General features: G+C 40.5%; 8 protein-coding genes across 11 annotated transcripts; 2 read left to right on the top strand and 6 right to left on the bottom strand.

Moving 5' to 3' along the window:
* Positions 1 to 33798: 33798 nt before the first annotated feature.
* Positions 33799 to 43514, bottom strand: si:dkey-234i14.6. Its single transcript, XM_042410632.1, has 5 exons — positions 42834 to 43514; positions 40381 to 40557; positions 38529 to 38738; positions 36513 to 36726; positions 33799 to 36066 (listed from the first exon to the last, which is right to left on the bottom strand). Exons 1-5 carry the CDS (start codon positions 43317 to 43319, stop codon positions 35888 to 35890), a joined length of 1266 nt encoding a protein of 421 aa, XP_042266566.1. The 5' UTR covers positions 43320 to 43514; the 3' UTR covers positions 33799 to 35887.
* A 3982-nt stretch (positions 43515 to 47496) lies between these two features.
* On the bottom strand, positions 47497 to 57328 carry prpf18 (PRP18 pre-mRNA processing factor 18 homolog (yeast)). The gene is made up of 10 exons (XM_042412821.1): positions 57141 to 57328; positions 56469 to 56546; positions 54378 to 54479; positions 54181 to 54294; positions 53668 to 53814; positions 53347 to 53415; positions 52964 to 53104; positions 52793 to 52864; positions 52537 to 52692; positions 47497 to 48306 (listed from the first exon to the last, which is right to left on the bottom strand). Exons 1-10 carry the CDS (start codon positions 57204 to 57206, stop codon positions 48226 to 48228), a joined length of 1026 nt encoding a protein of 341 aa, XP_042268755.1. The 5' UTR covers positions 57207 to 57328; the 3' UTR covers positions 47497 to 48225.
* A 734-nt stretch (positions 57329 to 58062) lies between these two features.
* On the top strand, positions 58063 to 64326 carry bend7 (BEN domain containing 7). Of its 4 annotated transcripts, none has more exons than XM_042412176.1 (10): positions 58063 to 59367; positions 59962 to 60039; positions 60128 to 60481; positions 60779 to 60895; positions 60990 to 61342; positions 61984 to 62091; positions 62302 to 62419; positions 62537 to 62650; positions 62886 to 62927; positions 63494 to 64326. In XM_042412176.1, the coding sequence occupies exons 1-10, from the start codon at positions 59304 to 59306 to the stop codon at positions 63550 to 63552; spliced, it is 1407 nt and encodes a 468-aa protein (XP_042268110.1). In that variant the 5' UTR covers positions 58063 to 59303; the 3' UTR covers positions 63553 to 64326. The 4 variants fall into 4 exon arrangements, with proteins under 4 accessions (XP_042268110.1, XP_042268109.1, XP_042268108.1 ...); XM_042412175.1 differs by having other exon boundaries at positions 60776 to 60895; XM_042412174.1 differs by having other exon boundaries at positions 58063 to 59544; positions 60776 to 60895.
* A 354-nt stretch (positions 64327 to 64680) lies between these two features.
* Positions 64681 to 71418, top strand: sephs1 (selenophosphate synthetase 1). Its single transcript, XM_042411652.1, has 11 exons — positions 64681 to 64698; positions 64860 to 64948; positions 66491 to 66613; positions 66741 to 66837; positions 67491 to 67594; positions 67775 to 67882; positions 68855 to 69009; positions 69128 to 69218; positions 69342 to 69441; positions 70095 to 70307; positions 70597 to 71418. The coding sequence occupies exons 3-11, from the start codon at positions 66518 to 66520 to the stop codon at positions 70809 to 70811; spliced, it is 1179 nt and encodes a 392-aa protein (XP_042267586.1). The 5' UTR covers positions 64681 to 64698; positions 64860 to 64948; positions 66491 to 66517; the 3' UTR covers positions 70812 to 71418.
* Positions 71419 to 72090: 672 nt separating this feature from the next.
* cpt1b (carnitine palmitoyltransferase 1B (muscle)) lies at positions 72091 to 80757 on the bottom strand. Its single transcript, XM_042411651.1, has 19 exons — positions 80596 to 80757; positions 78355 to 78507; positions 78062 to 78201; positions 77662 to 77833; positions 77418 to 77519; positions 76534 to 76671; positions 76368 to 76445; positions 76036 to 76143; positions 75727 to 75811; positions 75272 to 75467; positions 74978 to 75163; positions 74773 to 74878; positions 74571 to 74687; positions 74280 to 74444; positions 74015 to 74149; positions 73327 to 73479; positions 73088 to 73201; positions 72859 to 72951; positions 72091 to 72746 (listed from the first exon to the last, which is right to left on the bottom strand). The coding sequence occupies exons 2-19, from the start codon at positions 78493 to 78495 to the stop codon at positions 72612 to 72614; spliced, it is 2364 nt and encodes a 787-aa protein (XP_042267585.1). The 5' UTR covers positions 78496 to 78507; positions 80596 to 80757; the 3' UTR covers positions 72091 to 72611.
* Positions 80758 to 81328: 571 nt separating this feature from the next.
* On the bottom strand, positions 81329 to 84550 carry LOC121897839 (kelch-like protein 42). The gene is made up of 8 exons (XM_042412591.1): positions 83824 to 84550; positions 83556 to 83744; positions 83239 to 83423; positions 82808 to 83159; positions 82501 to 82646; positions 82214 to 82368; positions 81954 to 82111; positions 81329 to 81839 (listed from the first exon to the last, which is right to left on the bottom strand). Exons 1-8 carry the CDS (start codon positions 84073 to 84075, stop codon positions 81657 to 81659), a joined length of 1620 nt encoding a protein of 539 aa, XP_042268525.1. The 5' UTR covers positions 84076 to 84550; the 3' UTR covers positions 81329 to 81656.
* A 232-nt stretch (positions 84551 to 84782) lies between these two features.
* chkb (choline kinase beta) lies at positions 84783 to 95025 on the bottom strand. The gene is made up of 11 exons (XM_042412835.1): positions 94414 to 95025; positions 93001 to 93109; positions 92673 to 92786; positions 92132 to 92265; positions 91930 to 92034; positions 90086 to 90144; positions 88787 to 88874; positions 88536 to 88644; positions 87195 to 87295; positions 86994 to 87075; positions 84783 to 86839 (listed from the first exon to the last, which is right to left on the bottom strand). Exons 1-11 carry the CDS (start codon positions 94914 to 94916, stop codon positions 86783 to 86785), a joined length of 1461 nt encoding a protein of 486 aa, XP_042268769.1. The 5' UTR covers positions 94917 to 95025; the 3' UTR covers positions 84783 to 86782.
* A 1621-nt stretch (positions 95026 to 96646) lies between these two features.
* On the bottom strand, positions 96647 to 99192 carry LOC121897453 (zona pellucida sperm-binding protein 4-like). The gene is made up of 8 exons (XM_042411957.1): positions 98781 to 99192; positions 98425 to 98609; positions 98234 to 98331; positions 97869 to 98026; positions 97595 to 97787; positions 97260 to 97494; positions 97066 to 97141; positions 96647 to 96823 (listed from the first exon to the last, which is right to left on the bottom strand). The coding sequence occupies exons 1-8, from the start codon at positions 99190 to 99192 to the stop codon at positions 96720 to 96722; spliced, it is 1461 nt and encodes a 486-aa protein (XP_042267891.1). The 3' UTR covers positions 96647 to 96719.
* Positions 99193 to 107682: the final 8490 nt, after the last annotated feature.

Genomic DNA, 107682 nt, shown 5'->3' with positions numbered 1-107682 from the left:
TCTCATTCTGAATTGTTTGGAGGTAGTTGGCCTCTCTGTCTGGTGAACCCAACCCTAACTAGAGACTCTTAATTTTTAGGGTGGCCAACCAGTGGCAAAGAGAGAAAATAGAGTGAAGTAGAAGATACCTCACACTTGGCTTCTAAAAGCCATAAAAATAGCAGAAGGTTTTTAACTAGTCGTAAAATCAGTGGCAGGAACAGGAGGATATTAATTAGATTAGAGCATTCATGGTCCTGTGATTACCTCTTCTGCTTCCATGATCATTTCTGAGAGATGGAATTAGATCAATTCATCATGTGAAATACTGTATAGAGTGAATCATATGAACACATTGACTTATTGCGATACTGACAAAAACATTTTAAAATATATACATAAAGGCTAGTGTGTGAAATATGTCATATATAGAAAGGAAACTTTGTGAAAGTTTTAAAGAAATTGCAGAACTTTTTCTTCTATTCTGCTGTTATGAAATACAGTTTACAATCCATTGCTGTCTGTCTCAATCTTTCAGTTTAACCCTCTGTTTATCTCTCGCTGTCTTTTCCTTCTCTTTCTTTCCTCTCCTTCCTCATCTCACCTCCTCTTGTCACACCGCAGGAATAAATCTGTTTCCAAACATAATGGAGCCCTCCAGTGGGGAGGGGCCTCAGTTTAGTATGACTCTCTCTCATTGGCTGCTCGGTCCGATGTCGTATATGATGATAAATCTGGCCCAGGTGTCACCTCCTCGGCAGCAGGTGAGGATTGATGGGATACAGGAGGACTATCCATCATCCTGGGCAGGTGGCACGCTATCGGAATTTGGGAAATCTGTTCCCAATCAGGGTCCCACAGAGCTCGGCGGGGTTCGCAACGCTGTTTGGGAGGCGTTACTGGAAATCAATGGCAAGCACTCAAGGTCAATGTACTGTTAGAAAACTCCTTAAGCTCTGACGGATAGATCCCTCTACTTTTTCTCTACCTCTCTCACTCTCTCTCACTTTCTCCACGGGTGAATGCGAGGAGACACTGACATCTTCTATCCTCTGCTGCCCCGGCCCCCCCTGTTAAAGGAAAGGTGGTTTTTAGGTGGATGTCATAGTGGCTGTCTGGAGTAATTTGCGACGTAGCCCTTCTCTAGGTGGAGCCAGCGAGTGCCAATCTGGGGCCGAGGCTGGGACTGGGGTTGGGGCCGGGGAGTATCGGAGATCTAATAAAAGCTCAGGGCGCCTGCCTGGCTCCTTATTCTTATAGATTACCTGTAAGTCACCTTGTCCCTGCTACTGTAAGGGTTGGGAGTTAAGCTGCATAAAGGCAGACATTCACCCTCACCTCCTTGGTTGGCTGAAAGTCAATTCAAACTGCAGATCAGAGGAGAGGGAAACTTTGTTACAGGCCTGCTGCAAGTAAGTGATTCAGCATCCAGTCAAACTGTGGTTTGGGTTGTAGCACAAAAAGTAAATTTTCTTTTGCCCCTCTTCCCCTTAAAAAAAGTGATTTTTACACATAAAGCAGAATTTAACCATAGCTTCTCAAATCAATACTGTACAGCCCAACATGTGTTGCCTGTTGAGTTGAGCTTTTTTGTTTTTCACTTGAAATCCAGAATGTATTTGTATTATAAACTTTTGATTTACTTTTTGGTAGAATTACAACAAACCTCAAAAATTATCAAAGTTGTCTTTGCTTTAAAGTGTCTATAATCAATAGAAACAACATGACTACTTGATGTGAAAGGGGTCACTCATAGTGGCAAACCTACAAAGAATATCTGGTTCTGCAGTTCCCCTCAGCTCTACAGAGATTTTTAGCATCTTTCAGCTTATTGTTTCGGTTTTCTGGCACACAATTTTACAGTTTTGTTCACTCACATCTTTTATCAAGGTTGTTTTCTTCTGCAGCAGGCAGCTGTTTTTTCATGCCATTGACTGTGTTTTTTCATCAATACATATTGAAAGTACAAATAATAACTAATTTAGCCGAAGAAACAACTGAGTGACTTCATATTAAAATTGTATGAAACATATAAGGTTTCTGCAGTAATCATACTTTTTAACTTTCGAGTCTTAGCACAGATTTTACATTATTTTTGCACGATTTTACATCACACCATAGTGTGTGTAGTTCTATCTTTCCAACATCATGCTAACAATCTATATCACTGAAGCCATATCTTTGAAAATACATTTGGGAAGATGTTTTTACCTCTAACTACAGTCTTGGGAAATGTTGCATGGTAAAGGGCAGAGGTAAGACATGAGCTTATCCCCTCTCATCATGCTTGGAAAAGAATATTGCAGATCTGTTTTAAAAAAATCAGGTCCTCAGACTTGCACAGATTAGTTATAATCTAACTAAAACAAACAGAAACATAAAACAAATGACATCTGAAAGTGTGCGAGTTGTGTTAGATTAGAAAGTATTGACCAGGTGTACATTTACACAACTGCACCCCATCCCTATCCCTCCCCACACAGTAACTATCTGTCTCCTTATGTTGACCTCATTACCTGTCTGGAAGTCAGCTGCAGGGAAGGTCACAGACCTAACCAACTGTATTTCTGTTCCTCTACAATGTAAGCTCATATCCTCTTCTCTCACCTTTTACCTTTCATGCTCATTCTTCTTTTATCAACTTTCAATTGTACAGAACATTTCATATGTCTGTCTTGTATGTTTAAGTCCATCTTACCTTTTTCTTAACCCTTCTCTACTAGTCTTCCCATTGCACAATTGCCACACTGCCCCTCTATCCCAAGGTGACCCTGCCTCCCAATCCCCACTATCGGTCAGACTCGGGCCCCTATTAATCCTACTTCATTTGTCCTGCCTCTCCCCTCCACTTTGGGAGGAATTTATGACAGTACCTTAAATGCTAATGGAGTCTAATCTGTGGAGAGCTTCGCTCTTTTCTAAAGACTCCTATCACTCTTTGTGCCACATGCATACAATGAGTCCACACATACAGGGACGGAGCCAGACTGGTATTAAGAGAAAGTTCCCTCAGTGAATAGACAGCACATGTCCATTCAAATGTATTTCCACCCAGGAAATCATGCCCTCTTTGTGGAATGGTGAAAATAATATATATATATAAATATATATATATATATATATTTTTTTTTCTAAAAGTCTAGGTTCAAAAGATGAATCCTCTATCAAAGTTCAATAGCTCAGGGTAAGAGTCACCGCAGTGAACAGGAGAGATTAATTTTGGCCTGGGGTATTTCACTGTGACTGAGTGTGCATTTGTCCTGCTGTCTGTCTGGCTTCCTCTATCCGTCTGTCACTGTGACAATTAACATGAAAACTCCTCGAGAATGTTTAGCCTCACTGAAGGATAAAACCTGTCAAAAAATAAGTGCTTCCTTTCGAAAATGTGTGTTTATAAGGGAGAGGATAAAACTGGACAATTTTCTGCCTCACTAGTTTATTCAATGCAGGGGTAAAATAATGCACATTTTAAATGGATGTAATTACTAGTTATCACTGGCAGTTACCCCCAAGTCACTTTGTGCTGGAATAGAGTGAAGGGACCAGTGGTTTCTCTTCGATACTGGCAGCTATATACCAAACACACAATGGTCTTGTAAGGGGAACAATTGTGCCAGTTCAGTTCAGCACATAGATCCTCTCCATTTGGCCAGAGGAAGAGACACACTCAGTGAATACACTGTGAAGGATGATACTTGTGAACAACAGACAAGGACAGAAAACTGCTAAGATGCCATGCTCAGGAAGGAAAGGACTTAACACATGGGACTTAATACATACATGCATATATGAACACACACATACAGTACACACACACATGCACACACACACACGTACCATCATAGACCACAAGCTGTGATCTCGATATAATGATGCGTTAATTAGTGAAGCATTAGTCACTTCCACATATTGATATTATAACCTAATCTGTTCTAATCCAAATGGCTTGATAATGAAGTGCTGTCTGCCTGCAAAGGCCCCACTTCTGTCAGGTGATATGTCAGGTAACAAGTGCTATGTGTACACACACACACACACACACACACACAAACACACACACACACACACACACACGCACGCACACACATTATTATACATACATATAAATATAGTTCTGACATAAATATGAAATGTATAACCTTATTGTATGGTAGTTTTTCACTGCAGTTTTTCCACATAAAATAAGGAGATTAAAGACACTAAATAATAGTTTTAACATGATTAACTAGAACATCATATACAGCCACTCTCTAAACATTCATAAATGTGTGTTTATGACTTTTTCTATAATAAATACTGGTATGAAATGAGGCTTGCACTGAATGTCACATGCTAACAGTTTTGGATATTTAGACATTTAGGAGGGATTCCACGGACAAATCGTCCCTAATAATCAACTCAGTATAATTACATCCACAATATCAAAGGAGAAACATCATATTGGAATGCACTGAGGCGTGTGTGTGTGGGATTGTGTGTGTGCAGGTGTAAATGTGTGTGTGTGTGAGTGAGTGCACGTCCATGCACATGTTAATTCTGTGCTGGTCACTGGAGTAAGCTACGCTAGAGAAGGCAAAGCTGTGATTGCGTTGAGTGCTGTGCTGCGACCGACAGACTTAATACCAGCCCCACTGGGCTGAGATCAGCTATTAAGATAAACCAGGCCAACTTAGTTTAATTCCTGGGCAGAATTACGCTCAGACCTGGCCTGCATTTGCATTCAGGGAAATTTCATTAAAAGACTAATTTTGGCAAAGATTTAGGTTCTCCTGTTATTTCTTAAGGCTGGACATTGTCATTTGCATGACTGCATTATGTATGAGAAGCATTGTGACATAAAGCAGTTTAGAAAAAGACACACCTTTTATTTCAAGCCCTTTTTTTATTTATATGAGAGAGAAAGGTGCGGGTGTATGATCCAGTATCATGTGCAGGCCACATCTATTACAAACCTTGTCAGCTGTGCTCTCTTTGTGGTCGTGACCTCTTTGAAAATGCCTGTGTGTGGTGCAATTGTTGGTTCATTTATCTGAATATAAATTGAAGCAGGTCATTGACTGAGTGAAGCAACCAGAATAACAACGGCGGGTGAGACTTCAGTGAGGCTTCAATAATCAGACTGTAATAAAGCTGGTCATCCTACGGTTAAAACACAGGCTGACAGTGAGCTATTGTTTCCTGGAACTGTGGCTACCCATAAGGCAGTTCTATTCTCATAATCACCACACATAATGGATGATATGGGTCAACGTGGAGGTGGGGTATTTTTCATGCTCACTTTTAGCCAGCCAGCCTATTCTTTTATAGAACCTCTTCATGAGCGAGTTGGAACATCACTGATTCTCACACTGCATTTCTTCCTGTTTTAACCTTGGTTTGACTTGTTTACCTCAAAACGTCAGGCGGAGGTCACGCTCCAGGCTCTTTGGAGGAAAAGAAAAAACACTGAAAACAGCGGATAGTGATGGGGGTAACAAGTTTTACAAGACTGTTTTCTCACTGCCCTCCAGTGTAATAACTTGATTCTCCAAATTGAATTTACAGGAGAAATATGAGAAATGCATTTCAAAGCACTCAAAAACACAATCACGCATTTCACCGAGCTGTTTCTTAAAGACAAATTTCTGCTGAGCATGATTAAGAAAACCATGTGGGCACATGTGTGGGGCGAAACCCCTTGTTATATTTTCATATATGTTTTCATATTAAGCTGTGCATTTATGGCTGTGTATAGAATGTAAAACATAATAAACCATATGGCGTTTTTATTTGTTTTCTAGTGCAGCTTTACAGCAACAAATAAAAGTAAATGTATAGGAGTTTTATGACAAAGGAAATTACACAAGACTTTTCACTGGACCCTGATGACTGAGGACACTAAATGCGACGATCAACAGCAGAGAAATGCAGCCTCAAAACATGGCATTTGCAAACTACATCTATTCATTTGCGCTATAAGACATATGCATATTGTTCATTTTGGTCACTGGTTTCCAACAAAAGCTTAAATCCCTCTACTTATTAAGACTTTTTATATGCACATGAAGACTACTCATAGAATAATGCAGAAATAAATGCATTTATCAGACCCAATGTCCTCTGCTCACACACTGTATGTCCACACACAGGACTGTAGCCTCATGCACTGTTGCCTCCTGCTCCCTAAATCCACACTGTAACACTGTCAGGGGCGTTAGTGAACGTGTTTACAGTGCTCTACAGCCAGTGATCATGAAGTAGCCTCTTTTCCCCCCAGCTCCATCTCAACCACCTTAAACTTTAATAGTGGACAGTTAAATATTAATAACTGATATCAGTGGGGGCTGCTTTACTGTTTTTGGCAGCAGTACAACATTAGCCAGCCTGAGCTCTATAACTACTGAGCTGGTCCTGCTCCAAAGAATTCACACACACACATACACACACACACACACACTGGCCACAAGCTCATATATTGCACACACATATGATCACACCATAGACACAGGCAGACATAAACGCAATATACGGAAGCAAAGATTATTGCTACAGTTATAAATGCTGCTGGTGCACCTACTATTAATAACAAAATGAACATTACTGATAGAAAATGCTGAAATTATCAGAGGTCACATGACACAAATGTATGTAAAGCAAATAAAATTAGCTAAAGTAATGACAAACTAGGGCAGCCAGTATAGAAACACATACACTGTTCTGTCTTCTGTCTTAGTAATAATATTGAAAAAAGATATGATACTATATGGCAACAGCAATTATAATTTAATAATTTAAACAGTAAGTTGATCCATTTGAATAGTAAAGGAAAAAAAATAAACAGGATGCTTTGCAGGAAGTTGTACTGTTTGGCCTCATCCCCAGTAAGTCCACAGTCCTTTATGTCTGTGCTTTTACATGTAAGTCTCTAAAAAAGCTTTCAGGCGCTCTGTCATGTCCCATCTTCACCTCTGACGCTCAGGTACACTGGTTTGTCAAAGGGGATGTCTCAGCGTGTCTCTGTACAACTTTACCTAAACATGCATTGTCTCCACAGGTCAGCAGACATCATACACGCTGTCTCCTGGTGCCTGGAGGGTCTCAGGTTTGAGTACCTTCACTAGCCCGACTATCAGCCTAGCGCTGCAAAAACACAACCTTTTCTGCCCCAAGGCTATACTAAAACAGGCCACTCTTCAATCACAATTACCTTAATTAAGCGAGAAACCAAAGCTCAGCATTCACACAAGCAACTGACCATGCTGGAGATAGTCAACAGAGGTTTAAATCAAAATTTCAGCTGTATGCCCAAACTTGTGGTGCATGACTCCATCAGCAAAAACAAACTTGTTAACAAGACCTTGACTTGAGTCCTGCCTTTGAGGATACATCCCCTCATGAAGCTTTAAATGTGGTTAGAAGTTAGGAGGCCGCAGCACAGACGCTCAGAAAATTATTCTGAAATATTAGAAAATTCAAAGAGTTTGAGATCAAATTGTTACAGAGCTATATTTTACAAATTTCAAAGTGAAAGTAAACAAAAACATAAATAAATATTTCTCACTTAAACACATATTCCCAATGAGCATTTGCCTATTTATGTTTTATCTAAGGAAACGACTCATCCAGCCGGCACAGAAGAGCGGGTGTCAGCAGTTTCTGGCCCGACTCCGTTCTCTCTGTTCTTGTTTTTTTTTTTTTCTGTTTCTCTCCATCTCTCTCTCACGCTCTCGCTTTATGTTGTGCTTTGCATTTCCCAGATGAATCAGACGGGTTAAGGAGTGAAGTGAGCACATACACAGTAATCCTTTATTTGCTTGATGAACATATTTGTTTACTCCAGGGTACTGACTCTTAGAGGTAATTACATCCCCCTATCTCAACCACTAATTACAGGTTTTGTAGTACAATCAAGGTCCTCAAAGTCAAGTGAAACACCTTTGTTTGAATATTTTTTATTTCATTTCCTACTTGTAATGCATTGTATTTTTAAATTAAACAGTTTGTAGATATCTCAGTGAGACTCAGGGAACATTTACCTTTGACTTTACAAATTAAATTTAACAGTATTTCAGCTCAATACAGGACTCCCAAATGTCCTCTCTTCCACCATCCCATGTCGTGTGAATCTCTCCATATAACTGTTCATCCGGTGAAACTTTGTTGACTAGCAGCTGCTGTGATGAAGCTCAGGCTCGCGGCTTGTAAGCCCGTTCTCATCCAAAGGTCATTGTGGAGGAGAGCTCAACGGGCCGGCACCGGCCCCTACTGCGCTGCCAAGACGAGAGCAGGAGCGCTGCTAATCTGAGAATTGGGGGGATTAGGCTGCACTGTTATTGTCTGTTTGATGAGGGATTAAATTTGGTTAATCCAGACCTTCATATGGGATTCCTCATTTAAGATAGCAGCGCAGCTCCATCACACAGCTTAACCAAGCCTCTCTCACTCACTCTCTCTCTGTCTCTCGCCCTTCTCTCTCTTCCCAATCAAAAATTTATTTTGCTCTCTCTCTTTCTCCTTCCCCATGTGTCTGCTTCTGTCTACATCTTCACTCCTCATTTACCTGTGATTGTGATCACTTCTGATAAGGTCTAAAAATAATTAACTGTGCTAAGATGTAAATGCTTCTATTAAGTTTCAGTGAAAAAGTTGGAGATGAAAATAGTGAATGTGAACATTGCTGCTAATAAATGGATGAAACAACCTGAAAATTAGTATGTGGTGTTTGTAATAAAGAATGTCATGAGAAATGAGAAATGAGAAAATATTTCACTGATTAATTTTGAAGAGAGGTATGTCTAAAAAAAAATTAATTAGGTTCCTACATTGATCCATCATCCTTCAGCCAACAACTTACTTATTTACTGTAATTTTGATTTATTTAGACAAGGTCAGAGGGTCCAGTATTTATTAGTCGCATCACACCTGCTTAAAAGAGACACAAAATTATATCTTGTTAATTACCTGCAAGTATTTCAATTCAGTCCTGTGTTTCTTGTTTCATTTGCAGGCACCAGCTTCTCCGTTGCAAAGATGACAGCATCCAAATCATAAAAAATGCTGTTTTTTCACCAGTTTAAGAGAAATATCCAGATTATAAACATGCAGATTCAGCTTCAGTGCAAGTTAGAGTCTGTGTCTTCACATAATTTCTCAGAAATGAAATATTGACATTGTTTCTCCTGTTCATAGCACCAACTGATGCACGTAAATAAATAATTTCTTAACTTCAAATATTCATGATTCAAATGTTATTTCCCGTATTTTTCTGTACTCTTACAAGAACACATAAAAGGACAATAAAAATATTCTAAGTGCCATTTTGCTGTATCATCACTGTCCTCGCTGATGTATTATACTTTTCATTCAGTCAATACCAAAAGAAAGTGGTTTTTAGATAGCTTGCCACTTGCCAATACAAAGGCACGGCCGTAAAAGTATATGATCTAATTGATTCGTAGTGAAAATATATCCGAGTTTTATGCATCCGAGTAGACCCTGCATAGGAAACAGATGTAGATATATTTCATAATCTCCCAAAATATGCTTACTAGTGACAGGCAAATAAAGCCACATATGTACATTTAAACAGTTAATAAAACAAAGCCTGTTTAACAATCGGAGCATGTGGGAGGGCAGCAGAGAGAGATGGGTGAAAGTCAGTATATCATCCATTTATATCTGCACAGCAGCTTGTAAAATCCAGAGCATTGTCTTTGCCGCACGTGCACTGCTTCGCTCTCCCTGACATCTCCCCCCCCTTCCTCCTCCTCCTCCTCCTCCGCTCACTCAGCTCCGACACCATTTAGAACAGTTGGCATCATTAATGGGAGGGATTGCCTCTAAATTGGCAACAATGAAAAGACAAATTATGAGTGGCAGAGTGCTGGAAAGAGAGAGAGGGCGGGTGGGAGGAAAGAAGGGAAGAATTAGAGTATTTGAATAATTTAGCCCCCTGTGGCTGGGATGACAGGAGTGTTATTCTGAAGGAAGGCCCCGCTGCTAGAGAAATGAGAGGTTGTAATGAAACGTAAGCGTGCATGTCTCTGTGTGAGTGTGTGTACTTGTGCGAATGTGTGTGTTGCTCTTCCTCAGCGGCTCAGTACACTTGATTTGGCAAGTATTTTCTCACTTAGCAATCAGGCTGGTTATAGAGAGGGCTGGTGTGACATGAGCCCTGTGTGTTTTTCTCTTTGTCAGAAACAGAGAACCAGTTTGGCATGTCAGCAGTGAGGTTTTTTTGTTTTGTAAGCTCTGTACACACTTTCTCCAAGCCATTATTCTATTTACCCCTGCAACTATACATATGGCAGCCCAGAGCTACTATAACTTTAGTGTAACTTTTCTAAAATAATAATGAAAAAAAAAAAAAAGATACTCCACAACCCCAAAATGTGGTGCAATCCATGGAGCATTTGTGCTGGACCAGTCAAACAATCTTCTGAATGTGTGTGAATGTGGGCCCAGTGACAGCTCCGTCCCTCACCTGTCCCCCACAGCGCTATCTAGGGACCCCCTCCCAAGGCCTTCTCTATAGGGAAGAGGGGAGACACCCCAGACACCTCCCCACACTCAACTCTACTTCTGCGCTTTGAACACTTCCTCTACTTCAATGGCAACTTGTCTAAAAAAGCTCCTGCACTCCGTTTCCTCACACAGCCACTTATAAGGAAGAATACTCTCTTTCTCTCCTCTCTCACTAGCTCTCCTTCTCCCTGCCTTCTCTCTCTCTTTCTCTGCTGGCACTTGTAATTATCTTATGCCTGGGAGACAGGTTTTAAGCAGAGGTGTCAGGCCAGGTGCTTCCTGACAGCTGGGGATGATTAGGAGAATTCTGGAGTTCTGTCACTGGTCTCCGTGGTGCTCCCCATGGCGACCGGGATGCCTTGTTGTCACAGCAACAATAGCAACTCTTAATTTGTTGACGGGGAGAAATTCATCAAGGCCTAGGTGGCTCTGCAACCCTAAACAACAGGCCCTCTGGGGGGTAGGAAGGCACACCAAGGGACCAGAAACTGGGCTACTGACGGAGAGACAAAACTTCTGCAGCTCTTCCTCACTTTGCTCATCACATACACTGCTACTTCTTACTTTTTATTCGTTACCATCGCTCTCTCTCCATCTGTCCATCTAATGATGCTCTCTTACTGCTTTTTGTAAAACTGTGAAACTATCCGTACCACAAATTGACCTCCGCCCATCTATTTCTCTCTCTGTACAAACACACACACACACACAGACTGAGAGACAAAAGTTTCATGGTTCATTTGAAACTTGCTCACTGTGCTTAGCATTCTTTGATGTTTGTGTTTCGTTACATGAGTGTTATAATGCATGTGTGGTAATGTGCAGTCAAGAGAACTAACAGCCATATGTGTAACTCCTCCTGTATTATAACCTGTGCTTCAGGACTACGAGAGAGAGACCAGAGACATAGACACAGACACACAGGCCTCATGAATGTTGGATTGGAGTCCCTCTGCTGTGACACACACACACACACATGCACACACACACACACACACACACACACACACACACACACTCTCAGCCCAACGATTGAAGCTCTGAGCTGCTGGGATACATTACAACCCCAAATCACACATGCAGTCTGCACAGGTAGAGAATGTGACCCACAATGTCTTTCAGCACAGCAGTCTGAATTCAACAAACTGTATAATCAGTTACATTCTTTTAAAGGACTGGTAATGCTCACATTAAGTCAGAATACCTCAGGGTTAAAGGTTAATTCTGGTTTACTACTATTTTGGTCACATTTCCTTAGTTTTAGTCACAGTTTCTATCAGTTATAATAACATTGTATTCACCAGAGTAACTTCTGAGATCTGGAAATGCAGTGACATTACTGCAATGAAGTCAGACAGTGCAAAAACAAAAGCTGTCAGATGATGACACAGGTTGTAAACAAGCTTTAAAAATAGTTTAGCCAGATTATCTCAACCACTGTATTTGGAGGTAAAACTGGAAGTGAGCATAGCCAATTGTTGTTTTGTAAACTGTGACGGATTTTCACAAAAGGCAGTGTTGGTAATAATGTTGGGATTTGCCATCTATGGATTTGGATTTGCTTTTTAGCTTAGACAGTTTCCAGATTCCAACATTTAATTTGGTCATTACAATGTTATTATTACAAATAGAAATGGAGGCCCGAACTGCCCCAAGTTGTAATAAACCCAAACTTAACTTTAAATCCAACTGGTCTAAACTTTTCTACGTTTGTCGGTTGCAATGCTGCTCCACGTAACCTCAATTCTGTCCTTTATTTGTCCCACAGACCATTTAAAGAGCTGCGTATCACTCTTCAGTGAACACACACACACACACAGAGAAAGAGATGGCCTGTCCAATTATGTCTTAGTGATCAGTGAGGGAGATTTTCAGTGGAAACACTTCTCAGTTGCCTGTATGATGAACTCAGCAGGGTGAAGGCGCATAGAAACACACACACACATACACACACTCACACACACGCACGCACATGCTTTCTGGAGGCCCAGGGTGGTGAAGCGAGAGGGTCTAATTGAGGGGAGATAATGAGTGAGTTTGGGCCTCCCTGCTGGCACCACCATGGATGCTCTCTTACCTCTCATCACATCTCCATTCACTGGCAGAGACAAGGTGCTCAACATGCAAAGGAGCCTCTTAGTGTTGCTGCTATTGATTTGCCATCATGAAAGGCCTGAAATTAATATTGATTCAAAAAACATCCACATGATGAATTTATCATGTGCTTGGTATGTTGGATACATCTTAAAGACAGACATGCGTGAGATGAGATGGACATTGAGGAGAGAACCACAGACTCTTTTAAGAGCTCCTCTTCACTGTTCCTACGTCAGTGACATTTTGAGGGAGAGAGGCTGCACTTTGAGAAGTAAGGAGGAAAAAAAAACAAGTTAAGAGGGAAAGTTAAGTAAAATGCTGATATCGGCAGAAGAGGCTTCGTTGTGAGCATTGTTCATACGCTTTCTTGCAAATACAGAAAAGAGGAATACTAGAGGGGAATAGGAGCTAATTAAAACTAAGATCAAAGCCTCCCTCTAAGTGTTTTTCCTCGACACATCCGGGGAAAACTCAAAACACTGCTTTTATTTTTCTGCCACCTCAGATATTTCATTTTGGGGAAAAAAAGACAAATACAGTGAACTTTCTTTGAGTACATATTGTTAACTAATTACCCAATTCAGTTTGCTAACATGACCTGCTAACAAACGCAGGGTGTCAGTCGTAGTTTGTTCGCTGTGATAATCAGCGCTCATTTATGACCTTCCTGCACGAGCCTGGAACCTTTTTACAACCAAGATCGCCCTGGATCCTGATTTAATTTCTCTTCATAAATGATCTTGTCTTAATCCAACACCAAGCAATTAAGAACGGAGTCTTTGCCTCCATTAACATTTCAATTAATTTCCAGTGCGATGAGTGCTTGTGTGTGTGTGTGTGTGTGTGTGTGTGTGTGTGTGTGTGTGTGTGTGTGTGTGTGTGTGTATGTGTGTGTGTCTGGAGCCCAGGGTACTGATAGATCTCCTGTAGCTCTGCGAGGATTACACCCCTAATCTACACTGTCACTCTGAATGAGCCCATAGACACACACTGCACTGAGGGGTGTGGGAGCTGTCAGGTCCCGTTACTGCAGATGGTATAACTTCACACACGCACACATGCACATACACACAGATCCCTCACCCACAATGGATTCTGACGCAGTTTACATACTGTATGTATGGCTCCTATAAGGTTTCCTGTCCTCAGAGAGTTTTTACCTCATCAGTAACTCCTGGTTACTGTCCCAGATTTGGCATGTTGGTTATTTGTCTTGCTAACAGTATTAGGTAAGAAAATGAGAGTATGAGTAGAGTCTGTATGTGCTGTAAATATATCAATGTGAATGGCAGGTTTGACATTTTTTACTCTTTGCATGCACTCCATCCTGGAGATTTCATGTAGATTTAACCCAACTACAGTCCTGCAAAAGTAAAAGCCCAGCATGCTGCATGTTCTTCCACAATTAAGTATATGATTATTTTCATTCATCAGTTTATCTATTGATTATTTTTCAGTTAATGTATTTATTGCTTGGTCTATAAAATGTCAAAATGACTTCCCCTGCTTGTTCTGATCAAAAGTCCAAAATCTACCCAAGATATATAATTTACAATTATATAAAAATGACTTGAATGATTGAAATAATGCACTTCTGTGAATTTTGGGGGACTGTCAAGACAGATTAAAGAATGAGTGGTCAAAACTGATATCCTGAGTTTTAATTTTAGTTAAGGTTAGGTTACAAAAATGCTGGATCCTACCTTTCCCATAATGCAACCAATAGCATATTTTTGTTAGATGCTCCCTGCCTGGTAAATGCATGCATTTTTTTTAACTCAATGCAACCAGTTATCTAATGCAGGCTTTCTGTTGAAAATGTGTTGTCTTATGTGAAAAATAGTTCTCCTTTGATAGACTATCAAAATTATTGTTGACTAAATTTATCAACTAATCAATTAATAAGTTGTTTGTTTAAGCACTTCAATTTACATTCACAGGTACAGTAAAATATAAACATATTTCCATCTAAAATTGTAATCTAGAAATCAAACTAGTATCATTTGGTGACTCTTTGTTTCTTTCTGAACTTCTTAACAGCACCTTCATCTCATACTCACAAAAAACACCTGTCACTATGAAAGCTGCTGCAATGACAATCTGCTGCTTCTACTGTGCCCTGCACAATACACAAAATGGAACATAGTCTCACTATTTTCTGATTTATGTCAAGCTTTTGGGAAGGAACAGTATTTCTGCGCTCTGCTCCCTGCTGCTGATATTGTGTTCCAAATTGCCTCCTGGTACAGATTCAGAATAATGAATTCTGGTCTCAGATCCAACAAAGTCTGTACAGAACATCAGGTGCCTGAAAGTTTAAGTTCCTCAGATCCTTTAAGTGCCTCTGTGAGGGAAAGCATTTAGACCACATGTAGGATCCAGGCAGGGCTGTAACATCACCATCGCTCTATAGGTTTGTAGAGGTCACATTCATCTTGTGATGCTCTCTGGTCCAACAGGAAGTGACATTATTACCTGTTCCACGCAGGATGGTAAGTGATTGAGCTGTGCTGTAATGTGACACTGTATTGAGTTAGACCCAGACAGGTCACGCCAACCCTTCCCTGCTCATCACCATCACGAGGCCTTAAAAACAGCCCGCTCACCCCAATCAATGACCCTCACATACATACATTTGCATACTAACCTAATGGATCTTTACCTTGATTGGACCTGACCAGAACATGGACTTTCGACTGTGAATCAACTAATTAAGTGACTTAAAGAATATGGCTGGTGATTTTCTATATTTTTCTTATTGTCAACAAATCTCATGTGCAAAGCCAAACCAACAATGAAATGATCTACTTATTAGTATTGTGTGTGTATCCAAAGCCTGATATATCTTATTCCTTTAGACCTCCGTTGTTGTCCAAAAAACTATTAAAAACACATGAATGAGCTGCACCATGGCGTCGTAGTTCCTTTGCCATGAAGAGTATGGGCACTTAAGTTTGTTTGGAAACTGCTCCAAAGACTAATAAATCACATTACTTTCAAGGCATGCCTTACATAAATGCAAAATTGTAAATAAATGCAATTTGTTTTGGTTATTCCATAGAAAAGGTTATAGACTTAGAAATTGTTTTAGAATTTTTAAAATATTTTTTTAACAAACAAAGCCCAAGACATCCATCCAGTTTATTACAACTTAGCAGATTTTAAGTGGGCAGGTTGGCTGTTGTTTCAGCTCAGCCAACCAGCAACAGGTGTATGTAAATGTGGCACCAGAGTGAAGGTCATTTACTTCAACTTGAACTTTATTGTTCCCCAGGGGAAATGAAATCTAATGACCAACATAGACAGAGATTCACTAGGGGGTAAATAGCTTGCAAAAATAACTTGCTGTGTGTGTGTTTCAAGTTTGACATGAAGATATTCTTCCACAACTCAACATTCCCACTGTTGCTCACCTGACATCTCCCAGGTGTGTCGGACTCCACACATGTGTGATGTCACCGCTGACCCTCCAGTCTCCTCCTGTACACACCCTGAGCTAAAAAACTTATGTGTGCATACTGTGAGAAGATACTGTTTGGAGGAGTACCACTGGGTAATTTGTGTGCCCTATCTGTTTTCAGAAGTTTTCTTTTTATGCCACTTTGACATTTGACGAGACCTAAAATGACTAACTGCACTAGTACTGACTGAATAGGCCATTTTTGATGTGTCACAATTGGAAAAGCACATGTGCAAATGATAAAATTAATGATGGTTGAATTCCAAGTTATAGAAACAGTCAGATGTAGCCCCCCATCCCCCTCCAGTTCAGACCTGGGCCAGGCCCTCCTGGAATTTTGTTTTAGTCCTGGTTCAGATTTCCATCCATCAGTCCACTTTCCGTACTTGCTTACTTGTAACGCTTTGAAAACTGTCTGGTCCATATATCCATATATGTAGGGTTTACCTCTCCTGCGAAGATGTAATGCCTTCTGAGATTGTTTTCACATTCATCTAGGATTTTATCTGCACTTCTCTGTCTGTCTGCCTTTCTCCATATTTCTCAATATCCCTATGTCTCTCTCCGATATCTAACAAAATCACTATCACGAGAGAGAAAGAGCAAGAGAGAAGGCCAACTGTGTAAACTCCTGCCAAGTATCCTCCTCAGGGCAGGCTTAAACGGGTCTGTGGCAGTCCATTTATTTATCAGTGGCTAAATTCAATAAAACGGCCCATATATGAAAGAGGGGAAATAGGAGCGCTGTCTGACCGGAGGATTTATCACAGCTGGGAAACTCATTGTTGCTCTTATCTGTCCAACACTGCTCCATTCTTTCAATGCTGATGACATATAGCTCTCCCCGTGTCCACCCACAGTGGCAGGCTGGAAGATAGTCTGGCTGGAAGGCAGAGCATTGACTGTATATACTGTATACAGACACTGACACTTGCAGAATTACAGCTGGATTAGAGGTTTACAACAATTTGTGTTTATCTATTTGTTATCCTTTATTTATCTGATGAAAGTCCACTGAAAATGCATGTTCCCTTCTGATTAAATAAGTTATCACAAGATAAAACCATTCAGATGTATCATTTTGTTTTCCAGGGTTCCTACAATAAAGACGAAAGAATAAAACAGAGAAGATTTAATGATAGTAAACACATATAAGTGCAGATAGTATTCTTCAGTAAACTAAATGCTGAAATGTATCATGAGGATTCTGTCAGATAGAACCTTAAAATAAAATGCTGTTCTTCTGATTTCTTTAGATATTTTAGGAAGCGAAAAACATAACTGATATGAATGTAACTCAACATGTTAATCACCATTTAAATCAAAAACATATCAAGGGAGAAAAATGTAAAAGACAAAAAGCCATGAATTTAAAACAAAATTAGATTCCATTAATTATAACTTTTTACTCTGGAAGGGGTAGTGTTATCAGAACAATCATATTAAACCCTAACATCTGGTTCCTACAGGCATTTAATACAGGAACTTTGGGGCTTTTATCTCCACTATCAAGACCATATTTGATGTTTTATCTTGTATACACATTTTCTGAGTATCCCCTTTGCTGATCTATACTAATCTGATCAGTTTATCCTTGTAAATATTAACCAGAAGTTAAATTGGATGTCACTGCCATGGGGTTGTGTGAAACGATGCCCCCTCAAAAAATGGGCATTGTACTTGTACTGCACATTTGCCACACACCAGCAGCAAGTTTGAACACAATGGTAACCTCAACTCAGAGCCGTTTACTTGAGCAGTTATACACACACACACACACACACACACACACACACACACACACACACACACACAGATGACCCTCGCTGAGTGGAAAACCTGAGATGTTTACAGCTAACAATGTGGGAAGCCTCATTGGACACTTGGTGATTAAATGAGCAGGTCAGGGCAACAGCACATTCCCCTGTCACTCAACTGATGGCACATTAGTCATCTGAGTGGCAGCCATCAACTGCTATTTCTGCAGGTGTGTACATGTGCATGCACACGCACACACACACATACACGTCAGTCATGATACTCACAGGTGTCAGCAGACCTATCTCTGTTGACAGGTCTGGCCACAGGTCTGCCTGTCCAGTCCTGTCTCTCCATCCATCTGTCTTCAGGTCCTACACCAACCACACCACACACCAAATCCTGAATCCTGGTTGCATTATTTGGTTGCTATTGGTGCCATACACGCACACACCATTTCTCCCTTTGCTTCAGACAGACAGACAGACGGACAGACAGATGGACAGACTGAATGACACTTGGACAGATCCATGCAAGTCCCCAGGGGCAGCTGCAGTCAGTCTGATTAGGCACACTCATAGCCCGATGCAGCCACTTACACACCCACACAAACACACAAACACACAAACACACAAACACACACACACACACACACACACACACACACACACACACATACGCACACACACACGCACACACATGCGCACGCACACACACACACGCACACAAGGGGTTACCCTAAATTGACCTGGCATTATTTTACCCAGCAACCATGTCACTTACTATGGGAAAAGCTAAAAATCTACACCTCAGACATGCAGCTACCTCACACAGTGTCCATTTTGTTTAACCAGCCATTATTAGGACATTTCGGGGAAAGGACCATTAGGACCGAAATGGCCCAGGCCAGCCTGATGCCAGCCATCACGTTGTTGGTGCAAAATCACCAGATATTAGCTTAATGGGAGCTTTTAAAGCTATCAAACTGTGGGGGGTTTTTTGTCCTTAAATGTTCCAGTGTGCAGTTGATGGTGAATGATGAAGTTATATGAGACAGTGGGAGATGTGGCTGGTAAATGTTTATTGATTGACAGTTAACTTGGGTTAAGGTTACTTCCTGCTCAAATAATTCAACTGACTGGCTTACAGATGATACTTCAAAGGTGTTACGCAGCATGTTTCAGTCAGAAACAGTTTTCATCAGTTTTGGTATCAGAAAACTGAGCATCCTGGCAGCCAAAAAGATTATACGAGAACTATTATATGTATAAAATATCTTGACTCATTTAAATTTAAATTAAGTCAAAAGAATCAGTGTTATTCATCCTCTGATAAGTTAATAGTTTTCAAGATATTGATGATATCGAAAATGAGACAAAGTGAGACAAAATTGTAAAATAAAACTCTGAATTAATTAATCTGTTGCATGCTGGGAAATCTTGGGGCAGAGTAACCAGGTTCACTATAATATAATTTATCATAAATGTTTTGAGTCAAAAGGTTTTGCCATATCTCTCCACATCCTGTGCATCCTGTGCTACTATGTTGGATATATTTTACAAAACTTTATATCTGTCTAAATGATCACAGTAACTTTATCCTTGTTTCCATTCTCATTTGCAGCACAAAATATGATCTTTTATATAAAAAATATATTTTCATCCCTATTCTGTCACTGGTCGGACAGAAGACAGCACCCTCTACTGTGCTTGGTCAGTCGAGTTTTAACTTTGCAGTCTATGTTGGTTTTCATCACACTTGTGCACTTGCTGTGTTGAATTTGGGCAAAAATTTGTCAATCATAATAATGCTTACTACACATTTCTACTTTTTACTTTCTACTTCAACTGTTGTCAGACTTTGCAAAGGATGTGTTTATAACACAAAGTTGGAATATCTCTTTTTGGTTATGGTCAGCCAGTCAGGGTCAAAGATCAAAGCCTTTTAAAAAGTCTCTGATAGCTCATACATCTTGACAGACATCTGTATGAGTAAGGGTCGTGCAAAACTATTGTTCTGATAATATACAAACTGTATATCTCAGAAATTCCTTGCATATTTCTAAGTTTAAGAACAAACAAACACACACACACATACAAACACTGAAAGGGAAAGTTCCCTTTTCTCTTCGGTTGCATTCCCATGGTAGTTTGCACAAACCCCTCAGGCAAAGCTTTATCCCCGAGCTAACATGCTGGAAAGCCTCTGAGTACCCCAATGATCAAAGTCACCCATTTGTTTGAACACACTGAGACAGAGTCATTAGAAATGCATATTACACGACAGCTATTGCATATTAACACAGCCAGGCAGCCAATTAATCATTAGCTCATCAATATCTCATTTGCATGAAATTATTCTCTTTTAAGAGCCTGTGTCTGAGGTGACGGGGTGAGCTCATCGATAATGCTAATGTCCCTGTGGGCCTGGGAGAGGAAGGGGGGGGATGGGGGGGATGGGATGGGGGAGAAATGGAGAGGGGGAGACCTTGTTCAAGTGATCGACTCCCACTTTAAATACCATATGAAGAGAATTAGCATGTACACGAGCTAGAACAGTTTTATATCCATGATTTTAGGATAGTTTCTGCCAATATGCTTGGGTGAAATGAACTTATGCAGACTTATGCTTGACACGTACACACACATACATACCTGCATGCACACAGACACACACACTCATGCTATTGGCAAGGCCAGAACGAGTGGAGTGTCTCAAGGTCGCCTAAGGCTCAGGGCTCTTATAGATTGCAGCTATGGTGTGTATGTGCCCTGACCACACCTCAGCGTGTGTCAGTGTGTGCGTTGCAGGGCTGGTAGATGGAAATGGCAGCACTGGGAGTGATTCTGTCACCCTTCCCTAAAGAGGAAGGTGAGATGTGCCATGCTTGTTATCCATCAAGACATTGATTCCTCAAATGGAATATAGGAAAAAGGGGAGAAGAGGAAATTCAACAAGAAAAGAATTACTTGTTAGCAAATTTGTATAATAAGGAAGGAGAATGTGATTCAAATGAACATCTTTATCATAAAGTCATCCCTCATAGTTTTGTGTCATACTTAGTATTTCTTTGCATATGTATACCAGTGATTCAAATAATTTTCCAGTTGAGCAAATACAACAAATATGTTATTCGGCAATGCACAAATAGTGTGTGTGTTTTTTTTTTTTTTTTTTACGAATATTTGTTTCATACAAATATTTTAAAAATTATTTGTTTTTCTGGAAGAAAAAAAAACGCATGTCAAATACCAGTGTGAAAGTCAGTTACATCGCTAACTCAGTCTCTGTCCTCTGCTCCGCTGTCACATCCATGAGCAGGTCTCAACGAGGGGAGTCACATCCACCTGCTACATGATGCACATTTCCTAATTTGGACATCACTCCTGGAGCTGGGGGTGTTCCCCAGAGATAAAGCTGACCTTCTGACACATGCGAAGTGCTCCCAAGGGACTCTCCATAACCTGTTGTCCGCCTTCTCCTTTCCACAAAGTTAGGTTGTAGAAAATATGCAATAAATGAAAAGTGCAAAGCAAGAATCGCCTTTGAAGTTCCTCCCTACATGTTACATGCTGGCTGTCTCTGTTTTCTAAATAGGTAGAGGGCTGTCTGTAATGTGGCGATGAATAAAGTTTTAGCTCAGTAGTCAGTGGGGACCTCCTTTGTAGGTACAATGTACAAAAACAGATTTTTTAAGCCTCTTTCCACTTTTATTCGAATACAAATACAAATACAAATAATTTTGCTGCCTCAACAAATATATATACAAATACAAATACTGGGCTTTCTGTACGTCCCTAGTCAGCAGCTCCATCTCCATGACAATTTAGCAAAACTCCATCCACTAATGAAGGCTGTGTGCTACGGTTGAAAGCTCTGGGAAAAGCTAGTAAGTGGACCTTCGGTTGGATTTTTTTGTCAAACTAGCCTCTCTATATTCCACAGAAATTGTTATATAATCCAAGTTTCGAGAAATAATAATATAATAATTTGTTTATAGTTACAGACACAAGAGAAAAAAACTTGGTTGTGACTGAAGGTGTTTGTGGCAGCTAATGTCAGATAATTGAAAATTAACTTGCACTAAACTTGTTTTGTATGATTTTTCTACAAAGTTAAGGGAGTCTCATCTTTTTGTCCACCCTCAACAGGCTCCTTGTTTCTCCTTTCTGCCCTCATCTCCTCTCTAGCTCGGGGAGGTGATACAGGTACTCTCAGCTGATTACCAAACATGAAAAGGGTTTCCTAAGTTCAAGACTTTTCATTGATTATCAACCCCCTCCTCCCTCTGCTCACTCTCCGTCTCTCCTCTCCTCCTCATTGTCAATCCGCTCACCTCTCCCCACCCTTACCTCTGTCTTTACCCCTTCCCCTCTTCACCAGCACCAGACCCTGCCCATGTCACCCATGTTAAGTGTGGTCAACACAACACTACACTGCCAATTGCTGTAAATGAGCATGTGTGTGTGAGCGTGTCTCTGTGCGTGTCTGTTCAAGTGTTTGTGTTTGAGGATACACTTGAGGCCTAATTAGAACCGTTATAGCTGCAAAGGGAGAGGTATAATGGCACATAATGAAAAATGCCAAATTTCCTCTCCAATAAAAGTGAAATTGATTAATGAAAAGCACTTTGAGATAGAAGAGGTAAAGCGTTGTTGGATATAAAAGATGATGTATTAATCCTCTGCCGTTACAGATGGTTCAACCCTCCTGACAACTGCTATTCTGTCGAGACACTGTTAGCATGCATAATTATGCTAATTAAGACCTAATTAAGTGCTAATTCTTTAGAGAGTCTCTTTCTTTGGTTGTAATTTAACACGACTCAGCATTTAACACTTCTTAAAGAATTTCACCCCCCTTGTGATTCATTTGTAGTCCTCGTTTCGTTTGTTATATGTTGTAGACACATGTAGGTCTCTGCACTGGTCAAACAATGATGTAAAAAAAGGCCATGGTTGAGAGAGAAGGGGGCCTGGAGCGAAAAGAGAAAAAGAAAGAGAATACAGAGCGCTAGCATGGACATGGAGATAATGGAAATTAAATGATGATAGGTTGTGTTAGAAACTGAGAAATGTTAGATATTGTAGGTTGCAGAATTTTGACATGACCAATCAGTGAGAAGTTGCATCACTGAGTACGCTTATTTTTTCAAAATGGGTTATGACAGGGGATCACTAATAAGTGAGTGGACTTTTCACTCTCCATTAATGATCACAATGTGCAGTGGTTACACACTTTGTATTTTACCCTGCTTGTGTTTTCACCCGTTCATGCGCAAATTAGCTCAGGCCAACAGGACATTGTTATGTTGAGTGACAGACAGATCAGAAGTTGTTACAGTATATTGCGTCAGAGAGGAATGAAAATTGCGTGACAGTGATCCAGTACGTGTTCAACAGTGACCCTGCGTGTACACAAGCGGTGACTCACTCCGTCATTAAAACAAAGCCGTAACAAACTTGACATGACATCTGTCACCCCAGCCATCATCACAGGTCAGGACTCTTGACCTCTCCCTGTCATGGTGCATGTAGCGATCAGACGTAACACAACTCACTGATTGCATGCGGAGCCCAGGAGCAAAACCTGTTTCATAATGCTGTCTATTGGAAGGGATTTTTCAGTTGCTGCAAATTGGCTGCTGTGTGTTTTTTTTCCTTCAAGAAGACAAAAATATGTCATGTGTTAGAGCCCCAGTCTGCAATTTCAGCATTCCTACTATTGTTTAAATTTACTGGGACAATTTCAAAACTTCTTTTCCTTCTTCTTCTGTATCTTTTTCTGAATATCATGTTTTTTGGTGACATGTGAGACCATACACAGAGTTTAGATGGCCAAATAAATTATATATTGTTTTTTCACATTTAAACTCTCGCTGAAGCCAAACGTTACATAAACCAGAGACAGAAAAATGTTGCAAGAGAGGAAACAGATGCAATGTAGTGTGGAGATTTTCTACGTTACCTTAAATCAACGATGGGCCTGTAGCACTGGAGCAGGGGTATGGGCAGATAATGAAGTGTGGCACTAAGTAACTGTGGACTCCCTGCCAAAGCTTAATTAGAGATTCATCCACTGGTATATATCACTGTTAGTGTGTGTCAACAGGGTGCCATGCATCAGCTGCTGGCAGAAAGGGGTTTATGGCTCAAACACTGCGTGTGTGTGCGTGAGTGTGTAACAGCCACATCGAAGCCTGTGAAATTAAAGACCAATAATTAATGGGAAGCGGGAAGTTTAGCACCTGTTTCAGTCTGTTGTTAATAATGGAGATCTTGCAGGAAATCCACTGCGTAGGGCCAGTGGGTGACTTTAAGATAAACAAAGGGTCTGAATGTTAACCTCTGTTTTTTTTTCACCTGTATAGTGTGGTCCCGATGATTTCTCCCTGAAACATGCTAGAATGACTATAGGAATATATATATATAAATGTAATAGAAATTATGTAATTAAAATTATGTAATAGAATATAATAATTTACAAAACATAATATACACTTAAAAGAAAAATGAAAATGGAAATAATAACAATGTAAATTAACTGCATTGCTTTCATTCAGTAAATTCTTAAAAAAAAAAACACTTTATTCAACATTACTCATATTCAAATGTAATAAATAAATAAATGAACAAACAGATAAATCCTGAGATTTGGATAATTTCCCTTTTTCAGTGCTGATTTTTTTTCAGACTGTTCAGTGCTTTTTCAAATCCAAATGCTTTATTTCCTGGTAAAACTTGGCACTTGTGTCTATAGTGACTAATCCACTGCTGAGGGTCAACAGCATTTCACTCTTCATTAATGAAATATCAGCTTGGCCTTTAAAATCATGTGGTATTCTACGAACAAAAACAGATTCATTCAGTATTTTCACATTTTCACTTTTTGTGTGGACATCACGCAAACACTTGTGTGCGCACATGTGTGAGTAGGAATTGTTGAAACCCACAAAACTTTTTTTTTCTTAAGTCTAATGAAGACCCCAAGGCTTCAGACATTTCAGATAGCAGTAGGCTTCTGAATTCCATGGAAACCTGTGTAAAAAAAGATTACTTATTCATTTAATGTAGGTGCAGGGGCCATAAAAAATGCAACTCAGTTTGAAATATTGTACTTAATCACCAAAATTGGAGATCCTAACCCTATGCATGATACAGCTTCAATAAAGCACTTAAACAGGCAGATGAAAGAACAATTACGATTACATTTTTTATTACTTCTTTTGTTTTAGTACCAAAGAGGAAATTTAAGAAGAGCATTGGGATTTTAGGGTCTAATCAAACAGTCTATTCTCTAGAAAATAGTGTAAATAAATATTGTGAATCTGTCCCAGTGCATATAGAAACTCCTCTTTTTGTCCCTGCTTGCTTGTGCTTTTGGTGTGTTCAAAGGAGTTCCCATACATGTAATGCACATGTATGTATGAAGGGTGATTTGTGCCATGTCGCACTTATGCATGCATAGACAACAGACTATTCCCTTTATTAGTACACATGGTTTACAGCCTCATTTCGGCTCAAACAGCACACTGTAATGTAATGCAACTGAGTGTGGGCCAAATAGGTTGTAAATATGCATAAATAATAGTACAAATGCAGCCAGTTAAACTCTGTCAGACACTGGCAACAGCGCCGCCAGATGAAACATTCAGTCACATGTCTGTCTATGTGTGTGTGCGTGCATGTGTGTGCATGTCTGTACACAAGGAGAGGGCCCCTGAGGTTTGATTATGAGCTGGTGACCATACTGCCCAGAGTATTTGGTGGAGAAGGAAGCACAGAGGTGCCGCTCCAATGAAACAGTAACACAGCCCCTGGGACTCAAGCTTATACAGGCTGTGTGATGTTGCTGGCTGAGGCTGAAGCAGGACACACACACACACACACACACACACACACACACACACACACACACACACACACACACACACACACACACACACACACTGGGTAGTGACAAGGTCCCACTGCAGCACACTGCTCTCTCACAGACAACACTGAGGACTTGTAAGGGGCTTACAACTAAGGGCTTCACCACTCCAGGAGGTGTGAACTTTTATTTCAACTGTGAACAAAGAAAATAGATTGTATGAAGTGAAGTGTGTGTGGACATGTCTGTGTGTGTCTGTTGTGTGCCTGTGTGGCATTAAAGAGAGCACTTCCTCGCTGTAGTGGTTCAATGACAACATGTTTACTGTTCTGCTCTCCATTGCCTTCTGTAATATTCTTTTTTCAGCAGCACTCGTCTACCGTCTCAGACCAAACACACACACACAAGCCTCTAAACAGTTTACTATATGGGTTTGGAGGTGGGCAGTAAGACAGAGATTCAGCAAAAAGATTTTGGGAAAAGTGAAGAAACAGAATAGTGCGAGTGAGATATTAAAACAGAGACAGAGCAGCTTCACTTCTCCGTATTAGCAACATGTTTCTTGGCTGTGTCATTTAATCTGGCTAATTGAACGCTCCAATAATTCTAAAGAGATTATAGTCCGACAAAGCGTCACATTGGGGTCAGAGTTAAAGCAGGCCAATGATCTATTTGTCAAATACATCAAGCTCTCCTCTAATTTCCTTTGATTGAAATTGATCATTTTGTAAATGCATGGTCCAGATGGCTGATAAGATTTATTCCCTTTGTGTTGGGGGAGGTTGAGCTAATATTATGTAAAGGAAGTGCGGATAACTCTGGATTAACTAAAGTATCCATGTGAAGAAAGCTGGTTTTAAAGCCACAAGCTGGTGATTCTGTGTAAACCTATCACAGTTTTGTTTAAGCCTGTTCTTTTCTTGATAAATTACTTACAGAGTATAACCTGTGTTTTAACTTTGTATAATCTAATTAGGAATCTTTTTTTTTTTTTTTACAAGTGCATTTGTTGCCTGATTGAGGATATTGATGAAAATTCCAACTATTGGTTCAACATTTAATGTCAGCTGTGATTTGAGGAACGTGTGAGAGACTACATAAAGTTTCCAAAAGCCTCTTGGTTAGTGAGTGAAAAGACACGTTCTGCAGGAACACTGGGAAAAACACTACTATATGTAAAAGGCCTTTTTTTAGTCAGGATATTAATGGTTTAAAACACAGACCACTTTTTCCCCCCGCCCACGAGGCCTTTGTCAGGGTGGAAGATTGTAAAAAGCAGATTGCACTTGTAGACAAAGCACCAGAAATAAACATTATTCCATCAGGTACTAAGCACAAACATTTGTTTCTGTTTTTATCTTCACCTTGATGACAACTCTGTTTTAAACCAATGCTGTGCACAACTAAACAAAGACATTTTATATACTTTTCCTCCTTGGTCTGCCTAAGAGTGTCCTAAGAATCTGTTTTATGACCGTCATCATCAAGAGCACCTATTTACTGCATGTGAAATTGTCCTCTGCATGTTTTCAAGTGCCTGATGATCAGTTTTTGATAAAACCATCTGACAGAGTTGGTTCAATGTTGCACAAGCCGACACACATGCAGGAAACACAATGTTGCAGAAAACTGATCCAGTGAGACAGAGATGGAGAGTAAGAGTAAGAGAGATGACATTTTGAACCGCAGAAATTTGGAGATTGACCTGTCATATCAGACGGTTTATTGTGTGATCTCTAAAGTGCAACTATGAACTGCTGAAGTGCATTTCTCTTCTGTCATTCCACAATATGAGGAGGAGGGTCCATATTATTCCAAAGTCATTCCAAGTTTACCAAAGCAGGTTGTTTCTCCCTAAAAAGTCAGTCTATGTTACTCAACGTGATCCCAGCTCAGCATTTCAGAGACTTTTCTGTCAGCCTTGCAAAATAAACAGCTCTCTCTAATGCCCCCTTCTTTCGCCCCCTCCCCTCTTCCCTTTCTGTCTCCCTCTGTCTCTCTCTCTTTCCCTGTCACAGTTGCTCATTCGCAGGTTGATGGGAGACATCAGAAGGGATGAGTAAGAGGCATTTGAGACAAGTGTGTGAGAGACACAGCGTGATATCGGTGGAGAGGGACATCTCTCTCAGAGCCTGTCTCTGGTCATATCCACAACCAGGAGACAACAGATGATGCAGAAGAAAGGATAACCCGGGCAAACACCCAAGGGCAACGTGGAGATGTTGCTATAGAGCGAGCGTATACACGGGTGGAGGGGTCATCAGGCCAACTGTGAGCTGGCTCCCCTGCTCATGTCCCATCATTTAAACTGTGTTTTTGTCTGCCTGATGCACACCTCCCCTACCCTCCCTCCACTTGCCATCCTCTTCCTCCCCAGTCATTCTCATGTAGAGCCTTGTCAACTAGATCTGCACTGACAGGCCCTAGCTGCATGCGTACACTCTGACCGACTGCTCTTTTTGACTTTGTGTACGTGTTTGTGTGTGCATGCATGTGCGCACATTTGAGTGCAAAGAGAGGCGGGGGAGTAAGTCTCTTTTCCTGGCGTCTGAAGGGTCTGATTTTTGTGGCAGGGCTGTCAGATCTCCGTTCCCTCCACGCCAGATCAATGCCAGCACCGAGCAAGTGGCAGTGCCTGATGAGAGCCACCCGCCCCTCTGACGGGTGCCCACTACGACAGGGAATATGTTCCTCCAAATAGCAAGCTGGTTGCAACTGAGTGACACACACACAGAGTGGCACCACAGAGGGAAATTGGTTCCTTCACTGCACAGGAATGTTTTTTTTTATTGAAAATTGTGGCAAACTAAAGGCGGCAGGTACTGAGGCCTTAAGGTCTGTTTGTTGCTGTCAACACAAATACTGCCTGCACTTGTTGATTTTTTATCTTGTATATGCAAAGTAGGGTTTAGAGAAAAAGAAATCAGCAATAGATTTCTGATTACATTTTTAAGTCTGCATTCAGTAGACATACATATGTTTATTTGTCCTTTTTGTACCTTTAATAGCTGATTCCTTCTACAGAATATAAAGTGACAAACAATTTCTTCCCATTTACCCCCAAAAATTGTTCCATTAATGTTAATTTCCTCCCCGCAATTTACTTTTTTGGGTGAGAGGCAAAAGGTGACCCATCCATAAAATATGATTACAAAAACCCTCAACAAAAATACAGCAAACATGCCCACAGGACAGTACATTGACTGATTTTAGTTCAGTTTTTCCATCCACGTGGTTAACATGAGAATATACTTGTGCTTGCCAAATGCTGCACTGAAAATAACACTTTCTCCATGAAAGTGGTTCAGTCCGACAGAATGAAATCTATGTAATAAATTTCACAGAACACATTCTTCACCAAAAGCCAGATGCAGAAGACAGGGTAAAGGGACGGCAACAGAGCGAGGCATTTAATGCACAGCACCAAAGCCATAACACTAAGTAGATGCTGCCCACTTAAATCTTTACATTCTTCATTCACTTTAGCTCACCAAACACGACAGTCCCCATAGGCGAGTAATGAATAATCATTAGCAAAAGGTCCACAAATTATTGATGTAAAATAAGCAATGATTCTTTTTTTTGTTTCGCAATTTATTGCCATTAACAAGTAACTTGCAATCCAATAAATGTCAGCATGGCTTTCAGTTAATTAAAGGGAAAGATATTATACAGTAATGCAGGGTGGCGTTTATATCTCGATTTCCACAGACTGCAATTTACTGCTGAGAATTTATTTGAAGGGACCCACAAATAATGGCTATTAAGCTGTCAGGGGATGGACAGGGGATCACATTAATGAAATTAGATAAGGTGGAATGGTGATCTACACAGCCCAGTCTCTGGAGACACACACACAGACACGCAAACCCACACAGACATGTATGCACGCTCCACACAAGCGTGACACATTAGGGCTGCATGCTGTTTAGTTTCCTTTTACACCTCTTTTTATTTTCCCTGACCTGCTTGGGTTGTGTTTTCATTCTCTTCTTTCTTGCCTTCACCTCTTCTGCACTTTGTCCAAGTGCCAACAGGAGCCCAGTTAGGTGTTCAACATGAGGGCCTGTCAGCTCATCAGGGAAAGTTTCCCTGTTTGTCCTGAGCACTGTAGGCAGCCAGTCAGTCCATCAACCCCGCCATCAACACTGCCAACACACACACACACACTGACACATGTGTCCACATCTCCCCCACTAACAGGGAGGTGTCACTCGGGGAGGCAGCTGTAGTCGCTGGTGTGACGGCTCTCCTCAAATCAGAGACCCTCGTCCCTGTCAACAGCAACCTGGCCCTGAGGCTACCACTGTCACACAGCGTACACCCCCCTGAACACACACACACACACGCATGCACGTATACACACACACCAACTCGGGGGAAGGAAGAAGAGGAGGACCGACGAGGAGGAAGTGTCTGTGTTCTATCTGGAGAGCTGATATTTCCACTGTATTAGGGGAGCAGGGTGATGGAGAAGGGAAGAAGAGAGAGAGAGGGAAAAAGGGGGAGAAGGAAGGATGAAGGGAGGGGGTGAGGGATGTGTGTTTTAGTTAGAACAGCGGGCCTGATTTCCTTCCTGACAGAGAGGCCCAATTATTAGCTGTGACAGTTTAGGGAAATTTGGCATGAGTGTGATGGCACAGATAGGAGCTGAACAGATAGGAGAACTGATAATTGTTCGACAGACGCTCAAGTCAGGTAAGAAATCCAGCTGCAGGATTCACCTCAATCTGTTTCATGTACACCAATGCAAACAAAATAACATTTCAAGATTCACCAATACGACATTAAGAGGATCATTTTCACCCGATAACTAACTGCCCCCCTAAAAAAGTCTTAACATTTCCATTTGTCTGCTTTTGTTCTCTCACTCTCTCTCTCTCTTTGTGTGTGTGTGTGTGTGTGTATATGAATGACTTGGCATGTATTTGTGCTGGCAGCAAACATAAGAGGCCCTCTGTGCAATCGGACAAGGTGCCGATATCCAAGTCATGTGACAGTGACTTCCTGTCTGTATGTCAGACAGCAACTGAAGGCTTGTCAATACGAGCTCGTGCTCACATCCTTTCCCATCTCCTCAAACACAAATGCATACGGCCACAGGAGGACTACTTTCTTCTTTTTGCTTACATTTTATGCCATTTTCATGGGAAGGGGTCAAAATGTTTGAATATGGCAATTAGAATTTCTACACACAAATACTATAATTGTTAACTTCACGATGATATTATGAAGACTGATAATGTTTTTTTTTGCATAGTTACATGGAACAAATTATTTTACCCTGAAACATGGAAGTATATTACTTTTATCAATATAAATTCCTTTATTTTATGGTTGTTTCACTGGACATAGCAGCCGTACTGTCTCCATCCATCCAGGACATGGTCTTACCAGTTTCGTCTCCAGTTTTGCCTTTTTTCTATGCAGCCTTCTAAACTCATAGTGAGCCTAGAGCCTATTTTAAAGGACAACACTGCCCTCCTATGGGTGGATGGTGCTATTGAAATAAGAAATCTGCACTTCATTTTCAAGTGCATTTGTTGCTTTTTAGATTAATTGAAGTCATCCAAAAAACGTATAAAATGCACATCATGATCAATGGTACATGTGCAAATATACTTTTTACAAGTTTCTATCAATCAATACAAGATTTTAAGGTTTATTTGTAAACTGATCTTTTTTTACCATTTAATGCCACACACACACACACACACACACACACACACACACACACACACACACACACACACACACACACATCCAGGTTAATTAGTAATCCAGGCTAAATCTCAGTCTATGCCAGCAGCATGAAATATTCCTCTTTGGACTGATAGATGCCCGTTGCTGTGACTAAAACCCATGCTTAACATTTGTCATTGATCACAGCAAAGCCCCCATTGGCAGGTCTAATTCATTTACGAACTTGTCATTCCACATCATTGATTAAGTTGTCCTTCATCCCAGCTTTAATTATATGCAAAGATAAAAGATTTTCTCATTATTGTGTCTAATCTAATGAAAGGCCTTGTACTACAGCAGGGGCCAGTTCAGAGGTCCAGACTATTGACCTTGGAGGGCACAGCTAGCGGATGAGTGTTTTTAATTAGACAGAGCAACTGGCTTTGGGAGAGAGAGCCTTAAGTTGTCTGTTAGGCAAGAGGGTGGGACAAGTTGGCACGGAGCAGTTTAATAGATCTCAGCAGGTCACTATCTCTCACCTCTATTGACTACAGCTCAAGACTTATCACTGTTTAGCACATGGCAAACATATCTGTCTAAAAAGGCATTTCATCTCACATTCAGTCTTTTCAAATCTTGAAACTCATCCACTGATTCTGCTTTGTTTCAGGATAATAATTACTAGAAAATCCTGTGGCAAATAAAATGGTGCCATATACATCACAAACAAGTTATTTAATTTCATTGGGATATAATACTTTCTTGCATATACATTTTTGAATATGAGACTAAATGTCTTGTTAAAAATAGTTTTTAATTTAGAAATCTCAAGTCTATGCTAATTTTTATGTTACAAAATTGGACGTTAGCTGTTCAGTCACTAACATCAGATGACACTTTGATAATGAACCATTTAGCAAGACACTTGATCTAGACTGCAGCAGTACATTACCGTCTTTATACTGTGTGTGTGGGTGTGGTATGTTGCTGCATTATGTACAGTAATATTAAGAATACACTAAAGACAGCACGCGCACACACACACAGTCCACTCAGTTGCTGCCCCTTTTTAATACTCCAAAGTAGGTGATGCTTAATAATATTATTCAGTATTTATTAAATGCATCCCCTCAAACTGGTGTTGGCAGTGATGAATTCAGAAGGGTAGGACTGCTGCCAGCACAGCTTAGAGTAGAACAACAGCAGCTGCATCATATGTACAATATTATCAATGAGTATGCTCCTCAATACTTGTGTTCTCAGATAACAATGGTCCATACTCAGCATAACTATAATACCAGGGCCAGTGTGTGTTCATGTCAAGTGCCTCAAATTAATAATGTAGCAAGACATTTCTTTTTTTATACTGGTGCCATGTTGTGGGACAGCCTTCCACGAGACATCCAGTTTTTAAAAATGAGAGGGGATTATAGAGGTCAGGTTAGGATTTATTTATGGAACAGGGTCACAGATTTATAATTAAATCTGGAATGACACTGTTACTTTAGCTGTCCTTGTATTTTGGTGTGGGAGTTATTATTTTTCATTTCTTAAATTGTGGTGATGTGTTTTTGGATTTCATGACTGTATTGTTTAGTTGCATATGTTGAATGTCTTGTGCCTCTTTATGTTTCTTTGTCTTTTAACATCTATCATCACCAAGTTGGATGTATCCCTTGGATTTTTGTTTTATTGTTTGTTAATCCATAAATAAAATCAATCAACCAATCAAAGATAAGGGCTATTTTAATGTTTGCATGTTGTTGTGTTTGTTTCGAGATGGTTTATGTTTCCACTGTAGACAACTAATTCTGGTATGAGAAACAGGTTGTACTGATGTTGAGAGAGAGACAAATATCCGAGGCATTAAAACAGTCACCTCTGCACACGTCACAGTACAATGTATTTGTAATTAAAAGTTACTGTAGACCTGAAATGAACGGTTGTTTCATGGAGTTTTCAATGTGAGGCAGGAAAAGCTGACATAAGACTTGAACTTTTCATCACTCTGCTAAACTTTGGGTGTCTGATTTTATCTATTGAGCAACAGGGTGCTATTTGTCAGCCATCTATTCAATGACACCTGGTAAAAATGTATATACTGTATGTTTTTCTTTATATGAACATTTGTTTTGATACATGTTTCTATTACTGAATTTCAGTGATTAATATAAAGTGACTGCTACAAAGTTTTCTGCTTGTGGTATTATAGAGATGTATTATATTATAGAGTGACGTTCTCACTTATACTGGGTGGAATAAAATCACAAACATTTGGATTACATTCCCAGCAGACTTGGTCTCACTCAGATTTTCAAATATATAAGGATTACAATACTTATTCAAATTGAAAAATGAATCCCATGATCTTAATTTTTTTTTTTTTTTTTCAAAAAACAGGCTTTGCATTTATGTTAATCATCCTTATAAAGTTTGACATCATCAAATGAAAATGTTGTCACTATGTTCAATCTGATGGAGAAGCAATTGTAAACTTGTGGTACTGTTGTGTTGTTTCAAGGGTGCATACAGTACTGTATGTTGCCAGTTAACAGTAGATTGTAGCATCTTAGACTTGTCAGCCTAGTATCAATTATTCTCAAATATGTGCTCATATGATAATTTCCTGGAGGATAAGACATCATTTCATGCATCATTTCATAACACATTTATCATTTACATGTACTGTTTCTCTTCAGACCCACACAGGAAGAGAAGAGAGAAGAGGAGAGAGTAGATTCAACTTCTGAAACTCTTAAGGCTTTTCATGCATTTGAAATCAAGCAACACACTGGTGAAGTAGCAGGAGTAATACTAGTACGATAGCAGTGGTAGAAAAAAGATGCCCAATACTTCTATTAATGAAGCCCAGAATATACAAGAGTGTTCTTGTGTGAGATATTGTATCCATACCGGTTTCATTGATGACATGTCATTTATAGTGACTCAGAAGTGTTTTTGGAGGATCTACAGCTTTAAGTAGACAAAATTACTGATTGAATTGTCCTACTTCATCATAAAAACATGGTGAGGTGAGGCAGATGCATCAGACATGCTACACCACTAGAGGACAGTACAGCTTCATATCAACCATCATGTGCTGCCAATACCTAAGTGTCTGCAGGGTTTTCACACAGCAGCTTGTAAAACTGTTTAATAGTACAATTCTTTTCTTACTTTAGCATTTAGAAACTGGAGGATAGAGTCTCATAGATCAGTCTGTTTTGAAGCCATAATTATTGTATTCTACTTTACAATGGACAAATGAATGCATGTGGTTTAAATGTGAAATTTAATTGTCAAGTTAGTTTCTAAAGAACAATATATCGATTTCCATCAAATCTTTTTATTTTTATTTTTTTAGAGCCCAGAGTAGCATAAAATATTATATCGTGATACTCTTTATTGGATTACATTTAATCTCTGAATCTCTGATAGACCATATTTTATATCCATATCCTTTTTGTCAGATCAGATAGTGTGTCACCATCTTTATTGGCACTTTAACAGGAGCAGGACATTTTTATCAACATACCCTCCATCATCTTAATTAATACTTCTAGAGGTGGTGCTTACGTTAAGTCCTTTTAGATCACCTGGAGCAAAATATTAAAAAATAATAATAAAGTGGAAAGTATGACATCAGCAAAATGAAGTAGTAATAATACAGCTGCAGTACCCATCATCTTTGAAATATGCCAAAAATGTCAGAAAAGTCAGCACATAAAAGTAGGTCACTCTAGCAAATACATCAGAACATCATCATCACCACAATTATCACCACATTGTCAAACAAACACAAAGACAAAAGGCTTGATAATAACACTTTGGAGCATCTCCCTCCTCAGTTCATCTGATTCTACTCTTGTGTTCCTCCTGTCAAATCAAACACATAATGACAGTTTTACACATTTGCCAGTTGTACCGTAGCTATAATGTTGCAGCACAGTCTCTTTTCCTCTAGCACCATTGACGTGATGTACCAAAGAGCACAATCAGCTAGATTTTAGATGTCAGTTCTTTCACTAATGAAAGGAGACAGTGATGATAATGGAAAATCAGCTTTCATTTAATCCAACTACTCGTAGTTTATTAGAGCTTAGATTCCTTCCCCCTACGTTCTCGCACTTTATGGAGAAACACAAATCCAAACTGCAGCGCATTAGTAGTCAAAGTATACTGTTTCATTGCAGTTATAAGAAAGGAAATATCTCCCTCTGCCACAGTTTGTAATATTAACAAACATTATAACCTGAAAATCAGAGAAGCTTCAAATATTGGACTAATAGTGGCCTTGGTTATCCTCTCTCCAACTACTCATTGTATGTTTTTATGACTTATGGTCACATGTTTATATCCATTAGCCCATCTGTTCACAGTTGACACACATTCAGTTCTATTCAGCATGTAACCATTAGTAGTCCATTTAAGCATCAGACTCACGATTCATTGTAAACATTCACTGTAAACACAAATAATGCGTTTCCATCAAAACTGCTATGTGGGATTATGTATTCTCCAGCCTGCTGCCCTATTTCAGTCATACATCGACTCAGCCAGGCCTGTCTGCTTGAAGGTCTCAGCCACCTGCCTGGAGTGCTGCATCTTAGCCGACAGCGCCTCTAGAATATCATTCTGGTCCACAGCAGTGGCTGTCCGGTAGATGAACGTTCCCATTGACTCCAGACCCCGCATTCCGAGATTCACCCCACAACCTGGAGGATAATGAGGAGAGGAGAGGAGAGGAGAGGAGAGGAGAGGAGAGGAGAGGAGAGGAGAGGAGAAACATACAGTACATTGCAGACACAGATTTTGCAGACGAGTGCTAAACTGTAGCCTTGAAGTCATAGTTATGGCCTAAATGAAAAGAACACAGCAGCATATAAATAAACATTGAGCAGCATGGGGACAAAAAAGCGTCGGCTGAAAGGCCATTGGGTGCAGTAATGAGTCACATAAACAATAATTTATCTGCTCCTTGCATCTTTCTCTTTCTTGTTAAAATGACTTTCTGTTTTGCTAATAAGGATCTTTGATGTTAAGTCTCACCTTCAGCAGTACTTTTGAGGATAGAAAAGATGGCACATGTACTGTTTTTAGGGCAAATATCCCTTCCTATTCACTGCATTTCACTAACTGGAGTTTTATAGACATAGTGTACCCGTGTCAAAGTTGAGCACACGTGCCGCCTCCCCCTCCACCGTGACGGCGACATTGTCCCCCTCTATGTAGGCAGCGCTGATGCGTCTGTGTGACAACTGAATCTCAAAGAGACGACGGCTGCACTGCATGTGGTGGAGCGTCACATCGTTGAGGCGAGGCTCTATGTCCGTCTTGTAGGCATTGAAGGACTGGTGGAATATGTTCTTCATGATCTGAGAAACAGAAGAAAGACGATTATGAGATATTTCTCACAGTTTATAGCATCATTACAGCACCACTTCACCAATTTTTTTTTAACCTTATTTTGTCATCAATTGAAACACACACCATTACACTTACAAGCATGATATGAAGGCTCTGTTGACTACCTTATATCCTTAATCTTGATGATGCACTTACAATTCAAACCATAGCACCACACCTGATTTCAATGCGTGGCTTCAGTGTTCTTTTAGTGCAAAAGAAAAAAAAAGATTAAAAAAGAATTATTAGTGGTCTTTTGGTTGAAATGAGTTTTTCTTGTAACTGCTTGGACCGTGACTGCAGAGTAGTTTTGGGTGGTGGTGAGTAAAGCATTCCCATGAGATAAAGAGAATACTGATAAGTATGTAAAAAAAAAAAAAAAAAGAAATTACGATGAAAATGTGCAAAATCCTTTAATCCTTTAAGAGACAAGTCACTGGATGGATGCTTATTGAGTGAGAGTGGATGCTTAAAAAGTAGGAACATGGTCACTTCACATATTAAAGTTAATGTTAGGACTTGTTTGCGAGACGGGGAAAGATGCATCATGACGGATTTTACAACTGATTAAAACCAGACTTGAAACTATTAGTTGATTAATTGATTAGTCGATGGATAGAAAATCAACCAGCAACTACTTTGATTCTGCTTATCTTTGTCATACATGATATTAAACTGAATATCTGGACTATTAATTCTACAAAACAAGCACTTTGAACATTTTTTCAGACTTTAGAATTAAGCAATTAATCAAGAAATATTCAGCAGATTAATCAATAATGAAAATAATAATTAGTTGCATCCCTTGTTAAAACCCTGCTTTTAATTGCGTAACTCAAGACCAAATTACACCTTTAAACAACAACAAGTTTTGTTGCATTTTTTCCCTCTATCTATACCAAAGATACTGCACCTTTTACCATCTGAAGGCTAACAGAACATAATTTAATCTTGATACATGAACACTGAAGATGAAAATTTGTCCAATGATTGCTGTGTGCATCACATCAATTCTACAGTAATTGTAGGTATTGAGTGACAAGCCTTTCTCCTGCTCTCGCTGCCTCTGTCGCGCTTTCTCTCTGCTCTGCTCTTCTTCGACCCATACTTACACAGTCATCTGTTACCAAGTAACGGTGCATCTGAATGGCCACCCACATAGCAACAAGCGCTCCAAGGATGGTCTTGCTACGTACCTGTGTATACTACACTACATGCTGTGGGCTACAGGCATTATCAGAGCAGTACTTGACATGAAAACCTAGAGTTTAAACAAAACACCGGCTGCCCAGTGGTTGTAAATGCACCCACTACCTGTTGTTGAGCACAGGAGTCAGAGTCCATTTATCCACTGATGTGTAACAGCAGGGTACAGATGGCCTCACACACACATACACACACACACACACACACACACCATTTCTTCTCTCATGCTCTTGCTGGCTCAGACACACTCATGCTCAAGTACATCCACAGACTTAAAACACTCACTCACTTACACACAACAGCACTCACGCAAACACATGCAACCACATGCAGACACTAATGGACTCCCACAATAGTGCAGTCAAAGTCCATTTGCTGAATGAAAGGTGAGGAATAAGTAGGGAGGCAAAGCAGCACTGTGCTGTGGACAGTTATTGTCTGTCTTTTCGTTGTATTACCATGGAAATGCAGCTGCATATTCTTCACACCCAGAGTCCTTATCAACAATAGCAAGCATTCAATGAAGCTCTGAAATGATTTTATCAAAAGGGGACAAGAGCCTCACAGAGGAGTTGGCTGTGTGCCTGAGGAAGCGAACCATCTTGGTGTCAGAGGCGGGGCAGACGAGGGCCATGTAGCGGTTTCTAAAGGTGCCGTAGATTTTCAAGTGGAAGCCGGGTTTGGTCGTGGGGTTTCGGTGCTCTCGGAGGGCCTCCACTCCGTAAGCGGACAGGTCAAAGTACAGGCTGTGGGCACGGATCTCAGGAGTGGGCACCTGGAGTTAAGAGAGAAGTTAGGTAAGGGAGAGAGAAAGGAGAGACACATTTCAAATGTAATAAAATATGCCAGGACCAGCAATCGGATTGGTGTCATATTTGACATCATCACCTGGACATTAACTATATATCTGCTTAGAAAGCCTAATTCTTAACATACATGCACTCTATGATATATGTGATGAAATGACATAAAACATTACCTACACACCATCCCTGCTTATGTTGCATCTGTCGTTTGAGTGGAGATTAAGAAAAGCTTGATTTTTATTCAGTACTTCAATTTGGCAGTAACTCCCTATTTTCCCTCAAGCCAGAAGTGATCAATTTTCTTTTCAGTGACATAAACCAGCCAAGTGGGATCAAACAGCATTTAGTGCCGCCACCAAGGCAGATAGAGAGGGAACAGAGCAGTGGCTGGGAGGGGATAGAAAGGACAGTAGGGCCGACCAGGTCACATATCCTGGGAGGTAAATTCAATCACTGCAGGAAACAGCCAGGGGAGAAATGGGGCCAATAAAAGGCAGCCACACAGACTCTGAGGAGAACGTTGTATGAATGCTTATGTTGGCATAAAATAGCAAGGGAGACTACTTCTGTTTATATATTAGTCAGACATTAGCCTGAAAGCATTTTACGTCAACCTGTTCATATTTTTATCCAAATTAATCCTCTCTATTGTACAGGTTGTTACCATATATAATCATAAGTGGCATTTATCAACACAACTCCATCTCTATGAATGTCTAGTGATCTGCAGGATGAGGAGCAGACTGCTGCTGTAAATATAATCTGTCTGCATTTGGAATGTCTCCTCCTCAGTGGACCAGCAGGGATGTGATGTTTGTTTGTCAGTCTGTCTGAACAATACTTCTGCCTGAATAAGTGCCCAAAGGCTGGTTAGCTGTCTGTGCTGCAACATATTGCACATATTTCACATTTCTTGTCTTGTTTACTGTCTTTATTTCTTTATGTGCAGCTTGTATAAAATCTGACAGTCAAAGGAATAATTCATTGAATTAATTTGGGGCATTTTTAGAAATGATTACTATGTGGAGGTGTTCCATTTTCATCTATTCAGAATTTAATGTGCCTCTTGGTAATATCACTGAGTCATCATTCAAGGAAACATCTGCTTATATAATGACAAGTGACCTTTGGCGCAGTATGTGAAAAACATTACAGTGGATGTTTTGATATCTTGATTTATATTCACCTGGCAGGGAACAGATTATGTGTCTGGCCAGGGGGGTGTAATGAATCGAAGGCTTTATCATCACCATCACCTGCCTCCATCAGAATAACAGCTGCTCTTATCAAATTCGATGAGTAAATCAGAATTGTGTTGATGCTGACATGATCCAACAGTCTGCTGAATTCTAACTGTTTATGTGAGAGTCAGATACCGTGTTCAGCTGCTATTGGTCGGTCCACATAACTGTTTGTTCAAATCAGCTTTATGAGCACAAATCAAGTCGCCTTACACTCTAATATCCTGCAATATCCTGTTTCTACTGTCGTCATTCTTTACACAAACAACAACCTGTTGGTTATCACCTCAGTGTGTGCTGAGTGAATACTGTACATTATTAGTGTATGTGTACATGCATATGTACACAGATTATGTGTGTGTGTCCACACCTGTCTCTGGTCTAATCTCTCTATGGTTGCATTAGCTCCGTAGGCATGGCAGGACTCCACAGTGTAGTCGGAGCTGATGCCCAGTACAGAGCAGGAGTCACCACATGACCCATCAGCCACCACAATCACACGCGGCCAGTCATTGTGTGGGATCCGGCGCAGGTATTCCTCTGTGAACTAAAACAACAAAAGAAAAACAAAAACTAATGTTCATAGCCTCATAGAGGTGTGCTGAAGAATAACTTTTCACTGCGCTGTTGTTATCAAATATTTTGTAAAGGAAGAGTTTACAACATTCAAAGAGCTCCAAAAAATGTATCATTATGTTTTTATACATATGTAGGCTAGTTAGGCTACCACCAAACATTTCTGTGAATCAAATTATTACATTATTATTACAGATTTTATTTAACCAAAATGATTTGAGTTCTTCTTCAAACACTGCCTATTAATCTAAGAGACCAGTTGGTTGTATTGTAATATACCCATACAAGCCATTAAAATGGGCTCCAGAGATTGTGCTTGTCTTGGCAACAGTACATCTCTCTGAGAGATTTATTATCATGCCTGTGTATGCATCACTGCCCCTCAGTAAAAAACCAGGTACTTGCCTGTGCAGAGAAGGAGAAAGAACAGGACAAAACAGTTGAGGAAAGAATGACAGGCTGAAAGGGCCTTACAGGAGCTATAATGACTCAGAGCCGAAGCGATCTATGTTTAATCCATTTAGACCACAGAGAACAGGTACTTTCAAAGACCCCTTTTGCATTCTCAGACCTTTGAAGCAATGATAGACTATAGGAGGGGGAGAAAAAAAAAACAGCGAAACACAATGTCCCGTCTAATCAAGAGGAGAGGGTGAACTTGGCAGTGACTAGACGAAATGAAAGATTGTTGTGATCAATGACCCTCTTGACCTTGTCTTCCATCTTCCAAAGGTTGTTGAATCACAGGAAAGCAGGGAGAAGAGAGTGGTGCCAGGAAGGAGAGGCAACAAATACACATAAAACTCTGATAGTTTCAGATAGTAAATAATGTTTTTTAATAACTGTTTGATGAGATGTAGAAAAAAAACATCAAAGTAAAAAAAAACACTAAAAAAAAAATGTCACAATATCCACAGTGACAATAATAGAGCAGTGATAAAGTCTTGTGTCTGGTTTCCAGCCATGACACAAATATTCACTGAACATTTAATCATTGTTTGCCCACTCTGCGCACACACTGCATGCTTTCCCTCTGAGAAACTCTTCAGAGGTTGTCGTGTTAGTGGGTTATTTCTTTGTCCTAAGTTGGGGTCTGGATGGGGTTAGGGTGGGGGTGGGGTTGGAAGGGGGGTTGTTCTCATATTATTGTTCTCACGATGCTGGTGTTACAAAGCCCACAGTGAGGGCTATAAAAATAAACTTAACCTTTTAATATAACAGGGATACAATTTGTTATTTTTATCATCTTGATTAAAATCTTTGCAGTATTTGATGCTGAGTAATGGAGTCAGGTGCCAAAACACACAGAAGCATTTCATTCAATATGTGTTTGGCTTGGCTTAATATCTACAACAATCCCATGTAGATATTCATAGTGAAATCCATTTTATATGCTTCAAATTTGTGAACTATAATTGTGCATTTAACTTTCCACTGGCCTAAAAAAAAACTGCAGCAAGGATTCTCCTCAGGTTTGAGGTCAGCTTACATAACAGGTTATTTCAACTGATGAGCTTTCAGTGTGACATTATACAATGTTGTGCGAAGAGAAGCTTCAGCAGAATTGCAGAGTAGTAGCTACAGTATATGTGTGTTGTAAATAAACAAATTGATCTACAGAAAATCAAATGTAAAAATGAATGATAAATCAACAAAATTGTAATCTATGTATTCCCTTCAGGGCAATGCTGTAAGGGCAAATGATGAGAGGAACTCTCACACACACACACACACACACACACACACACACAAATCAGAGGGCTCTTTAAATGTCAGTAAAGAAAGGAGTGAGTTACAGTATCCAACAGCAGCCTTGTTCAGGTTCACTCAAGAGCCTGGGGGGACTGAGGCTTCTGATTGGACAAAGGAACATCTCTGTCACCATCACTGCTGCTGGCTATCAGACCCCTGCTGGAGTGGAGGCACATACACCAGCTTCTTTTCTTTGACCACTGCCACTTAGGGAGGATCAGGTTTTGACAGACTATAAAGGCACAGTATTTACAAGATTAGATGAGACTTGGAGTCTCTCTCTCATCTCTACAAAGTCATCACACATTATTTCCAGACCAGTGACGACTATGTATTATTGATATATTTAGTTTAAGATTTATAGCCTGGTTAGAATAGTACATGAGGGTTATTTTGAGTGTAGGATGTCAAAAGGTGATGTGCCTCTATGTTACACACCGACTACGAGATAATGGTTTAGCAAACTGAAAGTTGTAATCAATGAAGAGGCTTTACCTTGGTGCCGAGCTGCACCTTGACGTCCACCTTCTGTTTTTTCTGCTCCAGGATGCTCAGCAAGTACTCCTGAAACACGCCTATCCTGGTGAAGAAATGCTCGTTGTGCCAGCAGCCCTCCATGTTATCAAAGTCCACCCCGAGTCCCAGCAGAAACTTCACGCTGCGGGGATCCAAAGCGATCTGCTGGGGCCGGCAGAGCAGGGCAGTCCGGTACCTCTCATCCAGCACGGTCAGTTTCAGCACCTTCCCGGAGCGGACAGCGACCAGCGCGGCCGTCAGCCCCACGGGTCCCGAACCCACGATGAGCACCGAGATCCTGGCTCGCCACTGTCTGATGCCGTCCAGGCTCACTTTCACCACCACATACACGGCCACTGCCACCAAAGTGCTCAGGGCAGTGTCGTAGGCTAGAGCGCGATACTTTTCCTCCGCGTTATCCCCGATGCCACCAACTCCAGCGTTTTCTGTCTGCAACCCGTCCATAACGCGAGCGGGAATTATAACGTACTGTGTGCCAGGCGATGCTTGCCGGGAGCCGTATCCTCCCTCACCAATTAGTGGAACGTACTCTCATCGTCTATGCATTCACTGGAAGAGAGGAGCCTCCATGCATACACACATCAGACCAGCTGCGACTTGCCACATAAGTCCTCTACGCTCCCTGCTCTGCAAGTTGAGTTGTTGCAGCACGCTGGACTCTCTCTCTCTCTCTCTCTCTCTCTCTCTCTTTCTCTCTCTCTCTCGCTCTCTCTCGCTCTCTCCCTCCCTCCCTCCCTCCCTCTAGCCTGAAGTAAGGTGTATGTTTGGAAAGCGTCAGCACAAAGGGGGCAGTTTAATAGGTATCAGCAGTCTACGCGCAGATGTTTAAATCTGTCATATTTCTGAAAAGGCTTCACAGGACTTCATAGAGTCAGTGGAAAAGTGTCCGGAGGCATGTGATGTGATTCTCCCTTTCTAAAATCCAATAGATGTTTAACAGCAAGCTGCAGGGGCAGGACAGTGTGCTCCGGTTTTACTCCAAGAAACTATTGATTTACTGTTGCTAAAACAAGAGAGGTCGATTCCACCCTCTCTCTCTCTCTCTCTCTCCCTCTCTCTCTCTCTCTCGCAAACCTACAGCATAATGCCAAAAGCCTGATTACAAAGTGTACAGACATCTACTGCTATTTTCCAACAATAGGCAGGAGTTGACGTATCTGACTCATCTGATTGGATGATGAGAGTCAACAGAGTCAGTCTAATGTTGCTGGCAGACGAGTAAGACAAGACATTAAACTGCTGTGCTCCAGGAGCCAGAGAAGAGGGGATGCTGGTGAATGCTGCTGCAAATCACATCTGCTTGTTGCAAGCTTCACATCCTCTCTAATCTCTCCTGTAGCCCTCTGTGCCGTGCATTTCCATTTCAATTGACTGTAGCCTATCTGTTACAGGACCATGTTAATTACTGTCTCCATGTAATGTTGTGTGTCTTTCCTTTCCTTTCCTTTCCTTTCCTTTCCTGTCTTTTCTGTATTAAAGGAAGAGATGGCTGTGAAGAAACTTCACCATGGTGATGGCTCCTCAGAGGACAAGGTCAATTTATATGAAAAGATGTATTTATGTGCTGCTGCTGCTGACAAAAGGATTGTAATGGCATATTGAACAGAGATGATGATGCAGTGCCATTGCTCTTCTCATTTTTATCTTATAGAACTTTTTCTGCAATGTGATGGACAAGTGTTTTGTCTAGACTTTTTCTTCAGGTTGGCATAAAGAAGCTGATTAAATTAATGAATATTTTGTTCCATATTATCTCATCATATGTCCCCATCATTTTCCTCCCCTCTGCTGCGATCCTTAAATGACCCCAATACATCACATTCATCAGACAATTTTGCATTTTAACTAATGCTTTGACCTTTACATCTATTTTGAGCCCCGCTAATAAAATGAGCACTTTGAAGGTGGTGATGACATCAATTTACCTAAGTGACTTGATATAAGCCAAAGCTTTTACAGGAGACTGACGGGGAATTTCATATGGTATATTGGTCTAGGCATCAGAAAAGACAAGTGTACAAATCTATAAATCCACTTAAATTGCCAGAAATTCAATGTGACGGGAGACAGGGAAGGACAAACACAAACACACAGAGAGAGAGAAAGAGAGAGTGTGTGTGTGTGATATACTATGCCTCCAACGGTAATTGGTTTCAACCTCTGCTCAGGTGCCTGGCAACGATCACACTGTCCAGCCAGTCCAGATGAAAAGAGAAATGAAGCTCTAATTACAGTGAAGACCTGCAAGCTGGCGGGTGACCACAGACAAGGAATTTCCCCATGAAATGAAAGGAGAGTGGTCACCTGGAAACAAAATGATGAGCTGAAATATTACACAATGGTGCACTGATGATCACTTTAATGTGCTTATTTGCATGGTCTTAATGCAGAGTGCAAAATTGAAATGATGGCTTGGTAAAGACAAATATGACTAAATAAGGTTTCTCTATGTTTCCGGATAGACTTTACCTAAAATGAGATTAGCTGAAGAGTATCTCACCAAGCCCAAGTATTTCCTCACATAATGTACCATGAAATAATACAGTAGAAAACAATTAAGCATCTAAACAACACTTTTGCTTCGATTTCCACATTGGCATGCTAATATATGCAGTTACACAGGGGCGATGGAGATAATCCTTCCACGAAGCCTGGGGATTTGAATGTGTTAATGACATTGAGTGGATCCCTCACACGCCCTACTCTGACACAATCTCGAGCCTGAACAAAGAAGCACAGAGAGCAGGTTTTTATCAGCTTGCCCACATCTTACGGCCAGTAAGTGGTGCTGTGTATAGATCTGAGGTCATTAAAGAAAATAAAAAGTAAGGCCCCCTACATAATGAATGCAAACCCTCATTGTTTTCAGGCGGTACGACAGCACATCTAAATACAGGATCAATGCCAAGAGGATCGGATAAGGCCACATATTAAATTGCGGTCTTTACAACATCTTTGAATGGCTCGGACAAGCTGAGGTGAATTGAAGAAGACAATCAGGAAACAGAGACAATGACTTAACATGAATCAGAGCATCATGTTTAACCTCACGTGCACAGAGATGTTCACAATGGGCAGAACGTGTCAGAGAAATGCAACAGCTACTCTGAGGCAGAATTTATCAGTGTTAGGTACAAGAAGTTCCAACATGTAGTCTTAACAATTTTGATTTTAAGTGTAGCGAATTTACCAAGTTGCATTCTCATCAGTGGTTAACTCATATTCTCTTGTGAATAACTGCAAACTCTACTGATAAGACAGTGCACTCTGAAAATAGATGGTGAAGAAACATACTTTATATACCCAAACACTGCAGTGTGGATGCTATTTCATCATTTGCTTACTCTGAACATCCCTTACTGCAAATTTCCCTCAATTTGAGCCAGACATGTCCTCCTTACTGCCCACTGTGTCAGCATGTGTTTTGGCCTGATCAGAGTGAGACATCTGCCCAAGTCACTATTCTCATGGCATCTCACCAAACACCATGACATGCTGGTGGTTTCATTCAGTCTGTTAACACAGTCCCTCTACCAGATTGTTCTACGATGCACCTGAATAATTGTAATCATCTAAAAGAAAATCTTTTGCTTTATTACACTTAGAAGATTCTTTTAGCTCTTTTCTTTTCTCCAGGCTGCAAAATTTAAGTGAATGATTCCCTTTCTGTTGCGCACAGATAACAGAACTTACACAAACCCCCTGATAGCACACAAGGAAGTCACTTGTTAATTTACATTGAATAGAAAATACCTTTCATTTCACGGCCTTGGCAACACAAACAACCCAGTTCAGTGAGGCAACAGACCAGTCTGGACAAAAGCCAAAATATTTAGCTGACTTTATCTCAAGGACAGACAGATAAATTCTTCTGTGGGAAGACGAACATGATGACTTGGTTCAAATGTTTCTGCTCTCCGACTCTTTAAATAAACATCTTCTTTAGTGTAGGATAGAAGCCAGGGCTCAAAGCTGGAAATTTCAGAGGAACATCCAACACTAGTTCAAAGTATTTGAACTGCCAGCTGTCAATCTGTCCAGCTGCGTCTCAATTAATGACGTGTACAGAGCTGACATACTGAAACGGTGGTGACGTGGGTTCAGGCATCCGAGAACACACTATGACCACAAGGAACAGATCAAATCACCATGGATACTCAGTGTAATAAGGTCAGCGTGTGACGTTGGATGCTACTATCTTAGCAAACTACTGGAAGGTTTACATCAGCAATGAGGAGACTAGTTTTTTTCCCCTTCTAGTTTTTGCTTTAATGTAGCTTTGGATTGCCATCCAATAGAGAACATAACAGCACACTGATTCCTCAATTGTTGATCACATATTTTCCTAATGAATTCTTGGTGATTCAGTGGATAATCAAAACTTTTACTGAAGCATGTGCATATTTGCAGAGGAGAGTCCTTTATTAGAAGCCGTTTCCCTGCAGACACATTTTACAATGAGAAAACTATTCTTAGCCTGATGGTGGCCAAGAATACTCCCATTCAGCAGACCAGCTGCATTAGATAAGAGAGAAAATCTCAACAATTACAGAACAAAATTTATTTTAAAAGGGAAAAATAACTTTTCACACAGATAAAAACAAAACCTCCTGACAGCTGGTATAATAAAACAACACTTTATTTTCTTGGTAAGATGGTACAGGGACACAGTTGGTTTCATTATCTGCTGAAAATGTGAAAACTCAAATATCCACATGTAGAACTGCATGTGCAGTGGTTCAGAATTGTATCTCAAGTGTAATAAAACTTACACTATTGGATCTTTCAAGGGACACTTTGCTTGGAACATCATGAAAATAAATCTTTGAAAAATGTATGCAATTTTAAAACATGGCCAATACTAAAGGAATATCTTTTTACAGCCTTGACAACAGCAGGAAGTAAAGTTGAGATACTTTAGTATTTCCTGCAAAAATAGCCTTGACTCCTCAGAGCATCCATAAATACACATGGTCTCAAGAAGGACTAAAGACGTGTGACTATTAAAAAGGTCTGACAGGTGCACCTGTTTTTCCCAGTAGTTCCCAAAAACCAGACTGATGAGCCTGATGAGTGCTCTCCAGCTAAATCTGTGATGTTATCATTCTTTCAAGAGAGTATATACTCTCTCACTCACCCCAATTCTGTTTAAATTATGCGTTTTCTCTCACAATTACCCCCAGCCAGATGAATATGTACTTAAGGGCCCTCAGTGTACAGGATTTTGAGAAATTTCTGCCACAACCTCATTTAAGTCAGTACATAATTGAGCTGCTATGAAAAATTCCTATTTTAGATTGTGATACAATGGACCTGACAGCCTTGTTATAAGTTAAGTTGGAGTTACAAATTAAAGAGCGTTGTACTCCACACACTTTGATGGATCAGTTGAGAAGTGTTTCTGGCAGATCGTCATCAACCTCTTCAGTCCCTGTAGAGAAAAAATAAGAACAAGGGGAAAGAAAATACAGTTGTCAATGAAATGTATCATCTACAGCCATGCCAGCAGCTAAAATTTGCTAATAAAGGAATGTCATTAGTTTAGAAAGCACTTGGTCATAAATTCTGCCTGATAACGGCGCCAGAAGAAAAGATAAGGGATCACAAGTTGTTACTATTCATCCAGAGTGGAATATGTATATCTGTACATCTGACATCTGTTCATCTGACAATCCATCCAATAGTCCATTTCCACAGCAGACATTTGGACTTGTCAAAGCAGGAACAGCACAGGTGGAATTAATAACACTGACGATGGCTGCATTCCACGTAGGTGAGCCAGTTCCAGCTCTTGTGCATGCTCACTCACTGACATGGCTTAGTGGGACAATTACTGGAATGGAGCCATCGTTAACGTTATTATTTACAACTGTAGCTTTCCTGCTTTGACAAGTCAAAAGGTCTGCCGTAAAAGGGGTCTTTAGCTGTTGAGACATTTCACTCAAAACCATAAATGTGAACCTTACGGTGGTGCAGAGGAAAGGTCAAGGGATCATCAAAGTCAGCAGGATTCATCATGTGGGAACAATGAATCCCCGTACAGAATTTTGGACTAATCCTTCAAGCAGATGTTGAGATATTTCAGAGGAAGAGTGACTGTGCATTTTCGTTCTGTGAACTCTATAAACGATCATCACAGTCAGCAGGATTCATCATGTGGGAACAATGAATCCCTGTACATAATTTTGGGCTAATCCATCGAGCAGATGTTGAGGTATTTCAGAGGAAGAGTGACTTCTTTTCCAGAATATCTTCTATACGAGATTGCACCATACCATTTCGTATTTGCACTGCATTTGGGCAGTCAGTATTCTCGGTAAAAGCCACAACTCGGTGGAACGCCGTACATGACGACATGAAGAGCTGCAGCTCATTCAGTACTTTTAAAACCAAATGAATAAGTTTACTAAAATCTACTCAGCTCTGTAACCACTGATTTTTACATTTTATTCTATGGTCTTCTCATGAACACAAGTATTCTTGATTTCTATTGGACAAGCATTCATTAGTCATTCTAGTTAACACTGTACTATGTTTATTCTGTATTATTCTTTATCCTTTGTATTTTAACTAGTACTGTGCTGTAATGTGTTTTAATTGTGACGAGGGACTGCAGATGAAAACTAGCTATAAGCTAACTCTGGTACAGTGCATCAAATGGCAACATTTATGTTTAAAACTGTACATGGTCCCTTTCAAATAAATAAAGAAGAAAAAAAATGACCTGCTGATGGCAATTGATGAAAGGGGGTCACCAAAGTCACACGGATAAATCCTCTTGACACCATGAATATCTGTGCCAAATTTCATGGCAATCCATTTAATAATCCATCTAATTAAGATAGACTGTGCTTTACAGACAGGGGAAGAGTAATGTAGTCATTACCCGGCATGCCATGTCACCTAGTGCGGCTAAATTGTTTTTGGCAAGGATGGAAACATTTCATGATGACACCTGATGGATTTATTTCCTTATTTCTTTTTTCCCCTGTCAAATATGCCATAATTTTAACATTTCTGAGATACAGTATATTGATGTGCAATTTGATGTATAACATCATCTGTTGCCTTCATATAACTACTGTTCATCTATGGCCAGCCAATAACGTCAACCCTTACCTCCTTTGTAAATCTCAGCAATTTGTTTAATGTGGATTTGTGACATATGACAAATGGTAATTCAAACAGGTGTTTTGAACCCCATACCAGCATCGGAAATTAGCGGGGGGTAAGGGCAAAAATGCCCCAAGAAATCTCAGAATGCCCCTAAAAACTGTGATCGAGGGGCAGAAATTGCCCCCAAAAATTCGAACAAAAATAATTTTATCTTTACCAGTTTAGGTCAATATCCTAATTCTACATGATGCCATCATTTTATTTTCTTCCAATTCATTTAATTTCAATTTCAACACACAAACACAAACAGTGCTGTTGTTCACACTACGATACCTGACAGAGGTGTTGCACTCCTGCTGCACCTGCAGTGAAGTTCGCTGCCAGGATGGACCGCTACCTCTTTACAAAAACTCTAACTGCTCCACCCAATGAAAGCAACCTAAGTCCCAGGCCGTCACCAACACCAGCAAGCAAAATAAAGACGAATAAGACAGCAAAGGAAGTTGCGGCTTCAACTATTGAAAAATGGAAAATAGACTGGCTTGGTGTCGAATAAATGAAGAAGACGACTCTCCTCTACTGCAAGGCATGCAGGGCTCACCCACCCAAAAATAGCCTGGAACCGCGAAAAAGTAATCACGACTTTATCAAAGGAAGCGAACAGGTCAAAAAAGTGTTCGGCTCATCGGCACAAAACCAGCAAACATAATCGATTTGCTTATGATAAGTAATATTAATGCTAACGCTAGTGTCTTTTGTCTGGCACGTTAGCCAATACAGTGTTAGTAATTTGGCTAACTAACGTTAATTTTAATACATATACGTGGGTCTTGCCGACCGGTGGGGTGATCATTGCAGTTTTACAGAGGCTGTTTTATACTCTCATCTCATATATTCTCACTTTTTTAAACAGATATACCGTATTATAGCTGTAAAGGAGATCCGTCACTAAGCCACCTTTGCTTTTTTTTTTTTCACTGAACAAAACCGGCATAATGCCACCGTGTGTGCAGCATGATGTGTAACACAATAGCGTCAGCTCCCTGTCCAGCCATTCCAGCTATCCCGAAGCTTCACACAGACGTCCATCCGACTATGACTACCTCCGTAGCCGACTTATTGGAGGAGCAACTCTGCCCCCCACTGCGTGTCCATACCTTTTATACAGAACAGCGGGGCGGAATAAAGGCGCAGCATTCCCGCCTTGAACAGGCTGTGTAAAAAAAGGGCAGCAACTAACATTAATGGGCTCGGTGCATCGAGTGAAATGAGCTTTTATTCCCAAATCTAGAATATATTTTTTACTAACCAATGAGGCAGTGCTGGATAATCGAGTCTATTATGTTATTTTCATCATGTCATTGTGGTCAAAACCTAAGCAAGGATAAATTTGGATACGAAATAAAGAATGCTAAAAAAACTTCAGCTGAAGGCATTTCCAGAACTGCATCAATAAAGAAGGAATATTACACTTGTTTTGGCTCTTTTGACAGTACTTGTAGCTACTAGTCTGTAATATTGTAAAACTGAGGTATACAACGCATCAGACCCACAATGACAACAGTAGACTGGCTTTGACTTGTAGGAGGTCTGAATATGACGTTATCCCCCCAACCAGAACTTTTGGTCAATTTAATTAGATCAAACCAATTAAATATCGTAATGATCTCAAGATCATTATGTTATACTGTCATCTAGTGGTTTATACTGAAGGTTCAACCTAAATAAAACCTTAGTTGTTGAAAGGAAATTGATGAATTAATTTGCTTTTCATGTGCTTATTATTGTAGTTAGAACATATAAACAATTATTACAAATGAGATGGTGTTTACTGAGGAGGTTTTGGTTACACAAGGTGATGATTACTGTATTTATTTTAATCTGCGCTCATTTCACGTTAAAAACAGCAACTTTATGCACTAATTACTATTTTTGCCCCCAAAATTTAGTAAATGCCCCAGTGGGGGCAAAAGTTGCCCCCCCCCCCCCCCCAATTTTTTTTAAATTTCCTACACTGCCCCGTACACACATGCTAGAATAATCCAGCATCATTTGCATACCTTACATGTACAATACCTAAACATGTTTAACCAGAGGAACTGCCCTTAATTAATCCCAGTCATACTAATATACGTTAATATACAGTTTACAGTATATAATTTATTTATATTACTATATGTGCTATGTATGAAGGCATTTTAGTAATAGAATAGAACACTTCTCCGAAAGCACGGAAATATTAATAAGAGTCTTATTTGCTTTTTAAACTTAAATAATGAGGAAAAAATATGCTTGTCACTGAGCATGAGGTCATTAATATATAGTTATATATAACTCTTTATACTTTTCCACACACCATGCAAACTTTTAACTGTAAAAGATGCACACATGATGTCCAACCAGACAAGTGTTTCATTTAGAGGGTATGACAAAGATGAACTTGATAAATGCTGACACTGTCAGCGTAATGATCTTGCATTTTCTATTGGATTGTATTTGATCTAATTTATGTACAATCTGTAGGCGATAAATCTCAGGGTCTCACCTGAATGTATTTTCTCTGCGTCTCATCATTGAGAACGTGGGCCACGTGTTTGGAGAAGATCTTTTCTCGCCCAGTACGGGCATGGATACCCACCATGGTCACACCAATAGGCCAGGGAGCATTTCCAATGGCCATCTGCAGATATGCATCATTTGCCTGGAAAAATGGTGCAAAGTTGTTAAAACATGTAGCTGTGGATTTGTAATAATAAAAAGGAACTAACAGTTGAAAACACAATTTTCAGATCTTGACAAACCTTGACATATTCCCTCTCCAACATGAATTTAATGATGTCTGTGATTGACTCTTTGATGTCAGCTGGTAAACTCTGAAAGACATGATGGTAAAATAAAAATGATTAGAGATAAAAAAAGAAAATGCACACCACATGAATCACATCCCTCGGGCCCTTCTCAACAAATGTTACCTTCTTCCTGAGCTTCCTGAAGAGAGGTTTGAGGTAAGACTCGGTCTGTGAGTGGGTGGCGCTGGCCAGCTTGCCCTGAACACTGCGCTTCACGTGGTCCTCTCGGCTGTTCAGATCTTTGGCCCAAACACCAAGAAGAAACTTAAATAAAACAGGAAATATGGTTATTAACAAAATATTCCCAAGAGTTGCAATGGTGACAGACAGTACAACTACTAATTATTTATTCCTGGCTGGTTGCGATAAATGCATCACATAAAACATCATAACATCAAAATAACTGACGGACAACAACATGAATAGTAGCAACACTAGTTGTGTAAAAAAATGTTATCCAACAGCTCCTTCTAGATCAAAGGCAGAGCAGGGTTTTCTTGCCTTACCCTCAAAAACTTGTCAATAACATCCTGGTCTCCATGATCATCTCCTGTTCCCAGGGTTTTGCCAAGAGCCTAAGGAGAAATTATGTATTAGAGAAAAACTGAGTCATAACCTTAACTTACTAAAGCTGAAAATGGATATTTTACATAACTGATAAAGATTCATGATCAGTGTGCAGCTGTGATTCATGTGAACTTTTAAACAATATTCTAGTGAGTTGAACATTAGTAAATAGTCAAAAAAAAATACCCAAAACTGAAAGAAAGCTTCTTAATAATCTGGGCCCATTCCTCTTCACTGACACTGTACAGTTTACAATATACCTCCAGTTCTTCTATAGTGGTGTTTTCTTCGTGCACTTTCAAGTCGTGCTGCGTGTCCAATTCTCCTGACTCTGTTCCCCCGACAATCTCATTCAGGTACTGCTGGTCGATCTTATCCATGGCTGCCTTCAGATCATTCCTCAAACCCTAGACACAGAGGCAGCGGCAAAGATCAAAACAGCATCAATCAGCATATCAGCAAAATAACACCATTAAAAAGAATCACATGAAAAAGAAATTCCGCCTTTCTTCAACTCATGAACATGTGAATAACTGTCATGTGAAAATAAAACTCAGCTTCACTACTTTACAGAACTTATCGGGGGTTTATTGAGCACATGATTCTGTAAGGTGACAGCTCATAGAAAGATACGTGTGTATAGAGTGCATGTTAACAAGAAGGTGCGAATGGTAATGACACACATATTTTCCAACATAGAGGGAGCGGTAATGAGTTATTCCTAAATTGGATGGACTTGATTCAGCCCACTCCCAAGAAACCCTCAGTCCTACCTTGTTTACTTCCGGGGTCAGAATCTCAATCTTTCTGAGTCTCTGGAAGGCATCATAGTCAGACTCTCCAAACAGTCGGATTGGTTCCCCTCGTTCTCTCAGCCGCCGAATTACCTACACAAACAAAGTCACATTTAATATGTTATATGTAAAGAAAATAATAGAGAGGGATGTCTTAATATTTTGCATTAACTCACCTCCTGTCGTGACAGTGTCATTGGCAGCTTCTCTTCTGTCAGTTCCAGTTCTAACACTGGATTAGCTGAGGTGGATGGCTCATCTTCCTCCTTTTTATCAATCTTCAGGAGAACATGGAGGGAACAGAAATACACTTAAGTTAAATCTGCAATACAAAACTTTTACATATCAATTAAAGTCCGATACAAACAAGCCCTTGCCAAATGAGTTCACACAATGCTGAAGCATATCACCGCCAGATAAATCTCTCTGTATTTCACAGTATACCGGAGTTCTTAATCTTGTGTCAGGTTTGACATTCCCACGCTGGCTGAATGAATGCATACTGCACATGCTCAATGGGCAGAGCATGGGCGCCAGAGACTTCCGCCGGCCTAGCCGACTAACTTCCAGATTGCTCTCTGCTAACTTGAATGGAGATAAAATAATTTTAATTGTGCAGCTCTTCTAGACTTTCCAAAGGTTATCGGACCAAATGGATCAAATTCTGGTAGTGAAACGAGTCATTTCGCAGGGGTTGTTTGACACTAAAATGAATTTATCCACCATTTTACAGTGGCAACAGTAGCAACGGAGAAGGCTACGGCGGAGCCTACGATGTAAGCACGTCAACAGGGTTTTTGTAATTACTCTCACTGCCAGAAGGGGAAGACAAAATCCCGCACTCCTCTCCAATATCTTCTTGAGATGTGACTTCAGGATGTGTGTCACTATATCAAAGTGGATTGCACATATTCACATACCTATCGTACCTGCAGTTACCTAATAACTTACCAATAAAAGCAAGTGTATAGAGTATTACAATTAATCTCCTAACTTTTATTTTCATGCTGGCTGCACCACCAAAGCCTAATCACTGGCAAACATACTATTTTAACAGTATGAAGTACTGCAATAGGAAATTCAAAGTACGCTACCAGCTCATGCTTTCATAGGCGCATGCATCTCGGCACTCTTAGATTGTGGTTTAAGGAGCACAATCTATAAGAAACTGATGCCAAAAAGCCTTCCAAACAAACAACGGCCTTTGCTCAAATAAACACAGTGCACTGCATGTGTGCAAAGAGCAGTAAGTCTGACATCTTAAGCCTTGCACAAAGTAAAACAAAAATGCTGTTTTCCATTGAGCAACTGTTACAAGGCAATGCAAACTAGTGACACAACACCAGGAAAAACTCAGAGTTGGTCTAAATAATAAAGCTGTTGTCACAGATTAAATGCAAAACAAAAGCGTAGCTCGATAACAGAAGTATTTTCTATTTCAGTTCAGTATCCCATGCTGAAATCCACACCGAGGCTGTGCCCCTGTTTGGCTTTGTGGCTTCCTTTCCTTGTCCCCTTGCTTTTTGGCTGGTGATTGTTGCAGAGTTTGTAAGATATTTCTGGTCCAGCATATAGTCCATGTGTCATAGTGGTTGCAGCATATATAAATGAATTGTTAAAAGCATAAATATAGACAATGGTGGAGTATTGGAAACATGAGGTGGTTCACCATATTCACACCAACTGTTTGTACAACACAAAAATCCATAAATAGACTAAACTTATTATGCACAGTAAGCAGAGGAGAGCTGGTGAAAATTCCACTTCTAAAAGCCTTGTATCAAATTACTATATGTTTTCAGATTGATTGAGTTGCCTGATTGCGCCTAGGAAATAAAGATGTCTCCACCATGTTATTTTTGCTTTTATGTTCACTGGTCTCAGTGAGTGAACTTTGAAGAGGGGTGCCAAGGAAGCGGAAGCTTTTGGGACACAGTGTGTTTTATCCTTTCATCATGCATCCTGTCAGCTACTTTCACTGTGCAATCCCATACCTGGCTCTCAGGAGGCTCTCTCTGAACCTACAGATGCAGGCAGCAGAGGCAGGTTGGGGAGAAACAGCACAGTAAACACAGATACAAACACTAATGTACACCTAAGCAATGCCTGAGCTTTTCTTTTTCCTGGGAAAAAAGTTTAAAGACAGTATTGAAGTGTCATACAGGAGAGGGCTGACTGTTAAAACATGAGATAAACCTGAACTGAAGAAAGAAAGGTATTTAGATGTGTGTGTATGAGTGAGAGAGAAAGAGAGAGTGATTAAAAACCTTATATCCACATCTTCTGAAGTAATCTTCTTGCTCCTTGCGTGCAAGATCAGACCTCTTGAAATATTTCTTGGAGTCCTGCAGTCAGAAAGTTAATTAGGCTTTTTTGCACATCTTACCAAACTCTACATACAGCCCAATGAATAGTTCATACTGATGGTGAAGCCTGAAGAGGCTGATATCATATTTTTTCCTTCCCCTTTACTATGACATTGTAGATATTAATCTCTTGAATGCTACCTCAAAACTGTTTTCACACACCGCATGAAGGCATTTTGCAATTTTAATTAATGAAACCAGTTATTTTCAACAAAGCAATATCTCACAGTTTACAATTATGGAGTTTAAGTTTTACTGGAATAAATTAGCGTGATTTAGAGGCTTCAATGGGGTGTTTTTGAGTAGCATTTGGGGGTTTGAAGCCTTGAGTCGCAGTTTAAGTAAAGCAGAATTAGCCTCGGTTACTTTGTGATAGCGCTAATCAATGCTAAATTACGGTGTTGGCTTTTTCAATATTGTATCGATATATCTATCAACAGACTAACCTAGCTACATGTGATACACATGGATGATTGTGGAAAGACAAAGTTGACTTGTGTTGATCTAATGTTAGCTAACGTTTTAGCAACAGGGCTAACTAGCAAACAAAACAATCAACTTTATGAGACTCACGTCAACCAGCTGCTTTTCTTCGAGGAGTTTCCTCTTCCTGGCGATCTCAGCTTTCAGAATGTCCATCCCATTAAATTAATAGTGGTCGTACACTGTTTCAACAAATAAACATACTACTAAACCTGTTGTTACAACGCTAACAGAAGCTCGACGCCTAAACCGGAAGTTATCCTAAAATACCCGACCACAGACTTTCACTGTAAGGGTCCGCATTGATTCATTTTCTTTTGGTGTCAACTTCAAAATAAAAGTGTAAAAATAAGATGTGAATTTGGTTCATTTTATTTTATAGATGTGGGTTTGCTTAGGTCTTCTTTCCTAGATGTGGGTTCACTTAAGTCTTATTTTCTGGATGTGGGTTCACTTAGGTCTTATTTCCTAGATGTGGGTTCACTTGGGTCTTATTTTCTGTATGAGGGTTCACTTAGGTCTTATCTTCTAGATGTGGGTTCACTTGGGTCTAATTTTCTGTGTGAGGTTTCACTTAGGTCTTATTTTCTAGATGTGGGTTCACTTAGGTCTTATTTTCTAGATGTGGGTTCACTTAGGTCTTATTTTCTGTATGAGGTTTCACTTAGGTCTTATCTTCTAGATGGATATCAAGACTATAACACTCTTTGGACAAAGTAAAAAAAAAATACTGCTTTATGTTTTATTCTCTTGATATGGTTTTATAGTTACTGTATTAAAATCATGTTTAATTTTAATTATTTGGACTCTCGAACAGGTTTCTAATTAAAATAAACAATTGGCAATTATCGGCTACTTAACAGCAAACTGAACATTCATAAACCCTCACTAATGTTTTGTGGAAAAAGTGAAAATATTGTCACAGATTTTAGACATTTAGATATGAACAATTTTTTATTTTATTTCATTTTTTACATTTTTAATAACCAAATTTTTGAATCAGTATGTCAAATTCTAAGGCATGATCATCCCATTCATTGGCATGTCAATATTTATTTACAGTATTGTTAAAGCACATTCACAACATTTTAAGAGAGGGGAAAAACTTTGAGTCACTAAGGTACTTAAATGCATTTAATACCTAAATACAACAACGGATTTGACTTTGATTTTGCTGCATATTTTAAAACATGATGGAATAAGTTCAATTCCAAACAGAAATCTAATATTCTACTTGTCATGCAGTTTGTGTAACATCCCCTACATCAGCTCCTCCAATTCACAGCCCCTGCTGCAAGCAGGTTTTAGGTTTGTTAGATGACCATTCACATATAGTCTTAGAGAGAATCAGTCTCTTCTCTAACTGAGATTGAAAACGAGTAATTATAACTTTTTGAGGTTGTTTTGGGTTGAGAATGAAGGAAACGATGGAAAAGATCATACCTAACTTACTAGGTCCTATTCCGCCTATTTTCTGCCAGTTATTCACAATTTGCCTGGAGCAAGGTCATGACTGTAGGGAGGGGAAATTCATCATTTGATGCACTATCAGCTTTAGTGAGATATCCACACTACATGCATCAGAAAAGTGAGACTCAATCTTATCCCTGCCATGCCATCAAAGACATGTCTTCTGAAATTTGTCTATAACACCAACATGTCATCTGAGTAACCAACTCACTAATGAGTTTCAATCTGCTCTACCCAAAAATCAGAGGGGTGCTTACATTTTTCCCCCCTAAAAATATTCACTGATAACAATAAACGCTCTGGTAACAGAAATAAGATAATAATTTAACAATCAAGAAAAACTTTCCGTTTCTAGCTGATCAAATGATTAAGTGGTCCCATAACTGCTCTTGCTCAAATGCCAGTCCATTGTCTGGACACAACAGTGGCAAATGCCTGAGTCGACCTTTTGGATGAGAATATACCATCAGGTGGCGCAAAGGAATATGTGACGAATTTTTTAATATTAAAGTCATTAATTTATTTACATGGCGAAAGGGAAGAACCAGCATCATAATGGGACCGGGAATTGATCTTACAATATGATTCATGAGCTGCATTTAAGCTTAACACGGTGAAAATCGTGCCGATGACAGGATCTGTAGCGCAGCCTGGGGAGAAATTTAACTGATTAATAAAGCAGACGGACACTGATTCCGCTGAGTGTATCCAGTCACTGATTTCGTCTTCTGAAGAGCGATTTTCGACTGCACCGACTTACTGAAGACTATACACCTCCTGAAGATGGAGTTTGGGGAAAGGAAGAGGAGAAGGAAGTCACAGAGCTTTAAATTGGTCACGGATGAAGGTAGGCTGCTGAATGAATGCAAGACCTTGCAAGACGCGCGTCTGTGTCTGGGTGTTTGTCTGGCGCTGTGTGGCAGCACAGGCGACCCTGTAAACAAAAGCGATGGCCACGACAATGCCCATAGTCTTTGCATCGGCTTTACCTCACAGCTAACTCTGCTGATTCAAGTCTTACGTGGTAAAACATTCCTGAAGATCAACATAGCTCAGTTAGGAGATTCTTAAGAATTAATTAAGCGAATGGTCCAGAATATGAAAATATGTTGCGCATTGTGATCATATAACACGCAGCTTAAATTGTTCACTTTTTGCTGAAGCTGTCAGCTCTAGGCCACCTCTCCACTACTTCATACTACCTACAGGTGGATTCTTCATGGGATGGGAGGGGGAGGGGGGGTTCTGCTTTAGTTAACATCACAGTCCCCATCAGCCTGCACAAGCTTCATCATTAAAACGCAAAAAGGCTGCAACTATTTGTCACACAGTTGTTATTTTATTATTACATTTTGACTTCATTATAGCAATACTGTTACTATCTTATTGCAAATTTGCCTTGCTGGGTTTTTTTTGTTTTTGTTTTTTGTTTTTTTTGCAGATTTTAACTCTTCATATATGATGAATTCCAGCTGCAAAGATGCCAATGGAGAGCCTAAGGATGCTGCTGTGCCTGATCGTATGTGTCATTTTAAAGATTACTTCTATTATATATTAGAGAGGCTCTAACTAATTATACAGTATATACCAACACTCTCTCTGTGTAGATTGGCTGGGGGATGAGGGAATGGAGATCAAGAGGCAAATCACAGGAATGATGAGGCTTCTGAGTGATAAGACCAGCAGGGTATATCAACGAGCAGGAACAGAGCAAGACAGCTTAACAAAGATGCCACCGGACAGGCATCTGACCTGGGTACATCAGCCTGTACCTTCATCTCTTGCTTCAGAAGACCACCAGATCAACAGCTGGAACTCTACAGGGGATCCGGGGCCTTCACCTTCATCCATATCCACCCCAATCCCCAACGGTCCAGGCTGTGGCCAGTACAGCACCCGCTCCAAAGCCCTGCGGATGCTCAACAATACCAAGGATCTGAACAGGGTGAATGAGGCTAATGGTAGGGTACCAAAACTAATTAAATGTTTTTTCTTAAAATAGAGATGAGCACCAGACAAGCAGAAGGGCAAACCTCATACAGAGGTATTTGTGTGTGTGGCAGACACTGGGAGTTCAGCTGTACAAGACAGACAAGCTCCCATTAGGCACACTAGCTGACGTAGTGCTAGTCAAACACTCATGCACACATGTACACACCTTGTTGTAAGAGACATGGCATGAAAGCCCATTGCACTCTTATGTGTAAGCATGTTTGAGTGGACAGTCACTAACTAACACTCCACTGACTTTCCAGCAGATGTAGTCCCTCCTGCTGCACCAGAAACCCCCTGCTGTATGTGTAACTGCAAAGGCGCCTTGCAGGCTATTTTGCAGGAACTGCGTGCCATGAGGAGGCTGATGCAGACTCAAAAAGGTCAGTAAATCAACACAAATACTCACAGACTGTGAGAGAGAGACAGGACGAGAGAGAGAGAGTGAAAATACAATTTGTTACTGTCTTTTTCTAGCATCCTTGGAAAGGCAGGAACAGGCCGCATCACCATGCCAACCTCGCCTTGGTCCTGGCCCTGCTCCTCGTCGTAGGCCCCGCAAGAGGAGGCCAATCTATAAAGTGGCACCACTGACTGTGTCTGTTGCTAGAAGATCTGCTGTTTCCGCTGTGGAGGCATCACCACTCATTGCTACACCTGCAGAATCTGGAAAGAGGGATGATTGTGATAAGGACCAAGACTCTTCAACACCCAACAGTCATCCCGTCTCTTCTGAGGTTTTAGTGCAGCCACCTCAGAATAATTCAGAAACTGTCAACAAAACACACAATTCTTTCTTGAACCAACCGAGGGAACCACATGACATAGAGGTACAGGTCATCTGCATGTTATTGTACATGTATTATTTGTGTATGTGCCCATATGTGTTTTCTGTGTAAAATGTTTAATCTTTAGCTCTGACCTATGATTTGAGTGTACATTTAATTCCCCCGCAGACACAGTATTTATTCTTTAATTCACACTAATCATACTGATGAATTCATTCAATTCAATTCTTTCAAGTTCAATTTTACAATGTGTATCTGATAGTTTTTCTTTTAACCCAATTTAACGTGCATGTAAAAAAATATATATATTCTTGCCTCATCACTCTTTAGCATGTTTGACTCCATTTATACTATTTATATATTAAAAGCTGTTGCCAAGTGGTGTGTTTTGTTGCTAAGGAGAATCTTTGTGTCCTCTGACCTCTTTGGATCTCTCACTCAGATCATAGTTTTGGTATGAGAAGTATGAGAAATTAAGTATTGTTTGAACATCCAAATTTTACAGTTATGTCTTCAACAACATTGTGAGTTAGAGCTAAATTTTTGACAATGACTTCTGTAGAAGATTTGTGTGTGTTCTCTTGTTTTCCCTCTAAAAGGGGGATTAGTTTTCTTATATTGTAATTTATAATTTTCTAATAATATTCACAAATCACACTCCGTGTTATTGGATTCCCTTTCAGTCTGACGTGCGTCTTGCAGAGGAATATGATGTATTTATCTCAAAGGCTCAGCTAGACTCCATTCTGGTCAACTATACACGCTCTGGCAGCCTGCTGTTCCGGAAACTGGTGCGTATTTACAATCTTAAAGAGCCAGTTCATTGGTCTTTTAATTGTGGTTAACTTTACATTCATGTGGCATTACTGATTACTTACACTTTATTATAAACACAAACATCTTCTCATTCGCCTTAATAAAAAGCTGAGTTCACTAAAGGTTCAGCAATGTTAATATAAACATATAAACTTTCAGTTTGGTGAACTGTGCTGTGTGTTCAGGTGTGTGCCTTCTTTAATGACGCTACTCTGGCTAACTCTTTGCCAAACGGTAAAAGGAAGAGAGGACTTAATGACAACCGCAAAGGCCTGGACCAGAACATTGTGGGTGCCATTAAAGGTAGGTGAGAGAAAGATACAAAAAGTTGAATCAGGTTCTTGGCAGGGTACAGCATTAATGGCTGTGACACTGCGACTCCTGAGGAAACATGAATATATTCATGTTATCTGTGTCCAGTGTTTACAGAGAAATACTGCACTGAGCACAGAATAGAGAAGTTGCCTGGGCCACGAGACTGGGTTCAGATCCTTCAAGATCAAATCAAACTTGCCAGGAGGAGGCTGAAAAGAGGTAGTGTACTATTATAGAGTCTGCTGCTATATTATTTCTGCTTTTCTTTCTTTTATTAAAGTAATTGATACTGTACCGTATACTCATCTATGCATATAGCCTACATATGTATTTTAAAGGTGGTGCTATAGAATTTTATTGCTATATAATTACTATTATTGTTATTGTGTTTACATTTATAAGTCAATTACTACATTTACCAGCCAAAAACCTTGTTTTTCCTTTGACTCCTCAGATGCAGCAGAGACAGAAGAAGTCTTAAATGGACCCTCAACAAGTATGAACCACACATTTAAATATTCACACATACTGGCAGCTAACACAAGCACACAAACACACACACGCACACTCACACTCACACACACACACTATTTTATATTTCTGTCCTTTCCCCTTACACATCAGTACTCCATCCTTCTACATCTTTCCATCAGCCCCCCTCTGAGCCCACAATGCTTTTACTTCGCTCCACTTCACTGTCACAACACACGCACACACACAAACTGGTGTTGCTGGCCCACTCATTGGCTCATATGTCCTTGTCACGCTGTCGCTGTGACATTTGACATTCTCACGCAACTTTCCAAAATGTCAGCTAATTATCTTTACAGCATGCACCATCGCCCCTCTTTCACCTCTCTATTTCCCCCTCACTGTTACAATAGGATTTCTCTTTCTGCTGTCTCATTTTCTTTAGGGAAGGCTATAATACATAACAATACATACAACAATACAACATATACGACTGAAAACAGTTCTCTTTATATGTGCACACGACTGCATAGAGGCTTTTTTGATAGTGATATTTTAAAATGTAATAATATCTTCTACTTTTTCTTACAGGCTGCAACTATAACAAGCCTGCAAGTGTGGAAGGGACAGTGGTGAACATGACTGGTTGATTCAAGGGCTGCCATAATGGCCTTCCAAAATATTTTACTTGTCTTACTTGATGCATTTTGCCACTTTAGATATTTCCTTTGCAGCTGTTAACTGATCTGTGTTTTGGATGTAAAGGGAAAAAAAACAAGACCACATGAATAAGAAGGATTCACAAACATGTTACACTTTCAAACAACCTTGTGATGAACTGATGTGGAAGCAACCGGGATGTGGAGTTACTGTAACAGACACTGAACTCTGCTGTGGTTAAGAAAAGTCAGGTCATTTTCATGTTCAGAAGTGAATTACTGTTTACATTATAGTCTACAGCTTTAAAAGTGAACTCACGTAGTTCTCATATGTCATTCCTAGCAAGTTTACAAATCTGAAATGAGACTATAGCTGTACTTTAACGGTATGACATCCATATATTTTGCACAAATTATATTTTAAGGGAAAGTGTACATTGTGGATTGTGCCATTTAATTGACCAGTAACTCTCTTCAGTGGGTGTAATGTGCAGTGTGGCATCCACCTTATTTCCTAACATTACATCCTAAAGTAAATATATTTGATATATTCTATCAAATTTTGCTAATCAAAAATAGGTTGATACGCTATAACATCTGGCTGAAAATATCAAAATATCCAGTATTCTGTCAATAAATGTTTCTTTTCATGACTAGACTCTCTAGGCTATGCATATCAGTGCTATTGTTGTTCATGTTGTGATGGAATTAAAGCAAAACTTTCTGCTCATTGTGCATCTTAAATGAATATAGTTGTTAACATCATTAAATGGACTTTCTTGACAATTTTGTTTTTGTGTTGTTTTTACAGTTAAGGTAACAGCAGATATGAGGCAAATAGAGTAAACACATGGCTACATTTCTTCCTGAAACATCCCTGATAAATATTAATAATAAAAAAAAAGTGTTACAATATTAACATGATTATATCAAGAGATGAACTGGTATGAGCAAGTTTATAAACCTGAGTACCTATACTCGCATCCAGGTAATGTCATGTTGATGTAAGTGCAATTGGAGGGAAAACAGCAAATTAAAGGTACACTCCATTGTAAGGATTTTGTTGCCAGACTTCACAGCTCGTTAAAGGGGATGTTAAAGCCGCCGCCGTGCAGGCAGAGGACCCTGTGACATCGCGTGAGTTTCCTCTTTGCATTGTTAGCTATATATTATTTTATTTAGACGAAGCGCGATAGGACACATATCCTTATTCAAATACATTAAGTTATATGCGATAATTCGGATTTCTGTCCTCTAGTTACGACTTTAGAAACCAAATATGTGTCACTTTCGTTCAGGCATTCTTGGAGGACGCCCGATTGTAGGCCCAGTGCATGCTGGTGGCGTCCGCGCTCTTCTGTCGGGATCCACCGCTAACGTGAAGCTGGTAAGGATAAACTGGTCAGAGCAATTAAAGGGGAAATGTTGCAAGAATATAACTCCGCTTTGGTCCTAAAATTACATATAGGTCAATTGTAAACACGTCTAATGTACCATAGCATTACAAACTTTGCACAAGTCGCATGTTGAACGTTGTTTTATTGAAATCGACTCTGATGTTGCACACATCGCATGGCGAGGGACAGCAAAGGGTTAATTTTTTCCGCCGCCGACATTTTTGTTCGGCGCTCTACGGCAACTTTTTAACTTACATGTGCAACGAGCTGCTGCAATGTTTCACAAACTGTGCATTAACTTACATTAAGGCTGCAGCGTGCACAGTGTTTATTTTTAAATGTGTTTACGTTACAGCTCGTAAACTCGGCCACTCGGCTCTTTGTTGCACAGGGCTGCTTATGCCCATCACCTCACGCATGGATCAGCAGCCGGCTAACAAGAGCTAGCACGGAAACGAAAATGCATCTACAGCAAAACAAACAACAAACCTGAAACGTGTTTATCAGTGTATATGTCTCAAAGTGGAGGCGGCAGTAGTGTATAATGTAGTGGACATTACACTGAATAGATGAGTTTAACCCCTGGTCCATGTTAATATTGTTAGCCATTGCCTAAGGGTTGAATGAACTTGGCAGCGGTTTGTCTCTTGAACACTCCCACGGTGAACTAACCGAGGCCCCCCTGAGTAACTTACAGTTACATTTACAGTTAAAACAACAAATGGGGTCAGAACTAAGCAGTAACTCAACTGGCATCTCTGTCAGATGGCCAAATGTGTCACATTTCGATGTTAAAGCACGCGAGACATTTGACACTTCGCTAAAACTGAAGAGCGCACCGGCTCATTGAGAAGTTTCATGTTGCCAGTGGTGGGTTTGTGCGTCAGAGAGAGACGTTGACGCTCTCCTGGATATGGTGCTTTGCAATTTTTGTAACAAGCATCATTCATTTGTGTGCACAGTAACCCTTATCAACACTTTGTCTTATTAAACTGACAGAATTCAAGAAATCTTGTGCCTAAACATCAACATATCTATGGCCTGGTGGCTTAATTTATACAATAGCAGCCTCCTGGAACACTTTTATCTTACCACACCTTACCATCTCATACAATAAATATGCCAAAAAGTATCAGTGTTAGAGTGGTGTAAATTAAACTCCAATCATGTTTCTGACTGTATTAAGGTGTACCTAATATTTTGTTGTCAAAACGTTGTCTGCTTTCAGCTTCTCAAATGTGAATATTTTCTTAACCTAATCCTAAACCTTAAATTCAGTGTATTTGGGCTTTTGGTTGTTAGAAGTTGTCATGAGCATTTTTACCATTTTTTGACATTTTATAGATGAAATGATTAATTGAGAAAATATAAATTAATTTAGCTCCATCATTAAGTGTTGACTTGACTCTGAGAAAGATTTAAGATTTTATTTTTACTATTTAAAGATTTTCTTTTTTACCTCCTTGTTACATTTAGACAGTGTTGCTAATCTTCCATGATTCCTCCTGTCACGGTCTTTGTTGTGCTTCTAGTGGTGAGGACCCAGAGTTTCTTCAGACATGTCGGTGAGGGAGTCCTTTAACCCCGAGAGCTATGAGCTGGACAAGAACTTCAGGCTCACACGTTTTGCTGAGCTCAAGGGCACAGGCTGCAAGGTTGGCTCTTTTTACTAAAATTTGCCTCGGATACATCATTGTCTTTGTTTAACTATGCAAACTATAAAGCATCACAGCTGATAAAAATGTGTGAAAATTGAATGGTGCCTATTGTCTTCGGCCGCAGGTGCCCCAAGAGGTTTTACAGAAGCTGCTAGAAACCCTACAGGAGAACCACTATCAAGAGGATGAACAGTTCCTCGGAGCAGTTATGCCTCGATTAGGTAATTATAAGCTTTAAATAGCACGATATTAACAGGTATGACAAGTTGCAAAGTGCTTAATCAAATAACAGTACCTTTCATAATCAAAACAGGAAAAACACGTATAGTATAATACATAGTATAATAAATGGAAAAAAGGCAGTTAAGATGAGAGAAATTAGTTATGATACAGAATTTTATTCTCGGTGGTTGAAACCAGTTTTTGCTGGCGTTTACAACACAGTTGCTCATATGAAACTCTGAAAGCATGTGCTCCCTCCCACAGTGGTAACATCACGCTGTATTATACATAAAAATACATAAACCCCAAATGACCTGACAGTGATGACTCTATTTTATGATAGAGTCTTGCATGTATGGCAGCAAGAAGAACGCCAGGATACAAAATAATGCAATGCTTTAAAAGTATTAAGTAAAACCTTGACCTTAGTTCTGAAATGAACAGCCCACTTGTGTAGACACACTGAAACGAGGTTAATGTGATCCCCTCTTTTCATGCTCCACTAAAGCCTGACAGCTAAACTCTGTACAACCTGAAGCTTTCTGACTGCTCTTTTGTTAAGGTTTTGTGTGTCCAGTACCATGTCACACATGCACCAATGGAACCTAAATGTCAACAACATATCACATAGAAAGCTCTTTTACTTTTGAAGGCATAGGAATGGACACCTGTGTGATCCCTCTCAGACATGGAGGCCTTTCACTTGTCCAGACAACAGATTACATCTATCCTATAGTGGATGACCCCTACATGATGGTATGAATCTCCTCTTTTTTATTGTTTGCCCCAGTGTGGTCCTTTTTAATTACTAATACATGTAACAGACTAAAGGATGTTGCTGTAATAATTCTTTGTTTTTTCTGTCTTATTGGGTCTGTTGGCCTGTGTTACATGCCAACTATTATTTGTTTAATTTTCAGCATTTCTGTTTTATAGGGAAGAATTGCTTGTGCCAATGTTCTAAGTGACCTGTATGCCATGGGAGTGACAGAGTGTGACAACATGTTGATGCTCCTGGGAGTCAGCAACAAAATGTCAGAGAAGGTAAGAGGCATTTGTAAGAGGCGATGTGTTGACTTTTGGGTCTTGTGTTAATGGTGTAACAAACAAAATACCACACACAATAAGGTTTCTGTAGTTTTAAACGCACAATATGTAATTTCTGCTGCTAGGGGTCTCTCAATCAAAACAATAACAAAAGACAGAGTTTGATGACGTTTTGAAGTAGCACGTGATCATGGGAGTTGTTGTCTTCATTGTTAAATATCCGGCTTCTCCCAGTTGGGATTACTTCATTGTTCATCATTTAGGGGGATTTTACCAGAAGCTGAATTATCTGCAGAGGTCTCCTCCTCTCCAAGACAAACGTACATGATGCCTAAAACCAGTAAAAACACTGAATAAAGCAGTTTCATGTAAAAAAAAATCAGTATTTCTCTGATGTGTTCGGTGGACACTGACTGACATCCAGAGGGCCTGCAAATCGAGCTGCTGCCAGCGTTTGCTCAGCTTGTTTCTCTGACAACTTAAGATCCAGACGTCCGATGATTAAAATCCTTCATCCGGTTAAAAGATAGACTTAAAAATGACCAAGGTCTAAAAAGTTTATCGTAAAACTGTGGCTTAACACTGAATAAAAGTCCATTAATGACAGTTTCTGGCAGACAACCACAACGCCGATGCATTATCTTGTATGCGTATACTCTTTGGTGGACGTCATTGTGGTAGACAACCACAATGCCGAAACATGGGCACAAGATGATTCTCATCTTTGACAGGTGACCAAATTAAATGGACCATTATCTTGATTAAAATTACGGATTTCTCTGGGTTTGAAAATTGTTGAAAACATTTGGGATAATGTAAGTACACAACTCACAAAACATATAACATAGGTCTAGTTGTTTATAGACATTTTAATGTGGAATAGTTACATATTATAGCTTTAAACAAGAACAGTGTTATGAATGATATCCTGTTGTGCTCTCTGTTTCTGATTTTCCTTGGTCTTCACAGGAGAGAGACAAAGTCATGCCACTGATCATCCAGGGATTCAAGGATGCATCAGAAGAGGCAGGCACATCTGTAACGGGAGGACAGACAGTGCTCAACCCCTGGGTGGTGATGGGGGGAGTTGCAACAACAGTCTGCCAGCCCAACGAATTTATCATGTAGGAATTAATTCCTGAAACGTATTCCTTAGTTACATTGTTCACAGCCACTTTAATAAATGTATGATTTTGTTGTAATGCAAAAAAAAACCATGATGATGTGTTTGACATTTCTCAGGCCAGACAATGCAGTGCCAGGAGACGTGTTGGTGTTGACCAAGCCATTAGGGACACAAGTGGCTGTTGCAGTACATCAGTGGCTAGATATTGTAAGTTTGTCTCTTTATTCATTTTGTCAAAAAATGTTCACATCATACATAATGAAGACACCTCTTGTTGTTTAGGATACCCACTAATGCCACTGCCTCTATATGTTTTGTTATATCTCTCAGCCTGAGAAGTGGAACAAGATCAAGTTAGTGGTAACCCAAGAAGATGTAGAACTTGCTTACCATGAAGCAATGATGAACATGGCTCGGCTCAACAGGACAGGTAAAAGCACTACGAATGTGTCCGATTGACTGATAGTTCATTCATAATTGTCAAGCTTACTTGGTTATTATCTTTATTTCTAGTTAAACAAGCATTCTGAGTACTTTTAAGTTAAACATAAGTACTGCTGCAGCTTCTGTAACTGGACTCTATTGCACACCCTGTTGCTAATAAGCCTCAGCTGACATTGTGAGACTAAATGCAAAAGAAAGCCTGGGCTAACATGAAAACATTAAAAGATAATGTGCCATGTTAGAAAAAAACTGCATACTATAACTTTGTGTTAACTGTTAAAAACTGGAACCCTTTCACATAGATTCATAGAAATACTTCTTCAAGGTTGCAAGTGTTAAAGCTCTGGGTAAAGATGTGGTTCCAGTAATTGTTTTTGTTTCCTTTCCTTGCATTAGATGGTTCTCTTTTGTCATCTATAAAGACATCAATGAGGATTAATAGTTGAATGACCATATATGTTATCTTGGTTATTTGTTTGCATTCAAGCTTGTATACATATTTTAAAGATGATCTTGCTCCTATCTATGATGGCCGGCTTTTTACTCAACCTTCGAGTGGGCTGCTTTAGTGCAAATTTGTTCTTTTCAAGCATAACCCCAGGCCTAAGTCTCCTTCTCTGTCTCTGTTTTCCCTTGTAGCGGCTGGTCTCATGCACACCTTCAACGCTCACGCCGCCACCGATATCACAGGGTTTGGCATCCTTGGCCACGCTCAGACTTTGGCACGACAACAGCGAAGCGAAGTGTCATTTGTCATCCACAACCTCCCAGTGCTTGCCAAGATGGCTGCAGTGTCCAAGGCCTGTGGGAATATGTTTGGACTCATGCACGGCACCTGCCCTGAAACATCAGGTGTGTGTGTATACATGGTTCTGTTTTTCATCTATCTAACTTCTCTGACCATTATATCTCTTAAGTTATGTTAATTTACAGTACATAGCACCTGTTTAGAGAAACAACATGCTTGTAAGGCTGTTCCATAGTCTGTGGGCCACAACTACAATGATTCAGTCACATTTGCTCTTGATTCCTGAGGTCCTGATCAAGCAGTAAGAGATCTGAACACTCGCCAACATCATAACACATTAAAAAAAAATCATTTAAGGCCATTGTGCCTGACCAAATCTCCTTTCATTTACAGGGGGCCTGCTTATCTGTCTGCCTCGGGAGCAGGCTGCCCGCTTCTGTGCAGAGATCAAATCCCCGAAGTATGGCGAGGGCCACCAGGCATGGATCATAGGGATTGTAGAGAAAGGAAACCGCACTGCTCGCATCATTGACAAACCACGGATCATAGAGGTGGCACCACAAGCTGCCACCCAGAATGTCAACCCAACTCCTGGTGCAACTTCTTAATCCTCTTTACCTGCATTATAGACCGGAACCCAAAAGCTCTGCTGAGTGATTTTAGACACATAAACTACAAAACCATCTTAGAGTGTTGAAATACAGTATATACACAGAATAGTATGTACACAGAAAAGACTGGGGTGACGTGTATCTACATGAGAAACAGCCCCACACTGTGGCCCAGGCGGCATGTCATCACCCAGTGGACTCAACCTACAGTATGCCCATGATGAAAATTGGTAAGAAACAGTGCATAATTCACATCCATTTTGCCTTTCGTGTCTGTTGTATTCTGTTATGTTAAATGTGTTCGCTTCTAGTAAGAGGGTGATGAAGATGAAGACAAAAATCTGATACTGTTGATTCATTTTGAATCTTAGGAAGTGTGGTGTCTGTTGCCTCTTTGGCTCTTAAAATTGCTCTCATCAAGCAAGCGGGCCGTGTGATGGTGTTTTTGTTTGTCTGTTCACTTTGTACAGTTATTAAGCCTAGTTTTAGTTCATTGCTGTAACTGATGCCTTGAAAGAAACTGAGTGTGACCAGAATGGTTTGTTTTTTATTACTTTGACTTTTTGTATTGTCCCCACCTAAACTAATAAATATTCAAATAGAAGATGGTTTGTTCTTGCCCGCTATTCAGGAGAGCTGCACTCTTCTGAATGAACTAAATCAAATGTGACATTATCTACTTGCATCATAAAACTGCAGATTGATTTGTTTTTACATAAACAAAAGATTCCACTGCATTGTACATGGATCTGAAGTTATAGATGAATCATAAGTAGAAATCTGCATACCCTTAACCTTTTGCCATCTGAGTTCCCGTTTGATGATCATATTTAGGGTAATATGATGTATAGAGTATGAATTATATGATATCAGAGTTGTGCAGCTGTAAAAAAAGCAATCTGGGTTGTTTGCCAACAAGCACTCTTGTGAGTTAGAGCACAGTGAGCTTGTTGCCTGTTGCCTTTATTGAAGATCTGGTGCATTTAGTTTTGCTAACTCAGTGTTGCCAGAAGATGTTCTGAGAGCAATCTGACTTACTGTAATGAAGCTTCCAGTTGATCAAAGTCCAGATCTTTTTTTGTTTGTCCTAATAGCCAGGATGAATCCCAACAGCCTATGTAAATATTCATATGGAAATTAGGAACAAGATATAACCTCCACACCACCTCTTAAAATAAAATTCTCTTAAAATAGATTGGTTTTCTTTGTCTGTTTTTGATGTATTTATAGAGTTAATACAATTTTCAGCAACATCACCAGAATGACGAATTTCTACTGATCTGTATGTCTACTGTTTATTAATTGCACAAAAGCTAATGATGATGAGCTGTATGTAATGTGTACATCTGTTTTATTTTCTTTACAAGCCTTAGAATAAACAGCAAATTCATAAACACTGCCATATAATAAGTTATTTTGATTCTGAAACAGCAAATTCTTAAGGCAGATATATTTACAAGATTCATATTCACATACTGACAAAAGTTTCATTGAGGGAGAAACAACCATTGCACAACGAAACATCCCATCATTCAAGATGACGTCTTTCCCTCTGCACCAAAACAAAGAAGCTCTGAAAAGTACAATATAAATAGTAATAAATTAGAGGAGTAACAACTATTCCTTGTGTCTGACAGAGTGGAATGACGTGCTCCTATAATATGACCCACCAGAAAAGTGCATCTGTCACTGGTAAAGAACTTAATAAACCATCTATACATCTGTTGAATGTTGTTTTCCTTCTACATATGAAGCACAAGTACATTATGTGAGTCAAATTAGATCATCATCCAACAGTTATATGTGCTTTTTCCCATTTTCCAGCTGCACATGCTTTGCGTGCTCCACTGTCTTTTTATCATTTTCAGGCTTGAAAAGTGCTTGGATGTCAATCATGGCCTTCTGAATGTGCTGACCAAACTGGTATGAGTCCTGAAGGTGACACAGAGAGGAGATAATGAGAGACAGACATGCAGAAAGAGTGCTGAGTTTTGAAAGATGGCACAAAAGGTATACAGGTGACTATAATATCCAAGGCTCTTACTGTGTCAGGGCTGGAGAATTTGCTGGAGATGTGGAATGTGATGAGGTTTTCCCCAACAATAATATAAGATACACCATAACCATCATCAGCCACCTAGGGGTAGACAAGAGATGCTATTATTTCACTGAATATAGCCCTTGCAGATAAGGAAAGGGGCCATGAAGAACAGGGTGAAATGCTCTAACTGTTCATCTTGTGCACATCTCCAAAATAAAATGATTGAACTCACTGGGCCAAATCCACCACCTGCACCCACATATTTAGGGAACTTGTTGATGTCAACTAAGTTGAGCTGCTGCTGAGGGGTCTGGCTGGTGGACAACTTCCACGGCTCTGAAAGCACCTAAGGGCAAGGAATGTTTTATGCAAAAGGGACAATTAGAAAGGGAAAAAGTTGGTGATGGGTCGAAAATATGAATCAGAAAAACAGAAAATGATAGAGAGATGATAGATGATCATGGTTCTAACCTGTGTAAGAAATGGTGAGTCAACACCAAGATATTTGGACACTATGTAGAGACAGAAGAGGTGACGGTCGATACCAGCACCAGTCATGGCCAAGCGGTACATGTTTTGATGCTTATCTGCTGCCTTCCGAAACAGGGCAAGTCTCTGGGTTTTCTGATCACAAAAATAAAAGGCAAATAGTCAACATACATCCTCTTTTTCTCATGACAGAACTGCATCCAGACCTGTACATACTGTAGGTATGACATTAACATCATATCAGATTACCTTATTTGTGTTATGTTAACCCGTCAGTTAAATCAGGTGGTTCAGAGTCCATGTCACGGAATTGTGTCCATTGTAGGTCTAGGTGACCAAGTCCTGAGCAGCACAGTGTGACCTCTTACAGTGTGACCCCTGACAATGACTTTTTATACTTAACAGGTACTGTGTCACTGATAGACTTTGTGAAACTGATATCACAAATATTTGACATTAAATATGTACAAAGTCTGATGATTCTGCAAGAAATTTTGAGTTATTTACTCCAGGAAAGTCTCTCCTCAGCCCCGCTGAACATGCGTCTGTGATTCCACCACTACAACTGCTCAAACACACAGAACTCTGTTTACTGAAGATCTGTGGTTTCATGCTGTTCATCCTGATTTTTAAAAAAAAATGTTTATATATGTTTGTGTGTTCTGCTTACCGTTGCACCTGCATCCTCCATGGCTCTGACAAATGCAACAGCTTCAGAGGTGCAGGAGCGTACTGTCTCTGTCCGACCATCTCTGAACATACGAGTCATTGATGACTCATACGTCAAGCAGAACACTCCCTTGTCCTACGAAGCAGATGGATTAACATCATTGAGTGACGGCATATGACACAATGAAATATTCAAAAGACAACAGTGAGCAATAATGCCGGTAATGTGATTCCACAGACAAGGCAGTGGATTACTGGAATCCTACCCTGAACTGTGCCAACTGCAGGGCCAGCTGAATAAAGGCATCAGGGCTGGTCCTGCACTTCTTGATCAGGCCTTTTCCAAAGTCAGCAAACACATAGCCATGGAAGTCCACATCATCAGCTATCTGTTTGGCTGATAGGTATGAAGTCTCAATGACTTCTTGGCACTGACAGAAGGGAAAACAGAAAGATACCTTGATAAGTTGTGTGATGGCAACACAGCTAACTAAGTGATTTAGATCAAATCAAATAGATTTGAGCATAGCAATAAATGGTGTTAGGCTATACTGTACCTCCTTTGGAATCTGCCACTGTAGTCGAGTGGGATAAGGCAGGCCCTTGTTCGATTCTCCTTTGCAGTGTCCCTCCTCTGTGTAGCCGAGATGTAAGCAGTCTGTTGCAAGGACATACTACACAGACAGAAAATGATAGCTGAAAAATATAGCAAACTTTGAATCATTGCTTTGACAAACAATATCAATACGCATTTTATACCTCCCACATATGTCCTACAATTGGTGCATCAGCCCAAGAATGTTCAACATTTACACCCATTTTTCCATTTGGATAAGAAATCAGGGTGAAAGACTTGTCAAACCACCTGAAAAAAAGAACAGTGGGTTTTTTTTTGTTGTTGTTGTTTTTTAAGTTACTAAAAATTGAACCAGTACTGCAGTCAACAGCTGACTTCTCCGCTTACCTGTCATAACATTTTCCATGAAGCAGGGACTTGGCATAACTGTCAAGCGAATTGGTCTTTGCAGGGTCATAACCCTGTGGTTCGTCATCTAACGCCAGGAAGAAGGCAGCTGACTCAATGGCATCCAGGGACACTTTGTTCACTCCCTGGCTGAAATATTTAATCCGAGCCCGCGCCCAGGGAACTCTAAAAGGGGATGTAAGAGACAATTTCATCATCTGCTCCTTTGTGTGTATATGTGACTATATCTAAGTTAATGTGTCTTGTGCATATGTGTCTTTGTACAGTATATACCTGTTTCCCGCAGTCAGGGCAGCTAATTTAAGTTCCCCGGGTTGTGGCTCTGATGTATCATTGAGAATCCTTTGAAACTGTGTCTCAAGTTCACTGGGTAAAAGGTGGCGTCCTCCAGTGTACAACCACAATTGGAAGAACCGGCCCTTATGGTAGACAACCAGGTGCTTACGGTCAGTCAGGTGCTGCACAATATCTGCAGGAAACAAGGGTCAACAAGAAAAATAAAAGAAAGGATTGTGTGAAGAAAGAACAGAATGAGAGGGAAAAAGCAGAAAGCTTAGCCCCTGTGCTTAATCCTGAGTGCCTTCAATGCAGTGGTAAGATGATTGATCAACACTGACACACATTGGACAGGGCATTTTTGGCCACACCTCAATTAGTGATGATAATATGTGATTTAAGTATTGATTTACCCTTTAAACTCTAAACTACAGAGCTGAATAGTTGCTTGCCTGTTTCAATGCCAGGGATGCGGGTGGTGTTAAACATCCTCTCCATCTGAGTGGAACACATAGGAACAGTCCCCAAAGCCCTCAGCTGAGGAAACAAAAGAAAATTCAGACAAAAGAAAAATATATTTAAGTTGAAACCTGTGGGGAAGGAAAATGAATAGATTTAAAGAAGCAGCAAGGATAGACAGCAGAACACGAGAAGGAGAGGAAATATACTGCATAGATGGTTTTATAGTGTGTAAGTTACAACCTCATTGGGTGACAAAGGTTAAAATAAAAGAGTGGTATTAAAATCATGGCAAGTATTACCGGTGCATGTTCACCACGCTCCAGTTTGCGTCTGTACTGCAGCATGGCATGGACCACATTTCCTGCCCGTGCAGCCTGTCGATGTGTTGGAGTCATGTACAAGAGGTCCTTCACATAAAGAAAAGATAAAGCATTTTCTTTGTTTCTTTCAAATATTATTTTTGTTACTGGCATTTGGAAAAGTGAAGTTATTTTGTACTCCTCCTTAATAATGTGTCTTATATGTACTTTTTTCCATCTCCTCACTTTATCATTTCTGTATTGATATATTTAAAAAAGAACATTACTAATGCACCAATAGAACAAGCTGATGTATTCACTGTCTATCTTACCATTATATAGAAGTTACTGTTGACCATGATAGGGCTCCTGCCCCTGAGGTAGATGTACTCTTCCCACCAATCACTTACCTAGAAAATATAGCAGTTTATCGGATAACATTATGACTCATCTGAATTTGAGCCCCAACATTGTATTACTACTTCAAACGTTACTCACGTAATTTGTTGCCCACCAGGATTTTATGATTAAATATCTCTGGAGCTGGGCTGCCTCGGAATCTTTAAAGGCATTGGCCAAAATCTCCATTTGATTGTACTTTTCACTGTCCAGCAGAGGACGAACTGACTCAAGGTACTGTAGGAAAAACATGGAGTGTGTTGTCAGGACAAGAGAGCAGTGTGAAGAAACAGAGCAGCTAAGACACACATTAATATGCTTTATGGAAGAAAAAAAAACAATACATCTGGAAAACATCTATACACTGCAGCTAAAGTTATAGTATAGATTTTTAAAAGACTCTTGATGTGAGAAACAAAGGGCACATACTGTATCTAACTTGCAAAGGGTGCAGAAAGGCAGCTTGAACAGTAGGTGGTAGTACAGCAGGACCACAGCACTGGAACATTAATAGAATCAGTGTATGGTCTAGCAAGCTACATTTACTGTATCACTGGTTAGAAATGGCTTTATAAGTTAGACATTTTTTTATTATGGTCAAATGTTTGTTTAGATATCAGAATACACATTATCACATGTAAATGGGTTTGCTATGGGATTACAGTCAGTTTATTGAACTGTAATTAGTAACTGACATATACCTTTAGACAATGCTTGACTTCCATCTATCAGACCTGCTGCCTAACCCAATGAAGGTGAGTTTTTTTCAGTAGGATCAATCACAGCATGAGAGATTTCATAACTTACTTCACAATGTGCACTAGATGAGAACCCTTTTCTTTTTATAATACCCTATCAAAACCACAGATATAATTAAAATGATGAATTTAGTAAGTATTTATTTCAAGAACCTATCGGGCTACATGTACTTGTGTATTATTAAGCGTCTGGCCATAGAGGGTCAATACTGTGTAATTACACACCCTCTGAATTGTATCAACCACACTGGGAACAGGGAGTCTGGGTAAGGAGGCCTGGAAGCTGTAAAGTAGTGGCCTGCGCCCAGAGAACATCTTCACCAGGCTCTGGGAACATAAAAAACAATACAATAATACAATAGAATACAAAACAATACAATACTATACAACAATACCTGATAAACACAAAGGCAATTCAGTGGCTTACAGATATAGACAGATTGAGTGAAAGACAGAAGGGCAGACGTACCAACCACACTTTGGTGGATGAGCTCATTTTTCCATGGGATTCAAAAATCCAGCCATGGTAGGACAGTAGACCTTTCAGAGTGTATCTCAAGAGATAGATGAGGAACAGCCACAGTCCAGTTGCAAACAGGATGGCACTCAGCACCGCTCGGGTCTGCACTGACATATAGTCTCTGCTCAGAAAAGGCACAACACTGCCCTTGTTACACTGTTACTCATACAGTTAAAGATGAAATCAAACAGAAAACATATGCGCAGAGGAACTTTTTGTTTTTTTAGTACATTCTCAAAGTAAACTGCTTACTTAAATAACTAGTTCATCTAAAGCTCCAGAAAAATATCTGTAAACTGAACCACAACAATCAACGACAAGATGATACTGGCTGCAGTGGATTTCTAACCTGTGCGGCAGATTTTCTTTGATGACATCAATCATTCCAAGAGAGGGGTCTATGCGGATATACAAGGTACTCATCATTGCAATCACAACAATCAGCCAACTAAACGGACTGGCAGGGTAGACTCCAGCCAATACACCATTCTGTAAATGAAAAGCAACAACACACCAAGATGAACCTTCCTCATCTATGTTTATAATGTGAAAATAAATACCATTGTATGTATCTTAAATGCTATATTAGTAAGCACATGTTTGTAATCTTAAGAGCTAGAACTGAAGTGTTGGCTATTGTACCTTGAATTGTATGGCTCGCTTCTTCCATGCTGTCACTCCTGACAGGTAGATGTTTTTGACGACCTCTTGACTCAGTTTAAGGTCGACACCATCTGGGCGCACGGTGAACTGGAAGCCCACCGCTTGATGCGCCTCAGCCATCTCTGAATATTACTACCAATGACAGTGAAGGGAAGCTTTTTGAGTCATCACAACTCAGAGTAGAAATAATGACTGTAATAACAATAATTTAAAAAAAAATGTCAGTGGAAGCTGTGGATCTTGTTAATAGTTTAATTGCTTTACAAATAGAAATCTAATTTCAATGGGCAGGCAACAACTATTTACCTTCAGCACATGTTGCAAAGTCATGAATGTAATTTAGTATTGCATCAATAGTGTTTGTCAGCAACTTATATTTTGAGCAAATAATAAATATATCTATATTTAAGTTCATCAAGTGTAACTCTTTAGTCATTCTTAACTCTTTAGTTAACGCCATTTTATCTAGCTTTTTTGTTTGCGCTTGCTGCTAGGTGTCTTTAAATCTCATACACATACTGTATGCAATATGTTTGAAGATAGAACACTCATCTTCTATTATCAATTATAAAATTGCTCAGAAATAGAGAAGACACTTCAGTCATTTCATCTCACCACTGAGCCATACTAGAACCATTAGGTATTTCAGTAACACTTTACAATAACGGTACATTAATTAACATAATGCATTAATGCAGTAATACGCATGAACTAACAGTTAATTAACAGTTAACTAATGTGTCTAGTAATTATTTACTAATAGTGCTCATGTTAACAAAGGTATTAATGTATACATTATTGAATAGTTTATAAAGATGCGATTAACATAAGTTAATACAGTGGTAAGCATTAACTAACAGTTAATTAATACAATAATAATCATTAAGCAACTGTTAACAAATGCCTCTTGTTGACATTTATTAAGGGTTTACATGTTAATTAAGGTACTAAATAATATGAGTAAATGGTTAATAAAGATGTTAATTAACATGTATGTCACTGTTCACAGCTAAGCAATTAAGTAAATAAATGTTTATTTAAGGATGACTTATGACTTATTTTTGGTAAAGCTTGCGATCAGTGGACACACTCCATGGTCCTCATGTATAGGTTTGCTTGTTCCTTTATCTTCATGTAGATGCTCCTTAACTTACAGTCTAACATATAAATTATTGTACATTACTTAACCATAATTGTCCATTAATGAATGCTCTTTGTGATCCTTATTGTAAAGTTCAAACATGTATCCCTGAGCAACACTTCATAAATGCATCAGAGTGCTGAAATTAACTGAATTAACTTCTTTATCAACCATTTACTCATATTAGTTAGTCATTGTAAAGTGTTACCGATATTTAATTCATTGTTATTCATTCACTCATTTACTATAATCATGCCAACACTATGAGTGACTTCGGGGCCTTTATTCTTTACTGAATTACCTCCAAAAGAATCTAATGTGCATTTTCACAAATACTAACAGATACATGGTAGACTTTCACAGATCTGACCTATAATTGGTACATTTTTTAAAGGAGAGCTGCACTGTTCATCTGTAGTGTTTTTTCATAATGTGATATGGGATACACAGATGTCAGCATGAAAAAATACATATACTGTACAGTGTGAAGGGTTCAGTCATTGTCTTTTAAATGCAATGGCCCAAACAATAATATTTGTGTTCATGGAGTTCACAGATCACTCCATATAATAGCCAGGGTGACAGGTCTAGGATTTCTTTTTCCATGTCATATGACTGAACAGTCACCAAGTGGGACAAAGTTCAACGGCCAGATATAGCAGTGTACCGACTGAGCATGTACGCAGTCCTCAGATGGGCATGAAAATGTAAACACAGTACAAATAGTGCTAAGCCCTCTGTTATTACCAAATACTATGAGAATATGTTGGACAAGTAGGTCCGCATTCATTATTACTTTACACTCTTTCAGAAAACATTTAAAAGAGCTAAAATCAATTTCTCAGCACTTTGTTATAGAACCTCCCCATCATGTTTTAAATAGGGTCTTTATAGCTTAACACAATGACAACAACAGACTGAAATGTCAATATTTTAGCATTTTCGCCCTAAGTTGTCTGATGTAATTAAATCATAAAGTTTTAAGAAATGCACACAGTAACCAGAAAAAAAACCCTGCAGCTAACACAACATGCAGATATGAATAAGAATAACAAATAAGAGGCAGGTCTATACTTTACCTTTGTCAGACCAGAGTCAGTATAATCCAGAGGCAGAGAAAGGCTGTGACTTTGGTTTGTGTCAGTGAGGCAGTAAAATTCCTCTGTACCCAGGCTTGTGTGCTCTGTGTGACTCCAGTGCCCTTGAATTGGCTTTACTCAGGTAGTGAGATCAGAGCTGTCGTCCCCTGTGCTTTGCACCCCTCCCTCTTCCCCCCTTCTCCGACAACACACACATACACACACACTCTCTCTCTCCCCCTTTCTCTGCCTCTCCGTCTCTCACCCATGACATGCTTCTTTTTGTAACAAGACACCAAACATAGACAGAGCCTAACCTCATGTGCCGGGAGGTCTCTGCTATGTAACCGAATCTGCTGCAGTTCTCGTGTTAGGGTGGAACGGAACGACTGATAGTGCAAGCAGTATTCCATTATGATAATAAAAAAGATATAATAATGTGGTAAGAATGACTGCAGACAACTCTGTGTGTTGGTAAAATTATCAGCAGATTTGAGCATCATGCCTTTGATTTGATTAGAGAGTTTGAAAATGGGACCTGAAGGTGTTTATCAAGAGAGGAGAGAAAACAAAGGAAAAAAGGAACACACCCCATATTACCTATGTTGTCCTAATGGTGTGATGTTTTTGGAAACCATTGAGTTTAGGTTATACCATCAAAACTTTCAGATCCGACAATAACAAAAGAAGGAGAAATGTATTTATTGTAAACAAACAAATCATGAACAAAGTTAATTGCTGAGGCAGCTGGCTGTGGCTCTCTGGGGGAAACTATACTCCAGTTATGGATTGGGTCTTAAACTTTAGGATAGCCAGTATACTGTATAACCTTTAATAACTAGGTAATTGATATTCAGGTATACAAGGTAACTCAGTCCTTTGAATTGAAGTCCTAGTGTAGTCTGTGCTAATTTGACACTAAAGCACTGGGTAACCATGGGAGGGAATATAAGGAGAGAGATATACAGAGATATGCACAAGAGATGACAACTGACCTACTGACTTTTGGTCACAAAAACAATCACTCTCAAAACATGCACACCATAGCACAAATTATAACATCAAAAGTGAAGATAAAAGATAGCCTCATAGCAGACGGAGATGGGTAGAGGAGGAAGGGTTCTTAGATTAAGAGTCTGGAGATCCATCCTTGCAATAGTGTTGTGCTCTATACTTGGCATCAGGACCTGGTCACCTACAATTGTTCCCTGTCCTGCAAATGCCACTTTCTGAGCCCTGTGCACCTGGAGAAAGAAGAATGCACTTCAGATACAAATATAAATGTCTCTAAATCTGAGGAAGGAGTGATGGATTTTACAGTAAGATTAACAGCCTCTGTTTTTATCATAGATTCTTACTTGTCCCCATTTCTGTGACTGCACACAAAATGATGTCACCACATTATCTGAGTTGTTCCCACCAAACACAAGCAGCCTGTCAGTGGCACCCAGGAAGAAAAGAGTTGGGAGGTCTACATCAGCTCTGGTGAGGGTAGGAAGCAGTTCAGACCACAAGTCTAAAAGGCAGAGAGAATACAGGATGACTGGTTTCCATATGTCCAGATGAGCATGATTGGAAATCTCCTTTTGTCAAACAGGGCTATACTGTTATGCTTTACCTTGCCTCGTGTTGTACTGCAGCAGCAGTTTCTCTCCAGTCCTCTGGATGCTCCCCAAAACATAGAGACAGTGCCCAAGGCTAGTGGCAAGGGGCACATCATGGGACAGGGACATGGTGAACTGGAAGTCAGTGAGTGGCAGTGAGGAGACAAACCTAAGGAAAAGATCATATTGAGTGACTAATACACCAACAAATAAGGGAAGAATGTGTTTCTAAAATGAAAAAATCAATTAGACAACAATACCAAAAAACCAGCTGTACCACACTGACAAAGAGGACACAAACCTCCATGTGTCCTCCCATGGATCATAACGTTCTACAGCTGTATAAAGAGCTGTGCTGGAGTCTGGAGTCACCAGGGAGTCCAAGTACCAGCCTCCCACAGCGTAAATACAGCCTTCACAGGCCACTGCACTGAAATGCCTTCTGTGCTGTGGATGCAACAGATGGTGACAGTTTTCATCAGTGTTATATAAATGACCGAGGAAGGCCAGGCAAGAAGATGTTTATTTGGGGTAAGACAAACAGACAGGTCATCAGCTTGATTCACAAGGTTGAATGATGTTCATTTTACCCGATTGATCCATCTTACCTTAATCAGAGGAGCTGTGGCGACCCATGTATGAGTAAATGGATTATACCTAAAGGAAGCTATTTTGAACTCCCACCCTCTCCTCATACGCTGCCTGTAGCCTCCTATGATGTACAGGTAATTATACAGGACCACTGCAGTGAAACACCACTTATCAGCCCTGAAAGGAAACTCTGTGACTGGATGCCAATATCCATTTTCCTCTGACCCTTTCAGGATGAAGATATGTCGAGCACGTTCTGTTTCTGGGTCCTTCCAAGTTGTCAGATTCTCTTTCCTAAGACTGCAGAGACGTGGGTCACCTTGTGTCCTCAGGAGGACAAGTTCCTCCTTCTCTTCATCGTTCAGACACCTGAGGCATGAATCCATTTTAGTGAAGAGATTGAAACATGAAGCCAATTTGTGTAATTATACCATTATTTAGTTTATACCTGATGACGTGAGGCAGCTCCAGGAGGTTTCTACTCAGGTAGGTGAACACTGTCATCTTCAGCTCAGTGCAGCAGATCTTCTGAGCCAGACTCAGGTAGGATAAACAGTTATCTGGCCTGAGTTCATCTGCCAAGACGGACAGACATTTTGAGAGGAAGGCCTCAGCCAGGAGGTAGCTGCTGACCTCCAGAAACACAAAGAGAGAAAACAAAGCATGGTTGTTGGTTTTGAGGTGAATCACAGCATTGCATTTGTAAATTAAAGCATGTAATACCCTATAGGGATAAATAGACATGGAAATATGAAATCTGCATACCTGGATGTGTGAGCCTAACTCCTCCTGAGGGACTTTAAACTTATTATGGAAGGAAAACTCAAGGAGATTGTAGAAGATGGAGGAGGACACATGGTCCAGGTAGATGAGGCTCTCTGAGGTCTCTCTCATTCTGGACTGGGACAAGGCTCGAAAGTACTCGCTGAACTCTGAAAGTTGTCCAAGGTCCACCTTAAAAACAAATTATTAAACAAAGTTTGCGGTGGCCTCCAGGTAGTTTCTGAATAACCTGAACTGAGGTTTTACTTACATAGAATGAATGCGTGCTGGTTTGGACAGTAACCAGAGTTTCACCTCCATCTGCGAGGTGATATGTGCGGAGTGCCTCACTCGTTTCCCAGTCCTCTGAGTCTTTTTGACACGATGCTTTACCAGTTACACCTGGGGATGCTATCCAAGTACTGACTAGTGGAAAAGCTTCACAAAGCCTCATAAGACCATATTTCAGCCATATGCTTATCCACTCAAAGAGTGTCATAAAACATTGCCTGAAGGGATTCATCTGACTGACAGAAAGTGGTGTTTGGATCAAAGTTTAGTTTTAATACTGCCTGTGCCAGATGTTATTTGTTAAAAGATTTCTAAAGAAAAAAAAAAGTTCTAATGATGCCATGCAGCTCTCTGCACAACAACTGATCCATTTATGGGTTCAGAAAGGCACTTTAAATCCTCTATACAAGGCAAGACTAGCCACCTGAAAAATTCCAAACAGCAACTGCAATGGAAAAATAGAGGAATAGAGGACAGAACAGTCAGTTTAGTTCTTGTACTACCGGCTCGTCTCCTTTTCCCCGTCTCAGCTCTCACAGTCACGTGCTATTTTGACAGCATAAACAGCAAAACAGCTGAGAGGAAAGATTTAAGATCACATGCCAAAAGAAACAGCATGTTATGAAAAAACAGTGCAGCACCACAAGGCTAAATCTTCAACATGAGAATTCCTTTTTGTTCTGCAAAATATCCAATCGATTCGTAAGTGTTCCTCTATCTCAGAGCAGTGTACTTCTTTTGGGCCAATCTATTCTTAGCACATGGAGGTGGGACAACAGTCAGCCCTCTGGGATGAAACATGGCCTTCTTCACTCTGCCCCCAAACGTCATCATGGAGCACTCAAGTTACTTTGCAGTTAGGTGACAGTAACTTCATGTGTCATGAAATATGTCACTTCGTTAAAATATCCCTCAAGATTTAGACACAGACACAGGTTCTAAGCACTTACTACTTACAGTAGTATGTCAGCTTTAAATTACATTTTAGTAGTGCAAAGAGGACCAACACAAAATAGAGAATGGTACAATACGTTTTAACAGAATGAATCTAAACTTGAATAATACTGCTTTAAAAAATATCTACAGATTGTCAATGAGGCACAGTTAAGCTTCTAGTTTCTTCTCATAAGTAAACTGATGCAGCTATGTGTAAAACAAGGACACGAGACATTAGTTAATGGCAGTGCGTTAACTGAAATACAGCAGTCTAAATAAATAGAAGAACAAAAGGAACCTAAAACAAACAAAATGAAAAACAAAACCACACACGTTCAACTGATGCTAAAAAGGAAAGAAAACAGCTGTGTGACATAATTCCAACACATATTTCAATTGTTGGATCCGATTTTTGCAATTTAGGTTGATGTAGCTGCATACATGTGCCAGATGGACATTTCAGTTAACCTTATACAGTATGTATTAATGTCAGATGTTTACATATTTCAAGTTATGATTCTTGGAAAAAAAAACTGAGAACAGAAGGCCTGAAAAACATCACAATAACTTCAACATAGAATGATACATAGATAACCATAGATAATACAAGCTGGGCAGACAGTTAAATGTGCAGCAGAAATGTATGTTTGAAAACTGACACTTAAAGTAGTGACAAATGCAATATTACTGACTTAAAGTAGTATCAAAATCGATGCAGCAGAACCAGATGCATCATGTTTTTTATTCCACACATTCTTCTTTCTTCTCAAAACCTGATGCCTAAAGTACCCACAATGCAACCGAACACCAACACTTCAGATATTTGGGTGCGTTATGCTAGTAGAAGCTACACAGCCTCGAGCCGCTAGCCTTCGGCAGAGATGAGGGGCGGGCTACAGAAGTGACCTCACTTCCCTCTAACTCCACATCCCCAATTTTTTTTACAGTTGTCTTCAGCCTCAACAAGTGACATCAGGAAAGGTAATTTATCAGATTTCACACAGACCCCTCTAAAGCCACAAAAGGCTTTATACAACTTTTTCATATTTGTAGTTCCCCTTTAAATGCCTTACACTTTAAATGCCTTACACTTCGCAACTGTTCTAATAATTCAATAAACATTTTATTGAGTACAGTGATATTATATAGAATAGCCCTGGTGTTATTGTTAGCTGAATTAAGGTAAGCATTTAATTTAACTTTACTGAACTTTAACAATAACTGGCGGGTAGTGTTTTTGCATGCTCTTCAGTAAAACTGCCTGCAACACATGAGACAGAGTTAAGGTATGAAGTGCTTGAAAATTTTCAGTTTGCTCCCCCTCAACAAGATACCACTACAATCAGCCCTTATGCGATCTATACACCCTACAGACTGAACATCAGAAGCGAGAAGTGAGGTAGAATGACTAGAAACACTAAAGCGAAGAGCTATACAAAAGTCTTCCAAACTGAACTCTAGTTCAAATGACTATTACAGTAAGATGTATACACTGACATTAAAAGACAAGAATTCTGCAGCAACCGGCATAGATCTTTACTGACCTATGACATGCAGAGCGCACAACTAAAGAATTAACAATGTTGCCAATGTCAAAAAGTGGTCCAATGAAGTGAAGTGCATCTAAAAATGGGTGACATAAAATAAAATGAAATAGCTAAACATCACATTGACTGAGCCCCTTAAATGAAAAACAACATCCTTCAATGGGCTAAACCTGCTTTAACTAAATTTCACACTATGGGAAAAGGTGCATTAATAAAATGGATTGTTTGTAGATTAGATTGTGCTTGTGCACAACTGAAATGTAAATGTATACCTTTTACTTAACATGGCTTGTCAAAGGCAGAGCTGCATAGGACTGGAGTTTCAATAATACAACTAAAAAAAAAGAATCTTAACCAAAAAAAAAAAAAAAAAAAAAAAAAAAAGATGAGGTGAGTTCGAAGAATGATATGGACAGATAAAAGAGACAGTACAGTACATTCTGACTGAGTTGGAATTTAGGAGAAGAGCTTTTTTTGCTTGAAGTAGGCATCAAACCGACACTGGGCGTAGTCCTGCAAAACAATATGGTTTACCATGAGGCGAGGTTTACTGAATAATCATTAAATTAATACTGTAGAGTGAAGAATATGAATGTGTGAGCTGTAATAAATGTAATATGCAGTTTCCATCAGACTTTAAAAAACAAAAAGAAAAATGTATTCCTACCATGTATCCAAACTCAATCTTGGATATCTTTGCTTGAATGATGGACCACAAACCCCAGAGGAAGTGTGATGCTAATGCGTACCTACAAGTCAAAACAAAAAAATGGTGACGACAAAATAAAACAAAGGTACTGGTGATTCAGCGACAACATGTGATTACAGATAGTCATTATAATGCTGTTATTTTAAGACCATGCATTACCTGTTAGCCTCTATTATCATATCCTCTTCAATCTGTGTCTGGTCCACTGTCATGTCAGAGTGTTTTCTCTGTTCTGCCAAATAACTTCTGATAAAATGAAGCTGCAATATAAAGCAAAATTATCTGTGACATCTTTCGTATATACTGTTAAATCTTCACATTTGTTGGCAATTTGTTACATGCTTATTTGTCCTTCATATGTTCCTGACCACAACAATAAATATTGGAAAATAATCCCTAAATTCATTTTAGCTTTGCTCCATTCCATGTAATATTTTGCTGTTTTCATGTTTGACTATCTTTGATGGCAGTAGTTTTAGATAAAACAATACTCAAAAGTACTTTTCGGCTCATTGCACTGAAACAGTTTCTATGACAATATAATTAATTTGGCTTTTATTATTAAATCTTTGGTCATAAATCTCAATGTTATATGATGCAAAATATTGTGAGACATTGCAATGGAGTTTCAGTATCAACCAGAGTGGATTTCCAGCAGGCCTAAAAACAAAAGCAACCACTTAGCTGCAATGTCCAATATTCAAATCAAAGTACACAAGTGCACAGAAAGAGATCAAGATTTAAACAACCTATTTAACAGACTTCCATGAGAAATAAAAAATTTTAAATTGATTTGTTGATTTAATTCCCTGCATGAGCTACAGTATCTGATATACTTACAGTAGCTTGATCTTGAACTCAGACTTGCATTAACAAGTAGGACCACCAGGAGGCACTATGAGGCCACAACACTTGTCGTCTGTCTTACTTTCACAGGGAATAAGTGAGTAGAAAAGTATTTTTTTCAAATATGTATCTGACAACTAATCAGCATAGAGTTACTAAAATTGGGAATTCTTGGTACTGTCTTAAAGTCAAGATCCTTGTTGCTGCATAACTGTAAATTTTGAGAAAAAAACCCATCTACACTATCTTTGTGCAACACATCTAAAGCTTCTCATTCAAATGTTGCAGTTTTGGGGTTTTAATCAAAAGCCTGAACTTGACCGATACTGTGTTTAATTTACTATTTGACCTGTTCTATAATCTTAAGCATACAAATTTAAACGTTTATGTTGTTTAATTTTAAGTTTTGACAGTTTGTGTAAATTACTTTTTTGACGTTTCCAATTGTAACAATGTGAGCATTTATTAAGTAATTTTCACATTTACGATGTATTTTGGCAATTCTGTTCTAAGCATATAAGTGAATATTTAACCATTGCATATAATTTACTCTAATTTCAGTAGATTACAAACCTTCATTAAGAGCAAGCACAGGCATAATAAGTCAAAGAAAGGCATTCTCTCTCTATTTGACTATAAGTTGTTTAGACTGACCTGCTGCTCTCTGGTGGGGTAGTCCTCTGGTGTGGCTTTGTAGAAGGGCCACTGGTTATAGGTGTAATTATACATCCACTCACAGAAATGGTTCCCAAAATCAAAACCCCTAAAAAATATACAAAATATTTCAAAGGCACAATCAAAAATCCATTCTTAAACAAATGGTGTTAGATACTGTTGATGTGTGATTTAAAAAAAAACAACCAATCCCTTTACACCAAATCTATGACAAAGAGTTCACAACTCACCTGTAGTTGTAACTGCTGTACTCAAAGTCTATCAGCATGAGTCTGTCTGTTGAAGTTTGGTCCCTGTCTTCCAGCATCAGAATGTTACCTGGAATGACAAAACAAAAAGTGAGCAACCAAAATTATCCACACTGATGATTCATGCTCTCCAATTACTTCAGCTACTGCCACGTCTCATTTAACAAACACTGCAGTTGTCATCAAAAGTGCTATTTCTGTTATGTTGACAACTACTGCTCAGACTTGTCACCAGACATGAGTGGTTTGGTTAGTTGGTTCGTGTGCACATGTGTGAATGTGGGAGATATTCATGATATACTGACTTCTTAATTATTATACTTCTGGCATCACATTTCTCTGCACAATAGAACAAATCTCTAATGTAAAATACTGATTAGTAATTTTTTATCTCATAAATACACTAAATGTCCAAAAGTGTGTGGCTTCATCCAATTGTTCTTTTGTTCTGGGGTCTGGCCCCTCAGTTCCAATTATGGTAAATCTTAATGCTACAGCATAGAGTGATATTTCAGACAATACAATGCTTCCAAGTTTGTGGCCATGGTTCGACAACAGCCCTTTCATGTTTCCTCAAAAACTGTTTTCCCTGCTGAGTGTGGAATGATTTTATTGGCCTGTACAGAGTCCTGATGCCAACCCCACCCAACACCTTTGGCATGAGATGGGACAGCGTTAGTTAAGTCAAGTCAAGTCAATTTTATTTATATAGCCCCAAATCACAACAGAAGTTATCTCAGGGCACTTTTCACATAGAGCAGTTCTAGACTATACTCTTTCATTTACAGGGACCCAACATTAATTTGTGATTTTGTGGCTGAATTGGAGGAAATTATTACAACCAGGCTCCAAAATCTGAGTGGAGTGGAAGCTTATAGCAGCATGATAATGCCCAAGATTTTGGAATGAGATAAATGGGTGTAATTACATACATCACAGTCACATATGGGTATAATGTTTGGGTGTACATATACTTTTGGCTATGTGAAGTTCAGCTAAGGTAGTTGCCTGTTCTACGATACACTCCCTTACAATCAGAAACCTAAATCTGTGACTGCCACCTTAAATAATCTACAGTGGCTCATTTTAACTCACAGGTTGATGCGTATGAACATGAGCTGTCCCTATTAATAACTATACGCTAGTCTTCCTTCCTGTGAGTTATGTAATTCAAAGCTCTTCTAGGAACTGTGACAGTGGGGCCAGAGGGTGGATCAATCAGTTCAACATTAGAGGTGTGAGGGTATAGGGAGAAATTTTTACCACGGCAGAGGTTTTTACCTTCCTGGACATCATTGTGGCAGAACACCACAGGTGATGGAGTCGCTATCAGCAATTTCCTGAGGAGAGACAAGGGCCGAATGAAGGGAGAGGTTGATCAAAGAAAAAGGAAGATGAGGGAACGAGTATTTCAGTGTTACAAATGCAGATAGTGTAACTCACACATTATTATTACTCATTTATGAGAAATTTGACCCAAAGAAAAGACACTGCCTTGAGTATAAAGTACAAAAGTCTGACCTAAAAACTGTAAACCACAGAAACTACACTGGGGGAAAGAGATATAAACATTATCTACAGCTCACTGTTCTACAGGCTGCATTACATAACATTCATTCCAATTCCACTCTTGCTGGTAGGGAACATGCATGGAGCAATACATGAGATAGACATGCAACTGTAGCTTATGTAACTCAATATTTTAGAGCGATTATTTACACTGGATAGCAGATATACTGTTCATAGAGTACATACTCGGCCATTCCGAGTATCTATGTACCCAGTCAGGTAACCCAATATCCTTTTAGTGGGTATGTACAAGTGGAAACGACAAATAGAGGATGACACCTCTCTAGAGGTTCAGGAGTATGTGACTAAAATTCTGAAGTTTTAGTTGTGGAAAGAAAAAAAATTGATTGAACTGCCCAGAGCAAGCTAAGAAAACAGTATATCCGTGAAAGCCAAAGATATGTTATCAACTAAAATAGGTTTGAAGACTTCAGATGACGACAGCAGATAATGAGGAAATGTTCATGCATCTTACAGTATGATTGCTTCATTGCGAGATTGGTGCATATCTTCATGATACCAATTTTATTCATAGATAAACAAAGACAATAAACACTGGGCTGCTCCTCTATTGGCTGCCCAGGTCAGACCACCTAGAGGACTCGGCACTGAAGTCGTGGAGGCACTGGGACAAAGGTCAGCCATTAGAGTGGAAACAAACATACAGCTACTCCTGTCACTAAGTTTAAAGTATTGTGTGTAACAAATCTCCAGCTACAGTAATGTAACAATGTAATTAATACATTAATGTAATACTTAATGTAGCACACAATCTTTTAATTTTAATGTATATTACATTATTTTACTACAAGACGATATTTTTGACCATTTTACTTACTGCCCATCTTATCTTGTCTGGTGGTGATGACATAGTGTACTTTTCTTATTATTTGTATTTTGTGTTACCAGTTTGGCATTTACTGTTGCAAACCAAACTGTGTCCTTGAGCTAACATTCAGACATAGAAATCACATTATTAAGATAGGTAAGTTTTATGCTAACCTGCTGCTAACTGGATAAATATATAAATATGACCATGAATTCACTAGATAATAGGAAAACCACTGTCCCTGATTGGTTTTCAGAGTTTTTGGTCTGGCTTATGCTATTTAAGTGTTTAACAACCCTCCTGTGTTCCTTGACATGAGGATTATGCCATTCTTGGGGCTTTTGGTGGTGGCCCTCTAATGTGAGAAATTGAACAGGCTAAACTGTCACTCTGCCTAAAGTCTAGATGGAAATTACAGTGGGTAATGTGAGATGTCTCTGACGAAACAACATCTAGTTGGCATTTGGCTTAAGCAATAATGACTGCATCATCGGTCTGCTATTTGTCTTCTAAGTCTGAGAGTCAAAGTGACCAGTCAGTGACAAGTATTTGTTGCTGACTTTGTGAGTACTGGAGAGAGGGGAGAGGGGATGCTAGAGGTTTCATTTTACCATTTTCACCATTCATTTTAACCTTACATACCACAGCTTTAAGGCTTTATGTATGCTGCCATTCTGATTGCTGCAATACAAGTATTTGGCTATTTGATGCATGTGGCCCAACTCACCGGAGACTCTCCAGCTCAGCAGGCAGGTTCAACTTCATCAGCTTTTTGTACTTCTTCACATGTGCTTCCCGAACAAAACTGAGCTTCATCACTTGATCCATGTATCTAATGGAAAACAACAGACAGACATTACATTTAACTGATTGAACTATAAACTGACAATTCTAGGAGAGGAGAAAGAGAGATATTAAGGTGTCCTTACTTATCGATGGTCCCAAACAGCCACTTAGGCTCTTTGTTAAAGGGCATAACCATTTCATGAAAACGTGCCAACTTGGTGGCAAGCTCAGCTGAGATGGATGGGTCTGATAGTTGATCAGTGCGCATTCGGGTATTCTGGGAAAATAGAGACACGCAGAAATTACTACTTCTTACTACAAATGCGTCCTCTACATTGAGAACTAGGTTGAGTAACTAGAAAAGGATATCAATACCTCCATATATTTGACGGTGTTTATTAGGCAACTAAAAAAAGTATTGTTCAATATAAATGCATTTCTATAGTACTTTTTTTGTAATGAAAGCAAATGAAAAATTACAGTTTGACATTAAATGTTGAATGCTATCACGAATGGATGATGTGACAGTGACACACATAACTATTTGTATCTAATGAAAGTCAAGGACATGTGTCACTTGTTCCCATACACATATATAAAACATGTCAATGCAAAGTGGCTAAAGATAACAACAAAGTGAAGCAGGAGTGACAGGCTATATGGGGGTGAGTGTGTATATTATACCGGAAGATATTGTTCTAAGCGTCCATCTGGAAAGATGCCATAAAGTTTTGGCCCTAAACTTCGTTCTGCCAGTATTGCAAACATCACACTCTCCAACACCAGAGAGTCCACGCCCTGTGATACAAGAGATACACAGAGAGACAGACAGACACAGTATGATGGTGTTTTTAATTTCTATCATGCTTTTATGGGTAGAACAATGACACTGCAATACTAGATTGACTATAATAATGGTATCATAATCATTTTCTCCCCATTACATAAAGCACAACAATATACATTCATGGACCAAGATAAATTCCTGAGGAGCCCTACTAGACAGACCAACCTGCAGGATGGCACCGTAGATCCTGAGGAGCACCTGGCGAGGTTCCTCTTCCACGCAGCGCACATGGTCAGGCAAACTACACAGGTACAGCAGGTTACTCAGTCCGCCACTGAAAAACAAAAACACCAGTATTACTGCATTTGAGAAAAGTTAACGTGACCTCTCAGAGTAACGTCATGAAGAATACTCAGTGCCTACTTATACCTGTGCGATCTAATGCGATACAACAGCTCTGCCATAAGTTCTACTTTTACGAAGCTTATACATTTTCAGTTTTTGTTGTCATTGTCAGAAAGGTGATAATTCTATTTTGTTTTTTATTGAGGTTGAGGTGGGTGGTGGTGTACTGGATGGCATTATATTTAAAAGTGTTCCTAATATTTTGCCCCCTTAATGTATGTTGAAATATTAGGAACACTTTTCAATGTAATTCACTCCGACTACAACCTCAATAATTAACATAAAGTAGAATTATCACCTTTCTGACAATGTCAACAAAAGGTGAAAATGCAGATGCTTTGTAAAAGTAGAATTTATGGCAGAGATGTTGTATTGGATTGCATTAGATTGCACAGGTGTTTCTAATAAAGAGCTCAGTGAGGGTATATGTTGTGCGGTTGCTATGGGTCAACAAATATGACAGAAAAACACCAATAAGAGAAAATAATGAGTGAGCCAAGTGCATGATGTCCATTCTAAACTGATTACTGAACATCCTGGATACATAATAGTAACACATTCTTTCTTTAAATTCCTCTGTGTTTATGATAAGATCACTCTTTCATTTTTACCCTCAGTACAACACGATGCTGAAGTCAGCTTTCAATTCAGGGTTAAGGGAAAAGTTAAAGGAAACATAAATAATGATATTAAGCTGCTGATTCTCTGTTTTTGCACCACTTACACATATGAAAAAGTGTTAGACATCTTAGTATAAGCCTTAACGCTGTTTGAACCCACTTACAGATTTGTGAAACCTTTATTTTTTCTTATTAAAACTGAAAAAATGGTGATTTCACTGCTTTTTTCCCATCCAGTGAACATTAGACCAGGTCCAGATCAAAAACCACTATACTTAGACCTGTCAAATCTGGACTAGATTATTATTAAGACTTGATGAGTCTAAGTATAGTAGTTTTTGATCTGGACCTGGTCTAATGTTGTCTGGAAGGGAAAAATTTTAGTTTTAACAAATAGAATAAAGGTTTCACAAATCTAAAACTGTTATAATGAGTCTCTGGAGTTTACCGGGTAATCTAGTCCAGATTTGACGAGTCTAAGTATAGTGTTTTTTTATCTGGAACTGATCTAATGTAGTCTGGATAGGAAAAAAATGGAATCGCCCTTTTTTCAGTTTTCATAAGCCAAATGAACTGCATCGTTGTCAGTACACCTGGAACTGACGTTATTCACCTGACGATGCTGATTTGAAAATCCTCTTCTTGGAGGTTCTTCCACGACCCAGACAGAAAATCTCGACACCAAGCAAACGCCCTTCCCCTGGTGTCCCGGTCGACCTCCTCGGTTCTCCCATCCCGGAACGACTCTGCCTCCGAGTCGTCATCACAGTTAGCCCCAAACAGGGGACTCGGGGTCCTCAAGTTTCTCTCGTTGACGACCAGGCTGCTTCCCACCCGTTTCTTCTCCACCGGAGGACCAGCGTCTTCTACTGTGACAGTGGGAATGTTGTTGCTGAGAAGCTCCGGCCCTGGCTTGTCTGTCCGGTCCCCCTCGCTGCTGCAGCCGCTGCTGCTGGTCACATTGCGAACTGACTGCATCGTGAGTTTCCGCGCGAAGAGTAAAGGAAGACCGCTGTGAAAAGTCGGTCTGAGACGGCAGGTGGGACTCGCTGGCAGCACACCGGTAAAGCTACTTAACCGGAAGAGCCAAACATAGCTGGATGGTCTGAGTCGCATGAAGGGGGGGGGGGGCGGATAATACCGACCATTAAAGTATCATATGCAGATGACTGTTTCACCACTTCCTCTTCCTCTCTTGCTCGCTCATTCAGCGACCGGTGATTTGTTTCGACTCAGCCAAACGGGCGTTTTCACCGTCCAATCACAATTCGACTCAGTGTTCACCCGACACAGTGATTGGTTGTTTCCGAGTGTACAGTAAACTGACGCGTAAATTTATTTACACGTCAGTTTACTGTACACTGAAGGTTTCTGGGAAATGCAGTTTTGAATTCGGTGATAACCTGTGGTTTCATAAAAAAATCAAATGCATCAAATCTTTTGGTTCAACCATGGATGTGGTGAATATTATAGTTAATGAATGTCTACTGAGAGATGGTGGTGTTTTTTGTGAGGGCTTTTTTTATTCTTTGGCCAACCAGAGCTGGTTTAAAGGAGAGGTTCACAATTTTTAAAGTGAACATTGAAACGTGTTTTTCTTGCTGTAACCTTTCCTCATGTTCATACGGGCCATTAAAATATCCTTCCATAATGCACTTACAATGTTGGTGATGGGGGCCACAAGCCTCCTTCTGTGCAAAAATTTATTTAAACGTTTATCTGAACCTAATATGAAGCGTCAGCTGTCCAAATTAGTGAATTCAAGTCAGTATCTTTCAACGTTGCAATGTTTTTAGTGCCCAAATCCCTCTTTTTGTTACTATATTTCCACCACAGCTCAACAGGGAAATACTGTGAGAGGAAACATAAAGAACCTTATGGTAAAAAGACTGTAAATGTGGCAGATATCCATTTGATATGGCTAACTCAGACTGCTGTAGCCTCATATAACTTTCAGATAAACATTTAAATGTATTTTTGCACAAAATGACTGTGTGGACACACTGTGGATTTTGGCCCCCATCATTTACATTGAAAGCACATTTGAAGATAATATTTTAATGGTCAGTATGAACAGGAGAAATGATTACAGCGAGGAAAACCTCTTTCAGTATTCATATGGAAACCTGACTGTTGTTTTAAGACAGACTTGAAAAATTGTGAACCTGTCCTTTAAGGTAATCTCGGAACTTTTTCAAGACTTTACAGAGGTTGAACCTCCCCATGTTAGGGACCGTTTGCCTATTATTTGTCAGTTTTCTTTTCCATCAGAGTGAATTGTTGCCTTAAACTTTTGAATTGCTTTATATTTTAGAATATAAGTGTAATAAAAAAAAGAGCATTACTGATCAGGCTTTTTAAAACATGTTCATTTTGATGAATTTTTAAGAAATTCAAGCATGTTGATTTTCACACTGTAACTATGTAGTATAGTAACCCATGCTTTATGTCTGGTATGTTTGCGAGCAACAGGATATAGTTTGAGTGGCAGCAAATGGGCTAGTACATTCAAAAGCACCGATATTGTCCTTTAAGAACTTTGAAAAGTTGTAAAAGAAATGCAAAGTAAAACACACAGAATTGGGATATAACCTATAGAAGCTATATAATGGTTTTCAAAACAATCACAAATTGCTTAAATGTGTTATAGATTAATACAGTGTATGTTATACAGCTATGCTGGTCTATTTATTTATTTGTAGGTGGAACACATTAGTTAAGTCACTCATATTTTCTGTTGTATTACTATTGAATTTTCAGGTGCTTCTGTGAGGTCAGTGTAAAAAATTTATCTGAATAATGAATTTATGATACCAGATAACACATTCAGCCACTTGAAGATTTATTTCAAAGTCAGTCACTGTTCAGTATGCTTTGGGAACAGAGATTTCATGATGAAAACGTTCTGTCTGGATGATGTTACTGAATTTCCGTGTCTGGGCCAACGATGACAAGCTCCTGACTGCTAACCAGAGTGGTCTCGGCTCTGTTGCCTCCCTTGGCAGAAGCAGCAATATCTCTCCCTGTGTATAATACAAGACACTGGTCAGTTACAGTCAGACTTGAGGTTAAATAAGACACAAGATGATGTCAGATGTCAGTTACTCTCTTGGCGAAGATATGTTCAGCTACGAGCTTTTCTAATTCTCATACCACAAATCATGCTGTTCATGTATAACACTTGTCAAACATTAACCATTTAATTTCCTGTACTAATCTCAGTAAAAAATTATGCAAAACAGACTGCAAGCACCATATTACTTACTCTTTCTGAAGCACCTAGGTTCGCAAGTATTTCCAAGAGAGGGCTGGCACACAGCTGCGTCGCAGTGGATATATATCTGGTTGAAAATAAATGTATTGTTGGCAAATATGTAGATGAGGTGATACTGAAAATAATGTAAACACAAAGTCCCCCCCCCAAAAAATGCTTTTTCTCCAGATAGTTGCATCCTATACCTTTTCCTTGAGAGGAGTCATGGCCTCTGGATCTGCAGCTCCTCCCTTGCCGGGATAGGAAGCTCCTCCCTTGCCAGGATAGGTAGCTCCTCCCTTGCCGGGATTGGCAGGTCCAGTAGCTACAAAAGTGAACATCTTGAAAATGAAACGCCTGTGGTGGGTTGGGTACATGAGTCCTGATGAGGCACCCACAGGAACCAGGGATGTCAAGTAGCGATCATCTCGGTAGGGGCAGCTAGAAAAGAGGAGAGAGTGTGGAAGAGACGTTTAGTGCAGCATTTTAAAAAAGGCTCATATGTGCTCATTTCTCAAGTCAGACCAGCACTCACTCTTACCCATCAATCAGCAAGTCCCACTGAGGAAGACTGTGGGGGTAGGGGTCAGCAGTTGCCCAGCATCTTCCAAGAGTCAAGACAAGGTTGGGATCAGTCCTCTCCAGGATTCGGACCTCAACGTACACAGGATCCCTGAGCACCTTTATGACAGGGTAATCAGAATCCAGGTAAAAGGAGCTGTAGGCCACCTCCTCTGCACAAACAGAAAAACTGGTTGGTTACACAGTCACTGCTGAAAGAGACTAACTGCATAATGTACCTTCCTCACACTAACCTTCGACACAACCCTTGGCATGACACTGTCCATTGGCCAGCCTGAGCTCCACACGAAGGGGTCCAGGAGCTGCAACTGGGGGTGGTGGAGGAACCAGGCCAACCTCAACGACCACAGCCTCAACTGAGGTGCCAGTATATCTACACTGGCAAAGAAGTCTGAGAAAAAAATAAGGTTTTTGTTGATCAGTCAGAAAATCATTTGAGTGAGGTTTGGTTTGAAAAATATTACAATGAACTAACTCTTTGTGGAGAATTCAAGGTCACTATTCTGTCCTGACGCCACATATGCAGTATCTGAAAACATGAAATCCCAGCCTACATCTTAACATGTAGTGATCACTCAGTGTTAAAGAAAACACTTACTCAAAGTGGCTATCCCTGGTAATGGCGCCATATGGTCCAATTGCAACTTCATATAAGGAGGACATCCTGTTCTCGTAGATTACAACACCAGGCTCCTCCTACAGTAAGTTGGCAGTATTTCAATCTTTATTACTGCCTGACAAAAATGAACAAAAATCTAATGAAAGAGTCTTATGAGTCACAACCCTTACCGTCATGACAGTGCCGCAGGCGGTGACAGGGAATTGGTAGATGGCAAAAGCTGAAGTGGTGCCAACAGGGTTGCAGTTTTGATCATTTCCAAGGAAAGTAACTGACTCCAAGTCAATGTTAGGTAGAGTGGCATCTCTGGCCACCACCACAATGAACTGGGCGTCCTTGGTACACTGAAGAGTCACTGAAAATAACAAATTTGAAAGCAAAGACCAGTGCTCATGCATTACTCTTTAATCACATTGAAGTTCACTGTAAGTGTCAAATACAGTCAAATATTCATGAACCACTTACTTAACTTGATTGTTTTACAGTTTGCAACAATCAGTTCTGTGAGGAGTAGAGAAATACTTACCAGATTTGCCATAGTAGCACATGCGTCCATCAAAGCAGCAATTTATAGCCTCACATTCTGAAGCACCGATGTTGTGAGAGCCACACTGAATCTTGTAATGCTCTTCTACTTCACAAGTGTGAAATGTTTCTGAAGGCACTATAGGCTGTTGGGGCTTCTGGGCCGGCACAGGATACGGCTGAGGAACAGGCTGTTGGGGCTTCTGGGCCGGCAGAGGATACGGCTGAGGAACAGGCTGTTGGGGCTTCTGGGCCGGCAGAGGAATAGGCTGAGGCCGAGGCTGAGGCTTCTGGGGCTGCTGAGGTGGCTGGGGCTTCTGGGGCTGCTGGGGCTTCTGGAAATATTGAGCATCAGTCAGACAGCCAAGCAGGGCAAGTGCCAGAAGACAACCACAAATCAACTTCATTGCCATGGTTTCACAGCACAGAGTAAAGAACACCAGATGCTGTGAAAGATATGGTGCAAATATGCTGACTTTTATAAGATAAGGTTGTGCTGACTTGTTGATATCTCACATCCTATTTGTTACTCACAACTGCCAATCAAATGCTCCAGGTACGGGTTGGTCTGTGGTGAAGCACCGAAGAGATCAGAGATAATGTCAAAAAGTAAACTCAGAACCAAAGTTACAGAAATTTCACAGAGATATTGCATTAGTGGATACTAAAAACATACATGATAGGAAATATACTATTATGTACACATAAATATTTATTGATTGGTATCTACACCATGCTTTCTACAAAGAGCCCACTGATTGTTTTTGACCCCAAATTAATGAGAGGACCAGCTTGTTTGAACAATTTCAAAACACAAACCTTCTCAGGGTCTGTATGACCTACACAGTGCGGGTCACAATGTACTAGCACAGCAGGGCTTGACAAAAAAAATACCTCTTCTTATCTTTAAGTGCATTTTGCAATTGCAAAAAAATCTAGAACATAATGAAGCCTAATATCCTCCATGTGCAACACAAAAAATAAAATTCCCAACTGACAAGCATCCAGACTAAGCAGAATAGCTTCCAGTGTGCAGTTTAAATAATAAGTAGTGGTTAGAGTAAGCAAGGGTTCTGCAAGCAATTTTGACATTCATTTAATAATTTATGACACATAATAATAATAATCAATGAAATATCTAGTTCAGTTTTCACTCAACTCAACTTTAATGTGAACATTTTATGCTCATATTACATGTAATGCTGTAATAATGCTGGTCATTATTTTAATGAAAGATATCTTGAATCCCTCACAAGATATCTTAATGGCCCTTCTGGAGCCATGGAGTTACCACTAGGCAAAACTAAAGGAGATATCTTGATTTTACTTTTCAGAAATCAACAGAAAATATATAAATATCTGGGGGATATTGGAAACATTGTACATTGAAATATTTTACAAGAGGATTAGCTATGCAAATTTATATTTTTATATCTACAAATGCATTGGGACAAGTCATAATTACAATGTGTAACTCAAAACATCTCCAGAAACATTTTTACTAGTCAAAACTCCCTTCACAGAAAACATCACACATACCAAATGATATCTGGAGATATATGTTATTGAGAAAATACTGGAAAGACATCCAAAGATCATGAAAAAGCCCACAGAAAGCTCAAAGAGTTTGTGGTTAATGACAGCTTTGTTTTGCAGATCAATGCAGGGTTAAAATATTGTGAGCACATGTATATTTTCCCACTACAAAAAAGTAACCTAATGTTTGTAGATTAAGGTTGATCAGACTGAGTACAGCTGTTCTAATGTCCTTGTAGAAATAAAGATGTGAAATATTACATCCACATTTTTGATTTCTTCAGTTGGATTTTGACTAGTCAGAATAAAAATTTAAGATACTTCAAACATAAATTAAAGTAAAAACTCACATTCAACATATCTCTGGTTTAGTTTTGACTAATCATGTACTGTATGTACAACAGCATTTTTAGTAGTAATATTTTAGTTTTAGATATCCAAAAAGGTGATTAAAATATCTTTCATTGTGAGGAATTAAAATTTATTGAATTAAAATTATGATTATGTCGAACAAAATTGGAAATATCTTGGATTTGAGTTTTGATATGTCTTCTGAGTTTTGAATTTCTGAATTTGAAAAAGTCTCTACTTGTAACGGGTATAGGTTGGACCCAATAGCAGCACAAATGACACGGATATAAACTTTGCAGTCTTTATTTCACACGATGTCAGGGCAATATTAGCACGGTCAGAGAAACACAGTTTTTGAACCCTGATCTTCCACTCCCACAGCAGACAAAGACCAGGGAACAGGCAGGCAGAACTCAGAGTCAGGGACAGAAGGCTGGTGGGTTTACCGGAGCAGAGACGAGGGGCGATGGTCGAAGACAAGCTGATCAGAAACCGGGAAGGCAGTCCAGTGAAGATAGCAAGATGACTGAGCATAGTAGCGTAGACAATCTGACAAGGAGGGAGTGGGCCGAGGCAGCTTATATACTGGCTGATTGCAGATGATGAGCAGGTGGGAGCGCCAGGTGAAGGTGGTTGAACTAATGAGGGATGTGGCAGAGCAGAGAGTGAGACTGAATGATTGGATGATTGGATGATTCCCACAGCAACAGGTGAGGGGGAGAGCAGACTCTGACAGAACCCTCCCCTCAAGGGATGGCTCCCGACATCCCAAAAAAGGCACTATAAACAGGGCAGGAGATGGGACTACAACTCCTGGGAGTCGGACCAGTCCATTTCCTCAGCCGGGTGGGTGGAGGGGGTCTGGTGGAGGGATTCTCCATCATCTGTAGCTTCCCCCAAGGAACGGTCCCCCAGAGGCCGGTCTGGTGGAGGCAAAGTGCGGGCTCCCCGACGGGCAGGCATCTTAGCTGGCTGGTCAGGATGACACCGATGAAAATCAGCAATGAGGTTGGAGTCGACGATGAAACAAGCAGGAACCCAGGATCTCTCTTCCGGGCCATACCCCTCCCAGTCCACCAAGTACTGAAGGCCTCTCCCCCGCCGGCGGGAGCGCATCAGGCGATGCACCGTGTAGACTGGACCCCCGTCAACAATGCGTGGAGGAGGTGGTGGCGGTGCTGCAGGGACCAAGGGACTGTCATGGACCGGCTTCACCTTGGAGACATGGAAGGTTGGATGGACGCGCATAGAGCGCGGGAGCTTCAACCGTACTGCAACGGGGTTGATGACTTTCTGTATAGTGAAGGGTCCAATGTGTTTAGGTGCCATCTTCCTGGATTCCACATGGAGGGGCAGGTCTCGGGTGGAGAGCCACACTCGCTGACCCGCTTGGTAAGTAGGTGCAGGGGTGCGGCGGCGGTTGGCGGCGGCAGTGTAGCGGTCCACAGACCGAAGGAGGATGGAACGGGCCCGGAGCCAGGTTCTGCGGCAGCGGCGGATGAAGGCTTGGACAGACGGGCAGGAAACCTCCTTCTCCTGGGTGGGGAACAACGGTGGTTGATAGCCGTATGCACATTGGAAAGGAGAGAGGCCGGTGGCAGAGCAGATGAGGGAGTTGTGGGCATATTCTACCCACAACAGCTGTGAGGACCAGGAGGAGGGGTTCTGGGAGGCCATGCACCGCAGGGCCGTTTCCAACTCCTGGTTCATGCGCTCCGTTTGCCCATTGGTCTGAGGGTGGAAGCCGGAGGACAGACTGGCGGTGGCACCCAGGAGACTGCAGAACTCTCTCCAAAAAACAGAGGCAAATTGAGGCCCACGGTCTGACACCACATCGACAGGGAGGCCATGAAGACGGAATATGTGGAGCAGGACCAACTGAGCAGTTCTCTTGGCTGAAGGGAGCTTGGGCAGAGGCACAAAGTGGGCCATTTTACTGAAGCGGTCCACAATGGTCAGGATGACAGTATGGCCTTCAGAAGAGGGAAGGCCTGTCACAAAGTCCATGGAGATGTGGGACCACGGGCGGTGGGGAACAGGAAGAGGCTGCAGAAGTCCTGCTGGGGCCCGGCGGGAGGTTTTGTGTTGATTACAGACCGGGCAGGCTTTGATGAAGTCCTGGGTGTCCTCTTTCAAGCTGGGCCACCAGAAGCGCTGGAGGAAGGCGTGCTGTGTCCGTCGAGCACCAGGGTGGCAGGAGAGCTTGGAGGAGTGGGCCCACTGCAGCACCTCTGACCTCAAGGCTGGAGGGACGAACAAGCAGTTTGGCGGGCAGGAGCTGGGACCAGGCTGTCCCTCAGCCGCTGCTCTCACCCTCTCCTCGATGTCCCAGGTCACCGCTGCGATAAGACAGGACCCAGGGAGGATGGGCTCTGGCCCCTTTCCAGATTCCTCCGCTCTCTGGAATTGCCGGGACAGGGCGTCGGGCTTGGCATTACGAGACCCAGGGCGGTAGGAGAGGGTGAAGTTGAACCGGGCAAAGAACAGGCACCAACGGGCTTGGCGGGAATTCAGTCTCTTAGCCGATCGGATGTACTCCAAGTTCTTGTGGTCAGTCCAGACCAGAAAAGGCTCTTTGGTACCCTCCAACCAATGCCGCCACTCTTCAAGAGCCATCTTCACCGCCAGCAGCTCTCTGTTGCCAATATCATAATTCCTCTCGGCAGGCGACAAACGCCGAGAGAAGAAGGCACATGGGTGGAGCTTCTGGTCAGTGGCAGAGCGCTGGGACAGGACAGCCCCTATCCCCACATCAGAGGCATCCACCTCCACAATGAACTGGCGATTAGGGTCGGGCATCTGAAGGATGGGTGCTGAGGTGAACCGTGTCTTGAGAGTTTGGAAGGCTTTGTCAGTGGAAGGTGACCACTGAAAAGGCACCTTGGAGGAGGTCAGGGCGGTGAGAGGAGCTGCCACGGAGCTGTAATTGCGGATGAAGCGGCGGTAGAAATTGGCAAAACCCAGGAAGCACTGAAGCTGTTTGCGGGACTCAGGAACAGGCCAGGAGGTGACGGCAGAGACTTTGGCTGGGTCCATCTGTACACTGTCTTTTGTGACTATGTACCCCAGGAAGGACACTGAGGAGGCATGGAACTCACACTTCTCAGCTTTAACAAACAGGGAGTTCTCAAGGAGGCGCTGGAGGACGGCTTGGACATGGTGAATGTGATCATCTCTGGACTGGGAGAAGATAAGAATGTCATCCAGGTAGACAAAGACGAACCGGTTGAGCATGTCTCGAAGAACGTCGTTTACCAGGGCCTGGAAGACAGCGGGGGCATTGGTGAGGCCGAATGGCATGACGAGGTACTCGTAGTGCCCTGTCGGGGTGTTGAAGGCCGTCTTCCACTCGTCTCCCTCTCTGATGCGGACAAGGTGATAGGCGTTGCGCAGGTCAAGCTTGGTGAAAATGGTGGCCCCCTGGAGCAGCTCGAAGGCGGAGGAGATGAGTGGCAGCGGGTACCTGTTCTTGATAGTGATGTCATTTAGCCCTCGGTAGTCAATGCAGGGTCTCAGGGTCTTGTCCTTCTTCTCCACGAAGAAAAAACCCGCCCCGGCAGGAGAGGAAGACGGACGGATGAGACCCGCAGCCAGAGAGTCATTGATATAAGTCTCCATGGCCTTTCTCTCGGGCTCAGACAAGGAGTACAGGCGCCCCTTGGGGGGTGAAGTCCCAGGCAAGAGGTCAATAGCGCAGTCGTAGGGACGGTGCGGAGGCAGAGATGTGGCTTTGGCTTTACTGAAGACCAGGCAGAAGTCATGGTACTCCGGCGGCACCCTGGAGAGATCGGGCGAGGAGCTGGGGCTGGGGGAGTGAAGTGGCAAGGAGGCTTGCTGCAGGCACCTGAGATGACAGGAGGGGCTCCACCCTTGAATGGCCCCCGTGACCCAGTCGATGTGAGGGTTGTGAAGACGGAGCCAAGGATACCCCAGGATGAGAGGCAGACGGAGTGAGCTCAGGATGTGAAACTGGATTGTTTCGTGGTGGTTGCCAGAGAGCAGCAGATGGACAGGGGAGGTTTGATGTGTGACGTTGCCCAAGATGTGTCCATCTAGGGCTCTAGCGGGAACCGGTTGTGGCAAGGGAACCCGCCCGAGCCCCAACTGAAGGGCCAGCTCCTCGTCAATGATGCAGGCATCAGCCCCAGAGTCAATGAAGGTAGCCATGGTGTGGGGACCGTCCGGAAGGAGGAGCCGGGCCTGGAGCAGAGCTCTTTGGGGACGGGGAGACACTAGGGAAGTTGGGCTCACCAGGATCTCCCCCATTACTGATGAGCCCTGGCTTTTGCTGGACATCTCGAGATGAAGTGCCCTGCTGCTCCACAGTAAAGGCAGAGGTTGGCCTTACGGCGATGCTCCTTCTCCTCTGGGGTGAGGGAGGTGCGTCCCAGCTGCATAGGCTCAGGATCCCCTGTCTGCAGAGCTGAGGAGGAGGCAGAGTTGGCTGCGACGGCACCCCCATGGGAGCGGGACGGCAGAGGGCGATGGCCTCCCCCTTGACGCTTCTCTCGTCGCCAGGCCTGGATGCGGAGGTCGATGCGGGTGGCCAACTCAACCACCCCATCCAACGTGGTGGGCAGGTCATGGGAAACCAGTTCATCCTTGATGTAGTCGGCCAACCCGTGGAGGAATGCGTCACAGAGGGCCGAGTTGTTCCACTTGCTTCGGCTGGCTCTGGTGCGAAAGTCTATGGAGTAGTCTGCCACTGTTCTCTCGCCCTGTTTCAGTCCAATCAGACCTCCGATTGCCTCAGGACCACAGGTATCCAAGCCAAACACCTTACGAAGCTCTGTGGCAAACAGGTCAAAGGAAGCACAGGCTGGTGACCGTCTCTCCCACTCGGCTGTCCCCCATAACCGAGCTCTGCCCGTCAGATGGTTGATGACGAATGCAACCTTCGCTCCCTCAGTGGCGAAGGTGCGGGGCTGCAGAGCAAACAGGAGAGAGCAGTTGGTGAGGAAAGGGCCACAGGTCTCTCGGTCACCCTCGTAGCACTCCGGGATTCCCACCTGGGGCTCAGGGGCATCCATGGGTGGCAAAGGGGCTGGAGCAAGTGCAGGAGCGGTAGCAGGCGGAGCAGGAGGAGAAGCAGCCCCAGAGGCTTGAGGGGCTTGGGTTAGCAGGGCTGTTAACTGCTGCAGCTGTCCAGCTAACATTGTTAGCGCCTGCTCGTGGGCTGCTGCTGCCTGTTTGGTTTCAGTCACTGCTGCTGTCATCATGGCCTCATGTTGTTGAAGGACACCTTCAATCCTTTCAAGGCGACTCAGCGGTGAGGGTTCGTGCGCTGGATCCATAATTGGTCAGATTGTACTGTAACGGGTATAGGTTGGACCCAATAGCAGCACAAATGACACGGATATAAACTTTGCAGTCTTTATTTCACACGATGTCAGGGCAATATTAGCACGGTCAGAGAAACACAGTTTTTGAACCCCGATCTTCCACTCCCACAGCAGACAAAGACCAGGGAACAGGCAGGCAGAACTCAGAGTCAGGGACAGAAGGCTGGTGGGTTTACCGGAGCAGAGACGAGGGGCGATGGTCGAAGACAAGCTGATCAGAAACCGGGAAGGCAGTCCAGTGAAGATAGCAAGATGACTGAGCATAGTAGCGTAGACAATCTGACAAGGAGGGAGTGGGCCGAGGCAGCTTATATACTGGCTGATTGCAGATGATGAGCAGGTGGGAGCGCCAGGTGAAGGTGGTTGAACTAATGAGGGATGTGGCAGAGCAGAGAGTGAGACTGAATGATTGGATGATTGGATGATTCCCACAGCAACAGGTGAGGGGGAGAGCAGACTCTGACACTACTGAGATCTAAAAATACAGGATTTGTCATTTTAAGTTCTGCAGGTACAACTTTAATATGAGATTAGAACAGCACAAGACATACTGATCAGATATATGTCAGTGACACAATTAAGCTCTGACAAAAACAAGGGTTTTTATCACATTTGTACATATACATTTTTAAAGTTATTTTAATTTAATAACATCTGAACAATGAAAAAACGTTTTTATAACTTTGACATCAAAAACATTGTATAGGTCTCTCAAGTTAGTTAGATTGGTTTTTATTTTAAATAATTTTGTGAAAAAATGCTAAATAATTGCTTTTATCAGTTTAGATATTATCATTAGTAGTAGTTAAAGTAGTGTAATTATTATGATTATTATTATAGAGGTTGTTGGTAAGATTATTATTATTATTGTTGACACCAATGGTGACTATGCTGCCTACATTTAATTAATAATAATTGCCAGTCTTGAGAGTCACATGTAAGTGACAGGGTAGTACATTGTTAAAAGAGGGCAGTAATTGCTAACATAACAGAGAAGAGTCAGCATAATTGTGCCAGATTATACCCAAGTACATGAAAAAAACTGGGAGAAAAAAATGCATGCTTACATCTACAAAACCCATCTTAGAAAAGTAGTTGGCAAACAATGGTTAAAAGAAAAGTTTCATTTTACACTTGTGCAACCCGTAGCCTCTTAACATCCACCCTTTTTTTTGAATTTTCACCCATTTGGCATACCCATATGGAAAAGCTTATAAGAGAAGAACTGTAAAGCCAAAATGCATGTATTAGGCTTCATTTGAAAAGTAGCATTGTCTAGTTTCTGGAAATGTGTTTGTTTAGCATGTGGCTAAAACACAACCAAAATTACATCAGTTCAAATATGGCTCAGAAAAGTGTTTTTTGTCCTCATCTATAATGAGTCATATTTGAGTAACAATAACCAGGACGTGCTTAATGCCAGAACAATTCAAATCACCAAATACCTTCTACATCTTGTCAACCACACCTGTATAAAATTCCAGACTTCTAGGCCTTAGGGGAGCTAGGGAGTTTTTAGTTTGTGGCGTCACTGGTGTCCATCCAAAACTCTCCAAAACGTCTCCAAGTGGCCAAAATGTGCCAATTGCTTTTATTCATTACTGCTTGATGCTAAGCAGTTTACAGCTGGCTTAAGTGGGATACTACGTGGTTAAAGCTTAGTTAGGTGCTCTT

The sequence above is a fragment of the Thunnus maccoyii genome, chromosome 5 (assembly GCF_910596095.1).
Source record: "Thunnus maccoyii chromosome 5, fThuMac1.1, whole genome shotgun sequence".
In the NCBI taxonomy this organism is placed as follows: domain Eukaryota; kingdom Metazoa; phylum Chordata; class Actinopteri; order Scombriformes; family Scombridae; genus Thunnus; species Thunnus maccoyii.
Note: the sequence above shows the minus strand (reverse complement) of the source record. Positions and strands in the feature narration are given on the sequence as shown.

Excerpts from the sequence above, each read along its gene's own strand:
- si:dkey-234i14.6 (XM_042410632.1), bottom strand. The coding sequence starts at position 43,319 with ATGGACGGGTTGCAGACAGAAAACGCTGGAGTTGGTGGCATCGGGGAT. Across the intron at positions 38,739-40,380 it reads AGAGATTAGACCAGAGACAG|GTGCCCACTCCTGAGATCCG; the intron begins GTGTGGACACAC and ends TCTTAACTCCAG. Across the intron at positions 36,067-36,512 it reads TGTGCTCAACTTTGACACGG|GTTGTGGGGTGAATCTCGGA; the intron begins GTACACTATGTC and ends ATTATCCTCCAG.
- prpf18 (XM_042412821.1), bottom strand. The coding sequence starts at position 57,206 with ATGGACATTCTGAAAGCTGAGATCGCCAGGAAGAGGAAACTCCTCGAA. Across the intron at positions 54,295-54,377 it reads TGACACTGTCACGACAGGAG|GTAATTCGGCGGCTGAGAGA; the intron begins GTGAGTTAATGC and ends TTGTTTGTGTAG. Across the intron at positions 48,307-52,536 it reads CGCAGAGAAAATACATTCAG|GGACTGAAGAGGTTGATGAC; the intron begins GTGAGACCCTGA and ends TTTTCTCTACAG.
- bend7 (XM_042412174.1), top strand. The coding sequence starts at position 59,304 with ATGGAGTTTGGGGAAAGGAAGAGGAGAAGGAAGTCACAGAGCTTTAAA. Across the intron at positions 60,896-60,989 it reads GCTGATGCAGACTCAAAAAG|CATCCTTGGAAAGGCAGGAA; the intron begins GTCAGTAAATCA and ends GTCTTTTTCTAG. Across the intron at positions 62,092-62,301 it reads GCCTGCTGTTCCGGAAACTG|GTGTGTGCCTTCTTTAATGA; the intron begins GTGCGTATTTAC and ends CTGTGTGTTCAG.
- sephs1 (XM_042411652.1), top strand. The coding sequence starts at position 66,518 with ATGTCGGTGAGGGAGTCCTTTAACCCCGAGAGCTATGAGCTGGACAAG. Across the intron at positions 66,614-66,740 it reads TCAAGGGCACAGGCTGCAAG|GTGCCCCAAGAGGTTTTACA; the intron begins GTTGGCTCTTTT and ends CTTCGGCCGCAG. Across the intron at positions 69,219-69,341 it reads TACATCAGTGGCTAGATATT|CCTGAGAAGTGGAACAAGAT; the intron begins GTAAGTTTGTCT and ends TATATCTCTCAG.
- cpt1b (XM_042411651.1), bottom strand. The coding sequence starts at position 78,495 with ATGGCTGAGGCGCATCAAGCGGTGGGCTTCCAGTTCACCGTGCGCCCA. Across the intron at positions 78,202-78,354 it reads AGCGAGCCATACAATTCAAG|AATGGTGTATTGGCTGGAGT; the intron begins GTACAATAGCCA and ends TTTCATTTACAG. Across the intron at positions 72,952-73,087 it reads CAGGTGGTGGATTTGGCCCA|GTGGCTGATGATGGTTATGG; the intron begins GTGAGTTCAATC and ends GTCTACCCCTAG.
- LOC121897839 (XM_042412591.1), bottom strand. The coding sequence starts at position 84,075 with ATGAATCCCTTCAGGCAATGTTTTATGACACTCTTTGAGTGGATAAGC. Across the intron at positions 83,745-83,823 it reads CCAGCACGCATTCATTCTAT|GTGGACCTTGGACAACTTTC; the intron begins GTAAGTAAAACC and ends TTTGTTTTTAAG. Across the intron at positions 82,369-82,500 it reads CCATGGGAGGACACATGGAG|GTTTGTCTCCTCACTGCCAC; the intron begins GTTTGTGTCCTC and ends TCTTTTCCTTAG.
- chkb (XM_042412835.1), bottom strand. The coding sequence starts at position 94,916 with ATGCGACTCAGACCATCCAGCTATGTTTGGCTCTTCCGGTTAAGTAGC. Across the intron at positions 90,145-91,929 it reads GCTGAGCTGGAGAGTCTCCG|GAAATTGCTGATAGCGACTC; the intron begins GTGAGTTGGGCC and ends GTCTCTCCTCAG. Across the intron at positions 88,875-90,085 it reads CCACAATGATGTCCAGGAAG|GTAACATTCTGATGCTGGAA; the intron begins GTAAAAACCTCT and ends TTGTCATTCCAG.
- LOC121897453 (XM_042411957.1), bottom strand. The coding sequence starts at position 99,192 with ATGGCAATGAAGTTGATTTGTGGTTGTCTTCTGGCACTTGCCCTGCTT. Across the intron at positions 98,610-98,780 it reads GTGCTACTATGGCAAATCTG|TGACTCTTCAGTGTACCAAG; the intron begins GTAAGTATTTCT and ends TGTTATTTTCAG. Across the intron at positions 97,142-97,259 it reads TGACTCCTCTCAAGGAAAAG|ATATATATCCACTGCGACGC; the intron begins GTATAGGATGCA and ends ATTTTCAACCAG.